The sequence below is a fragment of the Eublepharis macularius genome, chromosome 18 (genome assembly GCF_028583425.1).
Source record: "Eublepharis macularius isolate TG4126 chromosome 18, MPM_Emac_v1.0, whole genome shotgun sequence".
In the NCBI taxonomy this organism is placed as follows: domain Eukaryota; kingdom Metazoa; phylum Chordata; class Lepidosauria; order Squamata; family Eublepharidae; genus Eublepharis; species Eublepharis macularius.
In genome coordinates this window covers 16,287,281-16,431,459 of record NC_072807.1, presented here as the reverse complement: position 1 = coordinate 16,431,459, position 144,179 = coordinate 16,287,281, and the positions used below count along the sequence as shown (strand labels likewise).

General features: G+C 46.9%; 1 protein-coding gene across 3 annotated transcripts; it reads right to left on the bottom strand.

Moving 5' to 3' along the window:
• Nucleotides 1-22,883: 22,883 nt before the first annotated feature.
• IGDCC4 (immunoglobulin superfamily DCC subclass member 4) lies at nucleotides 22,884-127,738 on the bottom strand. Of its 3 annotated transcripts, none has more exons than XM_055002874.1 (20): nucleotides 127,637-127,738; nucleotides 93,908-94,240; nucleotides 92,310-92,451; nucleotides 89,019-89,152; nucleotides 68,188-68,325; nucleotides 67,036-67,191; nucleotides 65,257-65,667; nucleotides 63,922-64,086; nucleotides 61,293-61,430; nucleotides 60,819-60,989; nucleotides 59,613-59,846; nucleotides 56,014-56,121; nucleotides 54,710-54,893; nucleotides 50,924-51,051; nucleotides 48,614-48,784; nucleotides 48,274-48,411; nucleotides 46,294-46,399; nucleotides 44,132-44,366; nucleotides 34,703-34,864; nucleotides 22,884-27,408 (listed from the first exon to the last, which is right to left on the bottom strand). In XM_055002874.1, the coding sequence occupies exons 1-20, from the start codon at nucleotides 127,692-127,694 to the stop codon at nucleotides 26,896-26,898; spliced, it is 3,825 nt and encodes a 1,274-aa protein (XP_054858849.1). In that variant the 5' UTR covers nucleotides 127,695-127,738; the 3' UTR covers nucleotides 22,884-26,895. The 3 variants fall into 3 exon arrangements, with proteins under 3 accessions (XP_054858849.1, XP_054858850.1, XP_054858851.1); XM_055002875.1 differs by having other exon boundaries at nucleotides 92,310-92,424; XM_055002876.1 differs by lacking the exon at nucleotides 34,703-34,864.
• Nucleotides 127,739-144,179: the final 16,441 nt, after the last annotated feature.

The following is a 144,179-nucleotide window of genomic DNA, read 5'->3' as shown; positions in this document are numbered from 1 at the left end:
GTACCATGTTAGGGATTACAGATCCAGGCCGTTTTCACATGCCTGTAAACCCTCCGGAAAATTGCACAAAACCCATGGCAGAATGGCATCTTCTTAGAGCAATTTCCCGTCATGATCCCGTTTAATGGTGTGATGACTCACGGCATGACTCACGGCATGACTCACGGCACGACGGCGTCTTCATAGCGTGATTTCCCGCCATGATCCCGTTTAATGGCGTGATGACGTCAGAAATCACGCCATTAAATGGGATCATGATGGGAAATCACGCTATGAACACGCTGTCATGCTGTGAGTTCTGCGTGATTTTCTGGAGGTTACAGGTGTGTGAAAACAGCTTTACAGTGGCCCGACAGAGGCCGTTTCCACGCAGCTTACCTTGTTCCGGAAAACAGCGTCTTCTCGTGAGAAATCGCGTGAGAAGACACTGCTATCGCGTCTTCTCGTGTGATAACAGCGTCTTCTCATGCCATTTCATGTGAGATTTCACTGTTTTCCAGAACAAGGTAAGCCGTGTGGAAACAGCCAGAATCTCCTTCTCTGCCAATAAGGCAAGATCTTCCACGGCCACAATTACCAGTCATGGTATACTTAAAGTGTGCAGTGCCAAATAATTATAAATATTGGTTGAATATTAACGTCACCATTAACCCCTAAAGTGCACTGTGTTATGAGGTCAATAAATACAATAATAAATATTAAATACTAGAATGTATCAAAATCTAAGCCTTTATAATTGGCAGAAAAATAATCCCTAGTCTTCAAGGCTGTTACTCTTAGTAATCAACAGCCAGAACAAACTCGGTAAAGAACATTCACGTCCAATTAATTTCTCACATACAATCATTTAACATACCCTTATAGACAAAAGACCATGTACTAATCAGAAGCTACTAAGCTTCCCACTTTCTCCAGAATACATTCCAGTATTTAATGTTTATTATTGTATTTATTGACCTCATAGCACAGTGCACCTTAGGGGTTAATGGTGAAGTTAATATTCAACCAATATTTATAATTATTTGGCACTGCACGCTTTAAGTGTACAATGACAGGTAATTGTGGCTGCGGAAGATCTTGCATCTTTCCAAAGCTTAGTTCACTTCCATGGCGCCCTTTTTCTCATTTGCTTCTGCCAATAAGGCAGGCATACATTTATTTACTTCATTTATACCCCACCTTTCTCTCAGGGCCGGATTGAGGGGGGCAGGGGGGTAGTCTGCCCCCGGTGCTGCCAGGGAGGGGGCGCCAGGAGCAGCTGCCAGCTGCCGGAGCGCACAGGCAGCAGCGTGGGCAGCCTCGCAGCCCCCTGTGCTGCCTTTCGCCTGCCCCGCAGGACAGGGGGTGGCCGGCTTGCTGCGCACCCCCTGTCCTGCAGAGCAGGCAAAGGGTAGCACGGCCGCCCACGCCATTCGCCTGCCCCGCAGGACAGGGGGCAGCCAGCCGCCCCCTCTCCTGCAGGGCAGGCGCATGGTGCAGGTGGCCTCACAGCCCCCCGCACTGCCTTTTGCCTGCCCTGCGGGACAGGGGGTGTACGGCAAGCCGGCCGCCCCCTGTCCTGCAGGGCAGGCGAAAGGCAGTGCGGGGGGCTGTGAAGCCGCCCACGCCATTCGCCAGCCCCGCATGCTGCCTCCGCCGCCCTGCGTAATGATGTCCCCAAAATGATGTCATCACGCTGCGCCCGAGGTCAGACTAGGGTTGCCCTGGGCGCCGGCAACCCTAGATCCAGCCCTGCTTTCTCCCCAAGGGGACCCCCAGCAGCTTACATCCTTCTCTACCTCTTCTCCACCCAGCAAGCTTCCATGGCAGAGCGGGGATTCGAACTTGGGTCTCCAAGATCCTGGTCCAACACTTTAACCACTACACCATACCATCTCCATTTTTCCCTCCCCATTCATCCTTCCCCAATTCCAAGGGGTGGCAGACCCTCTTTAAACCCCCCCCCGGACCCCAAGAAGCTCTAGTGGAGAGGGAACAAGCACCGTCTCTCATGTCTCTCTAAGATGGACCCAGCACCCTGCTTCGGACCTGGTATTGGGAGGTGACAAATGGGTCAAGCCATACTTTTCATCTCCTCCCAGGTGCCGCCCCCAGTTATCCTGGTACCACTTTGGTGATTAACTGATTATATGGCTGTGCTTCTCCTTATCATGGATGTTGGCTACTTAGGATGTGGACTGTGCTTCCTTTATATTCTACCTTTTTCCCTAATGAGGATCCCAAGTGGCCTATATCATTCTCCTCCATTTTTATCCACACATCAACCACCCTGTGGGGCTGGGAGTATATTACTGGCCTAAAATTAACCAGCCAGCTTCCATGGTTCTTGCCAGTTTTGTAGTATCACAGCCTTTAGTACCAGTTTTGTAGTATCACAGCCTTGCACATATGCTCATGTTACACCTTCTGCGGAGTTTAGGACGTAACTCTGCTTACGACAGGGTGGGGACTAGAGTGGTTTTAATTATTTGTGTTAGGCTGTTGTTTTATTATGATTTTATTGCATATTATATTTTTGTATTGGTTTTAAACTGTGTAATTGTTGTGAACTACTTCAAGATTTTAACTGAAGAGAAGCAAAAGAATGAACGAATGAACAAACGAATGAACAAACAAACTCCCGAATGAAAGAACTGTTACTAGTCCTCATAACATTTACTGGCCAGTCAAACTTAGCTAGTCATTTGGGCACATTAAGAGCCTAGAAAAACACACACACACACCTTTCTGTATCTCATCACCTCTAGCTGATTCTTCCTTGTCACAGGTGATCAGTAACCATTCAGAAAACAGTCTTATAACATTTCCCCTCTCTGAATTTTTAACTTCTTGTCCCTTTCAGGGAAAGCCACTAAATAACCACTAAAGGACTCTTGTCTGGACTAAACACGCTGAACTGGTTACCAGGCTCTGGAATCTTATACCCCTGATGACAGTGGGAACTTAGCTGCGGGACGGAGCAAGTAGTAAATGCACAACCCCAACTGCATTTTAACAAAACACCCCTCCTAATATTTTTCAGATGCTTCAAAACTAGCCTGAAACATTTCCAGGTGTTCGCACTCCAAATACAATTGCTAAAAGGAAACAGGAAGGAAATATTTTAAAAAACACTCTAAGGAGACCGCCAGAAAGAGATCAAACTCACTTTGACCTTTTTTCCCCCCACCTTGTTTTTTTTTTTTAAATGCAGAACTACAAGAGACTCGATCATGGATTCTATGAGGGGCACCAAAGAGGGTTTGCCAAATGAAATCTAGTTAACAGCCACTACAAGAGCTCGATTCTCTGTTATCTGACCCACGTTCCTATGTCCCAGTTGAGGAAATTCTGGGTTGGATTTGCACAGAGTCTTTCAGACGTGTGACAGAGGACCTGTGGACCCTGACTGTTTCTGTTATTGAGTGAGGTGACAACAAAACGTGTGTTCCCCTTCCTCAACCAAGATCTCTCACCTCTCTCAAAAGACCAGGAAGGAGGTCTCATATGCAGTGCTTTTTTTCTGGGGGTACGCAGGGGTACGCATACCCCTAAACATTTTGTGAATCTAATGGGAGAAAGTAAAAAAATTTAAATGTTGGAATTCCCGCTAAACCAAATTTCAAACGTATTATGGATATTTATGTGATTTGTTAAGTTTTATGTAGCGTATGTTGGCAACAAAGATGTTTAGTTATATTTAAACTCACTAGGAGCGCTGTTCATCTTACAAAAAATGGACTGTCTTTGAGCATCGAACACGCCACCGAGATTGCTGGCATAATCGGTGATCGTTAGGGTGCAGACAAATACAAACAAGTCTTCTCTAAGCCACTTGGAGCTCTGGTAGTTGGAATCTAGCATGGTGATTGGTCAGTCTTGTTGCTACCCCCGATGGCGGTGACCAATTTGTGTACATTTTGCGCAAAGAGTGCAAAGAGTTTGTCTATACCAAAACTCTTTGGTTGTGCGCACGTGTCACTATAGAGGGGCTTGGTTGGCAATACCCATAATTCTCATCACCGACAGTCTTCTGACATCATTTCCTTTCACAGTGTTTCCTGAGTCTCAGACGGAAGCAAGTGTTTAATTTGTGAAGTAGTGTGGTGTTTTACTGATGAAAGTTTGGCCTATAACCTCATTGAGTGGCAGTATTTCAATATGAGTAGGAAAATTACTATTTTACATCCTCACAGCCAGCAAAGAAGTGTAAAGTGGATGATGACTCTGTAAAAACAAAAGATGCGACAACGGTGTTGTGTGATACAGCGTCTGCTGTAGACCACGTGGAGAGTGGGCACACGGCCCCGTCTTCTGTTGACCACGTGAAGAGTGAGCATGTTCTTGGAAATTTTGTCCATTGACTGCATTTATTTTTTCCAATTTGAACTATAAAATGGAGATTTTTTTGAGTCAAACTGAGAGTACCCCTAAACATTTTTTTTAGAAAAAAAGCACTGCTCATATGTACCACATTCCTCCATCAGCAGCTTCTGATAAGGGTCTGGAATCTTGACTCAGGTGTGGAAGACTCCAGGGGAGCAATCCAGTCCAACTTTTAACCACTGTCTTGAGAATCTAGAGCACGCACAATTCTAAGCAGAGTTTCATCCTTCTAACAGTGCAATCCTAAAACAAGTTACTCCAATCTAAGCCCATTGTGGGATTGCACTGTAAATCCATTGTACGGGCTTAGAATGGTGAGATGCTACTTAATATGGCACTGCGAACTTACCAAACAAGGAGATGAATCCAGACTAAGTATTTTGCTATCTGAAGACTTAGCAGAACACAACTCACTGATCTCCCCAAGCTATTACTTCCAGGGGACCCTCAAAAATGGCCTGGGAGCAAATTGGGGGGAGGGGGTCTGTAGCACAAGAGGGAATTACAAGAAATTATACCTCAGTCTCCTTTAGTGGAAAATCAAGCTTGGATCTCTAACCCAGGATTTGCTGAGCTATAAGCAGAGAAGCATTATTACTTTTTGAGGTAACTATTCAGAAGGATTGCAACAGAACTGGTACTGAATGAGCCCTCTTAAGGCACACTTGCAGTGAAACAACACCGCATCCGAACAAGGCAGGCCCAGCCAGCACAATTATTGGCATGTTGACTTCCGCCGTCCTTGCTTTTATGGGCTTGCTAAACACGTGAAAACAATTATTTTTATTCTCCTGCAAAACGAAAACTTTCTATATTCTTTGGGATCTGCTAGGCAAGAACAAGCTTTTTCATGAGCTCTGCTACATAATTTATTAGTTTTTAAAAACTCTGTAAAACTGAAAACAGCTCCAGTAAAATTCAAGCCAGTTGGAGAAGCTGGAGTAATTTTGAACGGTACACACACACTTTAATTATTTCGACTGTCAGGTTTGTTTATAGTTCTCCGAACTTCCCTGGATTGATTACTGACATAATATAATTAAACATAGGATGATATTGTTCAGAAACAACAGGAAAACAAAAATGTAAAACAAAGGGGAAATGGCAGAGCTTGCCTTTGCCTCCACAATAAAAGGTAAATTGTGACAGGGAAGCTAAATAAAGTTAGGCCCAAAACTCATGGTAGGACAAACGCACATCTACCTCCAAAAACAGCAGCCACGTGTGCAGTTTTTTCTTCTCCCCCCCCCAACCCCAATCCACAGCTAGTACCTGCCTTGTGAAAAGGGAAAACCTGATCTCATGACATGAGGTAAATTTTACTAGAAATTACATAAAAGGTGAAGGGAGCTAGCCACTCAGCTGCTGTTTTCAGCAGCAGCCCTGTGTTTACGGTAACATGGAGTTTGGACTTTAGTTCCCCAGCGTAAGCTGAGAAAACCGGGCATGTAGCTATATTTTGACAAGCTGTTCTCAGGCGTACAAACAACATGTTGGAGACTCGATTGTATAGATGAGGTGCCCAAACTGTCCGTGGATGCCATGGGAACAGGAATGAGGCCTTCCAAATAGCAGCCGCTACACCATGGTGATAAAGCCCAGCTCCCTTGATCTCTCCACACCACACAAAGGAGTTAGTTTGGGGCAGAAGGGGAGGGAAGGCCTGGTGGGGGTGGGATAAAAGAGTGCGCAGGGGATGGAGAGAGTGGAGCACAGCTGGGTTCCACAAAGAAAGAAAGAAAAAGAACAAAAGCAGAGCTCAGAAAGTTGGGCAAGGAAAGAATGAAAGAGAAAAAACAGCCACATGCTATGTGACACTGTACCCAAAATGTTATTCGCCCAAAGAGGCCTCTATTTCTCACAAAAAGATATGCATTTCAAAAATTTGCTTGGAAGTTAGAACCCATCAAAATCAATATTTATTTAAAACAAGGTGGGTAGCTGTAGCAGTAGAAAAGAGCAAGAGTCCAGTAGCACCTATAAGATTAACAACATCGGTGGTAGGATATGAGCTTTCGTGAGCCACAGTTCACTGCTCCAGATACCTATAAGACTAAAAAAATTGATGGTATCTGTACCTGTACCTGTATCTGAAGAAGTGAGCTGTGACTCCCAAAAGCTCATACCCTACCAATTTTGTTAATCTTATAGGTGCTACTGGACTCTTGCTCTTTTCTGCTTTATTTAAAACGTGTTTACGCTGCCTTTTCACCTAACTTCGGGTCCCTAAAGCAGCAAGAAATGAAAAACACGAAAACAATTTTTTAAAAATAAACAATTAAAAATGATTACCCATAATAGGACTTGCTTTCCAATAAACACAGTTAAGAATGAGTGACAGAAATGCTGTTAGGATCTGTAGAGGCATCAGTTCCTCCAGAAGCACAAAAGAGTCCTGTGCAATTATAGGTCCAAAGCTACGAAACAACCCAACATAGAAGTAAGCAGACTGAAGTCTACTGGAAAAAAAAAATCTGGGTTTAAGAGTGCTTAACTGTGTGTTGGATTGTGGCCAGAAATGTCCTGGAGTCCAAACCTGTAGGAAAAAAGTACTAAGAGCAGAGACTAAACCCACAAATATCCGTCCCATGATGTCATTCCAGAGGTGGAATGGCATAGGGAGGGTACCGGAGGAGGTTCCAGTCTGGGACCGCCCACAAGAGGCTAATCCAATCCAAGGATTATGTGTTTGTCTATCCAGCTCTTGGGTAGGCAACCAAGTCCTTCATGTCTCATTTGCATCAGAATTCTCTACGTATCCTGAATACACTACTGGCATATTCACACTATGGGCTTAAACAGTATGGCGTAGTGGTTAGAGTGGCAGACTTTGGGTCCAATTCCCACTCCGCCGTGGACCTTCAGGGTGGGTGACCTTCAGCCAATCACACTCTCAGCCTAATCAACCGCAAAGGGTTGGGGTGAGAATCGAATGGAAAAGAGAAGGCTGCAAGCCACTTTGGGTCTCCGTTGGGAAGAAAGGGCAGAGTATAACTGAAATAAAGAAAATTCTAGTTGTTTGAGGGGAACCGAGGGGGTCTCCACTCCACAGAGATTCTTTGAGGGACAAGGAGTTCAGACAGCAAAAGTCGCAGCGTGTGGTCTAAAGAGATGTGACATAGCCATCTTTTGGAAGTTATATGGGTCTTATTCAGGACACTGCTTGGAAAAGGGACACCACACAGACAGACACGCACACCCTTCTCCCATGATAGTAAAGAGTCCAGTAGCATCTTTAAGACTAGCCAACTTTATTGTAGCATAAGCTTTCGAGAACCACAGCTCTCTTCATTAGATGCATCTGACGAAGAGAACTGTGGTTCTCGAAAGCTTATGCTGCAATAAAGACGATGTAAATCGTCTTGTGATCCACAAGGGAAGAAAGATGGAGTATGCAACTGGTAATAAAGGCATGGAAATAGGCTGGTACATGTGTGCATATTGAAGGAACACCCCGATGTAAATATTCAGGAAAAGCTAAAGGGGGAAATAGCTGGGTCCTTAGTTTACGCCTTTCCATCAACATTCTTACAACTCCTCCCGTCACTGTTCACACACTGCTCTACCAGCGTCCTCTCTCCTTTCGGTAAGCTGGCTGTTTTGATTAGAAATGAGAGCTGATCCAATCTCAGCGCTCTCAAATGCATTTCCATGCTGAACATCTGCTCAAATTTCATATATTATGTCGAAGAGGATTTTCTTTATTATTATTATTAAAATGATACCCAGCACATGTACAGAGAGAAGATGGGGGTATTTAGGCAAAAACTATCCCGCTCCACATCAAAAAACAAAACTCCAGCTATGCAGGCAAAGGAATGAATGAAAGCTTACACTACTGAATAATTTAAAAAATGAAGTTCTAGTTAAATATAAATGACAAGATTTCATTCCAGGGCTGTAACTGAGTCAAAGCTGAGTGCATGTCTCATATCCTGTTCTTTTCCCCTGAACTGCTTCACAACAACAGACAAAAGCTGTCCATCACCCAAAACAAAGAGGAATTCTTGGGTTTAAAAAAGAGAGAGGAAAATCACCAGGGCTATGGCAGAAGGAGCATGGCGCGTGTGGCCTCGGGGTAGTGCCTAAATCCAGAATTCCAAGTAATCATCCGGTCTGATTTACTTATAAGACACAGAGGGCAAGATGTAGTCGGCTAAAGCATCCTTAATTCAGCAGTATCGAGAAAATAAATAAATAATTCCTACTGTCAACATTTATCGTTTCACTACGTAATGCAGTGTGAAATCGTGGCACATGCAGCATGCATGAGTCAAAAATCAAATGGGATGAAGAAAATGCCTGAACTGGGACAGAATAGGAAATTGCAACACAGGCGTGTTATTTATTTATTTACTTCATTTCTGTTCTGCCTTTCTCACCAGAGGGGAACCATTATCTCAATCTCCTCTCCTCCCGTTTATCCTCACATCAGCCCTATGAGGAAGGTTAGGTTGAGCTTTTGTGAGTGGCCCAAGGTCACCCAGCCAGATTCCATGGCAGAGTGGGGATTCGAACCTGGGTCTCCCAGATCCCAGGCCAACATTCTAACCACTACACCACTCTGGCTTTGATCCACATGAGCAGTGCTAAACCACTCCCAACACACATACCATGTGCATGCACACTCGTACCAATGCATTATGGGATAACAACAACAATACACGTGTAAGAATAACAAAAGAATTCAGTTTAATTAACGAAAACAGTGTGTGCAATGGTTAGATTTGGATGAGAATTAGCTGGTTCAAATCCCTGCGCAGTCTGCATGGAGCAAATAGGGTAACTTTGGGCCAGTCACACTCAAGAGCCTAATCAGCCTTGCAGGGTTGTTGTAAGAACACAATGGAAGAAGGAAGAATTATTAAACCACCCCAAGTTACAAGAAGGTTGGAGTATAGATGGAAGTACACACTGTATTTTAAGCGTCACACACAATTTCTAATATTTCACACAAAGGCTGATTCCGCACACCTTGGATAATGCACTTTCAATGCACTTTATCAATCGTTTGAGGTGGATTTTTTGTTCCACAGACAAAAAAATCCGTTCCAAATGATCTATAAAGAGGATTGGACGTGCATTATCCAATGTGTGCGGAATCACTCAAAGATTAACATAACGAGAAACCAAAGAATACGTAAATTCCTTCAAGTCCCCAAATGCAAAGTTTTCCACGCAACCAGGAAGTATCCCACCTGACCCTAACAAAAAAATAGTCCACCCTTGAATTAGCTTTTTCTGTCCTGATACAAGTCTGGTGGTTTGCATTTATGAAGGGTTTAGCTTTCAAAAAATTGTCAAAGGAAGGGGAGAAATCAGCATTATTTCAGTCATCTTAATTGCATTCTATTATCTACCCTGACCTCGTGACAGCCACATGCTAATAAAAACCGCCTAATTGCATTCAGTTAATCAGCACTCTGTGCTTCGCAAGGGCCTCGCTGGCATGTACCCTTCACCTCTGCCTCCGAGAAGTACCAGCATAATCTGAAATCAAGGATCGAGTCCCCCTAATTACTTCTTTCCTAACAGCCATCTGATCTCCAATTAACAGAATAGGCCCTCTTGATCTCCATAGGTGATTCAACCCTTGTTATCCACACTGCCTTTCCCTATCTTGTGCGCACGCACACACCCCACACCGCTCTTTGCACATTCTTTGGGGCAGGGAACCTCTCTTCCTAAACTTCCATTATTCTGCAAAGCACCACGTGGACTAATGATGCAGCATAAACAACAGAGCTCGTGAGTAGACATGGGCACGAACCGCATTACGAACCAAAAACCCCCATGAACCGCCTGATCGTTGGAAGCCCAGTTCCGTTGTGTTCGCCCGCAGTTCGTGAACCCAATCAGGCACGGAAACGGAGCTGGGGGGATGCCTGAACTCTGTTTGCACTCCTTCTGTTGCCCTGGAAACTCAAATCGAAGCCCAGCTTACCTTGATCGGCAGGTCTTCCTTCCAACCATGGAGCTGCAAATTGGTTACAATTGGTTACATGGGAGAAGACACCCGGGGGGAGGGAGGGGGAAGGGGGGTGTTCTGGAACCATGGGCACTCCAATCTCATCCCTGCAAACCCTGATAGGCAGTTCTGACGGCCAACCCCTTGTACACTGGGCCAATGTCAACTGGTGGCTCTAATTGTATCGAGTGGGAGTTTTCTGGGGGCCTCAGATTGGAGAGGGTATAACTCCAAGATCCCTATTGCAATCTTGACCAAACTTGGGTGCTGGCTTGCGGAGAGCCTGCTAAACACTCCCTGGGAATATGGGCTCTCTAAGTGCAACAGGGGCCATTCCGATGCCCACAAACCACAAACCACAAACCGGTTCAGTAACGGGAAATGTTTGTTATAGTTTGTTCAGGTTCGTTGGCGGCATCAAACCACGAACCGCAGGTTCGTTAATTTTTTTGGTTCGTGCCCATGTCTACTCGTGAGCTGATCAAAGGCTCTCTGAAAGGAGGGGGGGAAACCCCTCTTATCATCTAATCCAACCTCACCAAAGAGGTAGAAATTCCTTAGGCCCCATTTGCTTCCCATTGATGATGGGACCAAATAGAAAAGGGAATGAGGAAGGCTTGTAATTCATCAGCCATGCTTTGTGTTCAATAGGTCAAGGGAGAAAATCTCGGCGCATGTTTTTGTAATCCTGCTTTGGCCCAGTGGGTGGTGAAGGCTGAGTTCTTGCATCTGTTGGAATGTAAAGCAGCAATCAAGATATTACTTTCTCAGATGATGGGGGTGGGTTAATCTCCTACACAACTATCCATTCCACTTTCCGAGGGATTTCGTAAACCTTCTTTTCATCTCATTATGGTTGTGTGATTCTCCGGCCATGTACACACGCAGACTGCTTTTGCCACTTTGCCTTTTTGAGTCTTTCTTTCTGATGCAGAGGTTCAGGCCCAGAACTGGCTCTGAAGCCAACTTATCAGCCACAGCACCTGTCAAAGACTAACACTTAAAAAGAGACTTTGCCTACAGAGAACATGCAGTAACCACAGTCTGCCACAAAGATCTTGGATTTCAGAAAGTACAATGGCTGTGGAGGCCATAGCCCCCCCTCACTAAGTGCACAACTCTGTATGTATCACCCCCCACACACTCTGTTGTGGAAACTTCACATGGGAACATTTTGCAAGCAGCAGAGCAAAACATGAACTTGAAGTTGGCCTCTCTGTCTCTACCAACAGGTCGGCAAACAGCGTTTAGAAAACAGTGGCAGGGGGAAAACAAGGAAACACCCTAAAATGCGTTACCAAGCCAGTCTTTTTCACCAATCCCTTTCCAAACTGTGTCAGCTTCAAGATGGAAAAAGAAGCAACCCCCACAACAAATCTAGATGCCAACTTTACCCTCATATGACCCCTAGCAACTCCGCCACTGGACCTAAGACATCACTTAGACCGCCTCCAGGGGCATCCCTCAGTGTTACAAAATCCAGTTTCTCCACACTGCACAAACAGGTCAATCCATACACAAAGAATGGGGAGAAATCCGACATTAAAAATTGTGACTTTGGAAACCAGAAACCAGCATTTTGCTGGCGCTCTGAAAATCTTTGTTCTCCTATGCAGGAAATTCAAAAGAGAATCTGACCAAAATTGCTGAATTAGAATTAATCAATTCAAAACTATCCCCCACCCATCCCAAGTCTTAACAAGGAGTTTGGATTTCTCACTCACGATGGGTGATAATATCTGACATATCCACCCCTTTATATAAGTTAATTAGTTCAGCTGTACCTCTGTAACTTCTTCCCATTTGGTCTCCCTTTCCTGTTTCATCCTACACCTCTCTATATTAGATTTTATGTTAACCCTACTTTGCCCAACAACAGTAGGAAGTAGCCCTCTCCAACCCCGAGAGAAATGGTTACTCTTTCGATTCAGTCTCATTGGCACAATTCTCTTTTCGTAAGATTCATTCCCCCAAATCCATTTCCCATTGTTCATATAAATGCCCTGCCAAATGGTTTCATGCATCTGATGAAGTGCACTGACTCACAAAAACTTATGCTGGGATAAATTCCGCTGGCCTGTAAGCTGCCCTTAGACAACCCTCTTTAAACAGACCTAGCACAAGCATCCATTTCCAACACTGACCAGTCAGAGGCCCTGAGGAAAGCACAAGCAGTCATCTGTCGCAGCCTCAGTGTACGCTGCCTCTGGACATGGAGTTTCCATTTGGTTTTGCTAGCCAATAACCAGTTGCATGCACATCTGCATTCATTTAATTTGCCTGTTTTTTACACAGTCATGAATTAAAATCTTCTATTGAAACCACAGGTAAATAATGAAATAATGCACCTTCTGAGGGCAGCTGGTCGCCAGAACTTGATCCCACTACAGTCCAGTTTTCTTACCCAAGAGAAAGAGCAAGATACTGGAGCAGTTGATACTATAAAGAGGAAGCCCGCCCGCCCACTGGGAGCATCTAAAGCAGGGCAGGCAGGCAAGAGGCAGTGCAATCCTAAACAGTCTGACTCCAGTCTACGCCCATTGAAATCAGTGCGTTTAGATTGGAATAACTCTGTTTAGGATTGCATTGGCAGTCGACCCCTCTGCCAGTTCCCCTGCGCGGCCCCTTGTGCCGCGGGAGATCGCACAAGTGTTCCCAGGGGCCGGATGGGACGTGCGAAACCCCTAAAGGTCCGGCGACAACAGGACCGTCCTCAGCTCCCCGCATCCCAGTCCGGAGCTTTGCGTTCCTTCCACCGCACCGCGCTCTTCACGTGGGCAGAGGCACAGCGACCTCCTGCCTCTTTCCCGCACCTCCCTCCCAACCCCAGCAAGGGCATCAGGGTTGGGTCGGGTCCGACCAGCGCAGCGGCCACATCCCCCTGGGTAGCCCAACTGCAAAGGGGGGGGGAACCGTCCAGCAAGCCTCAGGAGCCCCCTGCCCGCCTTGACTTTTCGGAGCAGACGACGCGCCACCAACTTCTCCGGGGGGGGGCGCAGCACCCCAGCAGGGACCCTCCGCATGCAGAGGCAGTCTACCTCCCCCGCCGGCCCCCAAGAGCCAGCCCCGTGCCCTCCCCGCGGCCCTTGGCACGGCTTGCGGGCAGCCCCGGGCGCGCCCCGGCGAAGGTCATTACCTGCCCGGCAGGCGAGGAGCAGGAGGGCCAGCGAGCAAGCGAGCCCCGCCGGCGGGCAGCCCCGGGGCGGAGAAGCCATAGGCTCGGCGGCTGGGGCGGCTGGGGCTGCGCTCGGGCGGCGGCTGGGCTCCGGCGGGTCGGGCGCACGTGCGCCCTGCCGGCCGCGGCCCGGCTAGCGGCTCAGCCCCGGGCAGGGCAGCCCGTCACGGCGGAGCAGCGCGCCGGGCTTGCGCCATCTTGCCGGCCGGGCAGCATCTCCGCGGCGCGCCCGGCGCCCGGCTCGCCTCGGCTCGCTCTCGACGGCGCGGCGCTGGAGCTGCTGCTGGCGCTGGAGCTGCTGCTGGAGCATCGCCGCTCCCCAGGCAGGCAGGCAGGCAGGCCGGCCGGCCGCGCTCGCTCGCTCCGCCTCCCTGCCTGCTTGGCGGGGCCCCCGCTGGGGGCAGAACAAAAGAGGCCGCGGCCGGCGCGCTTTCCCGGCCGGCCCACTGGACAGCGCCTCGCCCGCCGCCGCGGCACCAAAGTTGCGAGCGATGCCCGGCCCGCTCCCTTCCCCTGCCCGAGAGCGCCGCGGAGGAGGGAGGAGTCCGCGGGGGTGGGGGGGGAGAGAGCAAGCGCAAAGGCTTGGAGAGCATGGTTGCCAGCTCCCGCTTGAGACGTTCCTGGAGATTTTGGCGGGGGGGCAGAAGTCAGGGAGAGCTCGGCAGGAGTCCGAAGTACCATCTCCTTTGTGTGCAAATGGGTGGTGGAAAGCATCCTAATTTTATCTCAACAATGAGAGTTACTGGCTGATTCCGCACACGTTGGATAATGCACTTTCAATGCACTTTATCAATGGTTTGAGGTGGATTTTTTGTTCCGCACACGAAAAAATCCGTTCCAAATGATCTATAAAAAGGATTGGAAGTGCATTATCCAACAAATGCGGAATCACTCACTAATTGTTAACAAAGCTTCCAGAGAACAGCTATTGCTTTTCAGTTAATCTTTCAGAGAGCGGCTATGTATTTGCAACTTTTCTGTTTATAGTGGGTTGCAACTTGACTTTTGGTAAGAGATTGTAATAATCTCTGGATTAGCATGTAGGGCATGTGAAATTTTATTGTGATAATAACATAATAACGTTTGATTTATATATATCGCCCTTCAGGACAACTTAATGCCCACTCAGAGTGGTTCACAAAGAATGTCATTATTATCCCCACAACAAAACACCCTGTGAAGTGGGTGGGGCTGAGAGAGCTCTAAGAGAGCTGTGACTAGCCCAAAGTCAGCCAGCTCGCTTCAAGCGGAGGAGTGGGGAATCAAACCCGGCTCTCCAGATTAGAGTCCTGCCGTTCTTAACCACTACACCAAACTGGCTCACAAATGCATCACAAATCCTTTACATTTTCATGTAAATATTCTCTTATATATAAATCAAATTGCTTTATATGTATATATACATATACACACACACACATATACACATATATACACAAACACATATATAAAGCAATTTGATTTATATTTAGTTAGCATTCACAGTTTTATTTTTGCATCTTTGTAACTCACTTAGAGGTTGGCAACCCTAGGCTGGCCCACTGGAGCCAAGAGAGAGTTTCCAGGAGGGCAAAATGAAAGGAGGGCAAACTCTGCACCTCTCCCCACAGTTGGGGGTGTAGCAGAGGCAACACAGATGCCAACCACCAGTACAGAGAGAACCACAAGAGTCAATAGCCAAAAGAGTATATCATGACGTACTAACTAAACAATAAGTCAATATTCCAACATAAATGACTTATTATTTGTAATAAATATTTCCTTATACACACAAACTGCCTTCAATATATATTATTACATGCAAACTTCCCACCACAATGGCTGTATGAAAAGTGCTAGTGCATACATAAACATAAAGTCCTATGAACAATCATTAAGGTGCTAATAATAAGCCAGCTCAAGGTTGACTCAGCCGTTCCATCCTTCCGAGTTCGGTAAAATGAGTACCCAGTTTGCTGGGGGTAAAGTGTAGATGACTGGGGAAGGCAATGGCAAACCACCCCGTAAAAAGTCTGCCAAGAAAACGTCGTGATGTGACATCCCCCCCATGGGTCAGTAATGACTTGGTGCTTGCACTACCTTTACCTTTACCCTAAGGCAAGATAAGACATAGTCAGCAGCAATTCAAAGCCTAAAGTTCATAGGAGAAATGCCAGGTACAGCACAAAGGGTGTAGATGAAAGGACCATCTACACCTGCAAAATTCGCATCTGACACAGCGTGGCCAACAGGCAAGCGCCTGTCCTCACATACAAGTCACTGTCCACACAGCATGTCTGAACTAGGTTTAACGTATCAAAGGGCGTGTGAGGAAGAAGTACCGGTCCCCTTTTGAATTTTGCTCAGCCTGCCTTTGGACTTGGCAGTTCTTCCCATTCACCCACCATCCCCATTATCTCTGTTCTTTGCCCCCCCCACCCCATGTTCAATGCATTTCCACAATGCTAATAGCTGCGATCAGTGCGGGGGGGGGGGTGTCACTGACACTCCAAGCGACAATACAATACTGAGGGAGGGGACTTGAATGCAAAAGCTGTCACGGGCAGAGGAGAAGCAGGGGTGGGGAGCCGGCCGCAGGGCCTTTCTTTTCCCAGGGGCCCTTTTCTATTCCCCCATCCATCAATTGCAAGAGGCTTCGTCACTGCAGCTTGATGAACGCTATCGCAGTTGGACGGAGGGAATGGCTGGGCTAAGCAGGGCTTGCAAGAACCAGCATCTGAGAAGAGCAGAACCCCCAACCCAGTAAAAGGGTGATCTACTTGGATAAGATCAGAGGAATCAAATCAGAGCCTCACCAGTCCCTGTATTTCCTGACACATTTCCCGGCTTTTTGTAGGCTTCTGGGGCCACTGTAGCAAAGGGTGGTGAGAATATCAACCAGTCTGGAGACTGAATCTCAAGCTGCCTTCCAGTTATGCATGTGTGCAGCCCCGGCCTTTGCATGTTTACTCAGAAGCAAGCAGGCAGAAGGGCTTTACCGTGGTCTTTGAAACCAGTACACAATGAATTGGGAACAGTGGAGCGTATTGGTACATTTCTTGCCAAGCTGGGCCTTTTGTGGGGGACGCTTCCTTCGGTCTGTCCTCAGCTTACTGTCAATTGCCTAGCTTAATTGGGTGACCCAGAATTCAAGTCTTACAGGAGGAGGGCAAGCTTTTCTCTATCTGCCCTCTCTCCCCCATGCAGAGCTTTATAAACCTCTATCATATGGCTCCTACCCATCTTCTGTCAGCACTTTCATGTGCACTCCAATCTCCTGATCGTTTTGAGTCACCTTTATTCATTCTCTCTCTTTCTCTATACTAGTGTGTGTTTGTAGCTCTGTGATATACCGTTTCCTGCTAGCAGTAGAAGCTCAGCGCTCCTCTGACTCAGCAGGGCTCCCTTCCCTCCACCCCCTTTCCCTCTTCCCCTTTATTTGAACCCCCCCTCCTCGCTGGACTAGATTCTGTTACAAACCACTGAAATCATATTTTACCACTTGCCAGCGATAGCCGCGTGTGGCGGCGTTTCGTTTCACAGAACAGCTACCGAATTCCGCAGCCATTGCTAACAGATTATGCCCGAGCTTGTAGTAATAACAATTCCAGCTGCATCAGGAACAATTCGGCTTTCTTGGATTAAAAGGGGGGCAGGTGATGATATGGGAAATGGTGCCTTCTCGGCTTGGGTTTTGATGAATTAGGGCAAGATTATGTACTGCCAAAATATTGCAGAAGTCCAGTGCCACCTGACGACATTTATTCCAGAATGGCCTTTTTTTTAAAAAAAAATTTATTAGGTGAGAATGTTAGTACATATAACTTTCAAATAACATCTCAATATCATTTTCCCCCACCCTTTCCCTCCCCCCAGAATAGCCTTTTTGTGAATCAGAGCTCAAAGTAAGCTGCAACACACAAAAACTCACACTGTGATACATATAGAAAAGAGCCAGAGTCCAGTAGCACCTATAAGACTAACAAAATTGGTGGTAGCGTATGAGCTTTCGTGAGTCACACAGCGCACTTCTTCAGTATCTGAAAAAGTGAGCGGTGACTCCTGAAAACTCACACCCCGCCACCAATTTTGTTAGTCTTTCAGCTGTGGTGAAATGAAAGATTGACATGCCAGAAGGGCCCCCAAAATACCTGAAAGCCTAGGGGCCTGGCCATGGGTTAATACGGTCCTGGCTTGGAGCAAACAAATTCCTTAAACTGGCCCTGTTGGGCCCGGAAGGCCATTTCTTTAAGTTCCCTCCTGGATAAAGAGGGTGTGACTGGCCCAAAGTCCCTCAGCAAGCTTTCATGGCAGAGCGGGGATTCAAACCGGGCTCGCCCAGATCCTAGCCTGACACTCTAACCACTACACCCCATCTAAATAAGCAATGCCCGCTGTAGTGAAGGGATTCTTGGGCCTCGTGTTCCTACACGTTGTTCAGTTGGTGTGGTCACAGCTCAGCCCCAGGCCTTCTTGGTAATTGTCCCATCGGTATGGGGCATGATAAATGGCTCCGATCCTCCCAGTATTCAGAAAACACGGCAAAGCTGGTTTCCTTTTTTGGTGAGTTTTTCAGAACAGCTAAATGGCATACAGCTTGCCTTTTGAAGTTTCTCTCACTTTGGAATGTCTCGTAATGAAATATTGTTTATATTTGGGCGGCTTATCATGTTTTGCGTGTGGCCCGATTGGAAGAAAAGCAGATCCATTTTTTTTTAACTAAATGAAAAAAAAATAATTTGGGGAGTCCCCAAATAAAATGAAAATCTGCAGGAGAGAAAGGATTAAATACCCCGCTCGGCCTGCCAATTCTTTTCTGCAGCTATGCCCCCACCCACATTAGCATTACAGGGAAAACGAAGGATCAAGAACCTTGTGCTTCCTTTGAACACTTGCCTGGAATGGAACCATCGGTTTTAAAGACTAAGGGCCAAGCTACAAGTGACGAATTACACTTGCCTGAAAAGTGAACAGACTGAGGGCCAAGCTACAAGTGACAAATGAAACTTGAACGGCAAGTGGATTGAGTGGAGTGCAAGTGAACAGGGAGAAATACATTTGCCGTTCAAGTGTCATTCGTCACTTGTAGCTTGGCCCTCACATGTATTCCTCCCTGTTCACTTGCCCTCCACTTGCGCTCCACTTGATCTAGTGGAGTGCAAGTGGAGGGCAAGTGAACAGGGAGGAATACACGTGAGTCTGCTCACTTGCCAGGCAAGTGTAATTTGTCACTTGTAGCTTGGCTCTAAGGGCCAATCTACAAGTGACTTGAATGGCAAGTGTATTCCTCCCTGTTCACTTGCCCGCCACTTGCTCTCCACTTGATCCACTTGCCGTTCAAGCATCATTCGTCACTTGTTGCTTGGCCCTCACATGTATTCCTCCCTGTTCACTTGCCCTCCACTTGCTCTCCACTCGATCCACTTGCCGTTCAAGCGTCATTCGTCACTTATTGCTTGGGACTCACATGTATTCCTCCCTGTTCACTTGCGCTCCACTTGCACTCCACTCAATCAAGTGGAGTGCAAGTGGAGCGCAAGTGAACAGGGAGGAATACATGTGAGTCTGTTCACTTGCCATTCAACTGTAACTCGTCACCTGTATCTTGGCCCTTAGGAAGCCTGTTAACTCGGCTTGGCTGATACCACCACCTCCCTTTGGCATTTTGCCTTCTCTCTGCTTTTCATAATTAAGCCAAACATCTGGTTTGCCTTCTTTCCTAACCGGTGCTGTACCTGAAGCAGATGTATTCCTCCCAACGACCATGCCAGCATATAAATCTCTTTTATGAGTGGTTACAGTTCATTTAAATCTGATCAACATGTATGTAAACAACCGTGGGTATGACAGCGGTCATTGTTCTGTGATTGGCAGGTCCAGTGATATCGTGTGTTGGAGAGGGGGCGCAAAGGGCACCTGATTACTCCCAAATGTGTTGAATTCTTCAAATGGGCAGCTCCCTTCAAGCCTTTTTATAGGAATGAAGCTATGCTACAAAGTGCTTGGCAAAGCTGGCATTCCCAGATTGAGGGTGGCAGTTTCCAGCAAAGTCCAAGGACTGGGCGGAGCAGCTGATGAGCAACAGGAGATCTGAGCCCAGGGAATTCTTGGTTGACAGGCACAGGCCTTGAGTTGTGTCCCTTTGGTGGTGATCGAGAGTGCCCTCAAGTCATAGCTGACTTATGGCAACCCCTGGTGGGATTTTCATGGGAAAAGAATAACAGAGGTGCTTTGCCATTGCCTGACTCTGCAACCCAGGGCATTATTGGAGGTCTCCCATCCAATTAATAACCAAGGCCGACCCTGCTTAGCTTCTGAGGGCCAAGCTACACATGACGAATGACACTTGAACAGCAAGTGGATTGAGTGGAGGGCAAGTGAACAGGGAGAAATACACTTGCCGTTCAAGTGTCATTCGTGATGTGTAGCTTGGCCCTGAGATCTGACAAGATCAGGCTCATCTGGCTATCCAGGTTAGGGCGCCCCTTTACACACTGGCATTTAATTGTAAAATTAGGATTGTATCATTTTATTTATCTACTTTATTTATACTCCGCCATTCTCTCCAACAGGGATTCAAGCAGCATATATCATTCTCTACTCCATTTTATCCATACAACAACTCTGTGAGGTAGGTTACCAAAAAGCTTCCACAACAGCGTGTGAATTCTAGGATCTGAGAGCTCTAGGCTTGTCCAGCACACCACACTGGCTTTAGGCAATCCATTTGTACAATGGATACAGTCCTTGGCTGTATGAATTATTACCACCATTATTTTAATTGCATAGTTACTCTTGCTATTCCTCTAGAGCACTCAAACAGGCTTCCACGAGTTGTAGATTTTGGGACTGTAATCACCATCACTGATTGGCTGGGGATAGTAAGAAAGAAGCCAAGATTCCCTGCTGGTTTTGCATCTAAGCAATTAGGCTGCAGCTGGACCTGCAGAGATGAGGGTGGTGGAGTGGTTGAAGTGCTGAATTTTGAACAGAGACCTGTGTTCCGGGCTTTTTTTCTGGGAAAAGAGGTAGTGGAACTCAGTGGGTTGCCCTCGGAGAAAATGGTCACATGGCTGGTGGCCCCGCCCCCTGATCTCCAGACAGAGGGGAGTTTAGATTGCCCTCCATGCTGCTCAGCGTGGAGGGCAATCTCAACTCCCCTCTGCCTGGAGATCAGGGGGCAGGGCCACCGGTCATGTGACCATTTTCAAGAGGTTCCAGAACTCCGTTCCTATGCGTTCCGGCTGAAAAAAAGCCCTGCCTGTATTCAAATGTCTACTCCGGCAAGGAGTTTCCTGAGCTGCAGGCTAACCCAATTCACAGTTAAAGAGGATAAAATGGGAGGGGGTCTCTACTGGACATTGTAATGAGTTCCGTTGAGGAAGAAGAGTCTCGAAGACTAAAACTGTTCCCTGGCCAAATATCCCTGACTCTTTCCTTCTTATCCAGATACAAATCCCAGCAGGCTTTTGTTTGCACACCCAGTTCTCATTTGCACACCCAGCTCTGCTCCTTCTACTGGCATCTGTGGACATTAGGAAACAAGAGTGTAGAAGTCAATGGTTTGCGCTGAAGAGGATGCCCACCGGATCAGAACCAAGGGGACCAACAGAGGCAAGATGGAAACCTTCTGGGAAGCTGCACAGATAGAGCACGGAGGATCCATTCAGCAATCATAGTTAATGGAACCAGGCTAAGAAAAGGAGCTGCAAACCTGGCCGCTGCTTGTCCAAATCTCACCTCAGCACAAAGCAACTGGACAGTCACTTGAGGACCAAGGTATGCAATGTGCGTACAATAATATTGACCTACTTTGTAGGTCTGTTTGCAATGGTTCTTGTTATAATGCATGGGAAGTGCTTTGAACAAATGATACAATAACTGTGCTTATATACCACTGTTCTAGACAGATTAGTGCCCCACCCAACAAGTTAGTGTTATTATTATCCCCACAATGCAGCTGGCGAGGTGGGGCTGAGAGGAGTGGCTTCCTCAAGGCCACCTACTGAGCTCATGGCAGTAGTGGGATTCAAACCAGTAGAGTGCTGATTCGCAGCCGAGCCACTTAACCACTGTGCTACAACAGCCCTGGGTAAGACTGATCACCACCTTGGTGTAATGTAGCAATTTCCCCCAGGCCAGTTTCCTAATGGTGTTTTGCCATCTGGGCATGGAGTAAGGGTCACTGGGTGTGTGGGGGGTGGGGGGGGTGGTATTTGAGAATTTCCTGCATTGTGCAGGGGATTGGACTAGATGACTCTAGAGGTACCTTCCAACCCTATGATTCTAATTATTAATCCCCTGAGACAGTCTGTGCATTTGTCTACTCCTTTTTAAAGCTGTCCTGTTGCAGTTTGTTCCTTGAATCTGATGATACCAAAATTGGGAGGAGTGGCAAACACCCAAGAAGAATTCAACAAGACCTGAATACTCAGGAGAAGTGGGAGGTTGTGAACAGGATGCAATTCAACATAGGTAGTTGTAATACTGTGCACATAGATAAGTGCACAGCATCACATCTGGGCCACAAAAATGTGAAGCACAAATACTGGATGGGGGATACACTTCTGGGCAGTAGTGTATGTGGAAGAGATCTTGGGGTAAGCGTGGACTGTAAACTAAATATGAGCAGTCAGTGTGATGTGGTGGCAAAAAAGGCAAACTCAGTCTTGGGTTGTATCAAAAAGGCCATTGCAATGAAATCGCAGGAGGTCATAGTCCCTCTCTATACTGCCTTGGTCAGGCCACACCTGGAGTATTGTGTGCAGTTCTGGAGGCCCCACTTCAAAAAGGATGTGGACAAAATCGAGATGGCGCAGAAGAGAGCGATAAGGATGATCAGGAGTCTGGAGACTGAGCCCTATGTGGAAAGGCTGAGGGCCTTGGGAATGTTTAGTTTGGAGGAGATTGAGGGGGGACGTGATTGCTCTCTTTAAATATTTAAAAGGCTGTCATTTGGAGGAGGGCAAGGAGCTGTTCCAGTTAGCAGCCAAGTCTAGGACCCGAAGCAACGGGCTTAAATTACATGCAGAGACGTACCAGCTGGATATTAGGAAAAACTTTTTCACGGTCAGAGTAGTTCAAAAGTGGAATCAGCTGCCTAGGGAGGTGGTGAGCTCCCCCTCACTGGCAGTTTTCAAGAAGAGGCTGGATGAATATTTGTCAGAGATGCTTTAGGCTGCTCCTGCATTGGGCAGGGGGTTGGACTAGATGGTCTGTATGGCCCCTTCCAACTCTGTGATTCTGTGATATAAGGCAAGGAGACACACACTTTAAACAAATACACATATCAAGAAGTGGCTGCCAACACATCACTTGGTACTCGAGATGCTTCCGCAAAATACAAAGCACAAACCACAGGAAAAGAACAAGGTCTACTGCTTTTATTTTTTTTAAACAAGCATGAGGTAGTTGTGTTGTTAAGAACAAATAAAAATAGAGAAGTAGTAGTAAAAACACTATGCTACAACACACTCTACGCAACTTTTTTTTCTTTTTATAAAATTAAATAAAATAAAGATGCTCTGAGGAAATTAAAAAATACATTGTCATACATTAAAAAAGAGAAAAAGCAATCAATACCTAAAATATTAGGTACAAGAACCTATGGGCACCCTCTGGCAGAATTCCTTCCACGCGCAAGCTCCTTTGAATGAAACTGGAGCCAAGAAATTCTGTTAATCTCAGCTCACACGAGAGAAGGCCTGCTGGGATTGCACCCTCTGTTAATGTCAAAAGTTCAAGCCGGTGAAGTGACCCAGTATCTGAGGAAGGTTCTCTGTTTTCTGTAGAAGTTGTTAGAAGCACTCGCAGAGTGTATAAAAAGCTGCTGTATGTGCCTGTTAGAAATTAAGGGCCGATGCTTAACCAAAGCAACCGTCATGGCGCAGGCGGCTTTCCAGTTTAAATTCAACAGGCTCAAAATCTTTGCAAGGACTGGACCACTTCAGGCAGCAGCGTGTGTGTGTGTGTGCGTACTGCATATTTGAATAGTCCCTTCTTTTTTTTCAGAAAATTAGCACATCCGCTACATCAAAACTATTATCTCAAAAGGCCAATCCATCACTTTGCAAAAGCAAGCAATTCAAACATGCAAACCCCGAACTACAGCTGCAGCTTACAGAGGCAGAGTCTGGGAAATGCTTGATCGCTTTGATTCGGTGGAATGTATAAACTAGCCCCAAATACTAACTCTTGACAATGGACTCAGAGAAAAGGGTCTGTATGTTTTTCTTCACACTGCTGGAAAAACCTCTGCAGAGGTGGGTGTGATGTTGCAGCAGCAGAGAGACAGGTTGTCCTATCTACCTGGATAGGAGGTGCCTCAATGCATGAATTGGTGTCATGTGGAGGCAGCCGCCACAGGGAGCAATTCCAAGTTCCCTCCATGCAGTGAATGTTTTGCAGGCAACTAGATTGGTCGGTTGAGAACATGAGGAATTGGGGCGGAGCAATGCTTCTACCCCCTTTCTCTTTCTTCCTTGCAAACCTAGTGCTGGTGGAGGTTGAACCCCTCTAACCAACCAGCTTCCTATATGAGGGGTGGAGGAAAACTTCAAGAGATACACAGACAGGCTGCCTGAGCGGAGTCCTCCTCCACCACACATTTCCTAAATCCTGCCGCAAGGAGGATTTGGGATGGAACTAAAGGGCTCCCTTCACCCCTAGAAGCTGCAGGCCGATTAGTGAACATCTACAAGTCAGATTCAAACTATGGACCGCCAGCTACCAGTTAGCAGCTGTGACACTGTGACACTGAGAGATCTCGGTCTTTTGGTGCTACACCTCTGAAGATGCCAGCCACAGCTGCTGGCGAAACGTCAGGAACTACAATGCCAAGACCACGGCAATACAGCCCGGAAAATCCACAACAACCATGATTTTTTTTCCTTTCTGAAAATTGAGTGCATTTACATTACGTTCCACCAGCTTCCAACAAGGAAGGGGATTCTTGGCCATGCATGCCCTTCCCCTTTTCTTTGTCAGCAGCTCCCACTTTCATGGGAAACTATAGCTTACGGTTATGTCCAGATCACAAACTATGATTTGTCCCTTGCCCTAAATGCCGGGATTCCAAACTGTAATTTAGCCCTTGTTCGGATCCCGTCTGTAGGGAAGAGAACATACCACAGTTGGTGATTTGGATATAGCATCAAAAACAAAATGTCACCACTGGGCTGCCCACAAAGGGAGGAGAGAAGCGCGCAGGAGCCTACATGTCTCCAAGCTCGTTCCTATAATAACAAACCCCAGTTTGCCATTAGAGGAGAATCATACCAGAGCATTTTCACAGACAGCTGCAACCGCAGCTTTGACTGCGGATGCAGCTGTGGTAGTTCTGTTATGGAATAAACTCTGGTCAAATACACCCATTTCAAGTAAAGGTCATGGTGTGGATGCAGTCTCAGATGCAGTCCCACTGTTTATGTGACACAGGCATCAACACAACAACTGGCGCCAACACAACCATGTCCAGCTGTGCTGCACCTCACACCCAGGGCTCATTTTGAGGAGGAACATTTTGAGGTAGTTCCCCAAAGAGGTCGCATGACAGATGGCCCCACCCACCTGACTCTCGGCCATTTTGGGCCTGTTTTGGCCTGGATTGGGGCCGAAACTGCCCAGATCGGGCCTCTGATGGGTGGTGGATCACTCTCCCACTCAGCAGCAGCCCAGTCCTGACCATTTTGGACCCCTTTTTGGCCATATTCAGCCTTTTTGCCATTGTGGGTCCAATTTCGGCCCTGAATGGCCAGGATTGGGTCCAAAACAGTCAGGATAGATGATGTCAGGGTGTGTGGCATATGCAAGTCAGTTATGCTAATGACACATTTCCAGTTATATCCAGGGGTGTGGCATATGCTAATGAGTTATGCTAATGAGTTCTTCCAGCTCTTTTCTACGAAATGACCCCTGCTCATACCTATCTGACACAGCTTGTATCAAGGGAGGCATATTGGAGATAAAGCCTGCAGAATAAGTAAACTATATTCACAAGATCACTTAATGGATTTTAAGTCGCCTCCTAGCCATCTTCAACCTGCCTTATGTGCACACAAAAAAAATTGCATGCAATTTGAGGTAGGGTATGAGCTTTTGTGAGTCACAGCTCACTTCTTCAGATCTGAAGAAGTATCTCTGACTCACTTTTCAGAAGTATCTGAAGAAGTGAGCTGTGACTCACGAAAGCTCATACCCTACCACAAATTTTTGTAGTCTTATAGGTGCTACTGGACTCTTTTTTCCACTGCTATCAAACCTGTTTAACCAGAGGCAAAAGTGAGATAAAATGTACTAATATTCTCTCTGAAAAGTTTACATTGTCTTTATCCTTATATTTCTTTCTTTATATCTTCAAGCAGAGCTCAGACAGGCTTTTGAGGGTGGGAGGAAATATCTCCAGCCATTATTCCAACTAAGCGAGTTTGCAAAAAAAGGTAAATTTCCTAATGCATTTCCCCCCAGCATTTCCAGTTGTGGATGCTGCTAGATATTTTTGGTAGGTGGGGGATGCAAAAGGGTTGCATAAGTACTTAATTTGGCAAGCTGATACTTAATATTATTGTGCTGAAATTCATCAAGAAGCTTTACATTTTTTAAAAAAAGGAGAGCTGAATTTTGAAAACGACTCTTCCATAGCCATGTCTATAGCTTCAAGTATGGTCACAGCGGCAACTGCCGGTTCTGCGGTCCAGTGACCATCTTGGTGCCAGGGGAGGGGCGGGTCCAGCCAGCTCAAAGACAGCGCACGGAGCTCCGCAGCCTATTCAATCTACAACAAAGCATGAGCTCCACAGCTCTTCTCTGATGTCACGAAGCTATGCCTGTGGCACAATCTCCCTTCAGGCATGTCACCTCCACTCCATTCTCCCTGCCTGGATCTCTGTTTCCTCTGCCCCAGGAATCTTGAGCTAATTCTAGGCTGAGCTGTCCACCACCACGGCCGCCCAAAGATGGATCCACCCTGGTTTTCTTTGCACCATGCCAGGAAATGTTCCTAGTCACAGGCACATAACATCAGGTCCATAGGCCAAGGTCCCTTTGCTTAGAATCAAATGTACACAGCGGTAGGAAGGAGTGACGCAGGTTGGGGAAAGGTGGCTGGACGCAGCCCAAGCCCCCCCTGCGTTCCCCCCCCCCGCTGTTCTTGGCATACTAGTTGCTCAGTTTTACAGACTGAATGTTCTAGGAGGTCCAAGGAGAAAACTGCAATGGTTAAAAGGAAGCAGCCCTCAGGGTTCGAAAGCAAACAGTTAACGAATGGTTCTCTTCTCCTAAATACTCTTGGAGAAGCCTTTTTCCACCCTCCTTTTCATCCACCCTCTGAATTATGAGGCTATTTAGTACCATCGAGGATGTTACGCTATTCCTAGCTTTGCCAGGGACAAAAATTTAGTCATTGCTCTCTTCAAAGATGGTGTGTGCATACGATGTTCTCAAATGCTGTGGGAGAACTGATGATACTAGAAAGGCCACCACAGAGGAGGGCCTGTGACTGGCTTGTGGGGAAAGCATCACAGGGAACAGGGTCCACATTCTCCCCCTGTTCCTGAAGGAAGCCAGAGTCCCCACTCCCCACCGAGTCCAGGCTTTCCTCAGGCCTGGGGAAGCCAGTGGCAGTCCCCAGAAACCCGGAGGCCATGTTGTGAGTCTGCCTTTCTGTCCTTAGCAACGCAGCACAGGCCTCCAGCTCACTTTCATCTTCTTGGCTTAACTTGGAGTGGCTGGGAGAAGCCTGCTGAGATGGGACTCCCTCTGGAGGGAGGCGTTTGGGGCTGCCGTCCTCAGAAAGGGACACTTCTGTGTCCAGGGCATGTAGTTGGGAATCGTAATATTTGTCGGAGGCTGAGAAATCAGAATGGACGATGACCTCCGCTTCCATCTGGTTGAGGCTGCCGGGCACTTGTTCCTTCTTCCCAGTCTGTGTTATTCAAGAGACAAAAGAAAAGAAAGTGACTTTCAATAAAATAATTCCAGGCGCATCTATGAGCAGAACCACAAGTGACAAAAGGCACAGATTGGACACTTGTCTGCTTCCCTCAAGTTTTGATGGGAAATGTAGGCATCCTGGTCTCGCAGCTTCGCTCTCTGCCTGCTGTCCAATGGACTTTTCAGCTGTCACTTGTCCAACATTCCGCCAAGCTGCCTACATTTCCCATCAAAACTTGAGGGAAGCAGACAAGTGTCCAATCTGTGCCTTTTGTCACTTGTGGTTCTGCTCTATATCTATACATATAAAAGGCAAGCCGTATTGGCGATGATTCACCTCTTATCCCCATGTAGGCATGCTCGCACACGCCTCTGCGGTGATAAAAGGTGAGTCCTCTGCAACATGGCTCACTGAGGAGGCCGCTGAACATCCCCCCTTCCCCCATGCTTACCTGGATGTGCTTCTGCGCCCCCCCCCAAGTACTCCCCGCCTCTGCAGCTGCCCAGTTTGGCCCCAATCAGGGCCAAATTGGGCGGCTGCCAGGTGCAAGAGCATGCCAGGACACTTGCGGCCCTCCAGTGCTCCCCAGCTCTGCATTCACCTAATGTGGCCCTTGCTGCCCCCGGCGCCACCTAATTTGGGCCATGGAGGCGGTGAAGAGGCCTGGCATGGCCGCACCACCCATACCAGGGGCCTGCCAAATCAGTTTTCTAGAGCCCGCTGTATTTTTTCCCACAACGGGCTTTGTTGCTAGTATATATATAAAAAGGAGCTGAATCCTGCGAATAAAACACTCTCTTACTATATCCAGCATATGACTGAGTGCTAGTGCGGTATAGGGGTTAAGAGTATTAGACTAAGATCTGAGAGACCCATGTTCAATTCCTTGCTCTGCCATGGACGCTCTCTGGGGGATCCTGGGCCATTTACACACACTCTGCCTAACCTACCTCACACAGTTGTGAGGATAAAAGGGAGAAGAGAATGAAGTAAGCTGCTTTGGGTCCCGTTGGAGAGAAAAGCAGAGTATACATGTGAAGTACCCGGGGCTTTTTTTCAGCTGGACTGTGGTGGAACGGAGTTCCGGAACCTCTTGAAAATGGTCACATGGCTGGTGGCCCCGCCCCCTGATCTCCAGACAGAGGCGAGTTTAGATTGCACTCTGTACCGTCGAGCAGCGCGGATGGCAATCTAAACTCCCCTCTGTCTGGAGATCAGGGGGCGGGGCCACCAGCCATGTGACCATTTTCTCCGAGGGCAACCCACTGAGTTCCACCACCTCTTTTCCCAGAAAGAAAGCCCTGGAAGTACCTAAAATAAAAAAAACAAGGAAAGCTCCACAGACGAAGAAGAGGGACAATTTACATGGAGCGCTGAAAGAACACATTGACCAGTGAAGATGCTGGTGTAGTGGAAAGCAAAGTGTGTGAGGTAGTTGTAGTTGGCCAGACACTCTCAGAGTTGTAGTTGGCCAGACACTCTCAGAGTTGTAGTTGGCCAGACACCCTCAGAGCAAGCAGAAACCCAGAGGCTCAGGGGCTGAAGTCGGACCCAGCTAGCGGCTCAAGAAAAGCATGGGAGGTGGGTGCCACCTTACAAAAGGCATTTGTAGAAGGAAGAACGAGTTCACCTCTTTTAAGATGAATGAGTTCACCATCTGGGACCAGGCGTATTAGAGAGGATACAGTGTTGGGCTGCTTCCACCCACGCTGGATAATCCACTTTCAATACTCTTTAGTGAACATTTGAAACTGATTTTCCATGTGTGGAACAAAAAATCCACTTCTAAAGGATTGCGAAAGTGCATTGAAAGTGCATTATTCAACGTGTGTGGAAATGGCCAAGGACTAGGATCTGGGACACCTGGGTTTGAATACCCTTTCTGCTGTGGAAAGGTTCAAGTGGTCTTTTATTTTGGGTAATTCTGGGCTAGTCACATACACTCAGCCTAGCCTACTCATGGGGTTGTTGTGAGGATAAAATGGAGAAGAGGGGAGCGAAGTAAGCCTCTTTGGCTCCCCCTTAGGGAGAAATATGGGGTAAGAATGAAGTAAGCAAAATAAAAAGAACTCTTGTGTTACTATATGCATAGCCATATAGATTTAATTGATTACAGAAACAGAAGTAACATCAGTCCTCTCCAGGAATTTCTGGAAACTCTATGACTTTCCAAGGAAGTGACAGCACACCCTATATCTCTGCCCTTCATGGCCTCTTGCTGGTCTCTATGCAATGCAATGACAACTCTTTTCAGCTAGAAATGATGTCGCGGTATCACACAAAGCTGTCCCTGTGTGTCAAGCACCACCCTAAGCGGAATGACACCCTTCTAAGCACCATCTTGCACTTACACAAACTGTCAACTTAAAAATTAGCTGTCAGCCCTAATTTAACGTCTATCTCTCTTTTCAGTTGCAACCAGACCCGCACAGTCACTTGCCCAGAGCAGCAAAATAAGTTGCTCTGAGCTTTGAACCCAGGTCTCCTTTCGCCACATCTCACTCCCTATCTGCAACAAGACATCCACCAAGACGTGACAAGAGAGCCCCCACCCTCCTGGCTTTCCACAAATGATGCAAAACTGAATGATTCAAAAGGCTTTTTGACTCAGATAAGAGGGCTGTATTGTAGGGAAGGGATCTCAGATGACCCGCGAATGAGTTAGGAACCATAAACCTCACCATTATGTTGTACTGGATTCCTGCTAATGCTATGTCTTTGTGAACTTGTATCTATTTACCCTATGGCATTGTTTAATGGAATTGTCCTTGATACAGACTGTACTAATCTCACGCCGCGTAATCCGCCTTGAGTCTCAGTGAGAAAGGCGGACTATAAATGATATAAATAATAAAAATAAATGAAAAAGGCAGCTTTTTGTATGCACGGCAGGCCATATCACCAACCACTGGATGGTCGACTCGGCATCGAAACACTTTGCCCCCTAATTGCTAATCGGTGCCACTCTCCGTTGGCCAGGCGGCATTGAGAGGTCTTCTATAGACAAGTTACCGGGAATCCTGCCGGCCTCCTCCCCAATGAAGCTCCTCCTTTTATGGATCTATAACTGAAGGCCCTCTAGGCCCATCCAGAAACACCCACCCTTCTCCCCTCAGCATTCCTCAGATGGCCCCAGAGAGGAGGGGGGACAGGAAGTACAGCCAGACTGTCAGGCTCCCTTCCCCCCCTTCCCCTGTCCATTTGAGGCACGTTTGCTTTTCTCTAGTTCCTCCGCTGCCAGGTCAAGGTTTACCTCTCAGCTCTCACACAGAGGAGGGGTCCATTTTGCACCAGGGGAAAAAAAATCATTTTAGAAATAATCCATGACCGTACACCAGAGCTGTGACCCACAGAGATGCAGGCAAAAGTGGAGGCAGTAATAGGTATGAAGATGAAGGCACCAAGTGTGGTGTGGTGGTTTGAGTGCTGAGCTTTAACCACAGAGACCTGGGTCGCAAATCACCAGTCCTCAAAACTGGGTGGTCTTGGACCAGGTATTAGTTCTCATAACAGTGTGGTATAGTAGTTAGAGGTTCAAAACCTTGTTGCCTCAGGTGATCTTGGGCACTCTCAGCCTAACCTACTTCACAGGGTTGCTGTTATTTATTGATTTATTTAGAACTATTAACAAAGCCCGTTGTGGGAGGAAAATACAACGGGCTCTAGAAAGGGCAGAGCAGCCGTGCCAGGCATTGCTGTCTCTGCCACAGCCTGATTTGGTCAGGAGGAGTGCAAGACGGCAGGGCCTGGCATTGCCCCCTCCCCAGCACTGCAGTGGGTAAGGGAAGGTGTCATGTGGGTGCCTATGTCCAGCAGTGGCACATTCCAACCCTGTTGGAGATGGATCGGGCTGCCACAGGCAGGGTGCACCACTGGGGAGGTGGCACCAGGCATTGTGGTGGGCTCCTGTGCCCAACGGCAGCCTGTTCCAGCCCCCGAGGTAACGGAGGCCAGGTCTACTGGCCTGTAAAGGAATGGATAGTAGACCTGGTTTCTGTGGGTCTACCTGGCAAGGCTATGGGCAGTAGACCTGGCTTCCAGGAGTAAAAAAGCCAGGTCTACTCAGCCAGCAAACCTGTGGCAGGTAGACCTGGCCTCTGTGGGGCCAGAGGCCAGGTCTACTACACCAGCCAAGGAAGGGGAGGTAGACCTGGTTTCTGGGAGGCCTAGCCTCTGTTCCCTCAGGGACAGGTGGCTGGAGGTGCAGGGCGTGGAGGTGGAGGGGAGAAAGCAGCAGAACACAGGGTGGAGGTGGGGAGAAAGCAGCAAGGCATGTGCTCCGGCCTGCCAGCCAGCCAGAAACCAGGAGGTTGGCAGGCACGGGGCGTGGGGGGAGGGAGAAAGCAGCGAGGTGCATGCCACCACCTGCCAGCTAGCTGGGAACTCAGAAGTTGGCAGGCGTGGGGCACGGAAAGGGAGGGGAGAAAGCAGCGGAGTGCAAGGGCACAGGGGAGGGGAGAAACCAGTGGGGCATGGGCCTCCACTTGCCACCCAGGAACTGGGAGGTTGGTAGGCGTGGGGCATGGGGGGGGGAAGCAGTGGGGTGTGGGGGAGGGGAGAAAACAGTGGGGCACGTGCCCCCACCTGCCAGCCGCCTGGAACTGGGAAGTTGTCAGGTGTGTGTGTGGGGGGGAGACAGCAGCGGGGCATGTGCCCCCACCTGCCACCTGCCTGAAAACTGAGCAGCTGGCAGGCACGGGTGCAGGACCGGCAGGGTGGGGAGGGGAGAAGGCAGCCTGATGTGCTCCTGCAACTCACCTCTTATCCCCTGCCTGCGCAGCGGAATCGAAGTGAATCGTCAGGAACACGCTTTCTCAATTATGTATAGAGATATTTCTATGCTGTGTCCTGCTCAAGGCGGCTTACAATTTTAAAATATGCTATAAAAGAACATGCCGTTAGACATAAGCAGCATAGGTTGCAAGAATAAAATTGGAAGGAGCGGTAATTGATGCTGTAAGCAGAGTATAAATATGCAAATAAATAAAGAGAAGTAAGGCCAAATCCACATTACTTTTTTTTTTCCGCGTTTTCCCCGCATTCTCCCCGCAATCCCGAGTGCTGGTCACATTACCTCATTAAACAGACGCATTTCATTTGCATTTCTCCCGAATATGTGGTCACAGTTTTTCAACGGGAGTTTCACGGTGGCCGTGAACGGTCCAATGCGCAATTTACGCGGTTTTTTTAAAAACCACCCCCCTTCCTGTCTCTCCGGCCGTTCCGAGAGTTCCTATTGGCTGATTCAACTTGCAAGAGCTCCGTAGTCTGCAAAAGACTGTTTTTGACTTCATAGCATTGGATTTATTGATTATGCTGTTTCTGAATCAAATCTGGTAGTTTGAAAAATCATTTTGAGGTGAATCCATCCTCAGAACGGACTCGCAAAACTTCCTTTTTAACTGTTTTTTATTTTTTTATTTTATATTACTGTAATATCGAAATTACAGTGAATCAATCATTCAAAATAAAGAAAACAGTCGCTGCCGAGGGCCGCCCCAGTGGCGGGGCTGGAGGCGCTGGGAAGCCGGCGGGCTCATCACTCGCCTCCTCTCCCGCCGGGGTCAAGAAGGTGCCCAGCAGACCGAGTCGAAGCCCAGGCACAGCTGGAGGCTCCCGGCTCAGAGCGGAGAAGGGACTGGCCAAGGCATCCCCGGCTGAGCCGAACGGCGGGGCTTGCGGGGGCTGCCGGGACAGCAAAGGTGGCTTGGCCCGTGGGCTGGCACATCCGCGGAGGGGGGCTGAAGACGAACAGGGATTTTAAAAACTGCTGCCCCGGCGGCGGGCCGGGGATGCCGGCCGAGGAGACAGCCGCGTCCCTCCAAGCCTCTCTCTGCAGTGAGCCAGTGCTGCGCTGCCGGGGGGCGAGAATGCGCTGCGCTGCGAGGCGCCCTCTCCACTGTGGGCGCTCCGGCTCAGGCGCTCGCCACGCAAAGGCCCAGCTCGCGGGGCGCCTGCCCCTGCGAGGTCGCCCATCAGCGCGGCGGTCCGCGGGAGGGGAGGGTGCGCAGCCTTCCCCCCTTGGGGTAAACGGCCCTCTGGCCACCAAGCCGGCTTGACCCCGCAGGCGCTGCCGCTCCAGTCTTGGAGAGGGGGGAAGGGGGAGCGGACGGCTGGGTGGCGTCTCGGCACGCTCCACTCGCACAGACATGCAACCCGCACCTTTCAAACAAGCCTTTCAAACTGCACCTTTCAAACCACCTTTCAAACCAGCCTCTTCATCCAAAGTGACTGACCGGCCTGAACCCGCCCAAAGCTTGGCTTTGTGAAACTTCAGTAAAATTTGAGCACTGAACTGTCCTGCATAGGAAATGCCCACGAAAGCTTCCCGCATGCTTCAAAATTTCCAAAAAAGAAACGGAAGAGCCATCAGTGCTGTCAGTGGGGGAAGGAGAGGCATCATTATCTTCAATGATGTTTCTTTATAACACAAGATCGAAATAACGGAAAAGTGAGCTCAAAAATTTTTTTAAAAAATGGGCGGGGAAAAAAGGTCCCGCCCAAAAAAGCAGTTTTCGAGCAGCCGTGTGACCGGAGGGGCGCGCGAGAAAGGCGGATTGGAAGCAGGGATGTGAACGAAGAGGAAAAAATCACGGATTGGAGGCAAACAGAAGATATCCGATAAACATGCGGGTAATGGGTGAATGTGGATTCGACCTAAATCTCAGCCCCACAGAGCTACTGGTAGGATAAGGCAGAGGAACAAATCTGTATGGAGAAAATGCAGCACTTAGGAATAAGTCCTTATCAAGACAAGTGCCAAACGAATGAATCAGCTTGTTTTTCTCTGCACAAGGAAGTCAGTTTGCAGAAAATACTGGATCTCCGGAGCATGACACAGGAGGTAAAAGCAGGGCTTTTTTTCAGCTGGAACGTGGTGGAATGGAGTTCTGGCCCCTCTTGAAAATGGTCACATGGCTGGTGGCCCCGCCCCCTGATCTCCAGACAGAGGGGAGCTTAGATTGCCCTCTGTGCCGCCGAGCTGCGCGGAGGGCAATCTAAACTCCCCTCTGTCTGGAGATCAGGGGGCGGGGCCACTGGCCATGTGACCATTTTTGCCAAGGGTGAATTAAACTTTAAAAAACTCCCCCTTCTTCCAGCTGACCCAAAGTGACGTCATTGTGCGGTCCTGAGTTCCTCCGCCTTTTCCCTCAGAAAAAAAGCCCTTGGGTAAAAGTCATATTGTCCACTGCACTTGGGCATTCTAAAGATGCCCTTTAGAATAAATATTGGATCTTTCCCTTCCTGGACTAAAGAGGAAACATCCCGTGCCTAAAATACCCACCATAACAGCCTCATAAACCAAAGCATGTAACAGGAGGTTCTGCCCCCCTTTGGACGCCATCTTCAAGGCTCCGTTCGAACCCACAGTCGGTTCCTTTGTAATGGTCTCTCCGTGGCTGGTGATGTTGCTTGGCCAGCTATCAAGTGGCTTATCCCAAGGCAGCTACGGAATCAAAGGGAAGGAATTATTTCTTGTGCCACTCAGGAATAAGAAGCAACTTTGTGGGGGGGTGATAAAAGGCAGTGCCATCACCACACTGTAATGCTCGAAGTTGTGAGACCTCATGGAGAAAATTCACACAGAGGCAAAACAAAGAATATAACACAGCAATGAGGTTGGGAGGCCCCGGACACAGGAAACAAAAGGCCTCATTCTCTTGAAGTGCAGGGTATAAAAGAAGCACATTTTTAAATTATGCTGGGAAAAAGGAGTAAGAATGAAAATAAAAATCAGGCCTGATTCAGCCCCCTGCAGAGCGCCCCCGTGCTCCCGGGGAGGCATGTGACCACCACCCCGCACAATGACATCACTTCCTGGAAGTGCCATCCTGCCCGGTGGGTCAGGGGACCCGGTAACCCTATGCAGGCAACAAATATTAGCTTGTTTGTAGGCCTAATTAAATTATATCGGCAGAAGGCAATTTTTCCAAGGTCTCCCCTCTCGACTTCCCAGTTCTTCTGGCCATAAACTATTGAATGCACACCTTAATCCATGGCTTTGGAGAGTGGGAGCCACTTGGAGGGGACATTTCTAAAGGTGCTGGAAACACCCACAAAGTTTTTTTACCCTCAGATATTTTGAGAGGGGCATGACAGTGGTGGGGAACCAACCCCCAGCCTCCCACTGAGCTGCTCCTACCCTGCCTTCTTCCCCCAACCTCGTCCCACAAAAAACTTTCCCCGTGTTCTTTCTACTTAATGTTAAAACGTCAAGTTGAAATGACTGAGCTTTCGGGCTCAAGCCAGAACTGTATCTAAAATTGGGAGTGTGCGGACCTTGAAGGCTCTGGATCCAGCCCCTCTAAGTGGCCCCAACCGTAGTGCCCTGCTCCTGCCCTGTTTTCCTCCACAGATTAACAACAAAAATAAAGTCAAGCCAGGCCTTCCCATGCTGCACAGGAACAAGAAGAGACCTGGAATCTGTTTCGCATGTGGCAGTCCTGGCACAGCGATGAGACCTTGGAGTAAGACCCTTTCCTGACACCAGCTTGACCTCGGCCCAAGTTGAGCTGACCTACTTCCTGCCTCAGCCCATCTGGCTCAAAATGGAGAAAACAGATGTCCTGTTTTTCCCCCTGCCATGTTATGACCTTCTGCAAGCGCCTTTGGCGATCAGCAGGCATAAAGGGGCGAAAAGGAATGAAGAGTTCCTTCACAGGGAAGCCCCTCTGGCTCAGGAGTCAGGCAGCCGTGGCCAATCTTTGGGGTCAAGACACCAGAAGACACACAGGAGGCCCCGGCAGCTCATGTCACGGTTACAGGCATATTGCCTGCCTCCCGTATGATCTTTCTTTGGGATAGGAGTGCAGCGCTGACTTCATGCCACAGCCAGGTTTGTGGGCCCTGCTATACACTCGGGAGACTCACACAGTATGCTGCCTGGGGAACTTTCCATGTCGTAATCCTTGCACACACAGAGATGAAAGGAAAAAGATTAGGGAAGAACTAAATATCAAACTTGTTAAACAACACGTTGTTTAAGGAGGTGCCCCGGTGTATCAGGTCATGAAGAAAACACTGTCAATGTATAACTTACAGTCCACCAGGACTACTGTGATCTGGATCCCCTGATGGGAGCCAAATCTGCCATGGTTACCTTTTATCCATAAAGCTAGCAATCTGGCAGGCTTTAAAATCAGATGCGGAGCTTTCCCTGTGTTATATCCCGCAGGACACAAACCTCAAAGCCAGATTCCAAAATCTGCCACTAAAAACGGCAGGGCAAAATTCTCCTATTTTGCTTTTCCAGCAACATTGACAAAACGGTTTGTATATAAGGTGACAGATAAAGAAATGATTAAAGCAACGGCTTTTCCCCAGGGCCGAGTGATGGGTGGAAATGCGGGGTGGTGAGAAAAAGTGGAGTTCCTCAGAGTAATATTAAAAACGGGAGCCAAGCTGAGATAGAGGTAGTTAGTACATCAAAGGCTCCAGGACAAAGGAAATGAATTTTCAGCAACAGAAAAAGCCAGCAGGTAGTTTTAGGAGTTTTCTGAACAGGTTTTCACCAAGCAAGAAAAAGAAGGAGGAGACTCAGAGATGCTTCATATCCAGGGCTTTTTTTCAGGAAAAAGAGGTAGTGGAACTCAATGGTGGAACTCAGGACCGCACAATGACGTCACTTTGGGTCAGCTGAAACGGGGGGGGGGGGGTTTAAAAGTTTAAATCACCCTTGGTGAAAATGGTCACATGGGCGGTGGCCCCGCCCCCTGATCTCCAGATAGAGGGGAGTTTAGATTGCCCTCAACGCCATGGCGCGGAGAGCAATCTAAACTCCCCTCTGTCTGGAGGTCAGGGGGCGGGGCCACCAGCCATGTGATCATTTTCAAGAGGTGCCGGAACTCCGTTCCACCACGTTCCAGCTGAAAAAAAGCCCTGTAAGTAAGTTTATTGTCTATTGCCATAGGCCAACACAAGTTTACAAAACCGTACATCACGTCAGCTAAAACAGTTACATCTAGTGTCATAGTTAAAATAAACAAATCAGTACAATAGATAAAGCTACATAAGAAGAGCCCTTCTGGGTCACACCAAAGGCCTATCTAGTCTAGGATTCTGTTCACACACTGGCCGATCAGCTGCCTCTAGGAAGAACAACAACATTCAATTTGTATACCACCTTTTAGGACAACTTAATGTCCACATAGACCAGTTTACAAAGTGTGTTATTATTATCCTCATGACAATCACCCTGTGAGGTGGGTGGGGCTGAGAGATCTCCGAGAGAGCTACGACTAACCCAAGATCACCCAGCTGGCTTCAAGCGGAGGAGTGGGAAATCAAACCTGGCTCTCCAGATTACAGTCCTGCCGCTCACTACGCCAAACTGGCAAGCAGGGTGATTGAAACACCATCCTCCCACATGTGCTCCCCAGCAACTGATATAAAGAGGCATACTGCCTCTGGTACTGCAGGGAGTAAATATCCACCATGACTGGTAGCCATTGATAGCCCCATCCTCCATCACCACATCCTTTGGCAGCCAGTTCCACAAGTGAAGAAAAGCAAGTTGTTCCCAGGATGCAACAGCTATAATCTAACAACAGCAGCAATTCAAGACAGCAAGTCTGTTCAGCATTTCACATGAAAAGCTAGCAAGACAGAGTCTAAAGATCATGCCCTAAAACACCACCCTCCCATTTTTGTAACATCTTGTCTAACGAAGAATTCTGATGAGCTCAAAAGCTTGCACAATGGTTTGGTTGGTCCTAAAACAGTTATTGCATAGATTTTGTTTTGGATTTTGGATGTTATGTAAAAATTAAAACGTAATGAAGAAATGTATGCAGACCATTCACAAGAACTGGAAAGAAGGTAATTTCCCTGGTTTTGCGCTCAGTTCTCAAAAGCTGATGCCAGAAGAATAAGTTGTTTGTCTTTAAGGTGCCGCGAAACTCCGGGTTATTTTTGCTGCAATAGACTAATAGGGGCAAACCTCCTGGATTTAGGTACTTCTGGAAGTAGGTAAAGGGGCTTCTTTAAAATGAGAGGTCCTCGTTCATTCTGGCAGTTTTAAGCTGCAGGGTTTAGTAAAGACTGGAAGAACCCGTCAGGTTTCTCCTAGGGTTGCCAACCTCCAGGTAGGGCCTGGAGATCTCCTAGAATTACAACTCAACTCCAGATGACAGAGATCAATTGCCCTGAAGAAAATGGCTACTTTGAAGGGTGGACTCCATGGCATTTTAATCTACTGAGGACCCTGCCCTCCCTGAACCTGCCTTCCCCCGGCTCTACCCCTAAATCTGCAGGAATTTCCCAATGTAAAGTTGGAAGTCCTAGTCTCAATCTTTCCATTCACCCCGCACCCTGCTAGCAGAAAGGAGAATCTTGCTTTCAGGAATCCGCCTGGCTTCAAGCTAGACTGTACATCTGCTTCCCTCTAGTGGCTGGACAGGGGGGTGTAGAAGGGGTGAAAGATGCCTCCTTTCTCGGCCCGGCTGATGGCAAGAACTTGCAGCCGGTACTTCGCAAAGCACTTCTCTACTTGTCCGGAGTACCATGAGGTCTTGGGACCGAAGCTTTCTTCTCAGTGGGGCCCTATCGGATCCTTGCTAATGGTATGTCTTTGTAAAAGTGTATTTATTTACCCTATGGCGATGTTTATGGAAATGTCTTTGACACTGTATGGAAATGTCCTTGATACTGATTGTACTAATCTCACACTATGTAATCCACCTGGAGTCTAAGTAAGAAAGGCGGATTATAAATGACATACATACATACATCCAGAGGAGTTAGCCGTGTTAGTCTGTAGTAGCAAAATCGAAAAGAGTCCAGTAGCACCTTTAAGACTAACCAATTTTACTGTAGCATAAGCTTTTGAAAACCTCAGTTCTCTTCATCACATGCATACATACATACATACATACATACATACATACATACATACATACAAGAGATGGTGTGAGTACACAGATTGCTACAAATGCCCATGTCTTAGAACGCTCAGCAAAGGATTCAGTAGTAAATAAGTTTGGCCTTAAACTACTGAAACTGCTTTCTCTGTCCAACCTGCATATCTTGCATGGCACCTCTTTTGACTCCACAGGGGGGTCCTTTACATACGTGGGGGCATCAGGTACCAGCACTGTTGACTACATAGCCATATCCCCTGACCTATTTAACCGGGTTTTTAAATTTGAGGTTTTAGATGTAACATTAAGTGATCACTGTCCTTTGAGACCGTCTCTTACTGCCAACGTTAATGTCCTAGCGAAACTAGTACCAGACCTTGCTGAGAGCATGAATCCCAATCTTAGGAGGCTCAAATGGTCCGGGAAACTACATTGCATCCTATCCGATACCTTGTCATCCCTGGAAGTGAGTAGACTGAGATCATCTCTTTTACAAAGCACCACAGATGTGATTAAAATCTTTGATGAAATTAATTCCCAGCTTAAACCTGTTTTAACAAACAACAGGCTTATGAAGTCCATACATACATACATACAACATACATACATACATAATACATACATACGTAACAGAGGCAATTTGCATGGAACCCTCTTTAGCTTCCACGTTCCCATGACCAGGAAGAGGCAACAGCCTCTACAGACTCGTCAGCGCCAATATTACATCTTCTACCTGGCCCTAGAGCCATTCAACAGGGCCGCTTCAGAATTTTGGGAAGGGCATGCTGGATAAGAGACCATTGGTAGGGCCCGGGAAGGAGGTGGTATGAGCACCCCAAAACCCTCTGAAGCGGACAAGTCGAACTGCATGCCCGTCGCAGGGTTAGCCTTGGCCGTTTGAGATGCATTTGGCACCTGCTCCTTCCAAGTTAGGGCAACAATGAACCTACAGCGAAGGGGAAAGCAAAGGGCTATGAAGAGCTTTCGTCTGGATGTTTCCATCAAGTTCTTCAGTGGGACCTGCTCTCACATCCAGGTCAAACTCGTGAGCCATCCCAAGTACCGCCCCCCACCCCCAAATACAGACAAAGCCAACTGGTGCTAGGATTCCCATTTTACAACTAGGAAGCAAGTGTTAAGAATGAAGGCCCTGCGCCAAACCTGTGGCACAGGTAGAACTTGAACCCAGATCCAAGGTTAACTCTCCATCGCATGGGCTTCACTTCTGGAAAATCCATTTTAGCCAACGCTGACTGCCAAGCTAAAACCACAACACCCCCTGTCGCTTTTCCCTCGAGTTTTCGTTTGATAACTGTTTGCACGATGCTGGGGAATTCAGTGCCAGGGGCGTGCAAATGTGAAATCCCACATGCTCCCCCTGCACTTGCTTGAGTCGATCTCCTAATTACCTTACGCATCCTCCAAGGGCTACAAAGACAGACATAAACAGATTAACTAAATTAGGCCAATTAAACATTCCCTAATGAAATGAAATGCTCCAGACACTGCAAAGAATTAAGGGGGCGCGGGCGGGGGGAAGAAGGCAAAGATTTTGGCAGGCAAATGGCACATCCGAAGAATAACCAAAAGCTCGAAAGAAATCCCAACTACAGCCTTCGGGGAGGTCTGGAAGGGGCAGACGTGTGTCTGATCTCTCTTCGCCCAGAAAATATAACTGCCTGTATTTCCTCCTCATGAAAACTGTGCCAGTCAGTCTTCTCCTACAGAAGATTATAAAGTTGTCCCAGAAGAAGTAAGATGGCACCTGTGGTATGTTTATTGTATATATGTATGCAGGGCTTTTTTTCTGGGAAAAGAGGTGGTGGAACTCAGTGGGTTGCCCTCCGTGAAAATGGTCACGTGGCTGGTCACATGCCCTCCGCCAGCGGCGCGGAGGGCAATCTAAACTCCCCTCTGTCTGGAGATCAGGGGGCGGGGCCACCAGCCATGTGACCATTTTCAAGAGGTTCCGGAACTCTGTTCCACTGCGTTCCAGCTGAAAAAAAGCCCTGTATGTATGTATATAATGGAACAGTCTGCTCCTCCCCTAATATCTGTGTGACTTAGTTTGAGCCTATTCTGTTTTCCAGTTTTGTATGTTAGCGGAAGTTGTCGGTTGTCGGAGTTGTCTTCTTGCAAATCAATGGCTGATGTTTTGAGCCAGCTTCTCTCTGCTGAATGGACTTGAGGACGAGTGCCTGAGTGAATACACTGACCTGGCAACCCACAGCAAAAGGGGGACATTACAGCATCTAACTCACAAGCTGTGATGATGGCTGGCATTGTTGCAATGCAAAGGGTCATTTTTCGTCCATTTATACAGTTTTGGAAAACGGGAGCAGGCATACCTCTATGAAATTCTGCATCTCATCAACAACAACGTTCGATTTACATGCCACCATTCAGGACAACTTAACATCCACTCAGAGCGGTTTACAAAGTATGTTATTATTATCTCCACTACAATCCCCCTGTGAGGTGGGTGGGGCTGAGAGAGCTCTGAAAGAGCTGTGACTGACCCAAGGTCACCCAGCTGGCTTCAAGCGGAGGAGTGGGGAATCAAACCCGGTTCTTCAGATTCGAGGCCTGCTGTGCTTAACCACTACACCAAACTGGCTCTCTCCACCATCTCCACCATTATTTATTTCAAACTTTTCAAGTTGCAGTCTTTCAGCCTGAGGCAGTCTGCCGCCATAATATAATGCAGCACGGCATTATTACAAAAAAAATCACAACAATGAAAACAGTAGCATAAAAAGAAAAAAAATCACAATCATTAAAAGAACAACAAGCAGCAAAAAACAGCCATAAAACCCGGAGTCAGCACATCTTTCAATGGGGAGAAACCAATAGAAAAGCCTGGGCAAAAAGGAGAGTCTTCACCTGTCACTTAACATCAGATATGTGGCGAAGACGTTCCCAAGCCCAGTTGCCACCACTAGAAAAGCCCCGTCATTAGAGGTCAGCCACCTCACCTATGAAGCTGAGTCTTTGATTTGGGGCCGAATTCAAAGTGCCGGCAGTGACCAGCCTGGGACCAGGATCTTGGAAGGACTCTCTTCCCTCATAAGGAATGGCCTCATTCCCTACCAGCTGAGATCATCAGCAAACTGTCAGCCAGCATAGGCCTTTCAAAATTGGTGGTATATATTCTCTGTAATGCAGATCATGATATCTGAAGAAGTGAGCTGTGACTGAGAAAAGCTCACGCCCTACCATAAATTTTGTTAGTCTTAAAGGTGCTACTGGACTCTTGCTCTTTTCTACAGCATCAGATCCTTTTAGCAGTCTTGCATGCCATTGCATTCTGAACAAAGTTTGTGTCCATACAGCCATTTCTCCCTGAGTAAAGAGCAAGAACTCCCCCGTGGCAAAAGGTAGCATCCAGACGGCATTATGCCGAACCTGTGCACAACTCATCTGGCTCCCTTTTTAAAACCTTTTACTCTGGAGAAATTACAAACCTTGTTTCCTTTGAAGTTAAGCAAAAGCCTGCAGCACAGTTACCATTGGGAGTGGGATCTAAGCTCCACGTTCAAAATAACAGCGCTAAACTCCACACTCCTCGCCCCTGGAGGAATCCTTAAATTGAGCCATATGGCTGTTTCCACACGTGTTGGATAGTGCACTTCCAATGCACTTTTATCAACCCTTTGCAAGTGGGTTTTTCAAAAAATCTTGTTGCAAATGATTGCTAAAGTGAATTGGAAGCACATTATCCAACGAGAATGAAAGCAGCCATAATGTAGCACCCCAATGAAGCTAGGAAAAAAAGAGGAAAATGCGCTTTAAAGGGGGGGGGAATGTGGGCCGGGGAGGGTCAGCAGAGGAAGCAGGGTGGGAACAGGGCGTGTGGACATCAACCTCACATCACTCGCTGTTGCACTCCCCCACCCCAAGCTGGAAACAACCAAAGAGAAGCTTCAGAACAGTGTTCAAAGGCAGCCACGGAGAGTGAGTTGCAGTAGCCTGGAAGTTGAGGTAGAAAAGAGCAAGAGTCCAGTTCAGATATCTGAAGAAGTGAGCTGTGACTCATGTAAGCTACCTACCTACCTACCTACCTACCACTAATTTTGTTAGTTTTATAGGTGCTACTGGACTCTTCGTCTGTTCAACTGCTACAGAAAGACTAACTTGGCTACTCATCTTGATCTATCTCCCTGGAAGTTTAAGATTTCTCTACCTGAAGAATATGATGTTGTAATCTATTAAGAGCTTCTAAATTTACACCTGGAACCCTCTAGAAAGTGCTGGTGGATTAGAGGGTAGGCACTGCGATGAAATTAACAACTCTGAACGATCTTAAGAACCATTCATATAATTTGGCAACTGTAATTTATTTCATACTGAAGGAGAATGAGCTTGACAGTAAATTTCAGCGATAGACTAGTTTGATGAGTCAGGGGTATGTCAGATATATAACTCATATCTGAGACTCCATATTGGAATTTTGGGGGAGGGGGTGTAAATGATGCTTACGTGTCCGGTAATACTGCATACCCTGGCTGCGGGTTGCTAATGTCAAAGGCAAGCCCCAATGCATGAAAAGGCATCTATGAAATTGTAAGTGGGATCCGCTGTAGCACTCGCTTGCATTCATCAATAAAGTATAACATGGTGTCCCATGCTAGATGACTAAGGGCTAGCGTTATCTAGTGGTTAGAGAGGGGCTAGGATTTAGGAGACCCAAATTCAAATCCCTGTTCCGCCATGGAAGCTTACTGGGTGACCTTGGGCTAGACTCTCTCTCCCGACCTAACCTACCTCACAGGGTTGTTGGGAGGATAAAATGGAGGACAGGAGAATAGTGGCCCAAACTCTGTTAAAAAAAAGAGGATAAACAAATAAATGAATACCTTCCTTATGATGTGGCTTGCGCTGTCCTCCAGAGGGCTGCCCTGGATAAGGCCCTGCACTTTCGGGAGGTCCATGTCTGTCAGGGGTGAGGGAGCATCCTCGGGGAGCGGGGACATGAGAGACTCCAGCTCATGTGAATCGGATGGAACCACTGGGGGAGGCAGCGGCTGCCGGTTCCAGTGATAGTACACATGGTTCCTGGCTGCTTGGGAATCCAAACCGGGCACTGATTCCCTGCAAAAGAGGAACAAAAACTACTGTACACTGGCCAGGCACCAAACCATAATACAGGAACAGATGAACCTGCTTATGCTGAGCCAGACCCCTTGGTCCTTCTTGCTCAGAACTGTCAGTTGTCCTCCACAGTTGGGAAATGATGATGATGATGACGACAACGACGACAACAACAACAACAACATTAGATTTATATACTATGCTTCAGGATGACTTAACACCCACTCAGAGCGGTTTACAAAGCATGTCATTATTATCCCCACATCAAAACACCGTGTGAGGTGGGTGAGGCTGAGAGAGCTAGAAGCTGTGACTGGCCCAAGGTCACCCAGCTGGCTTCAAGTGGAGGAGTGAGGAATCAAACCCAGCTCTCCAGACTAGAGTCCCACGCTCTTAACCACTACACCAAACTGGCTCTCCCAGTCCCCGCTACCTGGGCTCTGGAGGACGGAACCTGACACCTTCCCTTCCACATGCAAAGCACACACTCCAACGCTGTAGCCCTTGCACTTTATCACTGGCTTATTGCTAGGATGCACATCCTGACCACCATAGGGTTCCATCTGGGAGAAGAAGAGCATGTCCATCTTGGTTGTTGTGGATTTTCTAGGCTGTATTGCCGTGGTCTTGGCATTGTAGTTCCTCATGTTTCGCCAGCAGCTGTCGCTGGCATCTTCGGAGGTGTAGCACCAAAAGACAGAGATCTCTCAGTGTCCCAGAGGGACACGGAGACACTGGGACACTGAGAGATCTCTGTCTTTTGGTGCTACACCTCCGAAGATGCCAGCGACAGCTGCTGGCGAAACATGAGGAACTACAATGCCAAGACCACGGCTATACAGCCCGGAAAACCCACAACAACCATCGTTCTCCGGCCGTGAAAGCCTTCGACAATATAGCATGTCCATCTGTTTTGCATTGTCCAGAAGTTCCTCTTTGCTGCGATTCAGCGTGCATTTCCTCCACACATTCCTGCATTTTCCCTAGCACTGCAGCCATTTTGAAGAAGCGGCTTCCTGAAGCAGCATGCAATGCAGCGTACTCAGCCTTTGCAACAACCAGCGCTTCTGACAAGCACTCCTACTCCTAACCGCTGAGGATCCCGGTTCGCTGTACTATGCAGACCAGGCCTTAGGTTCCAATCCTCATCCAACCAAGACCATGGAGGGGGTGCAAAGTTACTGTATTGCAGCCTAACCTTCTGAAGGCTGCCATGACATATGAAACATATGGGAAACAGGTAAAGCTTCCCAGACTGAACCAAGTCAGAGCCTCGATCCACTTTCTATACTGCCTAGTCTGGCTGTCAACAGCTCTCCAGGCAGAGAAACACCCAAGACCCAACTCCTTCTGATTGGAGATGCCAAGAACTTGCATTTTTCAGCAATCAAAGCAGATGCTCGAACACTGGCTGATGTCCTGAATGCACAGTACGGTGCCCCTCGATCTGCCACGCATCCTGACAAGCAGACATGCCCTGGGAGTTCTATGCTGAAGCTTAATTTTCAGAAGTACAGGTGCCTGATTGGGATCTGGCCCACGGTGCAAGCGGAGAAGGGCCTTAAAGCTCTCCATTGCACCATTCTCCCAACCAGAAAAAGCCCCATATTGGCCCCACTGAGAAAAATTACACGTAGCCCATCGGTACACGTGCAGTTCATTAGAACACACAGTTGCCTCCAAGGGGCAAAAAGGATCTCCCTGGGGCTGTTTTAAGATTAGGAAATCAGAGCAGAGGGGAGACCGGGGAAGACTTAAGCCCTCTTCTCCCCATGTGCCATGGTCAGATCCAAAGCAGGGCCTGAAAATTAAGTCCCAGCAGTGAACTCTCAGCACACTTCTGCTTGACACAGCCAAGGGCAGAGTCAGAAATTTGGCTGGGAGAGTCACAGCATCATGCCTTGGTCTAGTGATTGTAAGGACTTACTTCGGTTTGTTGCTGTGGAAGGTGGCACACATGCAGAAGAGAATGCAGAGCAGGCCCAGACAGACTCCCACGATGATCCCCGTGACCGAGTGAACGTCCAGCAGGTCTGGCGGGTCAAGGAGAGAGCAATGAGTCAACATTTCTGGCAAGAAGTGTAGCGGGCCCCAGGTGTGCGTGATGGAGCTCCCCGTACGCAGCATTGTGCCAGGCCTGTTTGGTGAAACTGGGGTGCTCAGGGGCAGGAGTTTGCCTTCTGTTGCTCACCCCAATGCAAAAAGAAGCATTCGCTCCCAGCAGAAGCAAGGACTGGCATCATTTGAAACTTACCTACTGGGCTTTCCAGCAGGTGGTCAGTTGAAAATCAGTAAGGAACAAGTAAAAAATGAAGCACTCAAAGTAAACATGGCAAAGAATAGCTCATGCTTTGAAGGGCTAATCTCATCACAGAGAACATTCTATTCACTTTTGTTAATACTACAGGTGAGAGAGAACAAAATAGAAAGGTAGGCCATACATTTATGGTAGGCAGGGCTTTTTTTCAACTGGAATGCAGTGGAATGGCGTTCCAGCACCTCTCCAAAGTTATCATGTGTCAGCTGGCCCCGCCCACCTGATTCCCCGCCAGCCAGCTGAAGCTGTGGGGTTTAAAAATTAAAGAGCCCCTTTCCCCGAGGCTTGCAAGGCGAGGGAAAGGGGCCCTTTGTTGTCTCTCCCCAGCTTGCTTCAGCTGGCCTGAGGGGAACTCCCCGAGGGGCAACCTGAAGCCGGGGAAGCCCCAAATGGGCTTTAAACTTCAGCTGAAAGGAAGGGCATTCCCCCTCTCAGCTGAAGCCAGGGGAAGCTCCAGCTGCTTATTTCACCCAATGGGAGGGGGGAAGAGGGAGGGGGAGGGGGAGAAGTCCCTACGGGCCAGCTGAAGGTGGGGGTTTTAAAGTTAAAGAGCCCCTTTTCCCACTCGGCAGCCCTCCCAGCCGGATCAGCTGAGCCAGTGCATCCGGCCCTGCAGCCAGCACTGCGTCAGCAGGCCCTGGTCTGGAGGGGACCACGCGCACCAGCCCCTTCAGCATTCCAGGCTGCCCAGGGAGCAAGCCAGCCAGGCTGATGGCAGAGGCTCTGGCTGCCAGGTAAGGGGGGGGGCGTGCACACAGGCCCAAATTGCAGGAGCACTCCTGAGGGGTTGCTGTGCCATGCGCGACGACGTCACTTCCCAGAAGTGATGTCATAGCATGGTTCCAGGAGTGCGCGCATGTGTAGTGACAGGGGCACCATCTTCTGCTGGGAGCAGCCCCAGGTGAGAGTTCCCCCACCTCTTTTCATAGAAAAAAAGCCCGGTATGCCCCCTGAGGGCAGAGCACCCATTTCTGGACCAAAGTTCTAGAACAACAATTCCCAAGATGGTGACCTGCTATGTTGCCAATCAACACCTTACATGGTGTCCACCAAGTGTTTCCAGAAACACTGAGAGATCTCTGTCTTTCTCTGTCTCTCAGTGTCATACACTGAGAGATCTCTGTATCTGAGAGATCTCAGTGTCATACACTGAGAGATCTCTGTATGATACTGAGAGATCTTTGTCTTTTGGTGCTACACCTCTGAAGATGCCAGTCACAGCTGCTGGCGAAACGTCAGGAACTACAATGCCAAGACCACGGCGATACAGCCCAGAAAATCCACAACAACCATCATTCTCCAGCTGTGAAAGCCTTCGACAATATAGTGTTGGTTTTGTTCTCTTTTTCATTCCTCTTTCCCAGTGTATTTTAAAAATTACCCCTCTTCTCCCCTGCAATTGGACTCCCTCTCAGTGTGTGTATCACTTCACCTACTATGGCAGCCAATTTGTGTTTTCCATGGCACCTGCAGTTCAAAAAGGTTCGGGACCCCTGTTCTAGAATGTTCCAGGTGCAGAAACCAACCGTGTCACGGTACAGAGAGTGTGATGTAATCAGCAGCCACCCCCAAGACGTAGCAAACCAGTACCTGAGAACCGCTCCTGCAGAGTCTGCACATCCTTCACATTTGAGTATGGGCCTGACCCAACAACCGTCTTCGCTCCCATCTTGAAGAAGTACCTGGTGTCACTCTCAAGCCCGTGCACCTCGGTGCTGAAGGTATTGCCTGCAGAAGAGAGGAACGCAGAGAGAAAATGCCCAAATCTGTTTCTTTAGAAGCTCAGCTTTTTCAGAACACTTTTAAGGGTCCCATGGATGCTCCAACCATTAGGCGAACGGCAGTCAGGAAGTTAATAGCAGAATCCAGGTTCTTCTTTGCCAGCCTGCCCGCAATATCGTTTCCCTCATGCATTTGCAGTCACTCTCACCCTCTTTTGTCAGGAGAGTCCACATCTCATCTGGTTGTGTGTTGTTGGCATTGTACAGGATCACGTACTCCACGATGATGCCGTTGGGTTCCGAGGGGGGGCACCAGTGGACCTGGACTGCATAGGGATTGAGAGGGTGCAACCGCAGGTCTGAGGGAGGAGTTGATGGCCCTGCGTGAACAAAAAAGGATGCAAAAGGAAAGGCGGCAAAATAAGCATTCAGCAAGAACACAGACAAAGCACCTTGAACGTTTTCTGCTCTCCGTACTAAAATTCTAACTATACACGATCCTGGGAGCAGGGCCATATTAACCCACGGCCGGTCCCCTAGGCTTTCAGGTATTTCAGGCCCCCTCCAGCACTTCAGTCTTTCACCCCACTACAGCTGACAACCTGACCCTGCTATGGTAGGTACTAGACCGCAGTACATGGCCCTATATCCTTTTTGAGGGTTTCCTGAAGAATTCTAGTCACAATTTTAAAAATATTTTTTTGCACAAGTAGAACTCTGCAGGAAAGCACATTTTGGTGGTTTAGTTGTCCAATACTGTAATATTTTGAAGTGAATTCAATTTTTATTCTTTATTGAAAAATATATAATTTATGGATACTTGTTTTAATAAGAGACAATTTGTTTCACTTCAATAAGGAAGCAGTTAATTATCTTATTAATAGAAGTTTTATAAGAGAATCAATTAATTCTGATTTATGTGGGGGTGTGCCTCAGCAAAAAAACTGATGGGCCCCCAGTCCCTGTGGGGCCTCTAGGCTTTGGCCTAGTCAGCCATATGAATAATACGGCTCTACCTGGGAATTCTATAAACTAAGCTCCCTGGAGTTTTAAAATTAATTTCCAGGCATGTGGGGGCCAGATTCTGATTGGGATCTAGGGTTGACAGGTCCCTTGAGTCCCCCGGCAGGGGACTAGGCACCTGACATTCACCCTCTGTGCTGTTCGTTGTTCTGTCTATGCATGTGCACGCTCCCAGTGTGTGTGATGATGTCACTTCTGGGAAGTGACATCATCACACAGGTCAAAGGGCAGCCCGGCGTGTGCTCCCACGCTTGCCAAAGGGCTGAATCGCCACCCGTGGGCCCGATTCGGGCCCAAACAGGCCTGTTGCAGAGTGTGGGGGCATGCCGCAGTGGGGCGCTGGGGCATAGCATGCCACCAGGGGGTGTACCGTGCTGCCAGGGGGACACCATGGGGGCACACACCCCTTTGGCCTGGTAAGTGGGGCTGGGGGGGAGGAGGTGGGAACGGGATTGGCAGCCCTATTGGGATCACAGCACACAGGGAAGGGATTAAGTCCCCCCTCCCCTAAACAAATCTTTTCTGATCTTAAATGGCCCCAAGGAGCTGTTATTTATCCTGCAGTGGCAAATATACATGGATCAGTACCCATAAGTTTCCCCAGTGAGGCAAATAGCAAACCTCTGGGGTCATTTGAGGGTAGGAAAGTGGTACAAGGGGGGAAGTTTACATATCCCATTCTCTTGCACTAAAAATCCAGTCAGAATTAGGCCCCCTGTGCCCGAAGAGGAAATTTTTATAATGCTGGGACCTCTACTCATAGAACACTTGGTACTGCATTTAGCTGAGAGCTAAACTACAAGAGATGAATTACATGAGGATGCTCACATGAAGGGAGTTGCAATGTTAGCTTGGAAGATGAGTTTTAAAAGACAGATCGGAAGGCTCTGTCAATTTCCACTCTCTACAAAGCAGCAAAGATGGTTCCTCAGAGGGTTTGTTTATTTCCTCTTTGCCTCCTAGAAGGGGAAGTGAAACTGACAGAGCCTTCCAGAGGTGAAGAGGAAATTAACAAACCCTCTGAGGAGTGACCTTTGCTGGCTCTGTAGAGAGGGGAAATTGACGAGGCCGTCCAATCTGTCTTTTAAAACTCAGCTTCTTGGCAAGCATTGAGACTCCTTTCATGTGAGCACCCTCGTGTAATTTGTCTCTTGTAGTTCAGCTCTGAGTTCTTTGTGAAATTAGAAACAAAGGACAGATTCTGTCCACCCTTTAATTCACAGACAGGATACGAAGCTGAAAAGTAGTCTGTTTTCTACACATTTTCAAATTTTTCTCCATAACCATAAAAACTAGAAATATGCTTTAAAAAAATAAAGAACGATGCCCTCTGTGCCAGATGCTAATTGCTGAGCCAAACATTAAACTATGCCACAGATACATTGAACATATACACAGCAGATCCATCATCAAGATAGATCTCCCCGTGTCCCTCATTCTCAGTCCTTTGCCCGTAATCTGGAAAAATAAGCTTATTCTAGGCATCTGTCACTCACTGTCCGGAAGGGTGAACCACTCCACCGCATTCCCAAACGGCCCATCGATGCCGACGCCGTTCGACTGCACGGCGAACTCGTACTTGGTGAATGGCTTCAGTCCACTAATCAGGATATCTTCATCAGAACTGTTGAGAAAAAGGAATGTGTGAGAGGGGAAAACACATTACGACAGGGATCTGTCACACCTACCATAATTAGATCGACGGGGATTGGGCGTTCCCCTCAAAGTGGTAGATTTGACAGGCCCTGGGAAACAAAAGCATTTCAGAGCACCCGTATCAGTCTGTGCACAGAGGTGACAGGTGTCCATCTCCCATACTCCAATAGGATAAGGAACTGTGATGGACAAACCCCCTAAGATTCTAGCTAAGTCAGTAGGTTACATCAGCAACAATGGGAATACCCACGAGACATTTGACTTCCTCACTATATGAACAGTACGTTTTACGGAGTAAAAATTCAGAAGCAAGGTGGGCACTGAGGAGGAGACTATACATTGGACTCTAAATGGTTGCCGCCTCTTTGTTTGACCTTCCAAGGCAGCTGATTGGCTGCTGGGTGAAAGAGGATGCTGGACTAAGATGGACCAATGGCCTGACCCAGCAGGCTCCTCTTATACGATCTTCAGTTCCTTATTATTTTTCATTTCTGAGATTGCTCTCCAGTCCCTGCTCTTCTTTGGAACTACCAAGAAAAATTCTGCCCAGTTGGAGAGAGAAAGAATGGGCCCTGTTTCCTGAAGGGTGAGTCTATGGGCTGGCAAGACTCCACTGCGCTTCTCTGGATCAGCCAAAACGAGGACTCTGACAGGATAACAACAACAACAACAACATTTGATTTATATACCACCGTTCAGGACAACTAAATGCCCACTCAGAGCAGTTTACCAAGTATGTTATCGTTATCCTCAGGACAATCACTCTGTGAGGGGGGTGAGACTGAGGGCCAAGCTACAAGTGACGAATGACACTTGAACAGCAAGTGTATTCCTCCCTGTTCACTTGCCCTCCACTCAATCCACTTGCCGTTCAAGTGTCATTCGTCACTTGTAGCTTGGCCCTTAGAGAGCTCTAAGAAGTTGCGACTGACCCAAGCGGGCTTCAATGGGAGGAGTGGGAATTCAAACCCGGTCTTCCAGATTAAAGTCCTACTGCTCTTAACCACCACACCAAAATGGGGAGAGGGGTGCAAATTCCACAGCATATCATCAATAAATAGTTTCTCAAGGAAATGATCTCTTGTGGACTAGTAGCAGGTATCATTTTCCCCTCACTTGGTTCCCCTCAGGAGCCAAGGAATAAGCAGAGAACGCCTCCTCCTTCTTTGCCATCTGGCTTAGGCAGCATTTCCTGAGGGAGCATTGGAGGCGGGACCATTGCTTCCTATTCCTGTTGGGTCTGGGCCTTGGATTTGAATTTCCTGACATCCATAAAGCCACTACATCTGAAAGAGGGTCTGGTACAAACAAAACAACCCAGGCTTCCTATAAATTGCATGCACTTCCTTCTCAGATGGTGCCAGAGCCAGAGAAAACTATAGGTTTTTGGCCTGAGAGGCAAAAAAAGTATCTTCTTTGCTGATTGCTCCAGAAAATTTTCCTGGCTTGGGCTATGGCAAGTTTCTTCTCACAACAGGAAACAACAACAATAACTGCGCTTATATACCGCTCTTCTAGACAGATTAGTGCCTCACCCAGAGCGGTGAACAAGTTAGTGTTATTATTATCCTCACAATACAGCTGGGGAGCTGGGGCTGAGAGAGGTGGCTTAGCCAAGGCCACATACTGAGCTCATGGCAGTCGTGGGATTCAAACCAGTAGAGTGCTGATTCACAGCCAAACCACTTAACCACTGTGCTACGGCAGCTAAGAACAAACAAGGAGCAAAGTAGATGAGAGAGAAGGTTATGAACGAATATACTTGTTGCTGGCCAACAGGCTGCAGAAGTGGAAGCTTAATGAGAACTTCAAAGCTAGATGGGAGGCGCCTTGGGAAGCTAGAGAGGATGGGCTGCCCAGAAGAGAGTCTTGTTGGCTGCTTGGTGGGGACAATTAAAGGCTGGTGAGCTAGTAAGTCTGATGTCTGCAGAGCTAGAGAAACCACAGGTGGATGAGTGGAGTTCTGTTACAGAAAACATTGGTCGCCATAATGGTAGAGGCTGCAGCAGCTGGACCACAAAATTATGAAGCTTCAAAACCTGCCCAGACATTAAGAGTGTAAGTAGAGCCCTGCTGGCTCAAACCAGTGCTCCACCTAGTCCAGCAACTTGGCCAACCAGTTGTCTCTCTGTCCCTTCCCACATACCTGCAATATGGGGGGATGATATTGGCCTACTGTACAAAGGTATTGTAAGATCAACAGGGATAGGAGAAGGCCCTGGCCAATGACAGCTTTGCATGCTGAAGGCATCTAGTTCATTCCCTGGCATTTCCAGTCAAAGGATTTTATAACATAATATCTGATTTATATACCGCCCTTCAGGACAACTTAACCCCCACTCAGAGCAGTTTACAAAGCATGTTATTATTCTTCTCGTGACAATCACCCTGTGAGGTGGGTGGGGTTGAGAGAGCTCTGAGAGAGCTGTGACTGACCCAAGATCACCCAGCTGGCTTCAAGCAGAGGAGTGAGGAATCAAACCTGGCTCTCCAGATTAGAGTCCTGCTGCTCTTAACCACTACACCAAACTGGCTCTTTTGGGAAACAGACTTGTACCCTGAAGAACCATTGCTGGTCAGAAGGTGAAACTAAGCTGCTATTGACCAATGGCCTGACTCAGTATTAGGCAGCTTCAAGCAGCTGTATGGGAGCACTCTGAAGTGCTACAGAAAGCTATATACTGTGTTGTCTCTGGCCATGTGACTAACACTAGTTCTCTGTTTCCCACAGGGCTGGAGACTGCAGGCGGCTAGTATGATATAGTGCATATAGTATGAGCTGAGAACTCATCTCCCCAGCTGGTCCCCTGAAAAGGCCAGAGTATCCTCAGCTTGGTTCTATTCTTGATTGCTGCTGTAGCAGAGTGGTTAAGTGGTTCAGTTGCGAATCAGCACTCTACTGGTTCGGATCCCACTACTGCCATGAGCCCAGTAGGTGGCCTTGGGGAAGCCACTCCTCAGCTCCACCTTGCCAGTTGCATTGTGGGGATAATAATAACTCTAACTTGTTCACCATTCTAGGTGAGGCACTAATCTGTCTAGAAGAGCGGTATATAAGCACAGTTTTTATTATTATGGTTGTTGTTATCATACTGTAACCAAAATGAGGGTATCCCTCAGGAACAAATCTACCAAAGATGAGGGTGTCCCCTCCCGGGGATTACAGTTAACAAATGCAAGCAATAACATGCAAACCTTGTATCCACAAGTATAAGGAAAGTTCAACAGTGCATATAGTGTTATAAATAGTACAAAAATACTTTCAATAAATAGTAAAATGATTTTCACAACAGTACTCCAGATCACATTTTAAACATCCATCGGTTCCAAACAAGTTCATTAACTTTTTGCTTTCTCCTTTCCAGGTCCAGAGGAATGGATCGGCCGCAGGATCATACAGCCCTTTGAATTTTTCTCTTGCAGATATCAGACAAGCCCGGAGGACGCTATCGGCACAAGCTCCGCCCAACAGACTGCCAGCCCCGTCTATTCTGCAATGCTTTTTCAAGGGCTGCTTCAGTTATTTGCACACGATCAACAAATCCGTTTCCATTTACAGCACCCGGATGTCTGGCAGACCAATGAAGTGACGGACAGCCCGCGCGGGTTCTCCGCTGTTTTCTTACCTCGTGTAGTAAGTCACAAGCGAGGCATTCTTGAGCCCCCAAGGGCTGAAGCGCACAGTGTAATTGACAATCTTCACGGTGGTGAAATCGGGTTTCTTCCACCGTAGCCAGATGGAAGTGGAACTGTTGGATTCAGCATAGACATGGGCCGGGGGCAGCGGGGGACCCTTCCGAACTGGGGGGTCTGAATGTATGATCAAGGAAAGAGAAAACAGAAAATAGATTCAGCTGCATAGAAGCTCACCTCTGGAACAGCGCTAGCAATCAGAGGTGCCAGTGCCCACCCGTGCTATGAATGGCACTATTTAGCTGTATGTGGGGAGATGCCAATTCCTGGCACAGTGATGCTGTGCCAGGAATTGTGTACTTTTAAGTTTAAAAAATTGTGTACTTTAAGTTTTTTAAAAAAAAGTTTGGCACCCAAGTAATTCAGATTCATCACCGAGAACATTTGGGAACCTGTAAGAATAATAAGGCGACTTTTAATATCTTCCGCGTCGACTGAGAGGGGGCAACAAGCAATGGAGATTGCTGGAATCAGGAAAACCTACTCGGGGTCCATCTACACATTGCAAAGTCCTTGCGTTCATTGGGGAACAGCACAAACATGTTCAAGAAGCTACTATTGGCTCCAGTGTGGAACTTATTTGTTGCCTTGAGACTAATTGGTCTGGAGACCAATTCCTGTGAGGAAAGGTTGAAGGAGCTCGGTATGTTTAGTCTGTAAAGGAGGTGACTGAGAGGTGATGTGATAACCATCTTCAAGTACTTGAAGGGTTGTCATCTAGAGGATGGCACGGAGTTGTTTTCCGTTGCCCCAGAAGGTTGGAGCAGAACCAATGGGTTGAAATTAAATCAAAAGAGTTTTTGGCTAAACTTTAAGAAGAACTTCCTGTCAATTAGAGCAGACCCTCAGAGCCAAGCTACAAGTGACGCCTGACACTTGTCAGCTTCCCTCAAGTTTTGATGGGAAATGTAGGCATCCTGGTCTTCCAGCTTGGCTCTCCATTTAATTGAAGTTTACAGAAACCCACACACACACAGCGGAGGAGAAGGGGGGGCGCCCAGTGAGAGCCCGATGCTTGCAATCCCCTCCCAACCACAAGTTCTCCCTCCCATAGACTGCTGCACAGTGGCGCGGAGAGCAATCTAAACTCCCTTCTGTCTGAAGATCAGGGGGTGGGGCCACCAGCCATGCGACCATTTTCAAGAGGTTCCGGATCTCCATTCCAGCACATTCCCGCTGAAAAAAAGCCCTGGCTATCAGTGAATACGCACTAGCGACGGCACACATGAGCACTTACTGGCTGAAGTGACCGGAGCTCTCTCTGTCTTGCCTTTCCACACTGCCGCGTAGCCATCTTCATGCTTATTAAATGCCACTAACTTCACCTCATAGAGTCTTCCAGGAACTGGATGGAAATGAAAGCAAAGGAAGTAGCAACGACTTTAAGACCAGGTTAGCAGTCCAAGGTAAGCCAAGAACAAGTTAGAGTAGGACAGCAAAAGAGCACACTCTTTCTTCAAAGAGTCCAGCTGTATCCAGTTGCAGGTCTGCCTTGCTCTGTCATCTGTGTCTTAACTAGAGATGGGCACGAATCGAATTACGACCCCAAAAAAATGCACTAACCAGGCCGGTTTGTGAACCAGTGGTTCGTGGAAGCTCATTTCCATGAACTTCCACAAACTGGTCTACTGGTTTGTTTGGGTCATATTAAAGGGGCAGTTTAAATGGCTATTTCCCCAAAGAAATGTCCATATAAACTTTTCCTGTGGCTTGCAAGTGGCAGGTCCCTTTAAACTATTAGCTGGCAGGCGACAGGGAAGGATCCCTCTGCAGGGCGACAGAGGAGGCTGAAAATGGCCTTCCTACCCCTCAAATGGCCGCCATACAGCAGTGGAGGAAGCTGAAAATGGCCTTCCCGCCCCTCAAATGGCTGTGAGGCAGCCATTTGAGGGTCGGGAAGGCCATTTTTGGCTTTTTCCACCGCTCTGCGGGCCCACGCAGCAGCGGAAGAGGCCAAAAACGGCCTTCCCACCCCTCGCAGGAGGAGGGGGAGGCCGCTGTGGGTCCGCAGGGCAAGGTAAATGTGGTGCTGGGGCTGGGGGTGGGAGTGGGAGCTGGGGTTTGGGCAGTTTAAAGGGCCCTGAAGCTTGCAAGCAGCAGGTCCCTTTAAACTTATCAGCTGGCAGGCGGCAAGGGGGGATCCCCGGCTGCCAGCTGATAGTTTAAAGGGACCTGCCACTTGCAAGGCAGGAAAGGGCTTTTAAACTGTCAAATGCCCCTTTCCCTGCCCCTGCTAAGCGGCTGGAAAGGGGCATTTAAACCCCAAGAACCATGAACCACAAACTGGTTCGTAAACATGCCCCAGTTCGTGGTTCCTGGTTCGTAAAAACTCACGAACCACGAACTTCATGGTTCGGGTGTTTTGTGGTTCTTGCCCATCTCTAGTCTTAACAAGTGTGGTCTGGGTACGAAAGCCACAGCCTTCTGGGATTTGGAAACATATTTCCTCTGAACATGAACATTTCATGATCGACCAATGCTCTGCCATGCACCTAAGCCAGGGACCAACACGAGGCCTTGGGGGCAGTGGATTTCAGGATTAATTCATGGAATTAAATATTTATATTTTTCAAAGAAACAAAATGAGAAAAGAATTAAACTGCATAGCTACCAACAAAAAGCAGCCACCTGAAATTCTCCTATTCCTGCTAAAATCAAGAGCCAGGTAAGTTTTTGCAAGTTTCCTAAAAATGCAGAGAGATGGAGTCAGGCCAACAACCTTTGGCATGCTATGGCTGTGGAGCAATCGCTGAGAACAGTTGGCTCCACACTCCTACCTACCTCGGCTCTTGAGTGGAAGAACCCCCAAAGCAGGGCCTTTTAAGCATTTTTGATTCTACGCTGCCAACCAAAACTAGCCTTGACACTTTGGAAATAGGGCAAACTTAAAAAAAAAACCTATGAAACAATTGCACAATCCTGTTGCACCACGGAAGGCAACTCCATACAAACCGCATGACAAAAGAAACCAGAAGGAAGCTTGGGAAGAGCGGATCCCCCTTGCCAGCCCCAGCACCCCGTTGATGACGCTGCCCAAGGACAGCCAGAATGTCCAATTCCAAAGCTCTTTCTCCTCTCTCCTTTCTCCGTCTCAGTGGGAGACATTCTTAGTCCTCTGTTTAAAGGGTCCATTTATTCAAGGGAATGGCTTCAACAACTTAAAAGTTTACAAATAGAAGGAAAATGGAGCGATTCTCTCCCTGGACACCAGTTACTTGTTCCCAAATGATTGCCTCCCCCCTCCCCGCCTTGCCATCAGCCACACTTCATTGATGAAGCTTTGCTGCTAATTAGGGATGTGTCTATTCATCCCCTGCTGTGAAGAAGAATCAGCAGCTCCTTCAGCAGCTACAATTGAATGCCTTTAATGATGCTAACATTATCCCCGCTTGCTTCATTTGCCTTGGGGAAGGGAGGACTAGCTTTGCCAATCACCCCCCACCCCACCAGAAAAGCACCAAGAAGAGGTTCCTTCTGCTCTACAACGTGCATTGGAAGAGAAATTGCATTCTAGCTACTGGGTTGCTGGCCCTAAAGAACCCCAGAGCAAAACGGAGCGGGGCATGGCACTAAACAGAGCCAGCAAGGGGTGCGTCTGGGGCAGCACAATCTCAGCTTTGTCTGGGGGTCTAGAAGAGGGATTTGAGGACAAACTCCCCCAACCCCAATCATTTTCCCATTCCAGGTAGGAAGCAAGAAGTCAAACCAGTCTGGGGTCCGTTCCAGAGGTGCAAGGAAGAAATCCCTCTCTAGTTGCTAGGTTGCTACCAACATGCTCTCCTACTGTTTTCAATGCAAGTTTCAACTTGTCTGTTTCTAATAAATAGCATACCATACCCTCAAACTGTAGGGATGGAGCCATGGCTCAGTGGTAGAGCATCTGCTTGGCACGCAGGCGGTCTCAGGTTCAATCCCCAAAATCTGCAGCTAAAAGTGATGGAGAAAGACCTCTGCCTGCCATCCCCAAGAGACATAAACAACATTGGCCTTGAGCGACTAACGCTCTGATCAGTAGAAAGCAGTTTCATTTAGGGAGGAAGGTTGTCGGTCTGGGGCAGAGCACCTGCCCGGCACGCAGAAGGTCCCAGGTTCAATCCCTGGCACCTCCGGTTAAAGGGGCCAGGTAATAGAGAATGTGAAGACCCTCACCCGTGGCCTTGGGAGAACTGCTGCTAGTCAGAGTAGACAACAGTGACCATGATGCAGCAAAAGCCTGACTCAGCATATGGCAACTTCACATGTTTGGAATCAGATTCCAGTTCATTGCAGTTTCATTAACACGCACAGCAGGAATTGGTGCCTGGTGACTTCCTCTCTCCTACCAACAGCCTGCTATCCCTGTGGCCCACTCTCCATAAATCTTCAGAACCTCTCCTTCTGAACTGGGCCTAACATCATTACTCTTAGAAATCCAGTGTATGCAATAGGCCGAGTTAAATACGCATAAACAAAAGTATATCATCTCCTGCATTCGGGGAAGCTACACTGCTTCGGCACAGCGTTTAGTGGATAGGGTTGCCGCATAAATAGAGACCTGATAATGATCCTTCTGTGCTTTTGCCACGGGCATGCATGCACACGCATGCACACACACGCACACACACAGGAACAGGCATGAAGCTGCATTATACTGAATCAGATCATCACTCCAACAAGGTCAGTATTATTTGCTCACACCGACAATGGCTCTCCATGGTTTTATCTGATCCTTTTAAAAAAAAACTGGAGATGGTGGAGGATTGAACTTGAGACCTTTTGCATGCCCAGCAGACACTCTACCAGTGAGCCACAGTCCCTCTCGCCAACCTCCCCAACAGCAGCACTCAAGAAACTTACCGAGGTGGGTCAGTTCATATTGCTTGGCTTTCTTCTTCAGCTTTATTGGGCCAACATCCCACAGGGAGTTGTTGGGGCTCTCAGTGGGGCTTTTCTCGCTCACATTCTCGGGAGCCACTTCTCTGTAGTAGAGCTTATAGCCTGAAATCTGGGCGTGATTGGCTGGGGGTTGCCAAGTCACTAAGAGAGATTCCATTTTGGCTCGGACTTTTAACTCGGTTGGGGCAAACGGAACTGGAGAAAGCAAAAAGAAATGCATGTGACATCAGGAAAACTCACTGGGGGTGCCCTACAGACTGTGCTTCTCCAGTTAATCTGAAATGCAGCGGCATCTTCCCAATTACTTCAAACCCTACCCTGCTGCTCTTCAAACTGGTTTCCTGGCCATGATCCTGCATTTCAGTGCTGTCTTGCTCCTGTGCTTCTTGCCTCTCATACCTCTCACCCACTTCCACAAATTTGCTCTTTGTTGATTCTAATTACCTCTTCTGACTCAGGGCCAAGCTACAAGTGACGAATGACACAGGTTGGACACTTGCCAGCTTCCCTCAAGTTTTGATGGGAAATGTAGGCGTCCTGGTCTTGCAGCTTGGCTCCCCGACTGCTGTCCAATGGACTTTTCAACTGTCACTTGTCCAACATTCCGCCAAGCTGCCTAGGAGTGATTCCGCACATGTTGGATAATGCACTTCCAATCCTCTTTATAGATCATTTGGAACGGATTTTTTTCTGTGTGGAACAAAAAATCCACCTCAAACAATTGATAAAGTGCATTGAAAGTGCATTATTCAACATGTGCAGAATCAGCCTACATTTCCCACCAAAACTTGAGGGAAGCTGACAAGTGTCCAACCTGTGTCAGGCGTTACTTGTAGTTTGGCCCTCAGAGTCAGAACCAGGGCTTTTTTTCAGTGGGAACGCAGTGGAATGGAGTTCCAGCATCTCTTGAAAATGGACACATGGTCCCCTCTTTCTGGAGATCTGGGGGCGGGGCCACCAGCCATGTGAACAATTTAAACTTTAAAAAACTCCCCCCTTGTTCCAGCTGACCCAAAGTGACGTCATTGTGCGGTTCTGAGTTCCACCACTGAGTTCCACCACCTCTTTTCTAAGGAAAAAAGCCCTGGTCAGAACTATCCACATCACACAAGCCCCAGTGTTTCTCCTCCTTGGAAGTAAGCTCAGGTAAAATGGGAGGTGACCTACCATGCGTTTGGTTGTCTCTGTCTGGGGTACGATGCTGCGTCCACTCAGAAGGGGCCCCGTAGCCCAAGCTCGTGCTTGCCGCAATGCGCACTTTGTAGACTTTGTTCGGGTGCAAGCCAAAAAGAGTGAACTGTGTTTCATTTGCACCCACTTCATTAGAGGAAATCAGATCTGTTAGGAGGAAACAAAGCCCAACAGCTTTCAGATGTGCTAAGTCCCTGTAATCTATCCCAGTGGGTCACAGGTTCTGCAAGTAGAATTCTAAAGTACAACATTGTGCGGAGCCTACAGAGGTACGAAGTAGGCACAGATAACAGGACTGGCGACCTCTTTTTAATCCTGCTAACAGCAGTTTCTACCACCACCACCAGGGAAGGAAGGGTTAACTTTTTTAAAAAAGACACTATACTAAAAGAGTAAGGGTTAGGAGGCATGTGAAGCCCCATCCCTCTGGCAGATCATGCTCTTCCGCACCTTCTTTGAGTGGGGCATAGTCGATTTTGTATTTGGTGATCCTTCCATTACTCAGTTCGGGAGGGAGAGGCAGCCACGTCACCTTGATGTCTGTCGGCGTGGTACTCGACAGGGACAGCTGAGGCGCTGCGCCTGGAACTGACAGACAAGACAGGAAAACAAGTGACCCTACCTCATCGGGAAGGAAAGACGGGAGCAAAACACCAACTTGTTTGGCTGTACAAAGAACATTTGAACCCACAGGGTTTCATTGACCAGGAGTTGGGAGACATTCTGTAATCTCAGCTGGTCTACATTTCTCGGAGAGAGAAATGCCAACTGCTCTCCATTCACATGAAAGGGGTTCCCTAAAACAGTGCGGATATCGCTGGCTGAAAACCGAAGTGCTGCTGAAAACGGAAGTGTCGCTGTCGCTGCCTTCCTGGGCAACTCCTGGCCCACCACACAGCCATGGGTCAGAGTCTGATAGGGGCTTAACAATTCACACGTTTGCAATCCTGAGCAAAAGGAATCCCCCAATGAGGACTTAACATTGCTAGGTGGGGGAGAGGAGTGCATTTGGCTTGTTTGTTTACAAGTTGGCCCAGCTGTGCGGGGTCCAATGTACATTACTTAGTAACTGGGGAGATCAAGTCACTTTTTGCACGTACACAGGAAAACCCGGACCGGGGGGGGGGGCAGAGTTCAAACACCTGTGGAGCTGAGCTTGGGTTCAAACAACCTAGAAGATGTTCATGTTTTCTCATAGACCCTTCCCTAAATGTAATCTGGGTTACGATAGTGGTGCAGAGGCCAGCCAGATACCTCTCCTGCAGGTGCCACCCTGCACAGGGGCAAAATCAACAACTGCCTGTACACATGCATTCTCGGTGGTAGCCCCTACTTTATGGAATGCCCTATCTGAGAGCAGAACCACAAGTGACAAAAGGCACAGGTTGGACACTAGTCAGCTTCCCTCAAGTTTTGATGGGAAATGTAGGCGTCCTGGTCTTGCAGCTTGGCTCTCCAACTGCTGTCCAATGGACTTTTCAACTGTCGCTTGTCCAACATTCCGCCAAGCTGCCTACATTTCCCGCCAAAACTTGAGGGAAGCTGACAAGTGTCCAATCTGTGCCTTTTGTCACTTGTGGTTCTGCTCTGAAAAGAAAGCTCCCATTTTCCTGGCTTTCCACAAACAATGTAAAACTGAATTATTCAAGAGGGCTTTTTACTTAGATTGGAGGGCTCTACCGTATGGAGGCGGTCTCAAAGGGATGCTTCACTAAAGAGATAGGAGCCATAGACTTCACCACTATGTACTGCCTGTAGCCTTATGTCCTACCTGTGGCTTCAAATATGTGCTACTATGTACTATCTGTTGCTTTAAATATGATCCTACTGGGTAGTTCTATGTTGTTTAATGTCAGTCTTAGAATGGCTTGTGCTCTGTTTCAGCGTTTCTCCAACTCTGTATTGGATTTTTGCTGATGCTATGTCTTCATAAATTTGCATTTATATACCCTATGGAATTTTCATTGAAATGGCCTTGATATTGACTGTACTAATCTCATGCTATGTAATCTGCCTTGAGTCTCAGTGAGAAAGGCAGACTATAAATGAAATTAATTAATTAATTAAATCTGGGCAAAATGGTATTCCTCACTGGCATCCATTAGCCTCCAAACATGGAAGTTAAACAGTAAGGTATTAGGTATTAAATGGAGTAGAAAAAGAGGGACCTTGAACTTTAAAAAAAACCCTTATTTTTACATATATAGGGAGGAGGGTTGGATCCAGCACAGAACTTCCATGTGTGCTACAGCTCTTGCAAAAGCAAAACTGCAAGAAAAAGAATGCAGTAGCAGCTTGAACTAAGTAGCTTATTGCATCTCCACTTGTATTGGTTTCCACTTGCTCAAGATTTTGTGCAACCAATTTCTGGGTGCTATAATATAAAAAGAGGAAAGCGCTAAGTGTTACATAAGATTTTTTGCAAGTGCAACTGCGCTAAGCCCCTTCATGTCTCCACTTGCACATCACTAGATCCAAGCCATGTTTGCAGCTGGTAACATCCCACTGCACAGAGTTCCAATGGTTAATTTTGCATTGTGCAAAGGATACCCATTTCATAAACTTCAGTCCTCCTGACTGGCCAACCCTCTCGCTCCTCAGTCATCAGGCTCAGGAAAACCAAAAGCAAGTGGTGTTTGCTTCATCTAGCTACAAATGCAAACAAGGGGTACCAAACCCTCCCAACTTCACAATACTTCTGGTTGCATTCCCACCCCATACTGTAATGCAGGGCTTTTTTTCAGCTGGAACACGGTGGAACGGAGTTCCGGAACCTCTTGAAAATGGTCACGTAGCTGGTGGCCCCGCCCCCTGATCTCCAGACAGAGGGGAGTGTAGATTGCCCTCCGTGCTGCCAAGCAGCGCGGAGGGCAATCTAAACTCCCCTCTGTCTGGAGATCAGGGGTCGGGGCCACCAGCCATGTGACCATTTTCCCTGAGAGCAACCCACTGAGTTCCACCACCTCTTTTCCCAGAAAAAAAGCCCTGCTGTAATGGAACTCTATGCTCATTCCACCTGAGGCAGAGAAGTGTAAACAGGAAGCATTTGGAGATGTTTCTTCACCCCTATCCTACAAACCATCCTCCAGAGTCCGAACGATGATGGAAGAGGAAGTTCTGCTGGCTCCCAGCTGCGAATAGGCCACCACATAGAAAACGTAGTTAGTATCGGGCTCCAAGTCCTTGACCTGATATTCTGTCGTGTCGTTATTCACCGCAAACTGGAACTCCACGTTGTTGGTGCCTACAGAGGGTACACAACGCTGTCAGACAAAAAAAAGAAAAACGTTTTGTCCTTTTTTCAAACTAGCTTCTAGAAAAGAAGCTCGCAAAAAGGTCTACCTCATCTAGGGCTGCTTTCACACATATTGGATAATGCACTTTTGACGCACTTCAGCAATCGTTTTGCAAGCGTATTTTCCTGGATCACAGAAGAAAATTCACTTGCGAACAATCGCTAAAGTGGTCTGAAAGTACAGGACCCAATGTATGTGAAGGCAGCTAAATCAGCACACCTTTGAATCAATCTTTTAGTGCTTAAAGAGGAATTTTAAATCCACTTTTCTGACCAGGAGAACAGAATGGGCAGTCCATTTTTTGTTTAATTCACCTGCCGTTCTAGAGCACAAATCGGTATATGGGTTATAAACTGTTTTGTCCCACAAAACAGTTAAAAAGAAGAAAAGCCATACATCACCAAGGGTAAAATGGAGACTTCCTTCCGAGGAGAATTTAATTCCCTCCCCCTCCATAATTAAAAACAATTAAAATTACAGTATTTACTCAAATGCAAGACTAGGTTTTTTCACAGGTATGCCAAAAGAGGGGGGGGGGTGTCATCTTATATCTGCATACAAGTTACAGTTATGTTCAATAATACAAATTACAAAAGATCTTTATTCTTTACAATTCGTATTTCTGTTTATATTGTAGGAAGCTGTTCCCTTCTGGCATGAGAAAAGCAGCAAGCTCTCCTAGGGAGGTATTTGTCACCTCTGTTGTTTGGGTACTTATTTACCAAAGCATTTATATCCCTGCCCCAATGGGGATCCAAAGCCGCTTACATTGTTCTCCTCTCTTGGATTTTATTGCCACAACAACCCTGCAAGGTAGGTTGAGTTGGGCTGAGAGCATGTGACTGGCCCAAGATCTCCCAGCAAGCTTCCATGGCGAAGTGGAGATTCAAACATCAGTCTGGCACTCAACACTACACCATCTGCTGCCCGGTTAATTAAAGGCCCTTGTTAAATCAGTCCGCCTGATCAATAGGCTAAAAGGCTATTCATGTTTTTCAACACACATTCATGACTTTAGGAACAAATCTCTAGGGTGTTACACCTCTCATCAGTGCTTTTAAAAAGCACACGCACAAAAGATTTCAGATAGGATTCATACGAACACACACAGCACCTACCCAAAGCTTTCTGGTAATGAAGCGAGAACCCGATTATCTGTTCGCTGTTGAATTCCGGACGTTCCCAGGATACGAAGACTGTTGTGCTCGAGAGCGAACTAGCTGTCACCCCTTTAGGAGCGCTGGGCAGACCTTCCCGCACGATCACCATCAGCCGGGCAGTGGCACACGCCGTGCCCAGATGGTTTTTCGCCACGCACTGGTAGTAGCCAGAGTCGTCCAACCCGATCTGATTGATCACCAGGGTGCCGCTGCTCTGCGCCTTCACCCGCCCGTTGGACAAGAGGGGCTCCCCGTTCTTCATCCAGTGGATGCTGGGAGTTGGCTCTCCCTCTGCTTTGCAGACAAACCTGGCGGTGCTGGCTCGGGTCCGAGAAATGGTTTCGGGTGCTTGGGAGATGGATGGGGGAGCTACGGGAAAGAAGAAATACATTTGCATTCGGGGGGAAAGCGGAGCCTTCTCCTGTGCACAGAGCACACAGTCAGAAAGGCCATCAACTGTCCACCTAGCCTAGGCCAAACCCCTTGCCCAAACTCATAAAACAGGACCGGTAGAGATATATAGGTATCAAGAGAGACAAATTTATTGTATGTGGCCATAAGCCTTCACAATCTAAAGTCATTCATTAAAAACAGAACAAAAATACTAGAATACAGATATAGTTTCATACATCTAAATAAAATTACTGTAAAATGCATTTTGCCTAAATTAAAACATTAAAACCGAACGGTTTCTAATCTATGTCAGGTGTTTACTCTCCTGGCTACCACATTTGCCCTTATTTTCCTAGCAGCCAGGGCACAGAGGGCCATCCTATTCGAAATAAAAGGATCTGTGTCTGAAAGAATAAAATTTAATTTATCAAAGTCAGACAGAAGATGGAGACTAGATAAAATATTCGCGAGAAATTTCCCCCCTGGTTCCTGGTATAAGGGACAATTTAAAACATAGGCCGATTCCGCACACGTTGGATAATGCACTTCCAATCCTCTTTACAGATCATTTGGAATGGATTTTTTCGTGCGTGGAACAAAAAATCCACCTCAAACGATTGATAAAGTGCATTGAAAGTGCATTATCCAACGTGTGCGGAATCAGCCATAGTGTGGTAAGTCCTCAACTGAGGTTCCACAGATACATATCCGCTGATCGATGGATTTTTTTTTTAATCGCCCGAGTAGCATCTCAGTTGGCATAGGCTGGAAGCGTAATGACGTAAATGCTACCCTAAGCTTATAGACTGTGATATCAGTCAGATAATGGGCTCTAATGTGGTCTTTTTTGATGGTTTTATACCATGTGGCAGTAGAGAGATTAAATACATGGCTCGATTGGCAAATCTTAGCCCAAACCTTTAGGCCACAGCAACACATCTCCGTCTCTTAATATTGTGGGAAATGACATCATTTGCTTCTGGAACAGACACGGGATCCTGGCTATTTATTTATTTATTTATTTATTTTATACCCTGCCGAATGGTGACACAATGCAGTTTACAGTGTCCCCTCCTTTGCCCTCACCACAACCCTGTGAGGTAGCATTAGGCTGCAAAAGATTGACTGGCCCAAGATCCTCCCAGCAGAGTGGGAATTTGGGTATGGGTCCTAGTTTAACACTCTAACCACTATACGCCACTGCCTCTGGGGACAGGAGGGGAAGGCTGCATGCACGCTAGGGGGAAAAACGTGATTCTCACAGACACCCCAGGCTGTCTATCACACAGGCAACACAAAAGCAACCGGACAATTTCATAGAAGGTCCCGGTTCTCTGTTCTCACCAAGGACTCGGAGCTCAGCTGCAGCAGTCACGAATTCCCTGGTCTGGGGTTTATTAGCACGGCAAACGTACACTCCCGAGTGATGGGGCTGGGCATGAGGAATCAAGAGATTGGTCCGTCCCAACACGATCACATCAGTGGAAACGGGATTCCCATCTGCAAATTTTAAAAAAAAAATCAAACTCCAAAAGTGGATACCGATACTGGCAAACAATGCACAGCAATCTTAGAAGTGATCGATAGTATTTAAAATATGATAATTATTTTAGCTCTCTCTGGCTCATGATACTTCCTGCTGGAATGAAGGACCACGATTGTACAGTCACCTCCTGTGTAATGGGTGATGCAGCCAAGCTAAGACTGCACAGATGTGTCCCCTAATTAATCAGGGGACAGTTCAGAATTTACAAAGATCAGCGGATGTATGCTCATGCACAAAATTATAATATACAAAAGGGAGGGAGTCTATAACAGCAAACTTCTTTGCACAGAAGGCCGTTTCTGGCTCACTGTACAAGCAAAGATTCTAGTTTCATGACAAGCATCTTCTAACCTATAATTTGGTCCATATGCCTACCATAAATTCTGTGCCGATTTTAATCCTTCGATTACTTTCAAATGCCATCTTTACTCCAACTGGGAAACTCCACGTTTATTTAAAACTGTCCCATTCTCTCCCCTTCTTGACCCTGCGACTTCAATGATCTTTATCCCACCCCATACAATCCTAAAGATAACCCATAAGTTATTTTTACAAAGCATCAACAGATGTGTCAGAATTCCCACCGGCCCTGTGGAAGCCCCCTACAAAGGGCTGTCAAAAACCCAACCTATACCGCCTGACCTTTCAAGCTAGGGTGTCATTCAATACGGAGCTGTGACTAATTTTAGATCAAAAGGCATCCAGTAACTAGAATTTCGTATCTTTTACAGATCAAACAACGCAAAATAAATTGCATGCTTTGTATCGCTTGAGATTTAATTGGCCGGCCTGGCTTAGACGCCCGCTCTAACCAGCACAGGCGCAGCCTACGTTTATTCTGTTGCAGCTTATAAAGCCTCCCCAGAGCGCTCTCCCTTTTGAATAGGATTTAAAAATAAAGGGCCCATGAGCCGCCTCTCGGCATCAAAAAGATGGTTATCTTCATTTACCCTCCCGTATCCAGGAGACAAACGGCGTGGGATCCGCGGAGGCCATGCACTCCAGCACGGCGCTTTCCCCAACCGTCACGGTGGTGTTCACTGGGGCAACAGCAATGGCCACGTCTCCCTTTGCTGGTGGCTGATTACCTAGAAAAACCCATGTTAGATTTTTTTTTCTTTCGAAGAAAAGTTCGAGAAGTTCTCGCCAGGCCAAGCTTTAAAAAAACAAAACCCAGGTTCTCCAAATGCATTGTTTAATATGAGCGAGAAGCGAGGAGCATGTATAGAGAGATTACGAAGCTGAAGTTGGTTCCCAGTTCCTTATTCACAAATTCAAAGACAAATATGGAAGAAAATTGAAAAGCTCTGCACCCCAAAATAAGGCTTGGAGGAGCACATACCATACACATCTCTGTGTTCAGGGGATTCTGCCCTCCAAGTAGACCTATGCTACGTTCTGCTCTAAAGCCCAGTTCTTATGCTGTTTTAAAGTAGGGCGTCCTTAGGAAAAATGGACAGGTAGAAAGGGGGGAAGCTGTACCCCAAAACAACAACAACAACAACAACAACATTTGATTTATATACTGCCTTCAGGACAACTTAACACCCACTCAAAGCGGTTTACAAAGTGTGTTATTTTAATCCCCACAACAATCACCGTGTGAGGTGGGTGGGGCTGAGAGAGCTCTAAAAGAGCTGTGAGTGACCCAAGATCACCCAGCTGGCTTCAAGCAGAGGAGTGAGGAATCAAGCCCGGCTCTCCAGATTAGAGTCCTGCCACTCTTAACCACTACACCAAACTGGCTCTCTTTGGATCACTCCAAATCACACAGCCCCACACTCCAGAGACTATCCCCTACAACAAGATATGAACAAGTGCCAATCCAAAGACTCAGAGGAGATTGCTGTGTTAGTCTGTAGTTGCAAAACAGCAAAGAGTCCAGTAGCACCTTTAAGACTAACCAAGTTAATTGTAGCATAAGCTTTCGAGAACCACAGCTCTCTGTCAGATGTTGCCCTCTGCCCTACAGGTTGACTTATGCTGCTTCCTGCTCCAAAGACCAGTTCCTGTGCTAACATGGTCCAAAGTGGGATGCCCCTAGGACAGGGCATACATAGGCAGAAAGGGGGGAAGCTGCCCCCCAAAACAATCTTTGGATCACCCCAAATCGCACAGCCCCACACTCCAGAAACTGTCCCCTACAAGAAGACGTGTTGGTGCCAATCCATAACAACAACAACAACAACAACATTCGATTTATATGCTGCCCATCAGGATGACTTAATGCCACACTCAGATTGGTTTGCAAAGTATGTCGTTATTATCCCCACAACAACAAACACCCTGTGAGGTGGGTGGGGCTGAGAGAGCTCTGAAAGAGCTGTGACTGACCCAAGGTCACCCAGCTGGCTTCAAGCGGAGGAGTGGGGAATCAAACCTGGCTCTCCAGATTAAGAGTCCTGCCGCTCTTAACCACTACACCAAACTGGCTCTGGTTCTGGAGCAAAGAACTCCTATTTGGGCTGCCTCCAAGAAGCTTGTATTGAGAAGAGATGCGAATAAGGACCTTGGACACCCCTGCAAGAACTCTGCAGTTCTTGCAGGGCAAATTACTGGTGGGCAAATTGCAGCTGGGGCAAATTACCAGTGTGCATTACAGGTCTAAAGACTAACTCTGTCCCTTGCCCATGTCCTCCACCAACACCACTACTCAGAAACGAACCATTATTAGAACATGGAGGGCGGGGGCGGTATATATATTTTCACCCTGCCCTTGCAAGACAGCCCAACCGGTATAAGTGGACTAACTTCTATTGAATCTTCACAACAACTCAGCAAGGGAGTTCCAAGGGAGGGACAAAAGTCTTGCCCAAGGCTGTCCTTCCATTTTGTGGCCAAGGAGGAATTTGATCCCATGTTTGCATGGTTTGAGACCAAAGTTCTACCCACTATGCCATGCTGTCCCTCGTTTCTGAATACATGCACGCCCCAGTTGGTGCAAGCACGGGCCCCGTGTAATAAGATTTGGGAGCCTTACATCAGAAATGCCTAAGACACGTGCAATTCCTCTGTGGTTTTCTAGAACTCGTTCTCTCTCAACAACCCGTTCTATCTTTATGTTTAATCATATAATTTTTATACAATAGATAATTCTCACATTCAATAGTAAAACTGGTGGCTCACACGGATCACAAAGGTAGCAAACTCAGGCCACCTATATGGTAAGGAAGGAGCTTCTACACCCTCAGGGCACTCTTCAGGTATGTGGAAAAATAAGATTCTGGAAATGAATCAACACCCCTACTACCCAGTGTTGCCAACTCAGGGTGGGGAAATTCCTGGGGACTCTAGGGGTGGATCCGGAGGGCGGTGAGGGGAGGGATCACAGCCGGTATAATGCCACGGAATCCATCCTCTACAGTTGCCATTTTCTTTGGGGAACTGATCTCTGTAGTTTGGATGTCAGTTGTAATCCTGACAGGCAGGGCTCATTTTGTAGAAAAAGCTGCAGGAACTCATTAGCATAACTCATTAGCATATGCCACGCCCCTTGACATCACTGGAAGTGATACCAGCAAAACACAGATTTTTAAAAATAAATGCTGCAAGTGGACACTTTACATCTGGGGAGGGAGAACATACAATAACCAATCAATCAATCATTTATTACGGTCGCAAGACCAGCCAAGTTAAGTACAGATAAAAAAGAATGGTTTTTAAATACTTAAAATGGACAAATACATAAACGATGATTATATATATATATATATATATATATATATATATATATATATATATATAATACTCACTTCATTAATTCACTTCCCAGCAACTGACATTTCCTTTGTTAAGTGATTCCGTTTCCTGAGTACTGTCACACAGAATTTTGCAACTGCATAAGATACAGTTCTCTGACTATCCTCTAAAAGATATACCCGAAGGGTTTCAGGACTAAAATTCATATAATACTGTAATGGTTTGAATCTGTAAAGTAGTGGAATAATTAGTTGTATCCTATCTTCTTGATAGAATTCGCAATGCAAAAGTATGTGTGTGATATTTTCAACCATTTTATTCGAACAACGGGACAACAACGCTGTTGCAAAGGCAGGTGAGAGAATCTCCCATACAAAACTGCAGAGGGGAATGCATCAAATCGTGCTCTAGAGAAGGCCCATCTACATCTTTCGTTTGTAAAATCCGGAAGATATGGGGATGTGGTGTAACTCAGTCCTTTTTTAAGGCTCTTATAACTTAGAGGGAGTATTGCCTCATCATTTGGGGACTCTATATTAATTAATCTTTGGGTTATTAAAGCTTTTGCTTTGTTGAGTCCCATATCAAACAGGGCTGCTGGGTCCAAGCCAATCAGGACTGCTTTTCTAGACAGATTAGAGCTCAAAGCCAGCAAAGATACTGAGGAGGGGGGGTATACTCACCACCGCTTGCGGGCCTGTAGGAATACCCGTGCAAGTCGCAGCGGTGGTGGCTGGCTGTGGGGCCTGCTCTGGGTGGTGATGGGGTGCTCCTGATGCTGCCGCTGCCTGCTAAGGGGAGGAAAAGGAATCACATGGGCGGGGCCACCACCCACGTGATCTCTTTTCAGAGGTTCCGCCGGAACAGTGTTCCGGCACGTTCCCCCTCAAAATGAGCCCTGCTGAGAGGTCTCCAGGCTTCACTCGGAGGTTGGCAACCATACTACCACTTTCAAAAAGCAAAATGGCCTAATTTAAGACTTTGCATGTTTCATGAGGCAAGCATTGCTGAAAGCAGTTGAGAGTCAGCTAAAGGGCGAGGAGGGAAGAAGGAGCTGAGGAAAGATGTCTACTCAACCCTAAGTACACATAAAATCCTGAAGCGGAAAATTTGGGCGCCTGTATGAGAGGAAATTTACCTAGCTTGTTTTATTTACAATCAGTTAAGCGCCATTTTTATGCTTTGCCTCAGTTGTGACTTTTCACAACGGGAAGTTTTCGACAATGCAGGCAAGTTGCAACTAGAGACATGGCTTTACAATGGCCTTCCTCTTCAGGCCCGCCTGGTACTTACCCTCATGAAGGTGCCAGGACAGAACATTTCTTTACACCCAAGCTTTTAATGAACATTTTTTTCCGTGTCCTTTTTCAGCCAGCTGTTATCTGAGCCACACACTGATGTTTTTTATGACTACTATTTTAATTTCTCCTCTGTGCCATTGATACCCCTTCATGGGGGTCTGATAAACAATGTTATTGCTAGTCTTTATGGTGTAGTGGTTAAGAGCGATGGGACTCTAATTTGGAGAGCTGGGTTTGATTCCCCACTCTTCCACCTGAAGCCAGCTGGGTGACCTTGGGTCAGTCACAGCTCTCTCAGAGCTCTTTCAGTCCCACTCACCTCACAGGGTGATTGTTGTGGGGATACAAATAACATATTTTGTAAACTTCTCTGAGTGGGTGTTAAGTTGTCCTGAAGGGCAGTATATAAATCAAATGTAGTTGTTATGTTTTATGTTTTTCAGTGTTTGTTTTTACTTTGTTAGCTGCCTTGGGCAAGTCTCTGGAGAGGCAGCCAAAAAAATCTCCTAGACGTACATGAACCTTCCACTAAATCAGACACTGGGCCATCAAGGTTGATCTTGCCTACTCGAGCTAGCAACAGCTGTCCAGAGGCTTAGAAAGAAGTCCTTCACATCACATATGGCCAGATGCTTTCATAACTGGAGATGCCGGGGACTGAACCTAGGAATTTCTGCACGCCAAGCAGATGTGCCACCAACTGAGCTACAGAGCCTCCTAGAGAGAGAGAGAGAAGTCTCCTGGACAGAAATCAGTGCCATCTCCCCTCTGGCCCTGAATGTCAGAACAGGTTACAGCTGCCCAATAAATGGAGGCAGAGTTGGGAGAAGTGGAAGGCTATTGCTTGTACCGCCCGTACCCCAGGAGCGACACTCAATGCTGAAAACAATTCCTGCTTCAAAAGGGCTAAAACACATATGTAAAAATTACCTTACCCAGAATGTCCACTGACCTAAAAAGTGCCCTTCTCCCTTTTGCACATTAAGCACAATGTGGCTCTAGGATAAACCGCCCTGCGTTTACGCCGTTCTCCCCACCCCCACCCCCTGAACTGTAACCCATAGGGTCGGACCATCCAAAAATATTAGAGAAGCTTGAATAGTTATTGTATCATTAGGACTTGTCAACTGTTAAAAGGTTTTTTGGTATACTGATCCCTTTACTGTCCTTTTAACTGATTAATCAGTTCAATCGAAATGAAGCTGCATATTGCCACAAATGCAAGATGGGTATCTTCTTTGAGATTCAAGATTTTCTTGTTGCTCAGGTTGTAAACCACTACAGTTTTTATCATCTGAGGAGTCCTGGACAACATATATCAGGGGTGGCCAAGCTGCAGTTCGGGAGCCACATGCGACTTTTCTAAACATATTGTGCAGCTCCCAGAGGTCTCTTGAGTATCAACGTGGCCATATATTTTAGTTTAGTTTAGTTTATTTCCCTCCCTTCCCTCCTTTTCCTTCTTTCTTTCCATGTCTTTCCCTCCCTTTCCTTCTTTTTTCTGTCCTTCCCTTTTCCTTCCTTCCTTCCTTCTTTCTTTCCATGACTTTCATATTTTTAATAAAAATGTTGAGCCCGCTGATGTGGGGAGGATGGAGTATAAATCCAATTAATTAAATTAAATTAAATTTGTGATGTCACTTCCAAGTCAAAGGTCAGGTGATGGTTGTTCCCAAGCTCCACCCCTTCCGATGATGTCACTTCCAGCTTATTGCACCAAAACCCCACCCCTTCCTGTAATGTCACTTTCAAGATACTCCTCCAAACCTGCCTCTTCATCTGAAGTCACTTCAATGAATCATATCTTGCGGTTCTCACACATCTGACGTTTATTCTATGTGGCTCTTACATTAAGCAAGTTTGGCCACCCCTGGCATATAGGCTCCTTCAGTCTATCCACGCAACAATCTTGTGTATTGAGTTCCGCTGAGAGAGAGCTACTGGCCCAAAAATCACTCTGTGAGCTTCAGAACCAAGACAATATTTAAATGTGGGTCTCTACAGTCAAACACTTCAACCGCTGTCCAGACTGGTTCATGAAGTAAACAAATCTATGCTTGATTCTCATCGTTGCAGATTATCATTCATCATCTCCGTTGATTAAAATTGCTCCCCACCAATGAGACAACACACTTCCAAAAAAACCCTGAACAGACCAAAGCTTACAAACTCAACGACAACATAATGAACGAAATGTATCTTTATCCTTGGGGGCGGGGGGAGGTCTTTGTTAGTTTCCTCTGAACCAAACAGTGCGTGGCGCACATGAAAAAGCGCGAGGGGTTTTAAAACGCTGTAACGCCAACTGCAAGCAAATCAGCCCGTTGCTATCTACAGAAGAGAATCGCAGGCAAGCACTCCCCCCGCCCTTCCCTCTATTGAACAGCTGCTCAAAGCTTGAAACTCCTCCCAGGGGAGATTCTCAGAGACTGAATAAGACTTCAAACTCCTGCTCTGGAAAAGGGTGAGAAAGTTCACAGTGAAACAGCCGAGCGCTGCTTGGTCGCCCGTCTTCTTGGTGTCTCAGACTGCTGAACAGCTGAAAGCCGATGGGGCTGTCCTTCTTTCCTCCCGTAACCTTCCAGTAGACAATCATGTACTTTCAGGGTACAGAATCTTCAACAAAATATGCCTGAGAAGTACTTGTTAATTTCCAAAGCTGCGAGCATTTTTTCAGCATTCTTCTCATTGTCCCAACCTTGAGAAAGACAGCTTTATGGATAAATGGCTTTGTGCCCAGAATAAATCTTAAGAGCAACCAGAAGAAACAGAATACAGTTTGAACCAAGTATTCTTCGGAAAAGTGTCTCATGTTTGGAGGTGTCTTACATCACAGAAACGAATTAGATCATTTAATAAAGTCATATAAGGTTCATGTAATTGGATGTATAAGGTAGCCACACCCTAATACCCCTGAATCTCTCAGATAGGTGTGACAGTGAGCTACTTTTCTTTTTCATGAAAATCACAACACACGGGGCCACTCTCTCAGAGTTTACACGAGACATTTGACATGTGAAGAACATGTGTCGGGAGATGCAATGTTAGCCAGGAAGGATTGTTTAAAAAGACAGAGCCAGTGGCAGGACAAAGGCTTTGCTACACACTGGAGCTGTGTGAAGGGGCTGTGAAATGCCAGAAGGGAAACTTCAGCCCATTATAACCTCTCTAGGTCCAAGCCTGGCTTTGGAAGGCTGTTCCAGCCCATTTCCATTCCTCACTGCCCTTTGGTTGGGATCCCGCACAGTTTTAGACTGGAGAGGTGAAACTGACAGAGCCTTTGGAAGGCGAAGGTGAAATTAACAAGCCCTCTGAGGAGCGATCTCTGCCGGCTCTGTCTTTTAAAACTATGCTTCCCAGCTAACATTGCATCTCCCTACACTTGATGAACACGCGCTGAGGCGTCTCATGTAGAGAGACTGTCAGTGGGATTACAGCATAGCGTTCCTAGCGCAGATCCACCCGAGACTCCTTGTTTTTGCCATTTGCTCACTGAACGCAGCCAAAGTCAATCCCATGTAAAGGAGGACTTCCTGGAGAGCTGGGGAGGGGGCATGCTTGGGGCTGGGGGCCAGTGCAAGCCATTTTGCAGTTGATTGCTGGAATTTCATTGCGGGTGATTTCACTCTTTTCATCTATCCTCCTTCACACACACACACACACACACACACACACAGAGTTCCCCCTTCAGCCCCAAAGTATTTCTTCTATATCAACAAGAAGACTGCCTTTGCATTCATAAAGGCTAGAAACCTGCTTTAGCAACAAAAAAGAGGAAGGAAGCGGAGATTCCCAGATGCTGGCTGGTCCTTTGAGTTCCTCTCACTGAAAATGAATCAAGCCAACAATAGATGCACAACAAAGTAGGTAGCCGATGCATCGCCTGCCTCATAGCCTTCCAGAAGACAAAGGCGTTCCTCACAGATTGGGATTTAATATGCTGTTATTGGAGATGACACTGGAAGATTGCCACCGGCTGAACACCATTTAAACTGACAAACTAAATCGCTTGCTGTGATGGCATCCTGTGAAAACGTGTTTCTGCCATCAAATATTTGTGCAAGCTCCAAGACAGAGCTGGCAGCCGAGCAAAGCTTCTTTCTCCCCGAGAGATAGCAAGGTATATTGAGATTAAAAGAAAGACTGGCCAACAGGCAGTGAAGGGAAAGTAAGGACACCCCAGGATCATTTTGCCCCCTGGAGCAGGGTCTCTCGAACGTTACTCCAAATAAAGACAATAGGCAGACGGGATGCAAATTCCAACCTCACTGGCTGATTCCGCACACGTTGGATAATGCACTTTCAATGCACTTGATCAATCGTTTGAGGTGGAGTTTTTGTTCCGCACTCAAAAAAATCCGTTCCAAATGATCTATAAAGAGAATTGGAAGTGCATTATCCAACGTGTGCGGAATCACTCACTGTTTCCACTTGTCTCCTTAGTTAAGCGGAGTGTACTCCATGTTAAAAGTAAAATTCTGCACCTAAGTAATCTCGATTCTGTATTGAGAACAGCCACATTTTCTAGCCGGTATAAATGATGCAAATTAAAACATGCCTGCATTACATCTCCTATTTTATTTGGCTTATTTTATTCTTATTTTGCATAATTTATTCTGCTCCTGCTTAATTAAAGAGACAGGTGGGGAGCTGCCCACCCCCAACTATAGGAATCTCATCCATTGACTTATCTTGCAGGCCGGGCGCATAGATAGCTGTAAACAGGCATTAGAGAGATTCATGCAGAGGCGGTCCAGCAATGGCTACTCATCGAAGTGGCTGAAAGGAATCATATCCAGAGGCAGAAAACCTCTGAAAGCCAGTGCTAGGAAGCAACATCATCGGAAGAGCCTCTATGTCCTGTTTTTTGGCCCTCCAAGGCACGTGATCGGCAACTGTGTGGAACACGATGTTAGATGGGATGGATCCCTGGTCTTATCCAGCAGGGTTCTTCTTTATATTCTTCTCACTCACAAATTTTCAAGCATACCATGGTAGTCCTAACAAAGGGCTAGCAACTTGCTGCTTCTGTTTAAATAAAAACTCGGATTCTTGGGAAACTTAGAGTCTCTACATGAGAACTCTGACACGAGGATGCTCAAGTGTGGGGAGGCGTAATGACAGCCAGGAAGCATAGTTTTAAAAGACAGAGGCCGTTTCCACATGGCTTATCTTTTGCCAGAACACAGCGTCTACATGCGCAAAATCGCACCAGGAAGACGCTGTTATCGCGCGATTTTGCACGAGAACACGCTGTGTTCCAGCAAAAGGTAAGCCGTGTGGAAACGGCCAGAGCCAAAGGCTCTGTCAATTTCACCCCTCTACAGAGCTAGCTAAGATCGCTCCTCAGACTTTGTTAATTTCCTCTGCGCATCCTGGAAGGCTCTGTCAATTTCACCTCCCCTTTTGGGAGGCGAAGAGGAAATTAACAAACCCTCTGACCAAGAGAACTGTGGTTCTCGAAAAGCTTATGCTACAATAAAGTTGGTTAGTCTTAAAGGTGCTACTGGACACTTTACTATTTTGCGACTACAGACTAACAAGGTTAACTCCTCTGGACCTCTGAGGAGGGATTTTTGCCTACTCTGTAGAGAGGGGAAATTGACAGAGCCTTTGGCTCTATTTTTTTAAACTATGCTTCCCAGCTAACATTGCATCTCCCTACACTTGAGCATCCTGTGTAAGATGTCTCCTGTAGAGAGACTCAGAGCCAAGCTACAAGTGATGAAATATACTTGAATGGCAAGTGAACAGACTCACAGGTATTCCTCCCTGTTCGCTTGCCATTCACTTGCGCTCCACATAGTGATCAAGTGGAGCTCACGTGAATGGCAAGTGAACAGGGAGGAATACACGTGAGTCTGTTCACTTGCCATTCGAGTGTAATTCATCACTTTTAGCTTGGCTCTCAGTCACACACTCAAATCCAGTCTCTGGTTCATCTCCACCCCATCCCGCACTGCACTTTCACAGAATCACAGCATACACAGAGCACCAGCTGCCAAAACTCAACTGGGTGAACATATTGCCCAAAGGATTTCGGGGAAGAGACTGTGTGAAGAAACAGCTTTCGTTTTCCTTCATATTCAAGGATGAGACATCAAGCAGAAGGCAAAGACGTTCTAACAGATCTCCCCATTTGAGGTCTGGAAGAGGAACTCAAGGAATCGGAGTTGCTCTTCATTCAGATTATTTCCGCCACTCGACTACAATGGCCTCATTTAAAGACTGCAATTTTTTTTAAAAAAATTGCTTGTAAAGGCCCCCATATCAGCATTCCCGTGTGGAATGCAGCTTCCCCAAGGAGTGTCTGGAAATTTACACCGTGAAGTCTGCCCAGCCCAAAACATCTGTTGCTCACCCAGCAATACCCCGGGCCGCAGTTGCCATGCACCCCAGCTACCAACACAGAAGCAAACACCTCTCTATGACCTTCAGGAGAGACTCTCTGGGGCCCAAAATAGCTTCTAATTGAAGAGAAGCATCGACCCTGAATTTTTTTTTTCGATTTTTTAAAAATTATTTAATCATAGAAACAATAACACAAACCAAAGGGAACCATGAGATACAGAGAGGAAAAAATCATAAAATTAAACCATGGAAAGCAGTAAAATAAACTACACTTCACAATCTGTTACAAACCCAAGAATCACAATGGGCAAACACACGAGTCATTTTGTAGAAAAAGAGCTGAAGGAACTCATTAGCCACACCTCTTGCCGTCACCGGAAGTGTCGTGTAGCTGATTTCCATATGTCACACCCCCTGACATCACCTATCCTGGCTGTTTTAGACCCAATCCTAGCCATTCAGGGCCGAAATTGGGCCCAAACTGGCAAAAAGGGTCTGAAAATGGCCGAAAAGGGGACCAAAATGGTCAGGATTGGGCCGCTGATGAGCGGGAGAGTGATCCACCACCCGTCAGAGGCCTGATCTGGGCCGTTTCGGCCCCAATCCAGGCCGAAACAGGCCCATAATGGCCAAGAGTCAGGTGGGTGGGGCCACCTGACATGTGACCTCTTTGGGGAACTGCCGGAACTGCGTTCCTGTGCATTCCCCCTCAAAATGAGCCCTGGACAAACATCTAAACTTTTGTTTCATCGAAGGAATTACACCTTTAGTACCTATAAAATCCAGAGCTGGTTTCCATATTTTATCGTAGTCGAATAAAGGAACTACCATACATAGGTCCCAAAAGAATGGATTGTGCATAATCCTGCCCATTAAATATTGCTCCCAGATTTTCTGGTACCATTTTTTGAGCAATGGTCCCACAAGAGATTTCCAATTCCTAGCAATAACCAGGCGAGCAGAGGCAACCAATATTGAAACCAGAGATTTAGTATTTTTATCAAGCAGAGAATCGGCCCAAAAATCTAATAACAAAAATTCTGGGGAATATGGCAGTGAAAGACCCACCATGTTGGATATCTCCTTATGAATTGCCTTCCAAAAATCCTGAACCAGACGGCATCAACCCTGAAAATGAAGTCTCTTTTTCTTTTTTAGAAAGGCAGATTTCTAAGCAGGCAAAAGTTGTCTGGAGCTGTGCTGCTCCCAAAATAAAAAACACAAAGCCAACCACAATCGCCAGAATACCTTTTATTAGGACCAACCTAATTGATACAAAACAGTCTGCAAGCTTTCAGGTTCTCCAGAACTCTTCCTCAGGTTGGAGGTTGCAATAAAAAACATAAGTGGGAGGAGATTCCACCCCCTACCCCAAACAACTCTTCAAATTTCATAACATAGTTTGAGGATGAGTTTAGGAGAACTTGAAAGCTTGCAGACTGCTTTGTGTCATTTTGGGTGGTCCTAATAAAAGGTATTATGTAGCTAGTCGTTTTCTAGGCTGTTGCTCTTGGGGCCAAAATTAGGTGAGTCGCTTTTTCATGAGTCAGGTCAGGTTTCTGCATGAGCCAAGTTGGGTTTCCCCAACCTGACTACAAGTCTCTCAGCACATTTTCGTCAAGTGGAGGGAGATGCGATGTTAGCTGGGAAGCGTAGTTTAAAAAGACAAAGCCGGTGGAGATCGCTCCTCAGAGGTTTGTTAATTTCATCTTCACCTCCTGAAGTCTCTGTCAATTTCACCTCTCTACAGGAGGGTAGTTTTAAAAGCTGAGATCAAGCTGAGATCGCTCCTCTGGCTGATTCCGCACATGTTGGATAATGCACTTCCAATCCTCTATAGAGATCATTTGGAACTGAATTTTTCATGTGTGAAATAAAAAATCCACTTCCAAACAATTGCTAAAGTGTATTGAAAGTGCATTATCCAATGTGTGCGGAATCAGCCTCAGAGGGTTTTGTTAATTTCATCTTCTTCCCCACCCCTCCCTGGCTCTGTCAATTTCACCTCTCCAGTCTAAAACTGTGTGGGATCATAACCAGAGGGCAGCGAGGAATGGAAATGGGCTGGAGCTGCCTTCCAGAGCCAGGCTTGGACCTGGAGAGGTTATAATGGGCTGAAGTTTCCCTTCTGGGATTCCACAGCCCCTTCACACAGCTCCAGTGTATAGCAAAGCCTTTGCCCTGCCGCCAGCTCTGTCTTTTTAGACTACCCTTCCCGACTAACACTGCATCTCCCCACATGGGTTCTTCACGTGTCAGATGTCCCGAGTAGAGCGACTCGTAGTCTGAGGATGAGTTCAGGAGAACTTGAAGGCTTGCAGGCTGCTTTGTGTCATTTTGGTTGATCCTAATAAAATTTATTATGTTGACAGTGGTTTTCTAAGTTGTTCTTGGAGCCAAAACTAGATGAGACACTTTTTCATGAGTCAGGTCAAGTTTCTGCATGAACTGAGAGAGGTTCCCCCGACTTGACAACGTTCCCAGTGGGTGTGCAGCCCCCAGCAGGGCAAATAACACACTGTTTGGGGTTGGGAAGAGTGAAGACCGCAGTCCAAATCTAAACCGAGTCTCTTCTCAGCAGCTGTCACCGAACTGTGGGAGAAGGAGTGGAGAAATCTCCAAGCTCTACCCTTGGTTTTGGGGCTTCTATACCAAAGCAGATGATATCAAATGTGGGCTTTGCAAGAGACAGGCTCTCGGAAAATGAGTTACTGCCACCTCTGTGGATGCTTGGCAAACAGAACCTAAGCTACAAACCCAGGGGAGGGTGTGGTCAAGGGGGTGAGCAACACAGGCAGCAATCTTGCCCTCCCACCCTCTAGGCTTCAAAGAAGGGTCAGCTGAAGTTCAGCATGCCAGTCCCGGCCCTGCCTTACTATGACCCCACCAAAGAGATAGTATGGTGTAGTAGTTAGATCTGGGAAACCTGGCTACCGATCTATGGAGGCTGGCTGGGGGACTTTAGGCCAGGCACACACTCAACCTAACACCTACCTCACAGGGTTGTTGTGAAGATAAAATGGAGGAGAGGAGGAAGACCTGATCTGCTTTGGGTCCCCAATTAGGGAGAAAGGCAGGGTATAAATGAAGTAAGTCAATGAATAAATAAGGAAGCAAACTTGCATGGCATCTCAACAGCCACATTGGGGGGGGGGGGCATGCCATGGCTCCGTCCTATGCCATGATGGCTTTGGAAGTGGGAGCTTCACTGGCTCCCCCCCCCCCCTTAATTTTGCACTTTGGCTTTATTGGGAAACCTTCCTAACCAACCCTAAAAATCCACACATGTAGCAAACCGCTGCCAAGTTTTGGCAGCTTCCCTGGCAGGCTAGGGAGGGAAGAGAAATTGCTGTGCTTCAGATCCACAACAGAAACAATTTGCCACTGGACACCATTTGCTGCCTTTTAGAGTTTGGGAAACAAGAGAAGCAAGAAAGGGGATCAGCCACCTGTCCGAAATGTCAAGATGTCAAGGATTGGGAGGGAGCACCTTGAGGGGGGAAACAGAACACCCCAAAATATCCATTGACTGAAGCTGAGTTTTGTTGCCCACCTCCTTCTTGAGGTGCCGTCCACTTGCCTTACAAGAACACACTTTCCTCCAAAAGGATAAATAAGGTTTGGAGACAAGGTTGGTTCATCAGCCATTCCACCCTAATGACTACTTGGGACAACAATAACAGGAGTGCAAAACGCCCTCCCAGCCATCAGGGGCACAGAAGGGGACTGGGGCATCTCTTTCTGGATCCAGACAGAGATTGGAGGTACCATCCTTGGGGCAGAGGGAGACAAAATGCCTGGAGACTTGTGGTTTTCAAACTGTTCTGGGGATTTACGGGGGGGGGGGGGTCTTCTTGTCGTGAGGAAACCAGCACAAGCTTTCCCAAAAGGCGATTCCCCCCTTCTCCCATCCACTACATAAATTCCCCTGCAACAGGTAGCTTATGAAGGCGTTCTTGGACACCCTCCCAGGACCCCATTTGAGCATCAGAGAATTTTCTGCCATCCACAACAGGTCTTTGGGAGACCTTTAGAGGACTCTCAGTGGACAAGTCAATATGAACGCTTAGAGAAGCGAAAATTAAAAAAGAACATTTCCCCGGGGAAGTGAGGAGTAGCAACCCAAAGCTTGACACCAGCCTTGTTAACTGGACCAAGGACCATTCTTTACCAACCCACACGCTGAACGGATGCAGTATTACAAACGCCATGTGTAAAGCTTTAGTAATAAAAAAAAAAGTGTAAAACTTTAGTGACACAAGGTGCCGATGGCCACGCATATGTTCCAAACTGGTGGTGGTGGTGGAGAGTGCTCGCAAGTCATAGCCGACTTATGGCGACCCCTGGTGGGGTTTTCATGGCAAGAGACCAACAGAGGTGGTTTGCCATTGCCTGCCTCTGCAACCCTGGTTTTCGTTGGGAGGTCTCCCATACAATTACTAACCAAGGCCGACCCTGCTTAGCTTCTGAGATCTGATGAGATCAGGCTCACCTGAGCTATCCAGGTCAGGGCACCAAACTGGTAGAAATACCAAAAAAACATCAGAATAGAGACTGAATCTCCAGACTCCAAGAGTCTGGGTGTGTTCCTGGATGCCTCCCTATCGATGGAGGCCCAGGTCACGGCGGTTGCCAAGTCTGCATTTTTCCATCTTCGTCAGATCAGGCAACTTGCCCCCTACCTGACGCCCCAGGACCTGGCTACAGTGATCCATGCAACGGTCACCTCCAGGCTAGATTACTGTAACTCACTCTACGCTGGGCTACCCCTGGGCCTGATCCGGAAACTACAACTGGTCCAGAATGCGGCGGCACGGGTCCTGACTGGTATACCTTACCAGTCACACATCACACCTGTCCTGCGCCAGCTGCACTGGCTTCCAGTTGAATTCCGAATCAGGTTCAAAGTGTTGGTTCTTACCTTTAAAGCCCTGAGTGGGTTGGGACCGGCATATCTTCGGGACCGCCTCTCCCTGTACGTTCCCCGGAGATCGCTCCGATCAGCGAATAAATATTTACTTGTGGTCCCCGGCCCTAAGGAAGCCCGCCTCGCTTCAACCAGGGCCAGGGCTTTTTCAGTCCTGGCCCCAGCCTGGTGGAACGCTCTGTCAATGGAAACCCGGGCCCAGCGGGACATATTATCGTTCCGCCGGGCCTGTAAGACAGAGCTGTTCCGCCAGGCGTTTGGTGATTGAAGGGGGCGGTGCCATGTCGGCCTCCCACCTTTGGGGTGGGGAAGGTTCTCCCCACCACTGCACCTTGTTAATTTGTTTTATTATTTGTATATTGATTTTAGTTTTTGTTTTTATCAATTTTAACTGTTCACCGCCCAGAGCCCCTGGGATGGGCGGTATATAAATTGAATAAATAAATAAATAAATAAATAAACTTCATTTTAAAAATGTTCAAATCTCTAGATGTCTGAAAAGAGATTGTTGGAACACCTCTGAATGGGCAAGGTCTACCTGCCACCATCTCCCACTGCCTGTATCTTTGGCTGCCTCTCAACCAAGGTGAAATGTGGTGAGTAAAACCGAATTATTCAAGAGGCCCCTTCTGGAAAGGGAACAGGGTCACTGTTCCTGTCCGTGAAATTTTAGGCAGTTTCCTTTGCTTTGTTCACTGCACAAACCACCTTGCTGCATGAGTTCCCTAATTCTGTAATCCAGTTCGGTTGCATTGTTTCTTGCACATGTTATGCTACCTTAATGTGTACAGCGGTCTTTTTAGTGTGCCGTTTCAATTCTGCAATCCCATTTCATTGCACTGTTGATTGTATGCATACTGCTCCAGTGGCAGAGTATTTAAATGTGAGACCTTGACCTTGAGTCTCAGTGAGAATGGCCAACTATAAAAGAAGAAACAAACAAATAAAAGGGTAACCCCAAGTACTATTCTAGCTGTGACAAGATGATCTGGTATTGCTGTCCCTCCACCTCTCTCTCCCTTATTGGTGGAAACCTCTGAAAAGGTGCAAGCAGGGCTTTTTTTCTGGGAAAAGAGGTGGTAGAACTCAGTGGGTTGCCCTCGGAGAAAATGGTCACATGGCTGGTGGCCCCGCCCCCTGATCACCAGACAGAGGGGAGTTTAGAGGGGAGTTTAGATTGCCCTCCTTGCAGAGGGCAATCTAAACTCCCCTCTGTCTGGAGATCAGGGGGCGGGGCCACCAGCCATGTGACCATTTTCAAGAGATTCCAGAACTCCGTTCCCCTGTGTTCCCCCTGAAAAAAAGCCCTGGGTGGAAGAATTCCAGTTGTCTTGAGAAGCATCGTCTGTGATTACTATTATTATTATTACTACTACTACTACTACTACTACTATTATTATTATCAATTACATTTCTAACTCATCCTTCCTGCAAGCGGGCTCAGGGCGAAGTACAGCAGTTATAAAAATATAATACAAATATTAAAACAATTCATAAATGATGATGCTTTTCAATCTTTTCCATACTCCATGATGCATTTCAGTCTCTCTAAAAACTGGTGAAATGGCAAGGCGCAGAATTGTGCAGGGGGGTAGAAAGAACTGCCTTCTTGGGGAAGGATTGTCAACTTCAACAGGTAGATCCATCACCTTTTCTCCCTTGGGCAGTGCAGGTAGAGCCATCGCTGATGACTCAGGAGGCATAAGCGAGACTAAAACGGACTGGTAGCATGATGCAATAAACAAGCCTATATTCATCCCAGATGGCATTATTATTATAGGTTATTTACTGACTGCGAGTTAGTTACACTCCAAACTAACCAATGAGAAGCAAATGAATTCCCACGGGAATTTTCGGACTATAAGGAGCCCCTCAGATGAAAAAGCTCAAGCGACTTTTAGGTGAGTCCAAAATGCAGCATTGAAAGGGAGTTGAACAAGGTCAACTATGAAATTATGACCAGGGCTCATTTTGAGGGGAACGCACAGGAACGCAGTTCCGGTAGTTCTCCAAAGAGGTCACATGTCAGGTGGTCCCGCCCACCCAATTTTTGGCCATTTGGGGCCCAAAAATGGCCAGGATTGGGCCTAAAACAGCCAGGATTGGTCCCAAAACGGCCAGGATTGGGCCTCTTACGGGTGGTGGATCACTCTCCCGCTCAGCAGCGGCCCAGTTCTGACCATTTTGGGCCCCTTTTCAGCCATTTTCAGCCCCTTTTTGCCATGTTGGGCCCAATTTTGGCCCTGAATGGCCAGGATTGGGTCCAAAACAGCCAGATAGGTGAGGTCAGGGAGTGTGGCATATGCAAATCAGTTATGCTAATGACACACTTCCGGTGATGGCAAGGGGGCGTGGCATATGCTAATGAGCCCCTGCGGCTCTTTTTCTACGAAATGACCCCTGACTATGAAACAATGACTCTTGAATACTGCACTCCCCCTTTCCTGCCAAGTCCCTCCTCAAAAGCAAACTCTTCAGCCAGGACTTCAGTTGGAACCCTTGGAGTTCTCATTCCCAACTCAGGTGCAAGAACATTTGCTTGCATTTTCTCCTCTGTTCCCCAGGCCCCTTCCTACCACCTCTATTTTTTATCACTGCAAATGTGATTGATGCCAACCACCACCATTTCCTCCCATACCACCAATTTTAATTGACACCTTGCTCAAGCCTGCGGGCACTGTTGGAATCCTGACACAGAGAGGTGGGCGCGACTACAAATGACTGCTGGCACGAGTCCGCAAAATCCGAGGAAGGGAGGTTATGTATAACTCTAACAGCAACTCCTGGACATTTCAGGCAGAAGCTCTGTTTAAAATAACATATTTCAGGCAGAAGCTCTTTTAAAATAAACATATTAAAAATATTTTCTTGCATGCACAAACTGTAAAAGATCCTTGTGCTGCGGTGGCAGCTGTTGCTGAAGCAACTTTTTTTTTTAATAATAAATTTTATTTATCAACAAAACAGTAAACAATTTCAACCATACAACTTAAACAGTAAATACAAAAAGTAATATATGGAAGTAACAATAAGATACTCTTCATAAATAAAATTGCTGACAGAATGCTATGATTTGCAGTTCTTACAGTTAAAGATATTATACATAATTTTCTTGAAGCAACTCACCTCATAATTAACTATCTAGTATTTTCTGATATAAATGGTTTGGAGGATTTGCTTCTGTCCTATCAATGTAGTCTAAGAAATGCCACCATTTTTCATAAAAGTTGGACTTGTGTGTTGTGTTGGTTAAATTGTCTGTTATTTTGTCTATGATAAGCTGATCCCATACTTTGGATAGCCAGTGGGAGATTGGTGGGGGTATTTGTTTTTTCCAAAATTAAGCAACTTTTAAAGACCCTGCACAGCCAAGAGAAAGCCCTGCTGGACAAAAGCCCCATCTTGACCCACCCACTTTCTAAAAACAATTGCTGAGCAACAGGAAGGGTATCAGCGGGCACCACGGCACCCTTGGGTACCATAGTGGGGTCCCCCGATCTACCGCAATATCAGTAATTGACATATCACCATCCTTAACAAAGGCTATTGTGAGATGTCAATTACAGATCCCACCCACACAGCATATTATTATTGTTGTTGTTGTTGTTGTTATTGTTGTTATTATTTCAATTTATAAACCACCCATCCTCAGGGGCTCTAGGCGGTGCACAACAGTTAAAATCAATAAAAACAAGAAAAGAATTCTAAAATCAACATAAAATAAACAATAATAAAATAAATTAACCAGATACATTAAGGTGCAATGGTGGGGAGAACCCCCACCCCACCCCAAAGGTGGGAGGCCGACATGGCACCGCCCCCTTCAACCACCGAACGCCTGGCGGAACAGCTTTGTCTTACAGGCCCGGCAGAACGATAATATGTCCCGCTGGCCCGGGTCTCCATTGACAGAGCGTTCCACCAGGCTGGGGCCAGGACTGAAAAGGCCCTGGCCCTGGTTGAAGCGAGGCGGGCTTCCTTAGGGCTGGGTGCACTCATACACGGGTGCATACAAGGCTGCATTCAGTGTAATCCTTCCGAAAATATTCTACCAAACTAGGTTTGGGAAAGACTGTAGCAAAGGGAAGGAGACCGCAGAAAATGACAGCTTAGGGATGTCAGGTGGATACCACCTTCCCCCTCCCAAAAAAATCCCTGTTTCAATTTAGACATGAAACCAAAGCAAAACGTCCATGTGAAAGCAGGCAGAGGGAGGGATTATTTTTGTTTGTTTGGAAATGTCAAGTCAAGTCTATTATTGCAGTCTGCAACCAGCACATATAAAACCGTTTGCAAATCAGTTTTAAAACAGTTGAGACTGGATACGGGAGAAGAACAATGAATATATATAAGAGTAAAAAAATAAGATCATCATAAATTAGTTGTTTAAAAGGTTAAAATGCATTCAGTCTGCCTTATGCGATTTACGTTGCTTGTAGACCTGGGCACAGAATCTTACTACTTGACGTGTTGTCTGGTGATTCCGATCAGACAAAAGAGAATCAAGTTTGATTTTATTTGAACCTCCAGGGAATCTTTCTACTAATGGACTGATGGTTTCTGCTCTAATTTTACTGTGACTTGGGCAGTTAAAGAAGATGTGCTCCATTGAGTCAATTTCTCTTAGGGGAGGTTTGGAAACGCCATCTATAAGGACGGCCTCATACAACTACATCAATAACACTCCTGAGCATTTTTATAGCATGTGTCAGTTGTTATGCTGGTTCTAATTGATGGCTTGCGCTGATGGTGGTTGTGTGTTGCATTGTCTCATAATTGTCATTGTTTCATTCATAACATCTAATTGTTTTTAGTTTTTACTGTGAATAAGGTTGTAATCAAAGCGTGGGGATTTTAAGGCATTCTCTTCTGTGAATATTTTATTATGTTTTTATTGCATTCTTCACCAGGCTTGTAATCTTGGTTTATTACTATGTATTTGTAGTGCATTCTCCAATTTTGTTAGTTGTTAGTATTCTTAATGGATTTGGGGGTGGGGGGTGTAATCCATTTTCAGTCTCAGTGACAAAGTCAGATTATTAGTGAAGTGAGTAAATTAATTAACTGCCTTGATCAGCTCTCTGGAGAGGCAACATATACATTTTCTATAATAAATAAATTTCCAAGCACCATTGCAAACATGTTTTGGGTAACGCATGGACGCCAACACTGTAAAGTAAATCAGCATCAAATCAGACATGAGGAGATGGGGCAAGTGGAGAAAGTGGCTATGAGCGAGCCACCTAGCCAGTTTATGGTGGATTTAAACTGGGTATTTCCCAGCATCCCCTCTTACCTACAGTGCCATATGAGGTAAAATCCCAGATTTGACACCTAGAAAACATTCAGTGCCTGGTTACTTTTCTCTTTTTCCTTTTTTCTCATTTTACCAGCTGTTGTATTTATACAATTCTGGGCTATGGAACTTTTGTTTTCCATACCATCTGGATTTTTTTTCCCAAAAGGACACCCAGCAGTACAACCCCCCGTTCAAACTCCTGACCTTTCAAGGTGCTGAGAACAGCGTCGCTGCTGTAACGTCTCCCTGCCCAGTTACTTGCCACACAGCGGTACGCCCCAGCGTCACTTTCCTGCACTTCTACAATCTGGAGGACTCCGTTTGGGAGAACGATAAACCTGTGGGAAATCAAAGGACACGAGGAACTCACCTGTCCTGCACTGGGCCAAAGCACTGGGTCATTTAGCCCAGTGCACAGTCTCAGGGCTGGTTCCCACACTGAAGTACCTCACATGGATTTTTCCGCACTTCTGATGACTTGTAGAAGAACGTGCAAACAGGCAGGACAGAACGTATTACCCAAAGCCCTACAAGTTCTGTCTGGAGAGGAGAATGATGTCAGCTGCTCTGATTCCCTCATTAGGGAGAAAGGTAGCATATAGGGCCAAGCTACACATGACAAATGACACTTGAACGGCAAGTGTATTTCTCCCTGTTCACTTGCCCTCCACTCAATCCACTTGCCGTTCAAGTGTCATTCGTCATGTGTAGCTTGGCCCATAGGTAGGTAAAGGTAGTCCCCTGTGCAAACACCGAGTCATTACTGACCCATGGGGGGATGATGTTTTCTTGGCAGACTTTTTGTTACGGGGTGGTTTGCCATTGCCTTCCCCAGTTATCTACACTTTACCCCCAGCAAACTGGGTACTCATTTTACCGACCTCGGAAGGATGGCAGGCTGAGTCAACCTTGAGCCTGAGAGCCAAGCTACAAGTGATGCCTGACACAGGTTGGGCACTTGTCAGCTTCCCTCAAGTTTTGATGGGAAATGTAGGCAGCTTGGCGGAATGTTGGACAAGTGACAGCTGAAAAGTCTGCTGGACGGCAGTCAGAGAGCCAAGCCGCAAGACTAGAATGCCTACATTTCCCATCAAAACTTGAGGGAAGCTGACAAGTGTCCAATCTGTGTCAGGCATCACTTGTAGCTTGGCTCTTAGTCAACCTGAACCCAGCTTCTGCCAGGATCAATCCCAGGTTGTGAGCAGAGCTTGGGCTGCAGTACTGCAGCTTACCACTCTGTGTCATAGGGCTCATATAAATGCTTATAAATGAAGGAAATAACTTCCTACACCAGTGCAAATCAATACTTGACAGTGCAATCACCAAAGCCATACTAAATAATGCTGTCCCTAGATAGATCAACAAGGCTGACTCAACAGAAGGCGGCTTCAGCTCTTCATGGTATAGCATTTCCATTTCTAACTACCACGAGTTTTGGCCACCATCAGTTCTATCCTGAGTTGGTCTAATTCTTTTTAAAATCCACTTACATATGTGGACATGCAACAAACGGTATTCTCTTTCCAGTGTATCCACACAGAGAAGATTCTCTGTTTTGCATTCACGGCCATTGCAAATGCAGAAACGTGAGTATTCGTAACAGAACTTTCGCATGGGAAATTTCGCACACTTTCCTCCGTCGGTTGTCGTCTTCCCAGAAGTTTCCCCCAATGCACCATCAAAGGATATTCTTCAAAACACTGCTATCAAGTTATACCACTAAAGAGGTTACTAATTGTATTTAAGCTTTCAGTGAAGACAAACCCTTAAGAAACCCTTCTGTGACATGGCAGGGGAAATGGCAGCTGCAAGAAGCGGAAAGAAGGAAAATGGTACCAGTGTAAAGGGGACCTTTGCAAATGTGAGCATTCTTGTCCCAACAGCGTGGTGCTGATCTTGGAACTGCGATCCTCTCAAACAGATTGTAGCAAACCAGATTTAGAAAAGAGTGTACTGAGGACAAGGACAGCTGCAGAACATCAGAGCATGGCATTATGTGAATGCTCAGCCAGCCCAATTGCTCAAGTTTGGATGCCTAAGCAGAGAAAAACCTCTGTACAGAAACAGACTTAGGGCCAAGCTACACATGACGAATGACACTTGAACGGCAAGTGGATTGAGTGGAGGGCAAGTGAACAGGGAGAAATACACTTGCTGTTCAAGTGTCATTCGTCACTTGTAGCTTGGCCCTTAGTCATGTTCACTTCTTTTTGCTCATCCTGACTCAACAGTCAAGGCTGTGTGTGTGCCATAATTCCATGCAAGTGTAGAATCAGAAGCCAGCTTCAAAGGAAGCTCAGCTTTCTTTCTTATTTTTCTAAGAAGCTAATTTTCAGTCCTCATGGCTGCAAAGACAGGCCTGAAAGTCTGTGGGCAATGGCACGAGGGCTGTTGGCGAAGGTTTCTAGGGGTTCGCGCCCTACATAGCCACCCTATAACTAGTCAAATAGCAAGAACAGATTTTATGAAGGGGGAGAGAAATTACACACACCTGTACATCTCCGAATTTGGCTTCCCCCTGCCCCTTCTTTTGCCAGTCGGTTTCACAACATGACCTCAGATTCAATACTCGGTCCTTTTACACACTTCTCCCAAAGTCATTGATAACATTTTTGCTTCTTTGCCATATTTCTACCTCTTTTGTTCAGTCCCCTGAATTCTTTCCCCAATCAGAACAGATCAGTCCCGCAAGAACATTTGGGAACATAGAGATCCAAACAAAACCTTCCTCAGAACCAACTGTGACTCAGAAACTAGGATTAGGACTCGCTTGTTATACAGAAAGCAATTTCCAAACCAACCGAGCAGAAAGCCATAGCCAAGCTGCTAATTTCACAAGATCCGAGAAGGCGTCAAATTAACAGGGAAGTGCCCTTTCCTGAAATACGTTTTATCTGCTGCCTTCCAGTTTCTAAACACCACTTTTTCCTCTTCTCAAGCACAACCAGAGACAATTGCCATTTTCTCATCAGCTGTCGTTAGCTAACCACTCCCCTGCCCATCAAGGTCTAATCCTGACAGCCGGTTTGCACCACAGGCAGCCACAGACAGTACAATCCTGTCCCAGAGACAATCTCACTGTTAAAGTGAGGAAATGGCACATAAGAGAGAGAGGCTATAACACAAACACACACCATTCACATCCTCCAAATTTCCCAGTGCTCTCCAGACTTCAAGCCTCGCTCGACTCACGTACTTCCAGTTAGGGGAAGATCTGAATTCAGGTCTCCCAAATGTCATAATAGCCTACATTGCCAGGACCTGACAGATTTTGTGATCAAGCCTGTGGAAATGATTGGATAAGGTACCCTTATGTCACAGCAATGTCCTTCACTGCCATTGGCTGAGCTGCTCGAATCCCTTAGAGGTTGCTAACTGTTTATCAAGGAGGCCTGCAAAACACTAAAAAGATGAAATCATTCCTCCAGAAGACTTCCTATCTAAAGACTCACTGTCTTCAAACATGGCACAACACCCCAAGCGCAACCAGTGTACCTGGGATCCAAAGAGACAGGCACGTGGTCCTTCTGCCAGGTAATTACTGGAGTGGGCAGCCCTTCAATCCGACACTCAAACCGGGCAGCACCATTCTCTTCCACCATCTGGGACTCTGGATGTTGAAAAAATTGAGACAATGCTGGGGAAGCGGGAGGCAAGAAGGGACGGTTGAAGGAGGAAGGAGAGAGAAAAGAAAATTGAGTTCCTTAGTTTTTCTTGCTCGGACATATAGCCCGTCTTGTTCCATTAAGACTCCTCCCAGATTGTATGGGAATGCTATTTTGAAAAAAAATAATTAATTCTACCCTTTCTTTCATATCCCCTGAAGGCAGCTTCACCATAAAATCTTCAAGAATATCTAACAAAAGCATAGCGCAATGAAAGCATCCAGTGTTGTAAGATACTGCAAAAGAATTCGAAAAAGCCAAACCCATCAGATATTACAAATGAAATTCAACCATCTGTTTATGTGACCAGGAAGCGAAAAAATCAGATTCCAGATATGCCATTTACTTCCCACCATTTAGTGTTGCCCATGATCATCGTTTATTTTATTTATTTTACTTCTTTTATACTCTGCCTTTCTCCCCAAGAGACCCAAACCAGGTAACATGGTTCTCTTCTCCACTTTATCTGCACAACAACCCTGTTATGTAGGTTAAGCTGAGAGTTTATACGACTGGGTCAAGGTCACCTAGCAAGCTTCCAAAGCAGAGTGGGATTCGAACCTGAGTTTCCCAGATCTTAGTCTGACCCTCTAATCATGGCACAATACTGGCTATGTTGGTCACATGGTGTATCAGTTTTGAGTATTGAAGTACGTTCTAAGCATGACGTGAATAGCCCAGGTCAGCCTCATCTCATCAGCTCTCAGAAGATAAGCAGGGTTGGCCTTGGTTAGTAATTGGATGGGAGACCTCCAGCATAGACAAGGGTTGCAGGAGCAGGCAATGGCAAACCACCTCTGTTGGTCACTTGCCTTGAAAACCCCACCAGGGATCGCCATAAGTCAACTATGACTTGAGGGCACTCTCCACCACCAAGTACATTCTGAGCCTAATGTTCCTTATAAGGTTGTTGTGAGGATAAAATGGAGAAAGGGAGAAAAATACAAGCCACTTAAAGACAAGTTTCAAATGAAGTTAAATAAACATTTTTCTAATATTGAAAACACCGACATGTATTTGAGGCTGCCATTTTTTCAGTTGTACTAATTGTATTTATTGATTTTATATTTAACATATTTTCTAATAAGGAATATTGTTGTTCCTCCTTTGGATCCTGGAGTCTCAAATATTCTTTTTAGGATTTTATTTTTTAAGTCCCTAACCCCGCTTCAATTATGCAAATTTGCACCTGTCAACTTATTCCTCCAACTTTATTCTTTTAATTCAAGTTATGAAGAAAGAGCTAAGCTTTTCTCTGCCATCCCAGAGCCCACAAAACTCCCTCCGCTCCAAATTCTGAATTGCCATCAAACATCTCACCCATACTTTCAAGCCCAGACTTGAACCTCAGGTACTAGAAACTTGCTTCCCTTTTCGCTACCAGAAAGCAGAGAGTTTTAAGCCCCTTGGATCCAACGAAACCCTTACTTGAGTCACGAAGCAGAATTGTTCGGCCAGCAACTGAGCCAAGAGATCTGTGAGAGATGCAGGAGTAATTCCCCTCTGCACCAGACCCTCGAAGATAGTTGCCCTCCTCCGAAGCCACCTGAGCTGCTGAGATGAACAAAGATCCATTGGGCAAGAGCCGGAGGTTCTCCTCTTCCACCACCCGCAGCCCGTTCTTCATCCAGGAGATGCCAAGGAGCTGCTCAATGGGAGCCAGGGTGCAGTCCAACATAAGAGTTTGGTTCGGCTCCAGCGTCACTTGGCCGGGACTAGTGCCACAGTTCAGCTCCAGAGAAAGACCCTGAGGTGGGTTCCCTGTGGTGAAAGCACATGGGCTTGTTAAAGAAATAAAACCATGAACTTTAAGCAAGAATACCTGACCGGTTCTCTGAGTCTCTGAGCCAGAGACAATTTGCAAGACCACTCCTACCCTCTGAAAGCTTTGCAAGACCTCAGTTTACTGCTAAGCTAAGCTTTGCCAACTCTGAGCTGCGAGGCAAGGCGGGCCCTGCAGTAGAAGGGAGATTGCATGACAACCCAAGGCCTGTCATGAGGCAGGATCAAAAGGGACTTCTGCTTACATAGAATCATAGAGTTGGAAGGGGCCATACAGACCACCTAGTCCAACCCCCTGCCCAGTACAGGATCAGCCTGACAAATATTCTCTGACAAATATTCATCCAGCCTCTTCTTGAAAACTGCCAGTGAGGGGGAGCTCACCACCTCCCTAGACAGCTGATTCCACTTTTGGACTACTCTGAGCATGAAAAAGTTCTTCCTAATAGCCATCCGGTACCTTTGTGCATGTAATTTAAGCCCATTGTTTTGGGTCCTACCCTCTGCTGCCAACTGGAACAGCTCCCTGCCCTCCTCCAAATGACAGCCTTTCAAATACTTAAAGAGAGCAATCATGTCCCCCCTCAATCTCCTCTTCTCCAAACTAAACATTCCCAAGGCCCTCAGCCTTTCCTCATAGGGCTCAGTCTCCAGACCCCTGATCATCCTCGTCGCTCTCCTCTGCACCCTCTCGATTTTGTCCACATCCTTTTTGAAGTGAGGCCTCCAGAACTGCACACAATGCTCCAGGTGCGGCCTGACCAAGGCAGTATAGAGTGGGGCTATGACCTCCTGCGATTTTGACACTATGCCCCCTTTGATACAACCCAGGATTGAATTGGCCTTTTTTGCCACCGCATCTCACTGACTGCTCATATTTAGTTTACAGTCCACTCTTACCCCAAGATCTCTTTCACATATACTACTGCCGAGAAGCAATCCTAAATATATCCCCAGGTGTTCAACTGGTCAGATGAAAGAAATATATGGAGCCAGACCATTGGCTCAGATAGCTATTATAAATCCAGACACGTCACAAGCAGAGAATGGTTGCACTTTAAAGACCACTATCAATCCGGGTGAATAAACACCAATCAGGAAGAAATAAATAGACACTATGTGTAAGTTTAATTTTTCTTGTTTCTTTTCTATTGTTTTTTAAAGTGATTCAGTGCATTTGTGCATCCCCAAAAAGTGCCCTTAGTGCTCAGGGACAATCCTCTACTCATCAATAAATATTACTCATTAATAGATACACTAATTAATAATTTACAATGGATAACAATCATTTACAATAAATAACATGCACTAAAAATTAATGGCCGCATTCATTATACAAGACCTCCCAGCAGTTCAATTCCATACAATATTTCAAAGCGGGAAACGTCCTTTTAAATCCCTTTTGTATTGTACCTCCACATTCTCTCTTCTGTGTAACACCCTTCCCACCTTCTGACTGTGATAAAAGACACAGAGGTCTCCATTCCTACTCATATCTGATGAAGGGAGTTCGAGTCTCAAAACTTTGTAACTTTTATTAGTTCATAAGCTGCTAAAGGACTCTAACCTTGGCCATCAACTGCAGATCAACATGGCTATCCACTTGTAACTATCTTGCCCAACACCTGTGGCTCAGCTCAGATCCTGTATGCAGAGGCACCAAGGATTCAACTCGGGATCTCCACATGTAAACACTGTGCTGTATCTCTGAGCCACAACCCCTTTCTAGCTAAGAGCATTAAAGGCAATTTGACAGGCATCCCAGAAAATTACTAGCCCATAAACATTTTCACTAGCTGACTCTTCCCCCATTTGTAGGTTGGTCATTTCTGGTATACAGACAGCCTACAAGAACCGAGTCTCTTTCTAGTATAGAAATGCTTCCTGCCAGGTCACCTACTCCTATTCACCACAAGCGACCAGACATGCATCTCTTTACAGGCTTTTGCTAAGGGCTAAATTGTCCGTGCTGAATATGCGACCTGATTCATATGTAGCTGGCCTACCACAGAGTCTCTCTACACAAGACACCGCGGCACATGTTCATCAAGTGTAGAGAGATGCAATGTTAGCCAGGAAGTGTAGTTTAAAAGGACAGAGCCAGCAGAGATCACTCCTCAGAGGATTTGTTAATTTCAGCTTTGCCTCCCCAAAGGCTCTGCCAATTTCACCTCTCCAGTCTAAAAGTGTGGGGGATGGGAACTAGAGGGCAGCAAGGCATGGAAATGGGCTGGAGCTGCCTTCCAGAGCCAGGCTTGGACCTGGAGAGGTTATAATGGGCTGAAGTTTCCCTTCTAGCATTTCACAGCCCCTTCACACAGCCTTTGCCCTGCTGCTTGCTCCGTCTTTTTAAACTACCCTTCCCAGCTAACATTGCATCATCTTACATGTGTTCTTCGCGTGTCAGATGTCTCATGTAGAGAGACTCATAGTCCCAGCTTGCAAGAGCGTCTTTTTCAAGAGTCCAGCCTTTATCTGCAACGGCCCTTAAGGGACACTCCATCAACGTTTGCTGGCACTTGCCATGGCCACACTCTGTATGCATTCCAAATGATTTGTCACAGCGCCAATCGAAAAGGTTTCCTGCCTCCATAAACGAGTTTATCAGCACAGGCTATGAACTGCGTGGCTCTGTGCCCAGAGTTGATCTCAGAATCATTTTATAGCAATTCAAGCACCCTATTAAACCTGCTGCTGCCAACTGCGACCGGGGAGGGGGTGGAAAGAGAGAGAGAGAGAGAGAAAGAAAAGGCACTAAAGTTCTTCAGAGCATGTATCTATATACGACAATGTCCAAAATTAAGTTTGCAGCAACGAAAGCTGTTAAAAACACATTATCGCTAAGGAAATTGCTAATTGCTCAATTAATTTCAAGCCCCCTCCTATGCATGTTTCCTGGCATAGTGGCTACGATCTCTGAGATGAGCACATTTATTTCAGCAGCACGCTCTTTGGCACCAACAGCTCCTTCTTCTTACCCCTTCTGCAACCCCTTTGCATGAAACCTGTGCCTGCCCAAACTCCCTCTTCTGCACAAACTATTCAAGTCTTCTATGGCCTCTGACCACTAAAACCGTTAACCGTCATCAGGAAATTTACATGATAGGAAAATCATCTTTCTCTGCCCCATATGCTACCATTTCTTCTCTGTGCCTGCCCTGCCCAGTTTTCTTTGCTCCTCTGGAGCTTTTGTCTTCGGTATCCTCTATTCCCCTACTGCTCCATCTGGCTCTGTCCATTGATGCGTTTAGGCATCTGTTAAAGACTCCTCACTTTAACTCTGGGAGCCACCAAGTCTCTGGAAGAAAGGCGGGCTGTAAACCAAGTAAAGAATAAAAACTGACCTCCTGCTTCTCCCTTTCCCATGGGCGTATCAGCCTGGCAGGGGCTGAGCCTTGGTTTTTGTTACGGCATCCCGGTGATGTAGGCACTTCAGATATCATAATAACCATATCGTCATTGCAGCAAAAAAGGAATCCAAGAGCTTGCCCACTCATCAGAAAGGGCCAAAACGGGGCAGGCAAAAATCAGATAAACTGGTGGCTCCTGGCCTGGGTGCTCTGAAAACTCCTGACTCGGGAACCACACAGATCCTGGGCTTAAATGTGGCCCTTGAGAGAAGTCTAGTCTTCTAGCCAGTTTGGTGTAGTTGTTAAGAGCGGCAGGACTCTAACCTGGAGAGCCGAGTTTGATTCCCCACTCCTCCACTTGAAGCCAGCTGGGTGACCTTGGGTCAGTCACAGCTCTTTCAGAGCTCTCTCAGCCCCACCCACCTCTCAGGGTGCTTTGTTGTGGAGATAATAATGACATACTTTGTAAACCGCTCTGAGTGGGCATTAAGTTGTCCTGAAGGGCGGTATATAAATCGAATGTTGTTGTTGTTGTTGTTGTTCTCCCCCTCTCGAGTCTTGTTTTCCAGGGTGCCCCCCCAATAACTCCATCTCCCCCACACCCACTGCAGCTGCTCCTCTCTCATCTTGGCTCCATTTTCTGAGGTAAAATCCTACCCCAGCTGCACTTTTTTGCCAAAATGTGTAAAGAAGTGGCTCTTCCACTGCTCCCGTTAGGTCATTCTCACTTGCGCTCACAGTTTTCTTTCTGGACAAACCATACCTGGAGTACAAAACAACCCCAGAACTATACTGTTTTTGACAATAGGAGTGCCCAAATATTTGTTTATATTGATATAAATAACAGCCCTGACCTGGACAGCCTAGGAGAGTGTGATCTTGTCAGATGTCAGAAGCTAAGCAGGGTCAGCCTTGGTCAGAAATTGGACGGGAGATCTTCAAGGAAGACCAGGGCTGCAGAGGCAGGCAATGGCAAACCACCTCTGTTCGTCTCTTGCCATAAAAACCCCACCAGGGGTCACTGTAAGTCAACTATCACTTGAGCAGGATTTCATTTTTTATATAAATAATATATTAGTTTAAAAAAATGCTGTCCCACCCCTCCCAAAACACTGCTCTAAGGAAGTAGAGATACAGCCCACGTCAGGAAAACACTTGCTTCACCTCAGAGAGTTATGTTCTTGGGGTAGAAAATTACCCCAAACCAACAACACATTATTCATGCAATTATTTCCTGCCTCGTGTGAAAGTGATTTTCACCTCTGGCTTGTTTGGGTATTGCAAAAACAAAGTTTTCTGCCACCACACACAAGAATTTTTGCTCTTAGTTGGGATATTGTTTCTGACTCCGGGGTATACTGGAATTGGGCTTGGGGTTAGAAATATACTTCAGAATAGAATTAGTGTAAGTTGTTTTTTAGTGTGCTCAGGGGTCATTGAGCTGGAGGGGCTCATTAGCATAACTCATTAGCATCCACACCTCTTGCCATCACCAGAAGTGTGCCATTGGTATAACTGATTTGCATATGCCACACCCCCTGACATCACATATTCTGGCTGTTTTGGACACAATCCTGGCCATTCAGGGCTGAAATTGGGCCCCAAATGGCAAAAAGGGGCTGAAAATGGCTGAAAAGGGGCCCAAAATGGTCAGGATCAGACCGCTGCTGAGTGGGAGAGTGATCCACCACCTGTCAGAGGCCTGATCCAGGCCGTTTCGGCCCCAATCCAGGCCGAAACAGGCCCAAAATGGCCGAGAGTCAGGTGGGCAGGGCCACCTGACATGTGACCTCTTTGGAGAACTTCCAGAACTGCGTTCCAGCATGTTCCCCCTCAAAATGAGCCCTGAGTGTGCTACTAAAGAGTAAGTAAGATCATACATGAGAATGCCAATATAAATTGCTCTTTAAAAATTGCAAGAACGCTTGATCATTTAATTCCTCGGCCTCAGTTTTCCTCATCTATAAAACTGAAGCATTCTCTGGCTGCCTTGAAATCCTTGTGGAGCAACGGCACTTCCTGCAGAAGTCCCTATTCCATAACAACTTAAATGTGATTCACGTTTGCATGGGTCAGTGCTCCAATGTACTGCTCAGATGTGCAGTTGGCAACTTGGCAACAGCTGGTGGATCCTGGAGATCTGGCAAAGAAAAGAACCATTTGAGCCTGCAATCTGCTCACCCATTCCTTAAAGGCAAGCCGCCCATACATCATTCTGGACTCTGCCTTCTGAAGTTACCAAAGAGCAAAATCAAGAGAGAGGGAGGGAGAAAGATGCCTGGGCAGTTTCACAAGTAAACATGACTTTGATCCCAGAAACAGTGAAGGGTCAAATAGGAGATGACCGTTCAGCACAGAACAAAGGGCTTCATCCAATGAGGCACGCATTCTGTGTTACAAATTAAACCATTTCAACTGTGCAATAAGGAAAGCCAAATGGGGTAGCAGGGAAACCCGAACAAATTCAAGTCACTTCTCTTGCATAAATTATTCTCCATGAAAGGGGACAAGACTCCATACACTGATGAAGACACCACCCTGACCACCCAAAATTGCACAACCATGAGGAACAGAGACTTCATTCCGAATGGAAGTTTCTGAATTCTGCAAGTCAGCTCCGCATTCTGCTGTTTTTCTGCACTGCACTCCTCCACCATGCCTGGCTCTAGCTCTTGCTAAGACCACCCTTCCCTCTACCCCTAGAAATGCTATCAACATCCATCAGAGGGACCATCAGAGGGAATTCACAAGCAGAAGCCATGGTGCAATTTGGTTTCTTATGGAGTTAGGGTTGGGTGGTTCTGTGCGTTCCCCCCAGGGCCGGTGCCAGAGGTTCTGGCGCCCGAGGCGGCGTGTGCACGCTCTGCGCGCGCGCGCACCCCATGGACTGCGTGATGACATCATCACAGATGTCATCACGCACCACAGGGGGGCTGGGCAGTTCGCGGAGCCCCAAGCAGAGAAGCTTCAAGCTGCTGCTGGGGCGGCGCGCGGAGGTTGCTCCGTGTGCCACCCCAGCAACAGCTCACAGCTTCTGTGACTGGCTGGGGTGGAGGAGCACGCAGCGGAGCTGGCGTGGCTGGCTGCAGCTGCTGCTGCTGCTGCAGCCAGCCAGCCAGCTCCGTGCCGCCACCGCCACACCCCCCAGCTGGGCGCACAAGCCGTGAGCCGCTGCTGGGGCAGCGCCCGGAGGCTGCGGCCGGCTGGGGTGTGTGGCGGCAGCGGCAGCAGCAGCAGCACAGAGCTGGCTGGCTGGCTGGCTGCAGCAGTAGCTGCATCCCAGTCATGCCAGCTTTGCTGCGCGCGCCTCCGCCCCCGACACCCCCTCCGGCGCCCCTCCAAAGCTTGCGCACCCGAGGCCACCGCCTACCTGGCCTCCAAGGGCGCGCCGGCCCTGGTTCCCCCTCAAAATGAGCCCTGTACATAGTAAAGAATTTCTCTAGAGCTAAAACACTGGAATCAGTCTTCTTATATTCTAAGATGGATAGCCGTGTTAGTCTGCCTGTAGCAGTGGAAAAGAGCAAGAGTCCAGTAGCACCACTTCTTATATTCTACTGCGCATTAATTAACCTCTGCTAATTAAGTCCAACATGAATCCTAACTGCATCAACTCTGTGCGGCAGATGAGGCTAAGAGTGAGTGATTCCGCACACGTTGGATAATGCACTTCCAATCCTCTTTATACATCATTTGGAACAGATTTTTTTGTGTGCGGAACAAATAATCCACCTCAAACGATTGATAAAGTGCATTGAAAGTGCATTATCGAACGTCTGCGGAATCAGCCAGAGTGTAGCTGGCCCAAGGTGACCCACCAAGCTTCCCTAGCAGAGTGGAGATTCGAACCTGAGTCTTCCAGATCCTTGTCTGACCCTCTAACCACAGCACAGAGGACCCGCTTACAGAAGCTTTCTATGTCCGTTTGGGAAACGGGCATCTGCATTCATAGCGTTTCGTTCCTCCTTCAATGCCTGGCAGCACACGGTGCCCATTCAACACGGCACTTCAGCTGGATGCAGGCGTCCCAATCCTCATCTGCATACTCCATTTGGAAGCTCAGCCTGGAGGAGAACTCAAAAGCCCAATTCATCATGCTTAATCAGGAGTGAAGCACCGTCTGCTGAAGACAGACTTGCAAAGCTGCGGCCGAAACGTTTCCATTCTTATATTGCTCAGAGAAGCCTCTTACAAGGCTTCTCTGAGCCTCGATCTCAGCCTCTGAGCCTCGATCTCTTACAAGGCTTCCCTGAGCCTCGATCTCAGCCTCTGAGCCTCGATCTCTTACAAGGCTTCTCTGAGCCTCGATCTCAGCCTCTGAGCCTCGATCTCTTACGAGGCTTCTCTGAGCCTCGATCTCAGCCTCTGAGCCTCGATCTCAGCCTCTGAGCCTCGATCTCTTACAAGGCTTCTCTGAGCCTCTGAGTACGATCGCTGCTCTACGTCCTCATCTGTTGCGATCGAAATCCAAAATGGGTACCAGCATTCTAATTGATGGTCTTGTACCTTATAGGATACACCTCTCAAAAATAACCCACATTGGTATAATATTTGTACAAATATTTATCTTGTGGTTGTCTTAATAATGAGATTTATTAGAAGGAAGAGATGAAACATCTCCTATTTTATTAGAAGGAAGAGATGAAACATTTTGGTTACAATCTGAATGTGATGTATAAATATTATAGAGTTATTGTATTTTTTAACAGTCTTGTAAGGCGTATCTTAACATTCCTTTAATTATAATTTTTACTCCTTCCTTTTTTCTTTCTGTACCTTACTATTTGTTTAGAAAATAAAATATAATAAAAAGAAGCTTTGGGAGTATCCTGTTATTCAGTCTTTTTGTGAGGAAGTCTTTAATCATATTAATGTTGTGTTAGAATATTCACTGATTTTAAGGATGCTTATGTATTTTACGCATCCTGAGGCTATCGTACTTTGGTCACATCACGAGAAGACAAGATTCTCTGGAAAAGTCAATAATGCTAGGAAAAGTGGAAGGCAGTAGGAAAAGAAGCAGACCCAAAATGAGAGGGCTGGACTCAATAAAAGAAGCCACGTCCTCCAGTTTGCAGGATCTGAGCAAGTCTGTTAATGATAGGATGTTTTGGAGGTCTTTCATTCATAGAGTCACCATAGGTCAGAGGCGGCTTGGCAGCACATAACACACACACAAGTATTTTAAACTATTTGCCTGTTTCTTGGAGATTATCCGATGGTCAACAAAAATGGACCCTCCGTGCCCTTACTGTAGCCAAAAGACTTATATTACAACACTGGAGAGATAAATGCCCACCTTACATAATTCAACATACTGAGGAGGACTTTACAACCTTGTCAGTATTTGAATGTATGGAACTATAAATTACATCAATAAAATAAAATAAATATAGGTGATAACTACATACGGACTTTGGAAACCTTTTACAGATGCTTATATGTAGACCTGCTGCTGTTGTCAGACTTTTATTTCTATTTTGTATGAGGCTTGCTTTTTTTTACTGGAAATTTAAAAAACAAAATAAACATTCAGACACTAATGTGGACAATCTCAGACTAATCAAGTAGGCATTTAATAATTTATATTCCACTTTTCTCCTCAAGGGGGTTTAGGCCTAGAACAGAGTATAAATGAAATAAACAAATAACTTTCCAGAGGAATATATAAAGTTAAGAAACTTCAGACATGGACAAAACTCATTTGAGATTGTCACAGCATTTGAGTTTGTTAAAATATCCATCAAAGCAGTGGATTGTGTTCCACCATGTTACAAGAACCCCATCAGACTTAAAATTAAGAAGGCAACAGATTTGCCTTCAAAACTTTCCCAAAATGGATGTCGGGGTAGGGGTGCCAGACCCCAGTGGGGGCGGGGGATCCCCCACCCTTGCCCCCCACACCCCGCCCCACTTACCTGGGGGGGGGGGGCGCTCCTTCTGTGCATGCTCCCCTGCGGAGCTGCGCGCTCCCACAGATCAGGCCTGTTTTGAGGCACTGCGGAGCACTCCTGTTTTGGCCCAGATTGGGCCCATTTTGGGACACTGCAGACCGCAGGAGCTCTCCTGCATGCCGCAGCGTCCCAAAACGGGCCTGATCCATGGGCACATTTTGGGCCGCTGTGGAGTGAAGGAGCGTTCCTGTGTTCCACAGCAGCCCCCAACGCGAGCCCCTGAGGAGCGTGGGCGCACTGGGGGGGGGGACGTAAGCAGCATGATAATGTCACTTTCCAGAAGTGATGTCATCACGCTTTGTGGGAGCGTGTGCGTGCCCCCCCCCCGGCAGGGCAGAGGTAAGAGCCAGGCCCCGATCCCCCTCTGGAAGCTTGAGGGGGCCTGGCAACCCTATGTCAGGGTCTCCCTGCTGGGGGTCGGAGTCCGGGGAGGTACAACCTCCAGGGTCTTCCTTTTCCTTGGCACATCTCATGTGGAGCCTCAGATGTGGAAAGGAGGGAGTTGCTAGTCTCCCCGGTTCCCTCTCTCTCTCATGCCTTAATCGCACCCTGCAATGTCTGGGTAGAAGCCAGCCACTCCTCATCACCAGCTGCCCTTGGGGCTGCCGGATAAAGGGAGGTTGGAGGCAGAACCATCTCATGCTCCCTCCAATCTCCTGGGCGAAAGCACCTACTGGGCTTTCCATAGGTCCTGGGGTCAATCTCTCCTCATGGGATATTCTCCTCTCTGCCCCCTATAGAGCTGCCATCCTCCTTGGAATCAGCAAGTCCAAGGAGAGACTCAGAAATCTATTTATTATTCATTCCATGGAATTATCCAGAGCTGCTGGAAGAGGTGGAGACCAAAGAAAGGGGCAACTGCACCAAAAACCAGAAAAAGAAATGCCAAAGTAAAGGCCTAAATAGGGCAGGTACGTAAAGGTCGTCCCCTGTGCAAGCACCGAGTCATTACTGACCCATGGGGGGACGTTGCATCACGATGTTTTCTTGGCAGACTTTTTTGTTACGGGGTGGTTTGCCGTTGCCTTCCCCAGTCATCTATACTTTACCCCCAGGAAACTGGGGACTCATTTTACCGACCTCAGAAGGAGGGAAGACTGAGTCAACCTTGAGCCAGCTACCTGAACCCGGCTTCCTAGGGTTGCCAGTCCCTCTTAACCTGCTGGCGGGGAACTGGCTCCCTGCACTCACCTCTTGGGGTGAGGGGTGCCCATGCGCGATGACAGCACTTCCGGGATGTGACATCATCACGCAGCACCCTGGGACATGCCACAGCTCTGCACCCGAATGAGTTAGGGACCATAGACTTCTACCAGAGACTTCACCACTATGTTGCCTTAGTACATAAGTACTATCTGTTGCTTTAAATATGTGCTCCTATGTTGTCCCTAGAATTGCTTATGTTCTGTTTCAGCATTTCTTCAACTCTGTATTGGATTCTTGCTAACGTTATGTCTTTGCAAACTTGTGTTTATTTACCCTATGGCATTGTTTATGAAATTGTCCTTGATACTGATCGTACTGATCTCGCACTGTGTAATCCATCTCGAGTCTTAGTGAGAATGGCGGACTCTACCTGGCATAAATAAAATAAATAAATAAAACTAAAACAGGAGAGCAATGCCAGCAAACAGATGCTGCCTGTAAGAGAAGGGGGAAACCCGATGCAGTTAAGAACCCAAGCGGTATAGAAAACCCAGTCTATGAATGCTTCACCTGGACTTGACCCTTAATCGTCACAGGCGATCAAGCAGTTTTGGAGTCTGATTTTATTCATTTTAGGTACAGCTGTGCACTTTCATGATACAGGGACTCCGCCTGCCCAGGCACTGATATGGAGAAATCCAGCAATTACCGAGTGCAACACATTACTGAGTGCAACACATCCAGTACAGAAGATGCTGTTAATTCTACAGCAACAAACCAGCCTGCCAGTATATTAATGCGTCCTGATCAGCTGCGATCATCAGATGGACTGAACCTCAAATGCCAGCAAATTATGTAAACAGCTTTAAAGACCAAAGATCCATCAAGTGAAGCGTGGTCCATAAACGTTTGCTGCAAACGCATGAACGCACTGTTATAAGCCCCATTTGCTGAGCTGTTTTATGGCTTCAATAGAAGACCCCCGTTTCTACGCCCTCACATGGCTGCAGTGTGCTTCGAGAGGTCCTCTAAATCCACTCTAACTCAATGTAACAAAAGCACATTTAATTGCATCGAAAGGTGTGCCAATCAGAGCTTTTTTTCAGCTGGAACGCGGTGGAACGGAGTTTCGGAACCTCTTGAAAATGGACACATGGCTGGTGGCCCCGCCCCCTGATCTCCAGACAGAGGAGAGTTAGATTGCCCTCCCCGCCGCTGGAGCGGCGCGGAGAGCAATCTAAACTCCCTTCTGTCTGGAGATCAGGGGGTGGGGCCACCAGCCATGTGTCCATTTTCGCCAAGGGCAATTTAAACTTTTAAAAACTCCCCCCTTGTTCCAGCTGACCCAAAGTGATGTTATTGGTCTTGGAAATGTGTGCGCACTTTGCACGCGCACATGTGGTACCAGGGGCACCACCTCCCACCAAGAGTTGCTCCCTGTGCTGGCAACCCACTGAGTTCCACCACCTCTTTCCCCGGAAAAAAAGCCCTGGTGCCAATTGTTTCTGCGTTTGACCTTCAGCTTCCACAGATATACCCGGACCATTCAATTGTTGAGCAACTCATGCGCTATGTTGCAAATCTGACACTAAAGTTGGGAGGGGGGGACAAGATGTGGGCCAGAAGCCACAAGTATTACACCAGCACAAGTGCAGCTCCCTCTGCCCGCCTGGTGGGTGCTGCTGGACTCCAAGCTTCCAAATGACTGCAGCTCTGAGCAGGTAGAAGTACAGCAGCATTAGGGGAGGGACAGTCAACGAAGCAATGCCACGAATGATGGGTGGCAACTCCTAAGTAAGCATCAGCTTACCCTGGGGTGGGACAGCTGCCAGGGCCCAGGACTTCTGGCAGGGCCAACTGCTGCCCATCTCCGGTGGTGCATAAGTCTGCTAGTTTCCCACCAGCAGCAGGCAATCTCTCACCCCCATTCACTTTCAGACCACTGAGAGGCAGGAGAAAACGAGGCAGAGAAAATAACATCACAGCCACTCTAGGAATTTCCCCAATGCCCATGGCCTTGATCACAGAGATTGGGGAAATTCCTAGAGCATCACTGCCATGGGGATGGCACTTCCAAGTGATCCACCTCCAAGTGACACTGCCTTGTCAGTAACCCTTCCTCTCCCCATGTTCTGCCCCTGGGAGTTGCCAACAAAACCTACCAGTGTGCTTTCCTCCACCCACATTCCTGACAGTGCATGGGGAAGTTAGAGTTGCCAGTCATAAGCACCAGAACTGGTTTCCGACAAGTTTCTAAGGAAGCACGCCACCAACTCGGTTTATTTGTGCAGAGCATCGCACGTTCAATTCCTCAAAAAAAATTGCCGCAGTCTTTGAAAGACTGGAAAACGTAAATGAAATTTTAACCCTGAGGAAGGTAGCTGAAGTGATTGATTGATTGATTGATTGATTGATTGATTGATTGATTGATTGATTGATTGATTGATTGATTGATTGATTGATTGATTGATTGATTGATTGATTGATTGATTGATTGATTGTATATTTAGCCCGCCCTCCCCACAAGTGGACTCAGGGGGAGGTACAACATTGATTAAAATACAACATAAAAACAATCAACACAGCATAAAAACAGCAATCAATAAAACCATTCCATTCTCCTTCATCCAAGAGCAGCCTCCAGTTGGGTGATGGCTCTGGGTCGGCAGATGGCCTGAAATGCTCTCCTAAAATACACAGCGTCATCCGGCTTGGATCGGTGCCCCAAACCATTTAACTTTAATGGATTCTCCCCTTAAGAACCTCCAAAAGGGAATAGGGTTACCAGGACATTAAGATCACTTTTTCTTCAATTAAGGATGTTATAAAAATAAAACAAATCAGCCGTTAACTCTTTGCCAATGCCCAGGGCTTTTTAAAAGGGGACGTGGCTTCTGATCTGTCCAGGCAGGTTTCACACCGGCCACCGGATGAATTGGATGAGTCACTGCAGTCGTGCGGCAAGGAAGGGCTACCACGTGGCGGCGTAACTTCTGAGCCCCTGGCCCAGCGCAGCCAGAAAACCACAAGTTACTAAACACAAGGTCTGCAGGACCCTGGTTAGGGAGAGAGGCTGTGTGGCTCAGTGGAAGCACACCTGCTTTGCATGCAAAATGTTCCAGGTTCAATCTCCAAGATCTCCCAGGTAATAGGTGATGTAAAAGACCTCAGCCTGAGAGACTGGAGAGCAGCTGCCAGTCCGAGCAGACAATACTGACAAATGCAAGTCATTTGTGGCATAACAGCCTAGATAAATAATATAAAATAAAATGAAGAACCCTTCATTCTTCCAACTTCCCTGCCTGCTCACCTGGAAATAATCCTGACTCGCTATCGGTGAATAGCCTGGCGTTTGGGGCCCCTGCTCAGCCAGCTATCAATGGCTGGAGGTCTGGAATTCAACTTTCTGGGTCACAGTTTGTGCAATCCTGGGGTAGGGAAAGATTTGGGCCTGGCTCGAAAGAGCTGCGCAACTCATTCCGCTTTCCCAAGGGGGCCTTTCTCGAACAGCGGGTCTCCAGACAGCATGGCCCAAAGGAAAAGAAAAAACACCTTTTCAAAGTGAAGTCACTCGTGATAAACAGCATGCAGGATAGGATGTGCGTACAGCAAACATTTTTAAGGACCTACACTGAACAAGCAAAAGCCCTTCACGTGTTCAAAGCTGCTCTTTGGATCCTGGCCTGGGAACAGTTTGCTAGCAGGAAAAGAATCTGGGAAGAGCACTTGATCAAGGGGAGAGCAAGTGAATGGCAAGTGAACAGGGAGGAATACTCGTGAGGCTGTTCACTTGCCAGGCAAGTGTCATTCGTCACGTGTAGCTTGGCTCGTCAGAGGGAAGTTTCAGTTCTTTGTTAAAAGCACCTTAACTTTTCCAGACCGTTCTCTGCAATATATGCAACTGCTTCCCAGAAACAACTGCTTCACACAATCCACAACTTAAGAAATTTACTCACACAAGGTAATTACTATCTGTGGCTTAGGGGTTTTGTATTATTATTATTACTTCAATTTATAAACCGCCCATCCTCAGGGGCTCTGGGCAGTGAACATCAGTTAAAATCAATAAAAACAAAAAACAATAATTCTAAAATCAACATACAATAAACAATAATAAAATAAATTAACCAAATACATTAAGGTGCAATGGTGGGGAGAGCCCCCCACCCCAAAGGTGGGAGGCTGACATGGCACCACCCCCTTCAAACACCAAACGGCTAACAGCTCTGTCTTACAGGCCCGGCGGAACGATAATATGTCCCGCTGGGCCTGGGTCTCCATTGACAGAGCGTTCCACCAGGCTGGGGCCAGGACTGAAAAGGCCCTGGCCCTGGTTGAAGTGAGGTGGGCTTCCTTAGGGCCGGGGACCACCAGTAAACATTTATCCGCTGATCGAAGCAGTCTCCGGAGAACATATAGGGAGAGGCGAAAGAATAAAGAATTAGACCTCTGATTTTCTCTTTTGACACCTATTCACCATGACAGCTAATAGGAACTTCATATTCAGAAGTGTACCCCTTGGAACATCCAGTGCTAGTAGAAAAGAGCAGGAATTATCTGTCGCCTCCATGATCTGCTTCTGTCAAGCACCCATTAAGAACTGCCGGAGTTCTTAACGCTGCATGGGTCGGCCTCTGAAGTCAACTCGGAAACTCTGCTTGTTGCAGAATGCTTTACTATCAAATATGCATATTGCATCCATTCTGCAGTCACGCCATTGGTTAGCGATCGGTTTCGGGGTTTAATTCAAGGGACCAGTTCTCACCTACAAAGCCTTTTCTTGGCCTTGGACTCACATACCGGCATCACTGCCTCTCCTGCTGCGCTCTGCCATGACAGCTTCACTCGTCTGAGAACGCCTTCCAAGGGTGCTACCCTCCAAACGGGCAAGATCACCAACGGCCTTTTCACCTACATTCTCTGCAGTGGCTCCCATCTTGTAGAACAGCCTGCCTGAGGAGGTCAGGAGGGATCCTCCAGTTAAATATCGCTTTGCAAACTGTGCAGAACAGAAATATTCAGGAGGGCATTTTTATAATGAAAATAGGGCTGTAGTAAAATAGAGGGGTTCAGGGCAGTAATTTTATTGTGGCCTATTGCATAGTTTATTGTAAATATCCCCTTGCTTTTATTGCGCCGTCTTCTACCTTAGTAATCCACTTTCCATTTTATTTACGGGAAGTCATGCCTTAGACAGTTTTCTGTTCGCATTTTTTTTTCTAATTTTGTAGCCTGGGTCCTACTGTGCTGTTCTCTGGATGCCTTACGCTGTCTGGTAGCATTAGTTTTTATATTTTGAAGTTCACCTGGAGTCTTATGAGCAGTGACTCATGAAAGCATACCCTACCACAAATTTTGTTAGTCTTATAGGTGCTACTGGATTCTTGCTCTTTTCCACTGCTACAGACAGACTAATGCAGCTACCCATCGTAACAAACAGGGCTTTTTTTCAGCTGGAACATGGTGGAATGGCGTTCCGGCACCTCTTGAAAACGGGCACATGGCTGGTGGCCCCGCCCCCTGATCTCCAGACAGAGGGGAGTTTAGATTGCCCTTCGCCCCACCGAGCAGCATGGAGGGCAATCTAAACTCCCCTCTGTCTGGAGATCAGGGGGCGGGGCCACCAGCCATGTGACCATTTTTTGCCAAGGGTGATTTAAACTTTAATAAAGTCCCCCCTCCTTGTTCCAGCTGACCCAAAGTGATGTCATTGTGCGGTCCTGGGAGCGTGCGCACACTTTGCGCTTACGCATGTGTTACCAGGGGCACCACCTCCCACCAGGAGTTGCCCCCTGTGCTGGCAACCTACTGAATTCCTCCACCTCTTTTCCCAGAAAAAAAGCCCTGGTAACAAATATATAAAATAGAGATGTTCTGCTGTTATTATGACTTAATTGGGACTTAATTGTTTATTAGTTAATGTTTGGTGAATTGTGACGGCCTATGGCTATAGACAATGAACTCTTTTGACTTTGACTTTATTATGACAGGGCAAAGCAAGCTCTTCCAGTGCCCCAGAGGTGCAAGATGCAAAATCCGGGTATGAAAACAGAGGAACAAAACGGGAGTATTTAAACTACAGCTACCAAGATGACTTGTGACTTTGCACTGCTTGATCCCCAAACAAGCTCCACCTCCACACAGAGAGACACAAACCAAGGGAGATTTTTGTCCGAAGACACTTTTAGCATCAGATAGGAGTCTCTATAGATGAGACATCTTTCACAGGGATGCTCGAGTGAAGAGAGACAGAATGGCTGCTTACACGCACGTTGGATAATCCACTTTCAATACTCTTTAGTGAACATTTGGAACGGCTTTTCCATGTGTGGAACAAAAAATCCACTTCCAAAGGATTGCTAAAGTGCACTGACAGTGCATTATTCAACGTGTGTGGAAATGGCCAACGTTAGCCAGGAAAGGTAAGAAACAGAGCAGAAGTCTTCGTCACTTTCACCTCTCTACAAAGAACTGAGTGATCACTCCTAGGAGGGTTTTCTTTTTTGCCTCCCTCGACCTAGAGGTGAAATTAACATAGCCTTCAGGGAGAAGGAGGAAGGAGAAATTAACAAATCCGAGGAGCGATCTCCCAGCTCTTTGTGAAAAGTGACGAAGCCTTCTGCTCCTATGTTTCCAGGCTAACATTGTGTGTCTCTTCACTTGAGCATCTCATTTAAGATGTCTCATCTTTAGAGACACCAGATTAAAGGGCATTAAGCTTGCATGAAGACCGCTACCTCTGAGAGCCAAGCTACAAGTGACGAATTACACTTGCTTGGCAAGTGAACAGACTCATGTGTATTCCTCCCTGTTCACTTGCCATTCACTTGCGCTCCACTTTATCTTTTCAACTACATTTTAAAATGCCATTTCTAGGGCCAAGATACCTGGAGAAATCCAAGAAAGGATCTCCTGGTCAGTTTTTCTTAGGAAATAGCAGCTGCCGCATGGACGATATGGATCGTTCCCCTGCCTCCAGCACTGGTTTCCCAAACTGAAGGACTGGTACTCCCAATTGTTACTGAAGCACTGTTCCCCAATTACCTTCTCTAATAGGCTACTTCTTGTATCCTTCCCAAGGACATAATCATCTTCTGCCCAAACCTGTGTCTTTCTAGTTCTGGCGTTGCTACTGTGGTCTGCTAGAGGAGGGCTCCTTTCTCTCTGACCTTTCAAAAGAGACATTAGGCAGCGCCGCTTTCAAGTGATGGTTTGGGATTGGCGGGTGGGCAACTGGAGTGTAATGCCGAGTGGGGTCTTTTTTAGGGCATTCAAGGTCAGGAAAAGACCAGGAAAGGGTTAATCCCTCTTGCTTTTCCCAACCAAATCCGTCCCCCAACCATAGCTGTTATTTGCCCGTAACAAATACTTAGAAGAGATCCATTACTGGATGCTCTGTCTGTCTGACCCGCAGTTATCTTTCCCCCCTCCAAACAAGATATGGACAGGGTTTTCCGAGGGCACTAGTAAACAGGGATTGTCCTTGGTCAATCAGAAGCCTTGGACCAAGAGACAGCATTGGAACTAACATGGACTCCGTCCTCAGAAACAGTGCAGAGATTTGGTTAAAGATTGCCGGTCATTCTAGGTCATAAACGTGCCATCAGGGGCTGCTGTGGGAACCTGCCAAGTCCTGATTAATCTACAACTTCAGGAGGAAACTGAAAGACCCAATCCAGTACCAGACTTCCCCCCAGTAGGTCTCGTGGGCTTGTGGAAACCCCTGCACTGTTTTTGTCCCCTCTGACTTGACTGCAAAGCACAGATAATCTCCCTGCTGCAGCTGGTGGGGCCAGAGGTTCATGAGGCCACACCCCCTTCTCTCGGACTGGAAAATACAGACCTGAAGCACTCATCCCATTGGCTATGAAAAAGGATCAGCCGGGCCACAGCAAAAAAAACTTGAATTCTAAGCCAAAGAAACCTCAGCCCTGAGCACTTTACAGATATTCATGGAGATTTGGCTTTGAGGCCGTCACATTTGGGAAGCAGGAGGGAAGAGAACTGGACAGGGCGTTGGTCTTCCACGCCGTTATCTATTGGAAGCTGAACCCGTCTACAGCCCGACGGGACATCAGAAGGGCCTCTGCTGCAGACACAACACTGAGCCAGAGGAATCTCAGTTCTGCCTCTCAGTAGGGTTGCCAACCTGCAGGTGGGGTCTGGAGATCGCTCAGAATTACAATTGATCTCTGAACTACGGAGACCAGTTCCCCTGCTTTGGAGGATAGATTCTAAAGCATTATACCTCACAGAGGCACCTCCCACCCCCAAACCTTGATCTCCCCAGGCTCCACCCCCAAATCTCCAGACATTTCCCAACCCAGAATTCACTATCCTATCTCCAAGCCATATTCAATGCTCCCCGGAGAAACAGTGGGGCATTTTTGAAGCCAATGCAAACACTGAAAATGAAAGATCTACCTTGCAGAATGCACTGGGAAACCCAGTTCTAAGGTTGCAAGAAGACAATCGAAGGAATTGCAAACATGAGTGGGGCAGAGGGAAGGAGAGGGAGTGGTTTGATGATGGTGACCGTCTAGTGATTGAAAAGTGGATTGGAGGTGGGTGGGAGTGGGCGGGACAAAAAAAGATACATTGCACATGAGGGGAAAAGGTAAATCAAAATCGACTTCCAGAACAATACTGGGGGCCAAGAGGCCTCAAAAGAACAAACATGCACAAAAAAATTAAAGACACAAAAATGCATGAAGAAATCAGGGGATAAACCAAAACAGTATGGGACCACAATGGACACAAAAAAAAAATTGGAAAAGAGATATAGAAACCTGCACCTTCTCATCCACACTTTCCCCAAATCCATTTTGGGTATAATCTTTCAGCAAAGATCTACCAAAGTGGGTTTGCAAAAACCTTCAGCAGAACTGGGGGAAAACCCAAAATGTGGATGACCGTGAAACAATGTCATATGGAAGCCCCAAAAATAACTGCAGCAGTTTGAGGGATGGAAAAACATGGAGCAAGAGCTCTGGAGGGAAGCCAAGTTTGTTGGTGAGTGGCCTGGTATTGCTGCATCCATGACTGGTAATGGGGGCCAGATCCTGTTTTAGGGTCTAAGCAGGTCTACTCAGAACCCTGCTTGGGTCTATTCAGTAGGGCTTACTCCCAGGAAAGTATTCTTAGGAATGCACTGACATTAATCTTTGAGAGTAAAAATGAGCTTCCAATCTGATCTTTTTTAAAAAAAAAACCCTCTTGTGCACACATATTAAAAAGTCTAGGGAACACAGTCCTGCTTTTGTGGACCAAGGCAGCAATCCACTGTCTACTGGAAGGGGTTGAATGAGGGGTCCCACTTGCCCACCAGTGGTTTACCTGCTTGCCCACCAGTCACTGGCAACCAGCAGGATGTTTCGGGCCACCAAGAGATCTCCCACCACCAGCAGGCACCCTGGGAACACGTGTGGCCCCGTCGTCACTTCTGGAAAGGACACTGCACCAACCACGGGAGTGCTCCCAAACTTCCTTTGGGGCCAATTCTCAAAGAATCAGCCCCGCACAAAGCGCAGGAGCACTCCCCACCGTTGGTGTGATGACAACACTTCCGAAAGTGATGTCATCACATTGGCGCCAGGAGTACATGCGCGCTTTGCGTGCGCACGAAGAACACACTCCTGGTAAGACTTCATTTCTTGTGACCAAAGGGAAAACTTGTTAAAAGAAACTCATTTTGTATTTAACTTTTACAATTATTGTGTAGAGCAGGGGTGGGCAATTGTTTTGGCTCGGGGGCCACTTTGTGGGAGCGGAGGTTAGCGGAGGGCCGCACCTTTTAAAATGATTGCATTCATTAGTTAACTTTGCATTTCAGAAAAGGTATAAATTGTATCATAAAAATCAATAAATATAAATTAAATAAAATAGTGGTAGTTTTATTCAATTTATTTATTGTGCTAATTTCATATCATCTATAGCTGCAAGCACATTTAATTTTAGAATCAGTTTAATGAGACAAATGTACCCTACCACACTTTTCTACTGTCTTGGCGGGCCACAAAAAACTCTGTAGCGGGCCGCATGTGGCCCGCGGGCCGCAATTTGCCCACCCCGGGTGTAGAGTGCAACTGACTAATTACTTCCCCCCCACACACAAAAAAATTAAACAAACTGCAAGGCTTGACTCAGCTTCTGGTTGAGACAGCTTCCAAGTTTCCATACAAGAAGATTTTGAAAGCTCGGGGGATGATCTACCGTACTTTCCCTGCCTGTCGGAAAGGATTACTGCGAACTGAGCTCGTGGCGTATTAGTTGAGGATTAGTTGCTGGTCTATCATCACTCCCAATTTCCAAAACTAGGAATTACAAGCATCGCCGGGATAATCCAAATCAAATCCTTTTTGGGGAGGGGAAAGTGTATTCTTTAGGGGAAGAATAAGACATTCGACCCTCTTCTTCCTATAAAATATCCAATTAGTTCCAAATTGCAAAAGTCATTAAATAATAAGACTTTGAAATTTCCAGCCCATCCATTGATTTCTGGCCATAGTATGCATCTGCTTTTAAGCATGTCTCCAGGTCTGAATTTTCACCCCAAATCCCAGGTGACTCAGAAGCTACTGATTGCATCTACTCCCCCCCCCTCTCCACCTACATATCTGACCAGTTTCTTCTTACCCTCCATGCATTTGACGAAGAGATCTGTGGCTCTTGAAAGCTTATGCTACAGTAAAGTTGGTTAGTCTTAAAGGTGCTACTGGACTTTTTGCTATCTTGCCAGCATTGCATCCTTGGGATCAGATTGCCTTCTGAGAGCACTGTAGCCATTTCGTAAAAGCTGCAAATAATTTCTCTTTGGGGCGGTACCTTCTGCACAGCTTCTGCTAGCATACCATTCCTAGTTATTGTGGATGATTCCCTCCTGGCCATTTGGGGCCCAATCCAGGCCAAAATGGGCCCAAAATGGGCAAAAATCAGCTGGGCGGGGCCACCTGACGTGATTTCTTTGGAGAACTACCGGAACTGCGTCCCTGCGCATTCCCCCTCAAAATGAGTCCTGTTTCTAGGTAAGAAAGAAAGAATTTTTTTAAAAAAAACAGGGAGATTCACCCATTGTACACACACATTCTCTCTCTCGGTATTTTGTATGAACCTCTGGATAATACATAAAATGCCCACTTGCGTACATAATACAACTTCTAAGCGCTTGCCACAGCTGCGATGTCTGTCCCCCTAAGTGGCACACCATCATTTCAGAGGCCTGTCCAGTTACGAGGAACTGAGTTAAAATTCCACCAATAAACGTATTTCCGACTCCTCGTCCACTGCCTGGGGGACAGAACGGGTTCCAAACATGCAGAAGTCAGCCAGCCCTGTATAAGGAGAAGCACATGTGATTGTGTGTGGGGTGGGGGGAGTGTATTCTGATATCCTAGTTTATTACACAAATTGTTCAAAGTTTAGACAAGGGAGAAATTAATGGGAGGGGAGTGGAAAGAAATGAAGAAAATTATTTAGCTGCAGGCACCCAGTATGTGCATGCAACGCAAGCAGAGGAGAACTTCCACGCTCAGAGGCAATATACCTTTTGAAAAACTACATGCTGGGTATGAAAGGCAAAACTGCAACCTTCACGTCCTACTCGTGGGTTTTCCAGAGGCATTCTGGATGGCCACTGCTGAAATAAGGTATAATACTGTTTTTCTACAGATGGACCCTTGGACAGATCCAGTTGCGGGCCTCAAGAATACGTTCCTTAATTCTCACTCCAGCTCTCAAAGGAGTCTCATTCTTTGCCCTGACACACCCCACATTAACTTGCTATCTAAACAACAATGTTCTCATTAGGTTGCTTCATTTTCTCCTCTGTGATGCAAATACAGAGTTAGGAAAAGTTTGGGATGCGGGCCAATGCCAAATTACAGTGCAATTAAATTTTAATTCCCCTCTTAATTATATAAACCCGGATTGTGTTCGCCGCTGCAGCAGACGTCGACAGGAAAGCAGACAAGAGCGGCAAATCTAAGCATCCCTCGGCTGAAGGCTTAGCCACATGCTGGGCTGAAACACTGGAGAATATCTAACACTTTCTTCGTGGCTCTGGAAGTGTTCACACATCTGACAATAGTGGGAGGGAAAGGAAGTTTTTGGAAGATAAAATCTGAGTTTCTACAGCAGAATCTGGAGATATTTGCCAAGCCTGGAAACTCTGATACAAAAATGGGGCAATTCCCGGTATAACACAACAAGCCGAAAGTGGAAAACCACCCGGAAATGATGGGGCAAAGGATAATATGCCAAACTTATACCATGTCAATATTCAAGAATCGTATACATTTATCATGAAGTTGATACAAAATATTTCCAATATAACAATATTCCTATTACAAAGGACAACACTCTCCCATTCCGTGTATTCAAAGGAAACAGGATATACTCTTCGAGTCAACTAGTCAGGTAAGTCCAATATTCAATCCTTTCTACCATATAACAGTTCTCATGTCCTTTTCTTCTTTTTATATCCACAGGTGATTCCACCTGTGGATTCCTTGGTTCTTGATATTCAAGTCTTAGGTTCTGGATTCAATAGGTTCTGACTCTATAAAGAATTATTGAATGGCGATTGAAACTGGGACTTTCTGTGCACAAGCCAAGTGTTCTGCCCCGATCTACCTATGTCCCTTTTTCTGTGGTGTAGGTGATCCTGCTGTGCCAGGTTGGCAAGGTACACCTTCATGGGGCAGGCATTGCCAGTATGGCATGCTTGGTGCTGGTTCTCCAGCCAAGCCGTCCGTCCACATCAGCACAACACAATGAGTTCAATGCAAGAAACAGCTTACTCCCAGCCACCAGGTACAAGAGTTCTGTTGGCTATTAAATGGCAAAGAGTCCAGTAGCACCTTTAAGACTAACCAACTCAATCTTGCACCAAATCTTTTTGTTAACTGGCTACAAAATACCAAAGAACCTGAGCTGATATTTCTGAATCAACGGGATGATATTGAGATCCCACCAATTTGACGAGACCTCGTCAATATCTTCTTAATGGCAGCAAAAAAAATCAGTTGCTCTAAAATGGAAATCACATACTGTACCGACAATGACCAGTTGGTACTCTAAAATATGGGACCATTTTTTATTTGGAAAAATCAACGATGGAATCTATCGAGCTGAAAATTCCCCCAAAACAACAAATTGTATGGAAAAAGGGTTCCCCTTTTTGGAATACATTTCTAAAGAAAATCTATATCCTCCCAATAAAATATACCAAACAATCCTGAATCTATAATCCAAAATATATCAGATCATTCAACTCAAATTTGCCTTTCCATGTTTTACCTTTCTCTGTTATGTAGTTTTCAACGATTTACCCATGTTGTATTTCATATTGTAAACAGTTTTGTTAATAATTGAAATAAAAATAATGTTAAAAAAAAAAAGACTAACCAACTTTATTGTAGCATAAGCTTTCGAGAATCACAGCTCTCTGTCATGCATTTGACAAAGAGAGCTGTGGTTCACGAAAGCTTATGCATCAAACAAGTTGGTTAGTCTTACAGGTGCTACTGGACTCTTTACCATTTTGCAGCTACAGATTAATACGGCTAACTTCTCTGGATCTGTTGGTTATTAGCAGAGTACAGAATGAGCGCCATGGACATAAGTACACACTCTCATGTTTAGCTCTAAAAGATTCTTGACTACGTATAAGGGGGGAAGGTTACTTTGGTAAGAAAATAAAGAATATCTAACTAGCGCTTGTGTGGGTAAAGTACCGTCAAGTCGCAGCTAATTTATGGCGACCGCTGCTGGGGTTTTCAAGGCAAGAGGCAAACAGGGGTGGGTGGCCATTGCCTGCCTCTGTGACTCTGGTCTTCCTTGGCGGACTCCAGTCTAAGTACTAACCAGTGCCAACTCAACTTAGCTTTCAAGATCTGACAAGATACAGTTAACCAAGGCCACTCAGGTCAGGGCAATAGGGCCTTAGAGCCAAAACAGACATGATGAGTTATTAGAGTTCAACTCGGGTTTCCTTACCTCAAGGTTTGTCGGGAAGTGTAGGCGTCCTTGCAGCTTAAAGTTTAACATTTACAGAGCGGCAGGGAGGGAAATGCAGGTGTGGGGTGCCTTTCCTCCCGCTCTCCAGGTGCATCGCTGCATTTCCCCTTCCCCCACTCACGCGGCCTGGAGCTACATAGCCCGCTCGCACAGAGTGTAGCTTCATCTTCCCCCTGCCTCGCCCGGCCTGGCCCCCGCAGAGCAACACCAGGCTGCACCGGAAAGCAGGAGGAAAGGCGCCCAGAACATCGCTGCATCTCCCTCCCCTCGCTCACCTGGCCCCCACCCAAAGCCACGCGGCCCGGAGCTGCATAGCCCGGTGTCGCTCTGCAGGGGCTGAGCGAGGGGGGGGTGCAGTAACACTCTGTGCGAGCGGGCTATGTAGCTCCAGGCCGCACGATCGAGGGAAGGGGAAATGCAGCAATGCACCTGGGGAGCAGGAGGAAAGGCGCCCCAAGCCTGCACTTCCCTCCCTGCCGCTCTGTAAATGTTAAACTTTAAGCTGCAAGGACTCCTACACTTCCTGACAAACCTTGAGGTAAGGAAACACGAGTTGAACTCTAGTATCTCATCACGTCTGTTTCGGCTCTTACTCCGATAGGACTTATCCCAATGCATTCTAAGCTCACGATGGTCTTCCATGACTTCATGTTCTCTCTCAGTAGATTATGTACTAGGAGATTCTCTTACACCTTACTGATATTTTCAAGAACATTACGTACTCCATGTGTACAGGGATAAATACTCTTTTTTTCCCCACCTTTGTGATTTGCTGTTTATTTCATTGCACATATTGGCACAGCCCTCCCAGGGAGCAATTCTAAGGTAAACTTCCCCTGAACGCAAAGGTCCAATTAACAATCATAACTAAGAGATACAGACTTTGTCTAATTCCCTTTTAAAGACAGTGTGGGGCAGTGGTTAGCTTTTCAGACTAAGAGTTGGAAGACCCAGGTTCAAAGCCACACTCCACCATTGAAGGTCACTGGTAATGATGGCTAAGTCACATGTACTCTGCCTAACCTACCTCACAAGATTGTTGTTGATGGGATGGTAAAATGGAGGAGGGGAGAACAATGTTGTACGCATGTTGAACCCGCATTAGAGAGAAAAATGGGATATGAATATCTAAGTTAATAAATAGTAATAAATTAATAAAACCATAGCTTTCACCATTATGTTGCCTTACATATTATCTGTTGCTTTAAATATGTACTCCTATATCCTACCTGTGCTTTATGTTGTTCAGTGTAAATCCTAGAACTGATTATGTTCTGTTTTAGCAATTCCTCAACCCCATACTGGATCCTAGCTAATACTATATCTTTGTAAACTTACATTCTTTTACCCCATGACATTATTTATGGAAATGTTCTTGAAACTGTATTCTTTCACCCCATGACATTGTTTAGGGAAATGTTCTTGACACTGTATGGAAATGCCTGCCCTTGTCCTTGCCACTAATTGTACTAATCTCACACTATGTAATCCGCTTTGAGTCTCAGTGAGAAAGGCGGAATATAAATAACATACATAAAAATAAATAAAAAATAAATTAAAAATCAAGCTATCTAAATCAACAGCTATCACAAAAGCTTGTGCCAGTAACGTTTTTTAACTCAGGCAATAGGACTGTGCAGTAAGCAATGGCTCAAAGAAATGCCTCGGTAGAGGGACAGGGATTGTAGACTATTCTACTGAGTACTGTCTGTTGACACAGATACGCTCCTACTGGATAGTTTCTGTGCCATTAAAGATATCGTGTTTAATTCCTTATCCTTTGTTTCAGCAATGTTTCCATCTCTGTGCTCAGATTTGCCTTTGTTTTCAAACTTCTGCAATCCATCTCCCATTGTATTTGTCCACTGAATGTCCTAGCCTCTGATCATATTGACTTGTACTGTGTAATTCTCTTGGGTCTTCGCGAGAAAGGTGGACTATAAATAAATAAATGATGATGATTATGATGTTTTGTGTGAAAAACTATTTCCTTTTGTTTGCCCTAAAACAGACATTGGAGGTAGCTTGTAAATGGCGTTGCTAACAGAAGAAATGTGTCCTGTCCCTTTAACATATAGGCTTAACTAGGGTTTTTTTTTCTAGGAAAAGAGGTGGTGGAACTCAGTGGGTTGCCCTTGGAGAAAATGGTCACATGGCTGGTGGCCCCGCCCCCTGATCTCTAGACAGAGGGGAGTTGAGATTGCCCTCCGCGCTGCTCTGCGGCACGGAGGGCAATCTCAACTCCCCTCTCTCTGGAGATCAGGGGGCGGGGCCACCAACCATGTGACTATTTTCAAGAGGTGCCAGAACTCCGTTCCACCGTGTTCCCGCTGAAAAAAAGCCCTGGGCTTAACATATAGGAACGAGCCGCTGAAGCTTTTTATGGCATGAAGATATATCACACCACCTGGAAGTTGCTGCAAACAAATATTGAAGGGGTGGCTAGTTCAGTGTCGGCAACCCTGACAGTGAACTACAATTTTGGCTGTTAAAGGAGGTTATTTTTTTAACCTTTGTCAACTCAGAGCCAATCTAACTATCCCACTTCCCCCATCCTCTTCCACCTCTGTTTGATTTTGCCCTCCCTTTAGAAACTGCAGTTTCTAAATGGACGTCAATGCCCACTGCAGTTTCTAAATGTTTTGAATGGACGTAGTGCCTTTCCAAGTGACACTGTGTCAGGAGTCAACAGCGAATGAAATTTGCATGCAGGTGAGGGTTCCAAAAATGAGCAAGTAAAAAAGAAAAGGACACATGACCCACCCACCCCCCTAAGAGAAAGGGAGCCCCCCCCCCAGTTCTTAGACTAGTCAATATGCAACTGGCTTTCAAGGGGGAGGGACAGAGAGAGACCAACCAAAAGCCAGGAACAAAATCAGCCTTGAGGGGGGAGAAAAAGAGAACCGCAAAAGCGATCTGAGACCTGAAACAAATTGCCCACTGTGGATTAAATCACGCTGGTGAACTGGAAAGCCTGAATCCGCCTCCCTTTTCCCAGAGCAGGCTCCGTCCCTTTGGAGAGCCTCACAATGCAACACACACACACACCCATGGAGAAGCCAACCAGAATACTGCTTTGAAGGACTGTTTTTTTTTTCTTTCAGTGGTGATGGGGTTTTATTTGCTTAACGTCTTTGCAACCTTGCAGGGAAAGTTCAAACCCAAAGCAGATACCTTGCTAGGAGCAGGGCTCACAGCAGCAAGCAGACGACAATTGCATAAATCAATTTCATTTGCACCATTTTTCATCATTTAGTTCCTGTAATTGAGAGATTTATGGGGGCGGGAGTGCAAGGGTGTTTATTTTATTTTATTTATACCCGACCATTTGCCCTCAGCGGGGACCCAAGATGGCTTACATTGTTCACCTCCTCACTATAATTCTGGGAGGTAGTTGCCAGTCCCCACCCCCCACCCCCCAGCCCTGATCCTGGGCTTATAAGAGCAGCCAAATATAAGGGGAATTTACCAAACAAAGCTTTTCCGGGCAGGGAGATAAAAGCGATGAGGAAAGATTCACCTGCATAATTTCCACAAGCTGGGGGAAAGACACAGGAGCAGGCCCTGTGGAAAAAGCTGGCAATCCTAGAGCCAAGCTACAAACAACGAATTACATGAGGACTGTATGTGAAAGGAGTCGCAATGTTAGCTAGGAAGCTGAGTTTTAAAAGAAATCGGAAGGCTTTGTCGATTTCCCCTGTCTACAGAGCCAGGGAGATCCTTGCTCAGAGGGTTTGTTAATTTCCTCTTTGCCTCCTAGAAGGGGAGGTGAAACCGACAGAACCTTCTGGAGGCAAAGAGGAAATTAACAAACCCTCTGAGCAAGGATCTCCCTGGCTCTTTAGAGAATGGAAATTGACAAATCCTTCTGATCTTTTTAAAAACTCAGCTTCCTGGCTAACATTACGACTCCCTTCACGCAGGGCCAGATGGAGGGGGGGCAGGTGCGGTAGTCTGCCCCTGGCGCTGCCAAGGAGGGAGCGCCGGGTGCAGCTGCCAGCCGCTGGGAGTGCGTGGACGGCCTCCCAGCCGCCTGCACTGCCTTTCGCCTGCCCCCTGTCCTGCGGCGCAGGCAAAAGGCAACGCGGGCAGCTGGGAGGCTGCTCGCGCCGTTCGCCTTCCCCACAGGACAGGGGGTGGCTAGCTTGCCACACGCCCCCTGTCCTGAGGGGCCAGACTTTGGTTGCCCTGGGTGCCAGCAACCCTAGACCCAGCCTTGCCTTCACGTGCAATCCTCGTGTAATTCATCATTTGTAGCTTGACTCCTAGTTAGAAAGGGAGCAATTCTTTCCCCTGGAAGTTCACCTTAAGCCATGGTTTGAAAAGCGTTTTCTAAAAGTTTCACAATACCGAACTGGCTTTTTTGTGGAGACTGTTAAGCCCTTAGGGGTGTGAATTATTAGCAACCAGAGTGAGCTTGTCTCTCCTGAGCACTATCTGTTGCCTCTTTTGTGCTGCAATTTTTTTTTTAGTATTAAATTTTTTATTGAAACTGCATAACTTACAAAAAGATGCAAAGGATATTAGAAATCGTACAATGCTAATTACAAATAATTACAGATAACAATGAAACAAAACATATCGCATTGAGTTACAAGAGACTATAGCTGGTTAATTGCAGATTTCAGAGGGTGTTAAACAATAACCAACATGGATAATCTTAGCGCAATAAACAATATTCAGTGAAAGCATGAAGATAACTTACACGTTTGCATACATATGAAATCATTTTAACCAGGTAAGGAATTGCTACTTTCAAGGTACTCAAAAAATGGAAACCATTTCGCTATAAAATTTGTAGTTCTCGGAAAGTGTTCTATTTGATAGACTTTATCATATAATTTCTCCGAAATAAAGTGATCCCAAATTTTTGCGTACCAGTTGTCAATTGATGGGATAGATTTTGATTTCCAAAGAAATCGCACTTTTTGAAGCCGCCTTTTTGAAGAGAATCGCCTTCCCCTTCACAAACACTCTGACCTGGACATAAGCTTTCAAGCCTTAAATTGCAAACCAACCTGAACCACAGGGTGGTGGGAGTATGACTGTAATTCAATTGACCTGGGAGTAAGTCCTACTGAAAACCATGGGAGTTACTTCTGAGCAAACATGGAGAGGAGCCAGCTATAAGACACTACGTAATCAAGAATTACAAACCTGTAAAAAAAGAATTCTGCACTGGAAACCAAGTTTGTTCACCTTTCCATTCTGCTTGATAAAAGTGTTGTGCCACTCAAAAGCCTGCACGCATGTTCAGAAATAGACCTGTGTATAATGCAAGGTGATCGTCCCTTAAAGGACATTAGGAGAAGGAATGACACACACTGGTAGCACGGCCAGTGTTTTCTATACAACTATTGCTTAACACTGGAAGTAACCCAACAGATTCCTTCCTCTGTGGGAAACGTTTGTCCTTAACTGCTTGAAGGAGGATGCCAGATCAGGTTAAGTTAAGGAAAGCCCTGCCCCTTAAACACATGCTGGAAAAGAGGGGCAGCAAGGAAAAGAGACAGGAGCTGGGTTTTGCCGTGACGTACAGAACACATTCACAATTTACAAGGTTATGTTAACCCAAATCACAGCTAAATTCCTCATTAACTTGAAAACCTGCAAAAGCTTTGGGAGGGGAGGCACCAGAAACCAGCTCAATCTGTAAACTGGAATTTCCATTTGACCTTTGGAGGGATAAAAAAGATACACAGAGGGCTCCTGTCCTTTTAATCCTTATGCAAAAGAAAACACCATTTCTGCAGTTGGTCACATCCCCGGGCCAGGGGTCAGAAAAGCAGCAGGTCTTGAAACTCCCTTTCTTAAAATTAACATTTGGCCTGCTACTGCATTGGGACATGCCAACTTCAGACTAAGTTAGTCACCACAAATTTTCTCATAGATAACCTCTTTTCACTTCGCTGCATGCTCTTTCACAATCTCCCAAGAGGGAATGGCACACACTAGCGCATGCATGTACATCTAGGGGAAGGAATAACCCCTAAATTGGACAGTAAGGTGTATTTCCACTTGCCTGCAAAGAGTTAAACCTGCTATCAAACTCATATCTTTTCAGGCAGAGCGTGGGAACTTGAGTCAAGCCCCACAGACAAGAGAGACTTCGGAGAATACTTCACTAACTAATATTGATATTTACGATATTAATAAATATTCCCACATAGAAGGAAGGTGTGCTCCCATCACTTACAAATAGCTGTCACCAAACAAAATTAAAGTCTTTCCTGTTTTCTCCAACGCACGATGAAATTTACCAGGCAAACGCTTTTGCCAGCACGGAGGCAGAGCACCGGGGAAAGTTTTGTTTGCTTCCTTTCCACCTTCAGACTGCTCTTAGGGGAACAGATGCAGGAACTTTTTTTAAAAAGTGGCAGCCCTGTGACAATTTGAAAGATCTCTTTCGTTGACTGCCTAATTAAAAACAAATGTTTAATTACTCTTTGGATACTTATTACGAAAAGACATCCAGCCAGACTCTGCATAGAAAGGTCCTCGCTGCCATAAACTCACCAAAGTCAAAAGAGGCTGGAAACAGCCGTGAATTGCAACCTCCCAACACAAAGGGTGCTCTCAGGGACCCACAAGGACATTACAATCTGGACTACAAGACACAGAAGCATCACACAACTGTAGGCAGGCAGCAGCTTGAAGAACAAGCTCGAGCTAGCAAGTCAAATGGCATATTCACAGACAGAATCTCCCCGCCAGCCAAGACGAGCCATTCACTAAGGTTTGAGAGGGCAACTCTACTGGCCCCCTCCCTTCCAAATCAGGGCAGACCCCCTTTTCTGGAGTTCTTGAGAGCCACGAGAGGCAACGATGCTGTAGAACAACAAATACAAGGATCTTTTGCTGAATCAAATCCCAGCCCTTCTTTTCCAGTATCCTGTTTTAGCCAGATTCCTGTAAGCCCTTGCAAGCCAAGCATGAAGCCAATGGCTTCATTCATAGGTATACTACCTTTGCAAATGGAGGTTCGTTGGCCATTATGGTCAACAGCCACTGATAACCAATCCTTCCTTTGTTATGAGTTGTCTGAACTCTTCAAGCTAACAAAGCTAGAGCCCTTCATCCCATCATAGGGTTAGTAAACTCAATACAGGAATTCATTACTACAAAACTGGTTGCTCCCTATGTAGTAGGTCCTTATACAAATGATTTAAAGCCCACCAAATTCTCTTGCAACCACATATCATAGGATGGTCTTGAGTGTTTGTTCTGAAGAGCTATTCACCTGGGGGGAACAGTTTCTCGCCCCTGGTGAATATACAACAGTTTAAGCTAAAAGTAATTTGGCTGAGAAACAGAGACAAGAATCTACTCAGAAATCTATCTTTAATAGAAATGGGGTGAATATGGAGCAGGATGCTAACCACTCTGAGGAGTCCCAAACCCCACCCCACCCCATATTGCAAACAAAGCAACTGGGGCCTCTGTGCCTTGAAAAAATCCTAACCCATTTCCAGGAACCTGCTCCAAAACCAGCCTAGGAACTGCAGTCCAGTTAGCTTCTAGATCAAGACGGGTAGCCATGTTTGTTTGTAGAAAAGAGCAAGAGACCAGTAGCATCTATAAGACTAACCAAATTTATTGTAGGGTATGAGTTTTTGTAAGACACAGCTCACTTCTTCAGATGTATCTGATGAAGTGAGCTGTCTCATGAAAGCCCATACCCTACAATAAATATCTGAAGAAGTGAGCTGCGTCACACGAAAGCTCACACCCTACAACAAATATCTGAAGAAGTGAGCTGTGTCTCACGAAAGCTCATACCCTACAATAAATATCTGAAGAAGTGAGCTGCGTTGCACGAAAACTCATACCCTACAATAAATATCTGAAGAAGTGAGCTACGTCTCACAAAAGATACCCTACAATAAATGTCTGAAGAAGTGAGCTGTGTCTCATGAAAGCTCATACCCTACAATAAATATCTGAAGAAGTGAGCTGCGTTGCACGAAAACTCATCCCCTACAATAAATATCTGAAGAAGTGAGCTACGTCTCACAAAAGATACCCTACAATAAATGTCTGAAGAAGTGAGCTGTGTCTCACGAAAGCTCACACCCTACAATAAATACCTGAAGCTGTGTCTCACGAAAGCTCATCCCCTACAATAAACTTTGTTAGTCTTATAGGTGCAACTGGACTCTTGCTCTTTTCTAGGGTTAGCTTCTAGTTGGTCTTTAAGGTGCTACTGGACCCCAGTCTTCCTCTGGTGCCCTTATGGACCTCATTCCTCTTCTCCCCGCCCTCCGTCCCCAATTCAGGCGCTGAAAATTCCAGGAAAGAAACGGAAAAGGGGACCCTGTTCCAACCTGGCCCCCCAGCAGACCCTCTCACTTGTCAACGCAAGAGACCTCTGGGATGCTGCAAACAGGGTTGCCAGCCTCCAGGTAGTGGCTGGAGATCTCCCGGAATTACAATTGATCTCCAGGCCACAGAGATCAGTTCACCTGGAGAAAATGGCTACTTTGGGGGGTGGACTCTATGGAATTATGCCATGCCAAGGTCCTTTCCCTCCCCAAACCCCACTTTCTCCAGGTTTCTCCAGGTCTCACCCCCCAGATCTCCAGGAATTTCCCAACTTGGAGCTGGCAACCCTAGGGACAGCGAGAACACCCCGAGCCCCCCACCCCGGGGCCGGCGGAGGGGCCGCAGCGACTTCCCCGGACCCCCGAGAGCCGCGCCTGGGCACAAAAGCGAAAGCCCCTCGGGGAAGGCGGGGAGGGCAAGCCTGGGCGTCCCGCTCGAACAAAGCCGCCAGCAGCAGCAGCAGCACCTGCTCCCAGCCATCACTCGGGCGGCGAAGGGGCGCCCGGGCGCGCTGCCTTCCCCGCCGTCGCCTTCCCCGCGCGGCGCACAAAGGAAAGGCCCCGATCCTGCGCCCGGCCGGCGGCGCTTACCTTCCCCGCTCAAGGTCCCCGCCAGCAGCGCCAAGCAGAGCAGCCCCGCCAGCGCCATGGAAGCCCGTCGAGGGCAGAGCGGGCCGCCGCGCCTCGCCTCGCCTCGCCTCGCCTGGGGCCGGGCTTCAGTCGCGCCCGCGGACGCCCGCCCGCCTCCCCTCCATCGCCATCTTGTGCGAGCGCCGAGCCGAACTGCGCGCCCCGCCGGAGGTGCCCGGAGGTGTCCGCTGGAGCCGCCGCGCCCTCGCCCGCGCAGGCAGCTGGCTCCCCCGGGCGGGAGCGAGGCGAGGGGCCGGCCTCTGCGCTTGGCCCGCCGGAGGGAGGCGGCGGGGAGGAGCCGGGAAAGGGACCCTCCCCGAGCGCGAGGCGTGGAGCTCTCCAGCCCCGGAGGACAGGCGCGCCGGTGGGTTAGGGTCTTTCAGGCGGGGCGCCCACCTGCCAGGGTAAAGCAGCAGGGCCTTTTCCGCAGCGGCGCCTTCCGTCTGCGCACAGATCGCCTCGCAGGCGAAAGCTGAAGGCTTTGTCTCTTGGTTGGCTGCGCCGTTGTACCCACTTAGCTTCGCAGGGGATGCGTAAAGACGGTAAGTTGGGGAGGTTGGAAGCGAATAAAGTAAAGCCGAGGAAAGCTTTCCATGCCAAGCAGTCCGGGAGAGTTTGACTACCCGCCACCTCAACCTGTTGTAAAGTGAATCTGTCGCTGTCAGCATCTTCTCTGGCACTGAAAGGACCCTGGGCTGTGGCTCTCCTTGCCTGCACCTTGGCTAACATACCAGTCCAAGAGATGGCTCAGGTGGCTTGCGCTCATGCTCGGTCTCTTGGGAAAGGCCTGTTCCCCCTGCTGCTGTCAAGCACCAGGTCTGGACTACCAGCACTACATGGGGCTACCGGACTCAGTGGGTTTCTGGTTGCCAGTGGCCCTACAGGGCCGCAGCTCTCCAGTAAGTTTCCCAGTAAGTAAAAGAACTTTCCTGGTCTGGCCTGGACTAGGCGGCTCAGATTGATCCGAGATCTCCTGCCACAAAGCCCAGTTGCACAGAAATTGGCTATGGCTACCAAGGGAGGAACCTGATCTGGTCGGATCTCAGAAGCTAAGCAAGGTCGGGCTTGGTTAGTGGCCGTTTCCACACATGTTGAATAATGCACTTTCAATGCGCTTTCGCAATCCTTTGGAAGTGGCTTTTTTGTACCACACATGGAAAAATCAGTTTCAAATGTTCACTAAAGAGTATTGAAAGTGTATTGTCGAAGGCTTTCACGGCCGGAGAACGATGGTTGTTGTGGGTTTTCCGGGCTGTATTGCCGTGGTCTTGGCATTGTAGTTCCTGACGTTTCGCCAGCAGCTGTGGCTGGCATCTTGACACTGAGAGATCTCTGTCTTTTGGTGCTACACCTCTGAAGATGCCAGCCACAGCTGCTGGCGAAACGTCAGGAACTACAATGCCAAGACCACGGCAATACAGCCCGGAAAACCCACAACAACCATAGTATTGAAAGTGGATTATCCAACGTGTGTGGAAGCAGCCAGTAATTGGATGGGAGAACCCCCCCCCCCCAAGAAGATGAGGGTTGCACAGGCAGGCAATGGCAAACCACCTCTGTGAGTCTCTTGCCATGAAAACCCTGCCAGGGGTCGTCATAAGTCAGCTACGACTTGAGGGCACTCTCCACTCCCCCTCCAAAGTGGAGCAGAGTTAGCTCTGGTTAGGACATGGATGGGAATCCGCCGAGGAAGTCCAGGGTCGCTACACAGAAGCAAGCAATAGCAAACCACCTCTGCTTGTCTCTTGCCTTGAAAACTCCATGAAGGGTAACCTTTCTGTCCTGCTTCTCAGCCCTTCCCACTGTGGGAAACAGGATGCTGGAGTAGATGGACTCCCGGCCTGATCCAGCAGAGCTCTGCTTACAGTCTAGGATGAGTAAACACGAAGCTGCTTTGAACTGAATGAAGCCATCAACCCAACAAGGTCAGGCATCTGACGAAGAGAACTTGATTCTCGAAAGCTTATGCTACAATAAAATTGGTTAGTCTTAAAGGTGCTACTGGACTCTTTTTGATTTTGCTACTACAGACTAACACAGCTAACTCCTCTGGATCTAAGGTCAGTTTTGTCAACTCAAATTGGTAGCAGCTCTTGGGGTCCTTTCACATCATCTGCTACCTGATCCTTTCCGCTGGAGACGCTGGGGATTGAACCTGGGACCTTCTGCATGCCAAGCAGATAGTCTACCACTGAGCCCCACCTGGTGAGGGCTGACCACCCCAGGAAGCAACTGGTGCTGGCCTTTCCTCTCTTGGGCCCTGGGTGTGTCCACTTACTTAGAAGCGGAAGCCATCCTAGTTGGGCTGGCCCCCCTCCCCAGCACATCAGCAATGAAGAGCATGGATGGACAAGGAGTGGCTGTCTGCTGCCACTCCTTGTGTGCCCTCCTGTGGCTGGTCAGGCCAGAAGAAGGGTGGGGCAGTTGGAGGCAGCAGGCCACACCAGAACCCTCTTGGGTGTTGGAAATTGCAGTGTCTGGTGTACTGCAGCAGCAAGAGGGGAAGAAGAGCCTTCTATGCAGGGGGCAGCAAGGATCACTGAGGGCCAAACTACAAGTGACGCCTGACACTAGTTGGACACGTGTCAGCTTCCCTCAAGTTTTGGCGGGAAATGTAGGCAGCTTGGCGGAATGTTAGACAAGTGACAGTTGAAAAGTCCACTGGACAGCAGTCGGAGAGCCAAGCTGCAAGACCAGAACGCCTACATTTCCCATCAAAACTTGAGGGAAGCTGACAAGTGTCTAACCTGTGTCAGGTGTCACTTGTAGTTTGGCTCTTAGTTTAGACAGTGAGAGCAGCATCTGTCTTGTTTCTTGGGGGTCATTTCCTTGTCTTGTCTCCTATTGGGCTAAACAGGGCAATACCCTGCTTCTTCTCTCTCCTGCCTTACTCTTCTCCAAGATGTAGTCAGATAGTCAGGACTCTCTCTCTCTCTCTCTTCTTCACTCTCAAGTATGTACTTCTTAAATAAACTTTTTAGCCTCTTTAATCAGCACAGTGGAACTTCTCTGCTTTATTTGCACTCTGCCAACATTGGGGGGTGTTAGGATTAGCTGCTTGCTTGCTCTAATGCTTGCTGAGAAGGGGCATTGGCATCAGCCATGACTGCCTCTATGTTGTGGCTGGCTGGGTACTTGGTTGCCCCCCTCCCCACACACAAACTCCGGCTGCACCCACTCCCCACTCCCTGGCAGGCTGTCCTGGAGTGGAAGGGGCCAAAGGGGGAAGAGCCATCCAGCAGATGGGGTCTCTGGCAGAAACTCCGCAGGGAGCACCAGAAAACATATTGCTAACCCTCCCCCAACCTGGAATGGGTGCTGCCAGCAAGCAAGTGGATGCACAAGCAAAGCCGCCAGCGCCGCTTGGGTGAACTGCAACACCGCCTTTAATAGCAGGCATCATGCAAGTTAGCAACAAAATATACAATTTGCTCAACAGCCCTGATCTATCAGGGCCATTCTGTATAGCAACCCTGGATCTGCTCGGCCCCCGAGGGAGCTTCCCTATAATCAGCTCGTTTCATTATGTCAGCTCTCATAAATATTTATGGTGCACAGTTGCTCCTCGCACTTTGTACAAGGGGGAGTGGGATGCATGATGGGTCGACTGAAGTGGGAAGGGTCCAGCCCCAGCCCCCACCCCTTCTCAGGCTGTTTTTCCTCCAAGCTCTTGGACAAGAGCTTTTGAGACACACACAGAGAGAGAATAACGTGCTGCAAGGATAAACCAGAAAAGAGTGAGACGGCATTTAAGGGTTTGTGCCCAGAGTTGCTTAAAGATCAAAAACATCAGGGAATGCACCTAGGGCAAGGGTTCACAACCTTTTATAATTAAAGAGTCAAACTACATAACATTTTGGAGCAAGAGATTAACAAAGAGCCATTAGCATACTAGAAAATACATAGCTAAACATTACCGATTATCGACACGACGGTTAATAATCCTTAAAATTTATGCAGCCCTAATGCTGGTTGTTACAGGCCCTTTGTTAGGAAGTGGAAGCCACAAGTTCTCTCAATAAATCATAAATATACCCAGCACAATTGTTCTAGTGCAGTAGCATAAAACTGTGCATGGTTCATTCTTGGATTCCTGGCAACTGTTGCCCTCTGTCATTTCCCTTTCTTTAAAGCATCCCCTATGGGCCAAATGACAGCCTTCTTTTTTTAACAAATTGGGTCTTGATTCCTGACTTCTTTTCCCTGCAGCTATGGAACCGCTGCAGGGTAGTCATTTTGTTACCCAAATAGGAGATCTCCTTAATTAGTTAGGGGAATTAGCTTTAAGGAGGCAGTGAGAGGGAGTAACTGGGATGTTCCATCTATGTATACGTGGATTATTCCTTAGAGAACTCTCAAATAAATCAGGCAGATGTTCAACAGAAATGGTTTTTTTTATTAAAAGAGAAATAAAAAGGCAAGCATACAAAAAACCCACACACATGGCTAACTAAGAAAACAACGAGGAAGTGGGAAAACTGTTTGGGGGGGGAGGGTGATAATTACCAGTCTCTAAGAGGAGGGGGTCTGCAGAGGAGCAGCAAGAATGACCAGCATTTCATGACAAGGAGAAGAGAGGAAGCTCAGACAAGTTTGGGGGTGCATGGATGGGTCTCAGAACACACACACAGAGCACATGACTGGGGACCCCAATTTTAGGGTGAAATGTTCCCTGGGGCAACGTTGACGTCTTGCTCCCCAAAACAATAGCTTAATGACTTATCCGGAGGTAGGACAATACATTGGGAGAGGTTTGAGATGACTATCTGGGATGGTCTACAGGTGAACATATTGCTTCGTGACCTGGTAGGTACTGGATGGGAAGGTTATCAGGTGTGCTGAATAGCTTTGATTAGGATAAGTGAGTGAGGGGAGGTAAAGGAAGGTGTTGAAGAGATTAGGTGAGGAGTTTTCTTCAGAAAGCCTTATCACTGCTTCTCTTTGGGGCGTGGAGCCTATCAGTCGGTCACACCCCTCTCTGACTCATAGCTTGGTAACTTTCCAATCTCTAGGACTGCTGGCATCGGCTCTGCCTTGGGCCAGGCAGTGCCCAGAACTTATGGCCGGGGGGTTGATAATATTCCATATCCATAAACTGCCCTTACAGTGCGGGGAGGCAATCCGACTGCTAATAGTTTTAAATGTTTCAGGAACTGTGGCATTTGGGGGAGGAAAGGCTTCTACTCCCCCCCGCCCGGCACCATTTTCCTGAGTTAAACAGGAATTATATGCCCCATGTTAGAGCTGCACAGACCTGACTCGTTAAAAAATATTTGGATATTTTGTCCTTTTGAATCCTTTTACTTCCACCAAATCTTGGCCTGACCTTCCCTTCACAGATTGCTTATTCTAGCAACTGAGAGCCAGTTTGGTGAAGTGGTTAAGAGCAGTGGGACTCTAATCTGGAGAACTGCATTTGATTCCCCACCCCTTGAAGCCAGCTGGGTGACCTTGGGTCAGTCACAGCTCTCTTGGAGCTCTCTCAGCCCCACCCACCTCACAGGGTGATTGTCGTGAGGATAATAACAACGCCCTTTGTAAACCGCTCTGAGTAGGTGTTAAGTTGTCTTGAAGGACAGTATATAAATTGAATGTTGTTGTTATTTATCCCACCCACCTTTTTTTTTTTAAAGAGACACATTTGGCTCTAGAACCATGGATTGCAGACCTCTGATCTACACATTGCAATGAGCCTCCTAGATGAGGGAGCATATCTCCTTGGAGGAGTGCCAATTAAAGTCTTCAGGCCCTGCTTATGGTGCCTGAGGCTGGCAGCAAGTGTTCAGGAGCCCTTGCGCACTTGGCATCCATTGCCCTTTCCATTACAGCTTCCTCCCCTAATGCAGTGATTCTGGAGGGAGTCAGCACCCGTAGGTCCCAGAGAAACACGAAAGAGAGTTCCTCAATGGTTAGAAGCCATGGTGACAAAAGGGAACCCCCATATCCAGAGGCAGTCAGCCTGTATACCAACTCTCATGGCACTTTTGTATGTCGCAGGACGGCTGTGGAGCAATCTCCCTTTTCCTGAAGGGGTGCATGCCTGGAGGAGGCAGCAGACGGCACGATTCTCTTGTGCACTGCTCCCTCTATTGTCACTGGGCAGTGCCAACTGTGAGCCAAGTTACAAGAGACTAATTACACGAGGAGCAGCATGTGAAGGGAGTTGCAATGTTAGCCCGGAAGCTGAGTTTTAAAAGAGATTGGAAGGTTTTGTCAATTTCCCCCTTTCTACAGAGCCAGAGAGATGGCTGCTCAGAGGGTTTGTTAATTTCCTCTTTGCCTCCCTGAAGGCTCTGTCAGTTTCACCTCCCCTTCTAAGAGGCAAAGAGGAAATAAACAAACCCTCTGAGCTGTCATCTCCCTGGCTCTGTAGAGAGGGGAAATTGACAAAGCCTTCTGATCTCTTTTAAAACTCAGCTTCCCCGCTAACGTTGAGACTCCCTTCACATGCTCCTCCTTGTGTAATTCGTCTCTTGTAGCTTTGCTCCGTGTCTTCCCAGTGTCAAGTGAGGATAAAGGGCAACCAGGGCATTTACACCAATCACACCTAAATTGTGGAACCTTCTTTCACAAAGCAGTTGGGAACGAACATCTCATGGAAGATTCCAGAAAGGTCAGGAAACATGCCAGATATGGAATTTCTGATCTGGGTCAGTTTAGATATTATTTATTATTATTATCTTTGATATTTGATATTATTATTATCTTTGATATTTGATATTATTATTATCTTTGAGTATTGACGATTTCTAGAGGCAGCGCTTATACAGAGAGGAGAGACCACTGGAGACCTGCAGCATTTCTGTAGTACGTGAGGCAAGCCTGATCTTGTCAGATCTCAGAAGCTAAGCAGGGTCAGCCTTGGTTAGTAATTGGATGGGAGACCTCCAGTGAAGACCAGGGTTGCAGAGACCAGCAATGACAAACCACCCTGTTAGGGCCAAGCTACAAGTGATGAATGACACTTGAATGACAAGTGTATTTCTCCCTGTTCACTTGCACTCCACTCAAACCACTTGCCGTTCAAGTGTCATTAGTCACTTGTAGCTTGGCCCTTAGTCTCTTGCCTTGAAAACCCCACTAGGGGTCACCATAAATCAGGTGTGACTGGGTGGCACTTTCTCACAGATATACAAGGAAAGGGGAAGTAGAGCATGGTTTCCAGTCCTGAAAAACACCAGGCTAACAAAATACTCTACATCCTACAATAGCCCTGCAGAGAAGATTAGCATATCAAGCACCAATCCATATGCAAAAGAACCTCCTCAGGATACAGTGAAGCCTCCCTCCATTCGCATTCCACACCCTGGGAAACTTTTACAGGATAACTCAGCCCAAACCCGCCTTCCTGAGTAGATATACATTACCTGCCAACATCTTCTCCACACTGTGACACTGAGAGATCTCTGTCTTTTGGTGCTACACCAAATCCACAACAACTAAATATTAATTGTTGATTACAGAGGCAAGTTGTGTGTCTGTAGGGAGAGGGGGTGCCCTTCTGCCTTCTCATGTCTCAAGGCTGAAGCCCTGTTTAGATGAGGTGCAGCACAGAAGTTTGAGGCCACCTTCAGAAATAAAAGCAAAGTTCAAATGTCTTCACTTGCTTTCACTGGCCGAGAGCAAAGAGTGAGTTCTTTAATCTTCCTGCATGAGAAATGAAGACACCTGAGTCTGTTGGAGGTTTCAAAACAAACCTTGAAAGTGAGACCAATATCAAGAAACGTTTCACCCCATGAACTCTCTGGCTTGTTCACTGATGGTTTGCTTGCAGGCAGGGTTGGAGCTTTTCCTTTAAAGACTGACATGCTGATTCGAGTGTTTTGACTTTAATCAAAAGTAGAGCTCCCGCCTCATCCCTGTCTCTGAGGTCCAACATTTCAAAACATGACCGTGGTTGCCCCGCGAAGTTTAGAAACAGAAAAGCAGGATGCACCCCTATATTAAAAAGATCAGACTTTCGTTGTTGTTTTTAATCAAAAAGGCAGAGGCCAATAGGCAGTACGGAAAACCTACATGCCAGACTTCAAGATCTTGGCACTCCTTCTTCCGGAGTCAGTGGGCACATCTGAAAAGCAGAAAGGCAGATAAAATGCTCTTGTATCGGGTTTCTGAATCAAATGATAGACATGCCGAGAGACAGAGATAGTAATTGTATCCCAGTCTTCCTGCACTTGATAAGTCACGTGTGATTTGAGCTTACAAGTGTAGCCGAGAAGAAATAGAATCTGCTACATATGTGATATATTTGGGAAAGTTTTCTGGACTGAAAGGGAGAAGCTTATATTCTGGGCATCCTCACAAATATGGCTTCTGTATCCAGCGTAATTCTGATCGCTTGATGAAAAATTGGTTGGCAATTGAGTCAGGGCATAGAGGGAAAATACATCCTTCGCACAATGTATAATTAACATAAGACAGCATTCACTAGCACAAGATAGCCCCCAACTTGGATAGCTTGGACAGGTTTTCAAAGAAGACTTGGACAAATTCTTGAATGGTAATATCGGAGATGTAACATTTCTGGACATTTTGAAGCCATGGGGGAAAGGTTCTTTTTTTTTTTTAAGGATTTTTTAAAAACTTTCCTAGCAAGCCTAAAATTGTTTTACTGCCTTAACAACATAACATTTATAACTTATTTATAACCACTGATAACTTCATAAATTTGTAATGTTGCATAAAATCGTGCTATTTGGCATATTTATACGGTATAAAAGGGAAATATCTTACAGTGCCATCCTAAGCAATTACAATCTTCTAAGCTTAGGACAGCACTGTAAGTTTTCAACAAGTAAAATTGCAAATATACCCAACACTTGAGAGAAAATAGAGCTGTAGGTACTTTGGCGCATGAATCTTAATTTTTGCCATCCAATGGGAAGAAAAAAAATAAATGCTGACATTAGAAAGGGAAGTGTACAATTTGGACCAAAACAGGCACATGGGATTACCAAAAATATTTGAGTATCAAGTTAAACTTACACTGAGCTCTTTAGTAATGCATTACCAAGCACATAATTGTTGCCAAAATTATTCACTTTTAAGCAACAAAGATATATTGCACATGTCTAGAGAATATACAGGAACCAGGAAATATATATACAGGAAATTTTTAAGTTTTGCATAAAAAATTGCATGCTATGCATTTTGAGTGACGAAAACCTTACATTAAGAATATTTCACTTTATCCAAAAGAGAACACATTTCATCAGTTGAGTTGTCTTCCCCAGAGCTCCCCCACCCAACTTCCAATCTTTCTATCAGAAAACAAAAAAGTTCTTGAGGGTCTTCGCATCTCTAGGCCGTACCTCTCAATAGCTATTAGACACAAAAATCAAATAGAGCCTCTATGTTCAAAGACCAGTGTACTATTTATTTATTTACTTACTAATAACAAAGCCCGTTGTGGGGGGGAAATACAATGGGCTCTAGAAAGGGCAGGGCAGGTGGGTCAGGCATTGCCGCCTCTGCCAACCCGATCTGGTAGGGGGGAAGGCAAGGTGGCCAGGCCTGGCATTGCCCCCTCCCCAGTGCCCCATTGGTGGGGCAGGTACCCTGGTGGCCTCCTGCACCTGACAGCCACCTGGTTTAGCCCCATTCGGGCTGGACCAAGCGGCTGGCACAGTGGGGAGCATTGCCGGGGGAAGGGAGCAGGCAGTCTGGCATGCTGCTGTGCTTGCTCAGTTCGGCCCTGTTTGGGCCAAACCAGATAGCTGGACGTTAGGGTTGCCAACCTCTAGGTGGTGGCTGGAGATCTCCTGGAATTACAACTGACCTCCAGGCCACAGAGATCAGTTCACCTGGAGAAAAGGGCTGCTTTGGAGGGTGGACTCTACGGCATTATACCATGCTGAAGTCCCCTCCCTTTCCAAACCCTGCACTCTCCAGGCTTCACCGCCAAAATCTCCAGGTATTTTCCAACCTGGAGCTGGCAACTCTTCTGGAGGCACAGGAGGGGAGGGGATCGGGTGGGCTGAGGGCTCCTGTGCATGCCAGGGTGGCTGGAGGGGAGGGGAGAGCGGAGGTGGGGAGGTGAAGGGGATCGCACTTTCTCAATTATGTAGTAAGATTTACTTCATTTATACCTGCCGTTCTCCCCAATGGAGACCAAAAGCAGCTTACATCATTTTCCTCTCCTTTATTTAAATCCTCACAACAACGCTGTGAGGTACGTTAGGTGTGTGTGACAACCCAAGTTCACCCAGTAAGTTTCCATGGCAGAGTGGGAATTCAAACCTGGGTTTCCCTGACTCTAGGTCTGACACTTCGAATACTGGTTACTGAGAGTCTGTCTACACGAGACATCTCAGCGCGTGTTCATCAAGTGTAGGGAGATGCAATGTTATCCGAGCAGCTTAGTTTTAAAAGACAGAGCTGGCAGAGATTGCTCCTCAGAGGGTTTGTTAATTTCATCTCCTCAATCCTTGAAGGCTCTGTCAATTTCACCTCTCCAGTCTAAAACTGTGAGGGATCACAACCAGAGGGGAGCAAGGAATAGAAATGGGCTGGAGCTGCCTTCCTGAGCCGGTCTTGGACCCGGAGATGTTATAATGGGCTGACGTTTCCCTTCTGGCATTTCCCAGCCCCTTCACTCAGCTCCAGTGAATAGCAAAGCTTTTGCCCTGCTGCTGGCTCTGTCTTTTTAAACTACCCTTCCCAGCTAACACTGCATCTCCCATCAGATATTCTTCAGGGGTCAGATGTCTCCGATAGAGAGAAATAACAGAGAAAGTCTGGTTGCCCTCAGATCTTGCTGGCTGGCTTCTGGAGGCATCTCATTGCCAACCACTAAGGGTGTGCACTAAAAAAAAAAAAGGATATTTTTCAGATTCGGGTATCTGGAATACTATATATATATATATATATGGTAGTCCTAATATTTAGATCCAAAAATACTGGTATAATATAATAATAACTGTGCTTATATACCACTCTTCTAGATTCAGATTCAGGATCCATTATTTCCTATGGGGGACTCCAGGGCCAATACAAGCCCAACAGAACCAACATCAAACCAGAGAATCCCAGCACCCAAACTAGCAAGCCAGTAGTACCAAGGCAGCCAGCCAGGCCTAACAATGGCATATGACAAGCAAGCAACATTGACACAGACTTAAGCACTGTAGTACTGCCTCCTTTCCTCTTCCTCCCTCTAGCCTGAGAAACTTGCAAAGGGGGTTGGAATAAGGACTTGCAACCTTTAAAATATGATTCCTGGATATTCCTGAATATATTTGGATAATTTGGGGATGTAAATACCAGTTCATACAAATGTACCCAAATAAGACAGATATATCCGGATATACATGAATGATACCTAAAAAGTATTTTTCAGCTATATTTTTAAACTAGATATACTGAATAGCACATCCCTAACAGATTCTGGGACAGATGGACTTCTAGTTCCACGCAACCAAATCTTTACATTCTTTGATCAGAAGGAAGGCAGCACTTATAGGGCAAAATAGAAAAGAGTCCAGTAGCATCTTTAAGACTAAGCAACTTTACTGTAGCATAAGCTTTCGAGAACCAAAGTTCTGTGGTTCTCGAAAGTTTATGCTACAGTAAAGTTGGTTAGTCTTAAAGGTGCTACTGGACTCTTTTCTATTTTGCTACTGCAAACTAACACAGCCAACTCCTCTGGACTTATAGGGTAGAATCTCTCAAAATATGGGTTCAAATGTGGGCAACAGAGAAGACCTTGAAATGGAGAAGAATCAAATTGAGCCAGTGTGATGTAGTGGCTAGAGTGTCAGACTATAATCTGAGAGACCCGTGTGAGAATCCACGCTCTGCCATGGAAGCCTGCTGGGTGACCTTGGGCCAGTCACACACTCTCAGCCTAGCCTACCTCACAGGGTTGTTGTGAAGATAAAATGGAGGGGAGAGGGGTGATGCAAGCTGTTTCGGGTCCTCATTGTGTAGAAGGATAGGAACCCAGTTTCCCTCCTTGTTAAGGGCATTCTTGTTCAAATCGTTTAGATTGTTAAAAGGGCATTCTAGTTTAGATTGTTTAGACCGGTATTACCTACAGGTTTTTTTTCCAAGTGAAGCTAAGTCAATAGCTATATCGTGGTTGCTGTCATTTTGATATTTATTTTGTTATGTTAATTAATGAAGGATTTTCAATGTTTTATGAATTTAATGAATTTTATGGATTATTGTGTTTACTGTTGTGACTGTGTTTTAAATGATGTAATCTGCCCTGAGCCCGCTTGTGGGGAGGGTGGGATAGAAATTTAATAAAATAAATAAAAATAAATAAAGGTGGGATATAAATGACATAAATAAAATAACTGCTCAGGTGAGGATGTTTAACAGAGATTGAAATGTCTTTGTGCAAAATGGAAACCGTTTACAGAAGAAGTGACTATTTTTAAAGAAAGACATTTCATCCCAAGGTGAGAAATCCCTGTAACTTTTTTGTTATTTTTTGGCTACTTGTTCTAAATGCACACACAGAGAGGAAGAAAATCCAGATGCAACATTTCAGAATCTTCCTTTCCTCCTCCCAGTCAACCAGCTGCTGCCTAAACTGGAGGATGGTGTGTGTATTTACAGCACCCCGGGCCTGCCTTCAAACACCAGAGCAGCTATAAATAATGCACCGATGTTCGGTGTGTGTCAGGGCATGTGCTTCAGCTAGCACCACTAAGCCAGAGATCTGCTAATGAAGAGGGGTGACTTTCAGGAAATGTAGCAAAAATAACCTAATAATATTCAGGGTTGCATACATCCTGAACTCCATCACCAATTATTTAGAAACAGACAATCTCTGCATCACCTTCTACCTCCCACTGCCATTTTCACTAAACATGGCTTTAGACTTCACAATTTGGTTTCATACCATAATTCTAAAAACCAAAGGTTAGCCCGGCAGTGGGAGAATGCAACTTACCAGTGGCAGCTTTTCACAAAAAGGTTCATACCATTTCCAACACGCGCAACTCCCCGCCCCCTTCCAAACCCACACTGGAAGTTCCCATGCCCTCTGAGCAATTATGAAAGACTCATCAGCTTCCCTTTGAACTGTCCAATTAAATTTGTCACAAACAAAGCTATTGTCTTATGCTGGGAAGGGATGGAGGAGAATTGCTAACGAGATCATAGTGCGCTAATTGGTCTGTTGTGCATTCACCCATAGATTTTTTTTTTCCAAACGGAAGAATTTTTTTTATACTTGTAGAAGGATTAAAAAGGACAGAAAGAGATGGGTGGGTGAAGGGAGTGACTCCAGGAAGGAGAATCATTTCAAAAGATAGTAGTAGGTGGGAACAGAAGCAAAACTGGCCAGTCCAGTAGGATTTCCAAGTTTTGAACTGGTCCCGCTCGCTGTCCCTTTAATATCTATTTATTTTTATTTATTCAATTTATATACCGCCCATCCCCAGGGGCTCTGTTTGATCTGCAGCCGGGCTTTTTTTTCTGGGAAAAGAGGTGGTGGAATTCAGTGGGTTGCCAGCACAGGGGGCAACTCCTGGCAGGAGGTGGTGCCCCTGGTGCCACATGCGCGTGAGCAAAGTGCATGTACACTCCCAGGACCGCGCAATGACATCACTTTGGGTCAGCTGGAACAAGGGGGGAGTTTTTAAAGTTTAAATTGCCCTCGGTGAAAATGGTCACATGGCCGGTGGCCCCACCCCCTGATCTCCAGACAGAGGGGAGTTTAGATTGCCCTCCACACCACTGTCTGGAGCAGCACGGAGGGCAATCGAAACTCCCCTCTGTCTGGAGATCAGGGGGCGGGGCCACCAGCCATGTGACCATTTTCAAGAGGTGCTGGAACTCCGTTCCACTGCGTTCCAGCTGAAAAAAAGCCCTGATCTGCAGTGAACACTGAGTGATGGGATTTACCTACATGCCATGAAAATCGTTTACTTCCTATTTCCACACATTAAGCCTGTATTAACAGGAATGGGACCTTTTTTCCTCCTGGCCAGTTGGCAAGTCTTGGCCAGCCTAGCTGTTCTTTCCCTATGGATTGGAATAAATATCCAGGCAGTCAAAGCTATTGAAAAATAAGTTTGGGGAAGGCAACCTAGAATGGAAGGCCAGCACCTCTGTTTATAAATGTAGCATTATCCCAATGTCGGCCGTTTCCACACATCCTTAAAGAGGCAGCCCGTTCACCTAACGCTGCCGGCTTTTCCCCTTTACTCCACACATCTCTGATCTCAGAACAGTAGCAAGCTTTGACTTCCCGCGGTCCCTGGAAAGGTGCTGACAAAATGGAAGCCAAACAGCCTGCTACTATATTGAAACTGGAGATGTGTGGAGTGAAGGGGAAAAGCCAGCAGCGTTCGGTGTGTGGGTCGTCCCTTTAAAGACGTGTGGAAACGGCCTTCGCTTGCAAGCATTCTGAGAACCCACATACTACTTCCTGAAACCTTGGAAACTTAATAGCTAAGGGCCAAGCTACACATGACGAATGACACTTGAACGGCAAGTGTATTTCTTCCTGTTCACTTGCCCTCCACTCAATCCACTTGCCATTCAAGTGTCATTCGTCATGTGTAGCTTGGCCCTCAGCCTCATGACAGGATACTTGATGCGAGTACCGTTCGCTCCCACCTCTCTGTCTCTGCTGTCGGTCCGGGGTACCTCCCTCAAACCACTTCCCATCAAAACAGATTCAAACACCCTGAAACAAAACCCCATTCCCTTCTGAACCTATACCGTTTGGGTCACTGTTCAATCTAATTAATTAAGCAATGGTTGGATTCATTTAAATTACCATTGTCAGAAGACTTATCCAAACTGAGTGACTGGAGATCTACACCACACTAATTAAATACCGCCATCTCTTTAAATGAAAAGGAAAGAAAAATCCTAAGAAATCCACGGATCACTGGTCATTTGATTAGCTTGAGGTTTCTAATGCTCTGGATATCTCTGAGGATGGTATTCATTTTTGTTGCTGCCGCACAGGCAGTTCTCTGGAAGTCAGTGGGGAAACTGAGGCACCCCAAGACAAACCAAAGTCCACTTTGTCCAGCTTTTCATATGTGCCAAAGTTCATTCTCTGCCTACTTCTCTAGTTTAGTCAGGCTGTCAGCACTGAAACAGGTATACAATCCTGCATTAGATTTGGAGTAGTGCTAACGTGGTATAGTGGGTAGAGCATCAGACTAGAATCTGGGATACCCAGAGATGGTAACTTCTTCCCACCTCCATTCACAATAGGATGGGGACAGGGGAGTGAGGAGGACATATGGTAGCTGTCTGTTATGGGGGGGGGGCGCTTCTTACCACCATGCTGTAGACAGAGGAGCAAAGAGGAAGTGTGGCAGCTTCCTGCCATGGTGGAAGGGGGGCAGCACCTTTTCTCCTTGAAGGGAGGGGGTGAACTCATCTAATGTGTTCAAAGTTCTTGGGCGAGCCCTGGTGCAGAAGTCTGAGTGCATGGGACCTTCAGCAAGAATTCTGAGTCGCATGACTGATCTTTCCTTTTCCTTCCACGCTCCTTTGATCCAATGATCTTGAGCAGTAGATAGGGAGTCTTTATTTCTTTAAGGAAAATACGGTGGAGAGATACTTGGCCACGGCCCACGTAGATTTGAACATACCGGTGGGCCTTTGCTTCTAAAGTGCATCACTTCTGCATGGTTCACTTCTTGCCAGCACGGCTGGATTTAGGGCTGCCGGCGCCTGGTGCAACCCTTGCTCTGGCCTTTGCGCACGCACAGCGCGCACGCACTCCTGGCGCTGTGTGATGATGTCACTTCCATGATGTCATCACTCAGGGGGTAGGCGTGCCACCCACACAGCGAGCCAACCGCCCAAGCGCCCGGTGCACCGCGGAGCTGGCAGCACGAGCATGCGCTGGGGTGGCTGGCTTGCCGTGCTGGTGGCTGAGTGCAGGGCTGAGAGGTCCTGAGCACGTGGCAACCAATCAGCAGGCAATGGCCTCTCAACCCTGCACTCAGCCTCCCGCGCGGCAAGCCGCGGCGCACTCCCGGCAGCTGGCAGCTGTGCCCGGCACCCCCTCTTTGGCGGCGCCGGGGGCAGGCTACCCCCCCTGCCCCCCTCAATCCAGCCCTGGTTGCCAGAGGTAGCAGGGTGGTCAATAGAAAAGAGAAATATTTTACTCTGGCAGCTGCTCATGGCGGAAATGATCGCTGTTTGAGAACATCTGTGCTAAATAGCTTTGATGGTACCGAAAGGTCATAGAGCCGCTTGCCAGAAAATATGTTTCAGAACTGTCAGCTCAGACTGTTTTACTTACCTGACAATGCCGTATCCAGAAAATAACCTTTTGTGTCAGGTTTCTTACAGATGGAGCCAACTGGTTTTTCTGCCTTTACCCTTCAAAGCAACTTGCTCCTCTTGATCCACCAGTTTTCTTGGATGTTCTTAATTACCTTTACAGTCAAAAAGCAGCTAGAAAGAGAGGTGAGATGAAACGGGGTGAGGCTTAAAATTCCTTGAAGATTAAAACCTGTACAGCCTCCCCATTAACATCAACAATGAGGGAAAGGGGCACAGTTGCAAATCAGAATTA

Excerpts from the sequence above, each read along its gene's own strand:
- IGDCC4 (XM_055002874.1), bottom strand. The coding sequence starts at position 127,694 with ATGGCGCTGGCGGGGCTGCTCTGCTTGGCGCTGCTGGCGGGGACCTTG. Across the intron at positions 67,192-68,187 it reads TGTCTCCTGGATACGGGAGG|ATGGGAATCCCGTTTCCACT; the intron begins GTAAATGAAGAT and ends TAAAATTTGCAG. Across the intron at positions 61,431-63,921 it reads CGTTCGGACTCTGGAGGATG|TTCCAGGCGCAGCGCCTCAG; the intron begins GTTTGTAGGATA and ends CTTGTCTGTCAG.